Consider the following 103,504-nt stretch of genomic DNA (forward strand, 5'->3'; position numbering starts at 1 on the left):
TTTGTGGCTTCCTCTAACGCAGTGAGACCCGATGCAAAGAGCGCTGTTACAAAGTGACCTCCTGCCCGTAATGAAGCGTGCTTCCCAGAACAAGGTATCCCTCTCCTGTATGCTAAACCCGTGCGGGAGATCGTCTGTCTTTTAAAGGCCAATCTCCATTGAAGCGGTCGGTGGTCATTACGCAGGACGCACTGCTCCGTGCACAAGACTGGTTGGTGTCCTTTGTGTAATCATAGTAACAATATTTATAAACTGCATAGCGCATCACACCGAATCATAATTAGTGTTGAACTAGGACCAAAATCCCACAGAGACGGTCCTTGCCTATAAACATCTGACAGTTCACCAGCAATGGCTCAAGTAAGCCAGCGTCTGCTGATGAGACACTGGATGTCAAAATCGGTCCAGAGTTTGCATGTGGTGCGATCTGGAAGCCTCGAAGCCCGACGTCCTTGTCAGGGCTGCGTCCGTGTGGCTGAGGGTCGAGACCTGTACCTTGGCTGGGTCGGGTCAGCTAGCCTCCCTTAGGGCCCCTTAGCCGGAGGACCCGAGACCCTAGGGTAGGGTGTGTTCGGCTAAGTGTATCTCCCAGCTGCCAGCAGGTGAAGGGGCCGTTACCCCTTCAGCAAGTAGTCTGCACACAGTGTGGTTAACGTGTTTGTTCGTTAATAAATAAGCGTCGCCTCTACAAGTCGTCTGCACGTCCTAAAGAACCCACTACACATGTGTTGAATCAATGCTGCTGAAATTGTGCACTTCCAGAGTGAAGTCCTCCCCACACCATGCCGGTAATGGGGGTTGTTTGACCATAATGGTCAGGGCGGATTGGTGGCCAAGATTTGTTCCTATATCACTCGCAATTATTGTTATCGGTGGCCGGGATTTAACTCAGATCTCCGGTTCCATATCGCAGTGCTGCTAACCACTGCGCCAATGCCCCGCATCCTTTGTGTATGCACACAGATGCGCGTGTGTGTGTGTAAAGTGCTTACCGGCACATGTTATTACAGACCAGGAGCTTTGCTCCACAGCAGATGTAAGCCAGGGGATTAGACCATGCTCATGGCAGCCCTCCAAGATAACTCGTGTCAAAGTGGCTTTTCCCAATTTAATACCGACACTTGTCCGAGTCTTCTATCACAACATATATACAGTAGTTTATATTATACAGTTTTCAAAATTAGATACTTTTTTCCCCCCATTGAAGAGTTTTTTGTTTCAATCCAATTGAATTCCCTGAATACCTCGTTTTATTTTGGGGAGCAATGGTGCAGTGGCTTTGCGCATTATGCCATGAACCCAGCGACGAGTCAGAGTCCCGGTCATGGGGAACTTCGGCTGCCGTGATTTCATCGGCTGTCCTGCCCCCCTCCTACCCACCGACCCCCCCCCCCCCCCACTAACCAGCATGGATGAATGTGGGCAAACAATCCCCCACAAGCCATAGGACGGCGTTGGGAGGCCCTGATACCATCGGTGGATTGACAAACGGTCGTAACGTTATTCTTCTCCGTACAGCGAGATCGGATCGGTGTCGCAAGCAGCGCTCACCTGGTTAAAGAAAGATTAGCTATCGCTAGATCTTTCACATGGCTGACATAGAAATATTGTCATTCTGCTGACAAGCATGTTTTGACTCAGAGACTCACGAACGGATTAATTTCCACATGAACAGTTTTACAATATTATGTAACAACAATGGGGTTGGGATCAGTGGTAAGCTGACCGCACTACGAACGAGGTGACTCCAGTTCGATTCCCCGCCATGGCGAGCATCAGTGACGAGTGATATCTAAACCGGCACTGCCCCACCCCCAACACCGTCTTTTCGACAAACACCACTGCCCAGAAAGGTGAAGTATGGTGAAACAACCCCAATGCCCGACACAGCATCGGGACGGCCTTCATCCAGCAGTAGATCGACAAAAAATGCTATAATTCATGACATTATTTTACGATAGATGACAATGGATATTTATACTACATATACATAGTATATGTGAAATATATACACATCTGACAGGTTAATCAAGTACGTGGATATATATATTTTATACATGGACATTGCTATAGCCGGTGTGCGTACATCACAGTACACGCGTGTGTGTGTGTTCACTGCAGTTGTATTTTCTGTGAGGTTTTTTTTTACTGTCTCCCCCATGTGCGGTGATAGAATGCAGGCCGTGCATGAATCCTTTAACTCTCGCTGTCACTCGGGCGACACGAGGATTATCGTCTCCGTTGTTGCTCGCAACGCCGTGGGGTTTTTTTATTTGTTGCTTGCCCCTTCTCCTCGTTCCCCTGCCCCGCGTCGTCGAATCCCGCTGGCGAGAGCCTTGCCCGCACCTTCCCGGGGCCCTCTCGCCCCGGCACGCCGCGCGTCCTCTCTCGTCTCCTCCCCCTGTTGCTCCCCCCCCCCACCGAGCGCTCGTTTCGCACGCGCTCCCGAGGAATGCGCCCTTTCGCGGAGCGAATCGCCACTAATTTGGTCCGACAAGTGCAGGGGTTAAGATGGGAGGAGTCGGGGGGGGGGAGGTCGAGGAGGGGTGGTTGGGTGGTTGTCACCCGCGCAGCCATCCCGTGAAATGTGCGGAGGCATTTCCCCGTTCCATTATTGCGTCCACCGATCAGCACGTGACAGCAGCAAGTCACGGCGCGTCACACGCAGATGATTGTTTTCCACATCGACGCTTTGATCCGCCCGTGGTGGCGCGGCGCGAGAATAGAGCGGCTCGCCATCACAAGGTCGCGAGTTCGAATCCTGGGGAGTTGACTTGGCCAATCAACCCTTCCAAGGTCGATAAAATGTGTACTACGTTGTAGCAACATCAACGGTGGTCGTCCTATGTAGAGAGCCTCACCCCCAGAATGGGAATGTGGAATTTCAGCAACTGGCTCAGGGGTGTAACAGGAGATAAGCACCGTATCAACGCTTATTGGAGCAGGAAACTATTTGGTTTTGGTTTTCCAATACAAAGACAAATGTTCTCCCGTATAGCCTGCACAGACTATTGGGGAAAGTGCTGCTAGCGAGCGCCTGTGAAGGCCGGCATGGCACAAGAGGGGGTGGGTGGCCATCACCACGCTTGGCCGCCTTTGTCTCCCCAGTGGCGATGTTTACACACTGCTCCAGGTACTCATTTGAGGCTTGGTCGACCTATGGGAGGTCCAGGACCGATTCAGAGAATCGTCACCGGTGTTGGCCGTGAGTGGGAATTGAACTCGGGTCACCAGTTTCGTAGCGCAGCGTAGCGCTAACCGCTACATTACCATTTCCAATACACAAACACCTGCATGACACTATCTGGAACAATACAAATGATAAAACAACTGAAAAAAATAAGAATAGGTTGTACCCTTTCTGGCAATAAAGCAGGTGCTAAGATGTTCAACCACCAAATATAAATCTTTTACAAATAATCAAGTCAGTATAAAGCACGCGTACGTGTGGTGAACATGCAAACAAACATGCTCTGATAATATATACACGTTGTATTCTTGGGTTTTTTCGGTAAAGTCACGTAGGTAAAACATCAAAATTAATGAAAATAAAATAAAACAAAAATCACGACGTTTCGGAGGCAACACATGATTTTTGTTTTATTTTATTTTCATTAATTTTGATGTTTTACCTACGTGACTTTACCGAGAAAAAACCTAAGAATATGATTCCTTGCAGTCACGAAAGCTTCAAATCTAGAATTATACACGTTGTCTTTGGAAGTGATTGATGTAGGCCAATCAGTTTCAAAGGCATCTTAAAAGCTATTCTTATTTTTTTCAGAATTTGATACTGGCAGAAAAGGTCCAATTTTGAAAAAACATCTATAGATTACAGTAGCTTATGATAGATTTCTTACGTTGAAATCGATTACCCGATAAATGTTCGTGCAACGCTGTGGAATACTAATGAATGTTGAAAATGTTCATAGATTTAGAAGAGTTCAACATTTTACGGAACATTTCCTTGCAGCTTGCCAATTTGCCTTGCTTATCGACCGTGTAACTAATGCTAAATGCCGATACGATAACCGTAACTTACACAGTTCTGTAACTACAGAGTCAATAAGCACTCGACATTGACCAGCGCCGTCAGTAGTCGCAGCAGTGTACAATTCTGCAAATTATGGGACAAGTAAAAGCCATTGGCTTAGAGACACTTCAGTTGAAATCGCAATGCCTCAACCTTCAACCCACTCTCTCTCTCTCTCTCCACCTGGCACCACACCCTTCGATTTGTTCCGGGATTTTCTAACGCGCGACGAAACGGGCGTGTAATATCTCACAAGCTCCTCTGTCCAGCATGAAACCCTTTCTCGCCGCTCAGAGTCCATCTCTCTGATCCCGACAGTAATCTGTATTTAGCAGTTTGATAAAAAAAAAAAATGTCTTATGGCATTTGGGCACAGGTGCCTAAAACAAATGCTCGGAATTTCGTGCCAAGAAAGGAAAAGCAATGCAGAAGTGAGGAAAAGAACACGGCAGGTCAGTATCGTTAGGCCACGTGCGCATGATGTAGGAGGGCCGGTTACCGAGAGGGCCATTGGATCGGGGACACTGTCGCGGCAGATGTCGGAGGTCGCGCAGTCGACTGCAGCAGCTGCCGGATCTGCAAGAGGGCAGAAATCATCGGCGATGGGGTGCGGTGGCCTTCTACGACTTTGGCCATGATGACATCTTAAGTTCAATATTTCCACACCCCAACCCTCGCAGGTCCACGCTATGATTTGTAACGTGCTCTAAGTGCGACTCGATCCACAGTTAACCATTCGCAGGAGTCGTTCACGCTTTAGGGTGTTGCCCTCAGTGTCGGGCTCCAAGGTGCAATATGCCAGTTACAGTATAACTATTTTCCAATCTTTATTTGCCAGTGCCTTGATACGCTTGCAAATATAACCATAAATGGTGGTCACATTTTTTCTGTATGGATTGCATTCCATATGCAACACTGTTAGACGTCTTCCTTGGCATTGCTCTACTGACAACGCATATAATATACGCCTGTTTTAAGTATCAATGTAGATAAGTCACGATCGTTGGTGCCACCACACATCACCATTGCTTCCTTCTTTCTGCTCGATTCCCTAATTGTTCTGAAGCCAACTCCCGGCCGCCAAGGTCTTCTGTTGCATTATCCCACCGTCCGGCGTGAGCTCTTCCCGTTGATCACCAATTGCTCGGTGCCACTCTGACCCCCTATCTCGTAACCCTGCCTGCCTCCATCCTGCGCGAAGTCTCGCATCCATCCCAACCTACTTTTTCTTTCAAAACACATTATATTGCGAAATTACAAATTACTTTCCCTATCCTGCCATGAAATTCCCAAGGAATCTATGATTAATCTTGAACGTTTCCACCGTTATGATGCTGCTAATAATTATTTTGCAATGTGCTGTAACTTTTAGTCGCGACGGTACAGCGGGGACCCAGGACTAATTCAAATTCCAGCTGCACTAACCACTGCACCACTGCTCCATCCCAGTACAGCTAACATAGACAAGTAATGCTGCTTATTATTATCTTTCTGAACAGCATGTTTGGACAAAGCCAATGTTATCTCCATCATGAAGATGGCGGTTATGATTACAACTTTACCCTGGTCCATCATAATGCAGGAAAAGTTATGAAAGTGTTCATTATTCTTACAATTCACCCACAGCGGCAGCATGAGGTACAAGTCAACTAAGCAAAACGTTGGGGTGCAAAGCAGCTCATGGGCCCCCAAATAATTGATAAAGAATAGGGTTGCATCAAATATAATCTGAAATTTAAATCCTAATAAACATAATAAACGCATTCCCATCGAAAAAAAAACAATATAGTCCGTATCTCTCATCTCATTACATCTCGTTTTGTCGAAATCTCTTTCTATTTCACTGCATCTCTATTTCTGGTCTATATCTCTTCTGTGACCTCACTAGGATTGTATACATTGAAAGAGGAAGCCCCCACAAATCATGGATGCTTCTGGCATCCATGATATTACTGTAATGGCAGAACCATTGGCTACCCATACAGGCAAGCACACAGGATACCCACAAACACACACACAGTTAAACAACAGATATGAACAGTTAGAAGGCAGCTGCTAAATCACATGCATTCATACCTGACATTTAGGCAAATCAACAACCCAATTCAGTTGCCACAAGCTTCAGACCCTTCCTTTGATGGATGCTAACGAGAGCAATGTGTGTCAGGCATGGTGGCTGAACGCTGCACTCAGCTTCGCTGAATTTAGTGCAGGGAGTGAACTCTTGCCGAGGATAGTCGATGAACGTTTGCAAAGAATGTTTTAAATTATTCCCTGACGATTGAAAGGAAGAAAAATCTCGTTAAAAATCAAATGCTCATTCCGCACGAAGCATTATCGGGGTGCGAAATAACGTCACGAAATCTGGATGTGAAATGCTCCGATGGCAGTTTTCGCACAGAGATGCTCGGCTTACATTGCCCTGTAAATCTCTGTAACGTTAACGTGGAAATATTACTTTGTTTAACACGTAGGTTTTCGCGACCAGTATTATTCATAATAAAGGTTTTTGGGTCAGATCGCGTTATTTATAAATGTGTCGCAACCCTCCACCAGCCGACACGGCCAATCAGTCAAAAATGTGTCACGTTGGCAAAGCGCCAATTAGTTAATTAATGAATGCGCCTCTGCTAGATGTTTGTTTCTCTCTCTCTCTCTCGTGTTCTGCAGACTGCCACCACGGCGTAACTTACAGGTTATGGCTAATTATGCGCATGGTTAACGTGAAAAATTGAGTTTGAGGTTTGACGAAGTCACAGGTATAGTTGCGAGACATTTCATAGATTGTTTATTTCCTCCAAATTCGTTTTTTTTTCTCTCCGTATCAAGATGCGTTGCATGCTGTGTAGATGATTGCTGCATTGTGTGGTATTTTTTTAGATTTGAGGTTTCCACAGCCTTGATTAAAATGTATATTTCAACGTCACTTGGGTACGGCTGCATCTGACTTAGGCAACAACTGTGAATGAAGTCACACGTTCATTCGTACCCTAATAAAGTTTAAATGTGAATGTGATATTGTGTAATGTTTACACACGTGGGAGAAAAAATCACACCTATTAAAAAGGACAGCAGTATTAAAATTGAACGTAAGCTACAGATATTTACAAATCCCCTTGAAAATGCATTTTGTAATGGTGATTATTACGGGATCATGCATATGTTTCCAAATAATATCGTCACAGCTGTTAAGATAATCTTGCATTTAGCAAAGTCATAGCGACAAGTCAGACACAAAGTGCCTCACTGCTCATACACGCAATGGCATTACGTTTCTGTCGGTGGCTCTGAGCCAATGGTGGAAATTCCACATTACAATGGCAAGGAGCAGTCTTTGCACAGGATGATGACTGTTGACTTTCAACACAGTGGTGTTGACAGAAAGACATGATCATTCTTGGCATTTCAAACGTGTGTTTTTTTCTTAAGCAAGATACAGTAGACCGGGTGTTTAATGTATTTTTCAGATGAACAAAAATCCATTATATGGGGCAAAGTAATCCCACCCCACCTACAGCCATTCGGTGTATTGTCGTCATGAGATAAAATAAGATGTGCTTTCTTTGCCTCGTTTGTCGTTGCCATAGTGATAATAGTTGTGCCACTGGATTTGCAATCCAGAGGTCGCCAATTCAGTTTCTGCAGCAACTGAAACAATGTTACAAATGTCTTAAATCCACCGCCCCAATCCACATGACCACCTTTATCCACGCAGCAACATTAACGTTTGTCAATCAGCAGGTTACACGTGGTTGAGAAAAGTGTGCGTACCCCCACCTCTTCCAAGACATGTGGCCAGCGTGCAAGAATAGGCCAAATACCCTCCAGAGAGGCTTTCTAAGGCCCCTTCTGATGGACATCCTTCCGCCAGCATTGGTGGAAGGCGTAGAGAGACAGCTGCGTTGCAGTATATGCCCCTCTAAGTCACTGAAACACGACGGCGTCTGATCCAGGCTCTCCCAGTTAAACCAGCAGGACGGAGTGAGCGTGTCCATTGTAGGGCCGGCACCCTTACACCTTGTTTTACCCTCCTGTTATTTTGTTTAATCATGTTTTTTTTTGTGTCAGTCGCATTCACACAATACAATTGTGACCGTGCTTCGTTAGTCGAGATGTAACGGCAGCGTGAAATTAGTATTGAATTTGCGTAAATCGGTCAAGCACAACACTCACACACCACGCAATTTCATACGTGCACTGTATTGTGAGTGTAATTTGCTTTGATTGACGAATCAATGCATGTTTTTATGCCTACATTGAACAATGACGTTTTTGTTTAAAAAAAAAAAGGATTGTGGAATGGAAAAAAGTAGATAATCTTTTGAAGTTATTATGTAACAGAAATCATGCATAATGTGGTAGATTGTTACGGATTATCTTGCTACGGATATAATTGCAGGCGTTCAATACGCAATGGCTTCAAAATGCAGCTCTCATTAGACCGATGCCACACTGACAACTTTTAATCGGTCACAGTCGTAGCGCAGGTATCTAAATCAACAATAATAATGTTAACACATCGCCTACTCGTCTGCATGTTATCACGTGTGTCCCTCTGGATGACGCTCCAGCTGTGATCACCGAACAAGTCGATGTTTTGTTTCTTCACATCACCCACCATGCACCCTGGGCAATTACAGAGCAGCGCACAATGCTGCGAATCCGACCGCCACGTGTATCTGCCTCTGCCAATGCATTGCCCAAACCCTCTGTGCGAAATGTGTGCCTGGAGTAGCTCTTTCTTTACAACAAAATGTTTAAAAATCGGAACCTTGTCACCTCAGTTGCCGGTGAGGTGGACATGCGTACGTGCTGCACAGCATCGCACAACATCCGATTGGCACGGTTGGCTACGTACGGCGCGAAAGAAGTTCAGCATGCATACGTGCATGTTAGGAACCTGTTGTACACAATGGATACTGGTTAATATCCATGGGTCCCATGGTCGCGTTCGTTTGAGAGGTGGGGGGGGGGTGGCAGCATGAATGTCCGCATACAGCACAAGAAGCTCAACTCTTCATCCACTTCTGAAAGGGTCCCTTCTTAAAGGTCAGGGGTAAAGGCGCAAGCCTGCAATTGCTCGCTCTGCTGGCAGAAGGGCCTCCGCCAGAGGTCGATCTGGAGAGCCCCTCTAAGAGGGTACGTTGTCCCACATGCTGGCCGGACGTTTGTTGAAGAGGTGGGAGTTCTATTCCATCCTGTTCGCGCTACGATGGTCATACATTCAGGAGTTGAATGCCAATGTCAAGGTCTGCTAGCCACGACGAGAGGTTTTCAGGAGAGAGTTTATGTCGTTGTTTGCTATTCCTCCATTTAAGGAGGGCGGACGACAATGGTTTACTATACTGTATGACCCCAAGTTTGTATTGCACAGCCACACTCGCATTACTATGGCGTTGGCCTGTTAATGTTCCGATGTGGTTGACAACACACTGGTGTGTTCGTAGAATGTCAAAGCCAGAAGGTGCAATGTTTGCGTCCCCCGAATGAGGTGTGTATCATTCTCGACGTCTGAAGTTGTACGGGACCTGGGTGAGATGCTATGATGGTGACAGCAGCAGCAGCAGCAGCGGCGGCGGCGGCGGCGGCGGCGGCGCGATCTCAGAACGTGGATCTGCTCTTGAGTCGACGGTGAGGACTATCCAAAGTTGACCCCACCACACTCGACCAGACACCATCGACATGGTGGACAGAGGTGGCGTGTGGGGGGGGGTTTAAGAAAGGTGCCAGTTGTCCAAGCCGCTTCGCTGGGAGATTGAACCGGCGACCTCTGCAACGCGAGTCCAGCGAGATAGCCGATAGATATCCCCGCTCTGTAGAACACATCGCGTTATTCCATTCGCTGCCCCCCCACCCACTCACCCACCCCCCAGGCATCAATTCCTCTGGCAGAATATTAAACCCAGGCGTAGAGCTAATAAAGAACTGTCATGCGAGATTTATTGGCGTGTTTAAATTGATCGATAAACCAATGGGCTCGGAAAAAAATTAACTGCGTCTGCAAAAGGAATATGTGCACGGGAGACCAAGGGCGCGTGTTAGCGGGTCCCAGGCCAACCAGATTTGGTACCCAAGTTGATTTTGTCTTTAAAGATAATCGTGTTACCATGTGGTGGTGAATTACAGCGAGCATTTAAGTTCAAAAGAAAAATGTGTGTGTGTGTGTTACCGTTACAGCCACGTGGATAGAAATAGAGAATACGGAACAAAAACATTTACGTCCTTCAAAATGGAACGTGTATTTTGGATTGTAACGAGGCCCGTAGCAATGTGACCCTTCCATGATCCCATGATTCGGTTCTGGAATAGCGCGCACAGTAGTTTGCCCACAGCACTATGAACCCGGCAACATGAGTTTGACTCCCAGCCACGGCGACCCTCTGTGGCAAGTGATATTCATACCGGTCCGAGGATTCCGTCCTTTCGCCAAATCTACTAACTCACCAGCATGGTGAATGTAGTCAAAACATGGCCAACATAACACGGAGAGGCCTAAAACCGGCAGTTATTTGACAAGGTTCGTAAATTTACGATTTCAGTGACAGTATTAATGTTGCCGGAGACGACTGGTGAATGTGAAGAGGTAATGTTTAGGTCGGACATAGTGGACATCGGAGTTTCACAAGCCCCGGATTAGAAAACACATACAATGTGTTCGTGAATTGTATAGACGAAACGATAACAGAAGTCATCGCGTACCATTATCCCGGCCACATTCGTCAGCAATGTTAATCAGCTGTTCCCATGTGGGCATGCTGTTATTGAGTGCAGCGTGCCCCCCTGTAAGCATGCCCCTTTGTGGGAAATACGGAATGAAGCAATGCCTTATGAAGCACACGCGTGGCAGAACAAACTGAGTGAGGAATGAAAAACAGAATTAATGAATGAATGTCGCGTCGTTGTAAAGTGCCAAAATGTGTCCATTATAGCCGGACTTTATTAACGCTGGTTTTTTTTAGGACAAGTGGCAATGTATTTTTTCCGGTGTCTACCATTTGTTATGTTTTCTGAGACGTATGCATAATTTATTATTCATTAAATGATATTTACGCAGGGTAATGTGGTTAAGCTGAAGCCGGGGGTGATGGAATGCCTACCCGAGAAGCTTCTAAGGTGGCTCGTGGCGATGCTGTATATCACGAAGGCGTTCATCTCCTTCCACAACGATATGTGAAAAAGTCGCCTTCGTGTTTTTGTTGTATTACGTGCTTGCTTTTTTTTTGGCTTCGTTTTTTTTTTACAATTGCTGACGAAAGCTTATTGCCAGGAATGAGGTGGGTCTTGCAAAATGGATTCTACATAGATAATCCAGTTAGTTCAGGATATGTGTTGTGGAGAAGACACGTTTAAAATTGAGCCCTACATAAATCAATTTTGCGTATTGCCATGGGTAAGCAATGGCTGTGACGGGCACACACACACACATATGTTCCATTGGGGCGTGTGTTTTTAGACCATGCAGAATATTGTTTATCAGCCGGCAGTGACCATGTCGGAATTTTGTTAACCCATGGAGTCCATGACCACGTTGCTTTGTGATCAAGTGTGCTCATGCAGCTGTTAGCGCTCTGCGCTGCATATCCGGCGACCCGAATTTGATTCCCGCTCACGACCAATAACAGTGGCAAAAATCTGAACCGGTCCTTGGCCTCCCCTAGGTCGACTCAGCTTGAAATGAGTACCTGGTGCAATGTTTACACATCAGCACTGGAGATACAAAGGCGGCCGGACATGATACTGGTCTTCATATGTGCTCGCTAACAGCAATTGCCCCAACAGTCTGTTGTATTTGTACTCCACATGCTGTGGGTTAAGAAGTGCCCTCGTTAGTGCGCTGCAGCATTGCAGTGCAATCTCAGTGTTCTGGGGTTAATTCCTGGTCATGCCGAACACAACAGCGATTGCTATCTTAACATCTCAACCCAGCTCATATTGAGCACTGGGTGCATGCAGCACGGTCAACATGAGCACACTGTGGAGACAAAGGCAGTCAGACACGCGTCTGATTACAACGCTCCCGAGTGTGCCATGTTTGCTCTAATAGATGCCCATTAATGGCTCTTGCCCCAAAAGTCTGCTTTGTCTTTTTGTTACAGCATGACATACATACAAATTGCAGATCTCTGCCTGTGTGTGTACATGACATCATGTCGTGTAGCGGTTAGCGCGCTGCGCCATGAACCCAGCGACCCTAGTTCGATTCCCGCTCACGGACAACATCAGTGACGATTATCTGAACCGGTCCTGGGCCTCCCGTAGGTCGAGTCAGTCTGAAATGAGTACCTGGTGCGATGTGTAAACATCGCCACTAGGGAGACAATGGCGGTCGGGCGTAGTGCTGGCCACCCACCCTTCATGTGTCATGCCGGCCTTCATAGGTGCTCACTAACAGCACTTGCCCCAGCAGTCTGTTAAGGCTATACGGGTAATCTTTGTCATCATGTAAGTGGCTATACAACCCTTGGTATTCAGAGTACTGCACACGGCTTACATTCTGCGATTGGCATCACCAGCACACATTGGCGGCATTGCTTGTGATGCCACGAAAAGTTTGATAACTGCGCTCAGACTATTTTGTCATATCAGCACAAGAAGCACAGTCACTCCAAATTTTCAGCCACACTTGCAAAATAATCCGCATGTACAGGTACAGCAACATTGTCGATTTTATTTTTTACCAATAATATTGCATCCTCGTTAAATGAGTTTAAAAAATATAATAATCTATATTATAATTTATTATGTTTCACATGCATCTTCAGGGAGAAGCTGACAAGGAAACGGACTTCATATAATAGGCATAATAAGAAAAGGTATTAAACCGAAACAGGAGGATTTCCCCACAACTCTGGCTGTCGCCTGATGATGCAAGCTGTAATTATTGGGAAAACGTCCGACTAGAATTGTAAATGTTGTGGGTTTACTTTCCAACACACCGGTTAGTGCTGTACTCGTAATTAATTGGCATGTTTTGTTTACGTGACAACCCTTAGTCATTGGCCATGTCGGGTGGTGGCGGGCTTATTGACGCATTTATATTTACGCGATCTCACCCAAAACCCTCTATTATGGACATACATTGTAATCAATATTACTTTGATCATGATACTGAATTGGGGTGGAGTTGTGACACAGTGAGTAGTGCACTGCCCCTTGAAACGTGGCGAATCTAAGTTTAAGTCGCGAGCACGGTTAGCTTCAGTGGTGAGTGATATCTGAATTAGTCCTGGCTGACCCCACTTCGCCGACCCACACTGCCCATCGTGCTCCAAGGTCAAGTCAAACACACCTCGTGCCTGACAAGATGTGGGGAGGACTTCATCCAGCAGTGGACTGACAAACAGCGGTAAATTATTATACAGCCCAACGCCCCATATCCGACCATCGCATATCCGCCCTGACCAATTAATTGTTTGTTATTTTCTACAGATGATTACAAATCCGAGCTCTACACGTATCTACCGACACCTCAGTCCCCAGTGAGTCAAATATGCGACAATGTACTATATTATTAGACTGAACGATGTGTCCGCAATTAGAGTATGGCACTCAGCTTAAATGACATGTTGTTGATTCTGACCGGCGGTTAACAGACACGTTTGAGGTTGAGCACTCTGGTCAGGTTCGCGAGAAGTAACACAACGCCTGTGTCTACAGCATCGTGGGCCAGCGGTAACGGTGACGTGAATGGGTCCCGCGATGATTTCTACATATCGGTAAAAGATCGCCAAGGCCATCATGGACCGGAGCAAAGGCCAGCGTGTTCGTCCGCTCCAACACTCTCACCCTCTCCACTCAGCCCCCCCCCCTCCCCCCAGGGGGGTCAGATTGGTCAGAGCGCAGCGTTGGCAAGCGAGGCAAGATTTATCCACGGAGCTTGCAGAACATTACGCGGAAAAGGGGTCACACAATCACAAGGGGGTTAAGTGAATATGGCTGGCCAATTAACTTTGTTGGAAGGGGGCTGGAATGACCTTGCCCAAGCGAGACAGGATCGGCGAAAAATTATTTTGGTCGAATGTCCATTTGTCGAGGAGCGGAACGGCGCGTGCGGGGGCGTCGCGTTTGTTGAATCGTTAAAAGAATATCCTGACCGCATCGACGCATATGCCCCTCCTTGTTCAGGGGTATTATTTCACTATCAGCATCAGCCATATTCTATCCACTGCTTGATAAAGGAGATCCCAAGCTGTTGCTCTGGCTGTGCTGATAATAAGGACACACGTGCTCCGACGTGCAGCACATCTCCCCTGCAGATGTGCGAAGTATTTATAGAGGAAACAAATATTTTAATTTTAATATTCATGGTAGCAGTTGATGCGACAGAAGGCGTTATTAGAGTGGATCATTGCTTAATTAGTTATTTAAGAAAACTAATAAGCCAACTGCTTGATTACAATAATGATGATTAATAAAAGAAAATGTCGTTTTTATTTCATAATATCAGTATATGTGTAATGTTCATGCTGTCTACTTTATATGTCAGAATGCGATCATTATTTAATGCGGCACGAGTGAAATTTTTCAACTTAAAATCTTTATTCCATATTTAATCTCGAGAACGATAAAAGCAGACTCTAAAGTATTCATTTGCTTTTAGGAATATTGGTTTGTATACATGTACTACACATATTGTGCTACACAATACATGGAATTCCAATGCATATTTAATTTGTATTGTATTATGTATTCATGTGATTGTGGGGTGGAATGGTGGCATAGTGGTTAACACACTGTGCAATGAAACCGACGATGTGCATTCGATTACCAGTCACGGCAAACAGCAGTGGCGAGTGAAATCAGAACCGGTCTTGATTCCCATGCCTCGATTTAGTGGCGGAGAGGGGAGGAAATGGTGGAATTTCTTCAGTGCCAAAAATTATGCTGTGACATGGAGAGGGCTTGATTCAGGGGTGGATTTACTAAGGGTTGTGCACTTTACATCTAATATGATGATTTGGGTCTCCATATTGATGTTAGTGTGTATATATAGGGAACTCAGTATGCCTTTTGAGGATTAATTCCATTGCTTGTAATGAGAAGGTTAAAAAGGACCAGTGCAAATCCATGAGAGTGATACTCTAAAGGGATCAATCAATGAAATAATGAAAGAATAATAATGATCGTGAATAACGCAAGTGTTTTTCAATGTACAGTATTTATGAAGCCATTATCTATGTGTGTGCGTGTGTATATATCAGGCTCCTAACAAATACCCTTGCAACCACTAGTGGCCGCTACATTCAGCAGAACTGAATTCCATGGAACCAAATCACGAGCCTATGGCACTGGATCTTGACAATTCATTGAATCTCCGGGAACAGGGTTGATGGTGTGATTTGCTCGTAAATTAACGGTTATGAATAAATAAACATGGAATAATGTTAATTGGGATTACACATTGCAAGAGTCATTGCCCCCTACTGGCAGACGATTGCCCACTTGCAGGCCAGGTGCTGAGTCACGAATCCGTCACGCAGGGACAACTGCCGCTGGAGGTGCCCTTGCAATGTTTGAGAAGAGATGAGATGTGCTCACACACCACGGATCTCACTGTGAAATAGCCGCGCAACTAACGAAACGGGACCATCCGTGTAACAAATCAAATAAACAAAAATAAAATCAGTTTAAGGTTCTGTTTGAGTTGCCGATGCATTTAAGTGCCGTGAAATGCAAATATGATGATGATTATTACTAATTTATATTCACTTTAACCGTTGGGATTATTGTTTTTTTTTACTTACCCACTGAAATGAATGCATCGGGATACACTCAATATTGCATGGCCTCAAATGTAAAGAGAGGGAAATGCCTTTGGCGGTCTACAAACAGCGCGAGTCCCAGTGAGGCCGATGGCACGCGAGCGTGGCGACGGCGTGAGCTGCAGCCATGGCAGGAGAGAGGTCAGGTTATTTGTGATCTACAACCCAACCTTGACTTATGGATGCCCCCGTGTATACCCCCATCACATTTCTGCAGCTTGGCTGTAAATACTGATTAAATGATAATGATAATGGCTTCAATTTGCCTAATGGTAGCGTATATGTTGGGACATGTTGCATTATTTACATAAATAAATGTGTCTCCATCTTTGACCGTTATTACAACGTAAAACAAATGTCAACCGTTATTTATATTTTAGTGGGGACATGGCGAAAAATACCGCGGGCATCTATTGAACGAATAGAAGGCTGTCCTCAGGAAGAATTTCGAATTTAAAATATGGGGTCGATGCCGACATAAAACATGAACGTAAAAAAAATATAAACGCCTTTGACGTGCCCGATTACAATTTCATTACGATGCACAAATACGCGGGGAAATAAAACGCCGTAAAAATGCATCAACTCAGCAGTACGGACGAAAAGTTCATTAATGTTATATGCAAAATATGTAAATGTGGGTAAATGTCATTAACGGCTCATTAGGTACGCGTGCGGCATCGGCGCCGGGACCCTGACTGCAGGATTAACCCTCTGCGGACGACGAGGCTCCTCGGTGGCTGTGCAATGAATCGCATTTTGAAAACACTTGCGTGCAACGCGGGGTCGGGCGGTGCGCATGTTTATTTCGTGCTTTCCTCCCCAATGGCCACCGGCTGCTGCGATTGTTGATTCCATCGTCCCTGTAAAAACACTTCACGCCCAGCTCATCATGACCGCCCGCACCTTACCAAGTCACCACGCTGCCAGCTTCAACACCACGTGTGCCCAGTGTCCCTCCGGCCGCAACCGTGAGGCCCCTTTTCACAAAACAATGCCGTGACTCCAACCGTGTAAGTTGAACTTCTTTCGCACCATACATAGCCAACCGTGCTAATGGGATGTGCGAAACCTTGACCTGATTGTTTTTTGTCGGTTATGATCGTCGTTATATTCCATGCCTTTTTGTAATTTGTTCTATTTTTTAAATTTCCTTTTTCCTCCTTATGCATTGGCGGAGGTACTGTGGAAGTTAATGGCGCAGAATGACCCGAGTTCGATTGCTGCTGGCCACGACGAACATCAGTGGCGAGTGATGTCAGAGTCCCCACTACTTTCACCAATTCACACTGACCAGCGTGATGAAGCGTGGTGGACAATACTCCATGGCTTGGGGGAGGCATACATCCATTATTAGGAAGCCAGTGAAGCCATGCACTTTGAAATCTAAATTGAAAGCTCATTTCTTCATAATTGCTTTTTGTGTTTTAGTTTGCTCCCCCCCCGCACCTCCGATTATCACCATTGGCTAAATACGGTGCGAAAAAAATGCAACATGCATGCATTGGTGGCTTGAGAATATCTGGCATTGATGTATTTATTTGTACGCAGCAAATTCACTATCAGGGCAATGTCTTGACACTAGAATATCCATGCAGAGCTATTGCAGCGAGTGAGTCACGCGCCACTCCGCCTCGGTGAGAGGCTCTGGACGATGACATCGCGTCAATGCCTCTGAAGCCACGTCACGAGACCGCTTTGTCCACACGAGGTGCGCAATTTGGCACATTTGCATGATACCCTTCTGTCGTGGGAAGGCCGTTGAGATTGAACGAGAGCTGCGATAAGCTGAACTGAGTGAAACGATGATAATGCCGCATGTTGTTGTTGTTGTTGTTTGTCCACTGGGCTGAGACCACCATCGACTCACTCTACACTTGAGAATGCAGCTTCAATCATGGGCAGTTGAAACTGAGATTCAAATCCCAGAATTCAGAGGTCCCTGCTCGCCGCCCTGACACGCTATCGGTCCCCTGCACCGCCCAAACTGTTGTTTAAAAGTATTTTAATACATTTTACGTCGCTGATTCTACACGACATTAGCAGCTCGTCTGCATGCTTGCATATTTATAGGCTGCGGACTCAGCCTCAAATAAGTGCCGTGCCTCGTGCGGTGTGTCAACATCGCCACTCGGGAGACAAAGGCGGCCGGGCGTGGTTCTGGCCACCCATCCCCTCGTGTGCCCCAGCGCCGGCCTTCATGGGTGCTACTCGATAACAGCACTTGCCCCAACAGCCTGTGGAGGCTACACGGGGGAGCTTTGATCTCGGATGTAGCTTGTCCAAAGCACTCCTCAAAGACCGCTCTAATGGTTTCAATGAATGAGGAGTAATTTGAAAGATAATGATATGCAGTTTCTGCTCACAGGGTCAACATTTGGAGTGAAAGAACATACCTTTGACCCAATAATATCGCTAATTCAGCGTATTGGCGTCTGCGCTGCTTATCAACTTTACCATTTATAAATATATGGCTTATGATCGCAACTCCATTTCAAAATTATACAACAGATAAGTATAACCTGGCAGCTTTGAATCTCAGTGGGTTTCTCACAATTTTATATTTAACTCTGCCGAATTACTCTTTCACAATACGCCTTTATGTCGCCATTGCATGATAGATAGTTTATTATTGGACGTGTAAATGGATAGTTTTAATCAAATATAGTTGGTCCAACTTTTAAAGATGATAACTCTCTACACGATGTGTCACGTGTGTGCCTCGCATTCAAACGAATATATACTGGCGATGAGGAATACATGGTGAGATGCTGGCTGCTGTTGCAAATAACAAACTCTTATGAAAAACTACGAGCGGAAACTGGAAAAGCATTTTCGGAAACTTCGTAAATACATTTCTTTTTTATTGGGAGTAACTTCATGAGGTGTGCCTATTTATGTCTGATGGCGCGTCCATCACAATCATACCCACTGGTGGATGAAGGCCTCCCCAACCCATTGCTCCCGCTTTGCAATGCCATGATCCACCTACCTCCTGCACAGGAGCTGATCCCATCGCTCCATCTCCACAATGTCCGCCCGCGTAGGCGCGTCTCCTCCTTGGGCAGCCAACCTGTCGTCAGTCTCAACCACCGGTCATCATCCGAATGTGTCCTCGGCATGTCGATACGATGTTTCTCACTTACGTACGTTCACGTATTCGTGTGCTGTTGCTCTTTCGGCCTCTCAGTTTACTTCCTACAGCCGTGCATCTCTCCACCGTACCCAGTGCCCAATAGCACGCTGGTAGTTGCTGATGCAAGTGAGTCGAGGTGATCAGGTGGCCCAGTGGTGAGGGGGAACTGAACTGGCACCACTGGCAACCTGGGTCTGAATCCAGACGGCACACGTGATCAAATCTGGTACCCAAATCTGGTGGATTGTTTGTCTCGGCGCCCTGTATAAAATTAAATCAAATCAAACTTTACTAATATGACACAATCCGTGCATAAAATGCTTTACAGGACAAATTAAAGGTGGCTGACACAATTTAAACAACAATAAGATTTCAATTTAAAGCTTTCGTGACTGCAGGGATTTATATTCTTGGTTTTGTGGTTTTCACACCTGATGATGATTGCTTGTGTTGCAATCGAAACGTCGTGAGAATGTTATTGTTTAATTTTTTATTATTATTTCCCTTCTATGTGACTTTACCGAAAGAAGCAAGAATAACAATAAGATTAATACGTTCAAAAATACGTCACATTATAATGAACCATAAGTATAATAAAACGCATAATACGCACATAATCAGGGCATCCTAATTAAAAGCCAATCTAAAGAAGGGTATGTTTTAAGATGTCATTAAAAACATTCACTGCTTCTAATGCCCTCGCCAAGGACGGCTTGAGGAGGAAAAACACACACGACGTGTAAAATTCCAACTTTGACAATTAAACATACATCGCTATGACTGCCGTGCAACAAGTATTTCTCGGTAAGAAGGCTTTAAGGAAAAATGCAGCACCCACCCCCCCCCCGTGTGTCAAAGGGAGGTCGCACTTGAAGACAACCTCGAAAGCGTCTGTGCAATGTTAGTTTGTCTCCAGTTCGCCAAGCGGGACGATGCATCTCTCTGTGACACGCCACGTTCGCTTCCTCTCGTGACGTGACGCCGACAGTGCAGTGGAAACGAAGCTGAGAACACAGGCAGAGAACGTATTCTTGTTGTTGTTGTTGTTGTAAATAAGCAAAGCAACGCAACGTAAAGCGTGCGCATCGATAAGTAACTCCACCTGGCATGGGGAATGTGGGTTTGATACATTTCGACTGGTGTTGTGCAAAGCAAGTGACCGCCCCATATTTCCAGGGCATGAGGTTGAGCGACTGAGAGTGGATCTTCCTCGGCCGTGACGGCTTTGGGTTTTTGGACATTAACTGTGAGACGCCATCGCCGTCACATCTGATTGACTCGCAAAGGCCTGCACGTTGAGCGGAGTGGGGCAAAGGTGTCTCTCCAAGCCTCAGGGCGATTCAGATTGCGATGGCAGCGTGGCCTCAGCCGTGGCAAGTTCACCTCAGGGGTGAAGGGTCATCTACGAGGTGCTGTGGTCGTCACCCCTCAGCGCGAGCCACGTGAATGCCGTGGCCACGTTGAGCGCGATGGCCTTCGGAGCGACGTTAAGCCTGCTGTCACGTCCCCTTGCAGCCATCGCAGATTCCACAACTGTCTCCTGAAGAGTGGGCTATTGTGTGGTGGTCGGTCAAATGTGGCATCTACATGAGAGAGGCATTTCATGGCCCCCACAGGTAACATGGAGAGCTCTTGTCAGTAACATCTGGCAATCCATCAGAATTTGTTTAACAAGCCTGATTGCTAATGAGACCGGGAAGGTTGAAACCGGTTTATATTTGTATTGTTTAAACAAGTGCTGCTTGATAATACTGGTGTGAAAAGTCAATAGGCTGATAGACTAAAACATATTTTCTATTGATTTATAGACACAGTACAGAGTTCTGTTTAAATATGCTTTACTGTATTTTTAGAAAAACATCAGCCTCAGTGAAATATATTTTTATGTGAATGTTTCAAGAGAGGAAAGTTTATTTAAATTACTTAACATGGTAATTGAAAACGTTCTTTGTGAAAGCACCCCAGGTAAAGACGCGTTAAGGTTCGTAATTTGTCACGTAGACAGTTCGGTCAATGACATTCTCATGTACAGATTGAGCAGTGAACCCAGGTACCTGAGTCGATCTCCTGAGTATAACACAAAATACCCATATTCAGGACTAGGACCCGATCTTCAAGGGAAGCTCCTTGCCTATTACATCTGGCAGTTCACCAGCATTGATTGAAGCAAGCCTTCCTCTTCTAATGAGACACCATATGTCAAAACTTGTCAGATTTTCTTTTACTGAATCAATTCTAGCTGAAAATTTGCACTCCCAAAGGCCATGGGGCCGATGTGTTTGTGTAACAAAAAATCTATGAAAAATTGGCTTTACCCTTTCTGGAAATAAAACTGGTCTTAAGATGCTCAAACACCAAGGAATGAAGTCTGCATTTTACCACTGTTAAGTAACCACTGTATTGTTTGCCTTTTGGTGTTGTTCTCTGGTCTAACGCTGGCGAGACAAGGCCATAAAGAAGGCTGTCTTCGATGTAGGCCAATCAGTCTCAAAGACAATGCCCCATATATTATCAGAGCGTGTTTGTTTCAACGTTATCCACAACTACGCGTGGTTAATGCAGACTTGGTTCCTTGCAAAAGGTTTATATTTGGTGTTTGAACGTCTTAACACCTGCTGTTTTATTGTCACTGGCAAATAAGGTCCCTTGTCAGAATGCTGTAATATATATATGATGCGGAAAGAGAGCTAAATGAAAGCGATATCTTGTTGGCTTCTCTATTTCACTGATTAATTATAATCACCCTTTCAAGTTTAACACGTAGGCTTTCGCGACCAATATTGGGCTAAAGCAGTGAACTATTTGTCTTTTGTCAACGTGACACTTTTTTTTTACTGATTGGCCGTGTCGGGTGGTGGAGGGTTACGACACATTTATAAATAACGCGATCTACACCCTTTCAAGGTTGGCCTCAACAAAGCTAAACTAAAACTTTCTTTATTTTACCAGGTAAGGCCCACTGCGCAATATACCTATTTTTCAGAAGTGACCTATAGCTCAACGAAGTGGCTTATCATGGATTTGTATAGCAGCCATGTACTGTACGCTAAACGCGTGTTGATTCTCAATGTGGAAGGAAAATGCAGAGGGCCCGGAAATAAACTCCACGTGACCACGGAGAGAACATGCAAACTCCAAATTTTCAGGCGTCAGGATCGGGATCGAACCCACGCACTCCTGTATACCAGGACGAGGTAGTTAGCATCTCTCCACAAGTTGGCACCAAATACAGGGAATGCGATGGTGCCCATGCCTCTTTCCAAGCCTCACCAAAGCGAACCCTGCTGCCCTGCCCTTCTACCGTGTGCGTGATCTCTCCACGCTTCATCTTCTGTTAATGTGGCCTTCCGACAGAACCCTTGGCCAACAAATTGAGATAATCCGTTCTTTGAGCATAAATACGATATATTGATTGTTTTAGGAGCAGCATCAGCCATCGCCGCATCAATTCAACGTGCGCAAAAGTCCAAAGTTCAAGGGTCATGTGTGCTTCTGCCTTATGCTGCACCGTCCCTCGCCCACTCGTTACGTGCTCCGCCTGAAGTGTACGCTCACGTGTGCCCTCCTCCCTCTGTCGCCTTTGTTTGTTGAAAGACGCCGTCACACCTCGAGACGCCATAGTGAGACAGCTAAAGGCAGTGGACAGAAGCAAGCTCTTAAGAGGGAATTGACAGCATGGATAGCTGAGTGGAAAGAGGTTCCAAACTCGACTTTGCAGTTGCAAATTTAATTATCAAACAGATGAATGGCTTCATTTGTGGTGCACGTTGTAGCGTTCTGTTCTCTCTGTTGCAACAAAAGCTTTGAAGCGATCGTGCAAACAAAGGGAAATTAGATCAATCCGATTTAAATGCGGGAAGCCGATACCTTAATGCAACATCAGAGGTTGCCTAAACTTTAATGAGGATACGCTGGGTCCCCTGTAACGGCAAGTAATGTCCCCTTGCCGTGCATTTCCACATGTATCGCTCGCCCACAGGGTCTGTCTATCTGAAACCCCGTATGCCTTCTTGAGAGCTCTGTACAATGTATACCTTTCTATGAAATCCATCTGCATGACTTTGAGAGTATGTGTAAATACATATGGGTGTCTAATTGCCTACATATTTCATAATTACGGCTCCCAGCCGAGAAGTAGCGTTATATTAATGGTATGGACCTTGTTGTAGCATATGGTAACGTCCCATTACAGAGCGGACACGATGAGACAAAGGCATATTTAAGATGCGTTGTGTTTAAATGGCATCGCGCAATATAGTATGCACATAGAAATCGCATTATATATCCCATTTTATTATATATATGCTATTATAAAAATTGCCTTCTGCAGTCGGAGGCCAGTTAGATCATTGCACAGAATCACTGGGTAGGGAATTACACGTTAGCAATGTGACAGCAATGGTGTGGAGCGGTGGCGCAGAGTTTAGCGCACTGTGTGATAAACCGAGCGCCATAAGTTTGAATCGCTGCCACGGCTAACATCAATTGCGAGTGATACCTTTCAACCGGTCCTGGGCCTCCTCTTCACAAACCTGTAAATTAAAAAAAAACCTCACCATAGGCAACACGGATTGGTGAGGCATTCATCCAGCAGTGGATTGATAAAGGCCTGCATTGTTTATGAAGCCCATAGCAGCATGTTTCACAGTCGCTCTATTTGTCATTATCTATTGCATAGAATGGTATTTAGTAATATGAGAATTAGGGGTGGAATGATGCATCCCTTTATAAAGGAACACGTATCATTAGCTCGCAAATACAAACATAGAACTGCGCGCGTGTGTAATCAGGACTTTCTCACCCGTATTTGTTGCACGGAATGGGTTAGCAACAAACCTGCATCCAATCGAGGCGCTACCATTCACCACAAGGTGACAACATTATCGAATAACTTATTCATCCTGAGTTGGAAAAAAATGCACCAAATCAACATGGGTGAATCAGTCCACCACAGTGATGATAAAGAATCATTGTCTCAGAGGTTGTTTGACCATACTGTACTTTACTAGGCCGGCTACTGTGGGTGGTTGAAAGTGGGGTCCAGGACCGCACCTCCGATTATCACGGTTGGCTACGTAAAGTGCTAAAGAAGTTCAACACACAGTAAGTACATTCATAAATAAATAAATGGAATAAATAAATACCAGTTCAGATACCATTCTGCACAGACTTTAGCCATAGCCCGGATTCAAACTTAGGTCACCGGGTTCACAGCGCAGTGCCTGAAATCGCCGTACAATTAGCAACGACTTACATTTTGACGTTTGCTGATGCCATTCTTGGTATTCTGTTAAAGAGTGCCATCTGTGGACTGAAATGTCCTCGGTGAGATCTCTCTCTCTTGCTTCCGTGGCCCAGGCTTAGCAATGCGCGAATACAAAGGGGGAGAGAACACGCGTTTGATGATGTGCATAACCAAATTATTTCATACTTGCGAAATGTCACTGCTTGCGCAGTGGGCAGAGAGAGAGAAAATGCAGCTGCATTTACTGCGTAGAAAAACTGATTGAGGTCACTGAACCCGAGAAATGTCATTTTGTGTGCGCAAAGAGCTACTTATTCCCCCCCTTATTAATTCACACCAACAAACCCGCACCTGTGTATCTCCATGCCAGACCAGCTATCTGTCTAGTTGTTTCCACTGAGTGTCCTTATTCTTGAAAGCGGCATTACATTGCTTACACATTTTCTCAGAAGTACGGCGTATCATTTTCTTCATTACAGGCATATGCTTGCATGTGTGGTTTATAAAATGCTTCCTAAAATTGCCGTATTTCATGCGCAACACTTCTAACACCCCGCTCCAAGTAAACACAATGCGTATCATGTTTGCCAAGATTACAATGTGTACGTCATTTGTGTTTATCTTTACACGTTTTGATAATTATCTTTACGAAGCGTATGGCATTGGGTGGTGATCGTTATCGTTTGCTGTGCCTGGGGCTCTGCTGCAGTCTGGTGTGTGAGGCTGGTATTACTAAAATAAGAGCTTAATATATTGAACACCAATACCGATATGCTTTTAATTAAGAAATAAACAAACAAACGGAGGAGCTGGGAGGTTCAAAGTGTGAGAGCAACGAGCCGGCACCGCTAAGATCCTGGACGTGCATCTGGGTTTTAGCCACTGCCCGTGACTCAACTGGGTTTTCAGGTGGAGTGAGTTTACAGTCTCAGCCTGGTCACCAATGACTGAACAACAAATATAATCGTGGTGTTTTCACTGAAGTTGTACAACAAGAATCAACCCTGAGAACGAGCAAAGTTGTTTTGACTGCCATGCGACCGATGTCCCTAGAGGGGGGGGCATGTTGGAGAGTCCAGCGGCCTGGGTGTGGCGTCTCAGAAGCACCACTACTAGGTCTGTGATACTCTTTGGATCTTTCGGTAAAGTCACGTAGATAGAAAAAATAAAAGTAAATAAAAAAATAAAAACTACGACGTTTCGATCACAACACAAGCGATCGTCATCGGGAGAAAAAAAGGGGGGAAGGCCACTGAAGAGAAGTTGTTTTTAATGTATAATCTTAGTTTTTTCGGTAAAGTCACGTAGGTAAAAAATGAAATCAAAATTAATAAAAAATAAAATAATAAAAATCACGACGTTTCGGAGGCAACACAAGTCTCCGTCTTCAGGTGGGACCGTCACAGCCAGATTTGCTGTATCAAGTGAGGCAGGGATTCCAAGATGCAAGTTCTTAAATACAAGTTAAGGGGGAGGAGAGGGGGGGGCTTATCAGAATGTGGTAGCCAATGAATGGAAGGTTTAAAAATAGGCGTAGCACAAGCGTCCTGGTATCAGAACGAAGTGGGCGGGGCATAAGGACCCTGTGGCCGGAGAGCGCCGTGGTGCAGTATGAGAAGTTCCAAGAAAGACACGGAAGGTGACAGGAAAGAAACATCACAACTAGTTATGACTTAAAGTGGTTGATGACGTCCTTCCAATGATTGCTGAGTTTGTACCCATCCTCTCGGTTGAAATTGTGTCTGTGTTGAAATATGTGGATGGCTTCGTGAATTAATATTTGTTGAGCTTGCAAAGTACCATCGTCTTAGAGAAATCAATTTCGTGTGAACCAGCCACATTAAAATAATGATCAGCCACGGCAGAAGTATTGGTCCTACCGTGTTTAAAATCTGCCTTATGTTCACGAACACGGTCCGAGACATGTCGTTTAGTTTCCCCAATGTTACTGCTGCCGCAGACACAGCTTAGTTTGTAGATGCGGGGGTATTGCATGTCAGGGATCTTGTCCATAACAAATGCGATCAGATCACGAATTTTATGCACTGTGTTAAATCGAACCTGGATCTTGTGTTTGTTCATGATTTTGTAAATATTTTGGTTACCCCTGCTATGTATGGCAAGGTGATGGTTTTGATTGGATCCTCAGATGGCTCCTTCCTCACGGTTAGGGTGATGGTTTTGCGGATTGTGTAGTTGGAATATCCATTCTCCTTGAGAGCTTGGTGCACGTGTTTCAGTTCACTGGCTAGGTGATCATGGTCGGAGATACATTGAGCTCTATGGTGTAGAGTTTTGATGAGGGAATTCTTCTGGGATGGATGGTGGTGGGAGTCAGGTTTTAGGTAGGCATCAGTATGGGCTGCTTTCCTGTAGACATAATGGTACATTGAGCCATCTGGTCTCTTTTTGATTAGGACATCCAAGAAACGTAACTTGCCATCTTTTTCGACCTCCATGGTGAATTTGATGGCTGGGTGCATGGAATTGATGTGGTTGAGGAATTGGTTCAGAGCCGGTCGGCCACGTGGCCAGATGACGAACGTGTCACCCACGTGCCTCTTCCATCAGGACGGGCGTAGAGTGGATGCCTGGGTAGCGTCTGTCTCACATTCTTCCATGAAAACATTGGCTTGCCTCTGGCTTCAGTGGCCTTTCCCCCTTTTGCCTCCTGATGACGATCGCTTGTGTTGTGATCGAAACGTCGTAATTTTTATTTTGTATTTATTTTTATATCTACGTGACTTTACCGAAAGATCCAAAGAATATGAATTCCTGCAGTGACGAAAGTTTTAAGTAAAAATTTAGTTCTATGATATCAATTTTCTTCCACTGCACATGGAGGTCTAGATGTCTTGTGACCCTCATTTATACCTTGACTATTTTTGTTAAATAAATTATATTTTTTTTACGGAAATGAATATGCAAAGGAGAAAAAAATGTTATGGGTCGATTAATTTGGGTCACAAGACATCTGGACCACGCTGTACTATAACATGGGGCGATGCGCTCCTTTGCAAAAGCTACAAATGGGAACTCGTTTGTCTTGTTAAGATGCCACCGATTGTGTAGTTGGAACACCTTTGTGGAATAGACATACATAATACACTTCGATTAAACCGCAGTAAATTAAGCACACAACTTTATTCACACGTTTTTACAAGTAAGGGAATAACAAAAAATGAACACGTCCCTTTAGTCTTCGCATCATTCCGACATTCTTTCAACTAAACCGCCACCGCTGCCCTACATCGAAACCCGACGTTACCATTCGCAATTGGCAAGCAGCTGCCTTGCGAGCGAAGACCGACACCCGACACATCACGAGAACAGCGAGGCACGCCTGCAAACCGCCCATTGCACAAGACGGCCCAGGAGGAGGGCCGCGGTGTGGAGAGCAACGGGTCTGCAGAGGTGGGAGCGTGATCGGGATGGCAAAGCACCGTGTTGATCCGCACGTGGGCGCGCTTGCGAAGCGTGGTGCCAACGTACTTCATAGATGTGCTTGTGGCCACCTCTTCCCGTCACCATCTGTTGTTGTGGACGCCAGCCCCTTTCCTATACCCCCACACGCACACAGCTTTCCAAACGTCTCATCTCCGGTTGGCGAAGCATGCTTTTCCCCAAGGTCACCTATCTATCCATTGAGCGGCTTACACGTGCTTTGTGCGAACCACGGTGCAATTCGTCGTTTCTGTCATGCAAACACGTTCGTTTTTCAGTTGTGATGATAACATGAAACGTAGTTGCCGATGATGGTGGCATTATGAGTGTGTTTCATTTTTAAAGCAAGACTGGCACACAGTTCATCCCTTTTGTAGCTTAATATGTGACGCCGTCTTATATATATACATTAACATTTCATAACTTCCAGGCTTTGTTAATCCACTACTGGATGAAGGCAAGCTCATATTATATCAGTCGTGGATATTTTTGTTTACCATACTTCACCAAGCTGGTCAGTGCATGTTGGTGAAGGGAGCTCCTCAGATCGATTCAGATATCGCTTCGCCGCTGATGGAATCGAACTCAGGTGTCCAGGTCAAGAGCGCAGCGTACTTGCTAACGTCGATTCGCATGGTTGGCTACATACGGTGCGAATTAAATTCAACATACATACGAACTAACTATTTTCTATTTTACCAGCTAAGGCCCACTGAGCTATATAGCTCTTTTTCAGAAGTGACCTGGCCACAAATGATAGCTCAACGAAGTGGCTTATCACGTGGACATTTATAGCAGCCAAATACTCTGAAATTTTTTATTTTATTTTTTGTATTTACGCGACTTTACCGAAAGAACCAAGAATATGAATTCCTGCAGTCGCGAAAGTTTAAAGTCTAAATGTGGGGGGGGGGGGGGGCGTCCGACCACGGGGAGAACACGCAAACTCCACATATACGCAGGCGTCAGGGTCGCGATCGAACCCACGACCTCCTTCATACCAGGCGAGGGAGTTAACATCTCACCATCGTGGCACTTGCTACTTCTCCATCCCATACACGATACCTTTTCTTTAAAAGAAAAACAATTATATGCGCGCAATGTTCAGTCCACCACAGTGTGTGTATGTGTATAAGCGATGAGATTGCTCTAGCATTGAGCCTGCAAAAGCAGCGTACGTTCACGAATAATGAAAAAGCAAAACGGCTTCCTCAGTGAGCCCTTCAAGTGCTGATTTACGTGAATAGAGCAATGCGCATACAAGCCTACAACTTACATATGAAGCATTTTTCACGGCAGTGTAAACATTGAGGGAGATGCATGTGTAGGGTCGTTGCAAAACGCTCCCAGAATGCCAATTTCATAATTCACCGCTCATCCCGCACCGAGCACAAAAAGCAGCAAGTAAATGGTCGACAGCCACCAGTCTCGAGTCTCGACTCAACAAAGAGTTGCCGGCTACACAGCCCTCACAACAATCTTCGGGGGCACCAGGTCTGGCGGTTGCCAACAGAGAACAAGCCTGGCCGTGTGCATTACTCACAAATACAAATATCCCCCGTATAGCCTTTAACCGACTGTAGGTGGCAAGTGCTGTTAGCGAGCAGCACCTATATAGGGTGTAACGGTACACGAGGGGGTGGGTGGCCAGCACCACGCCCGACCGACTTTGTCTCCCCAGTGACGATGTTTACACATCGCACCAGGTACTCATTTGAAGCAGAGTCGACCTAGGGGAGGCCCGGGACCGATTCAGATAATCGTCACTGGTGTTGACCGTGAGCGGGAACCGAACTCGGGTCGCTGGATTCGTAGTGCAGCGCGCTCGCCTCTACACGACCGCTCCCCACTCACAGCTCACATGCTCACCCGCATTACATGAGGGATGGGAAGGTGACGTTAATGGGACCACCTCGCACTCATCTGAGTGGGAGGAGGGGTGGAAGGGGATTGGTCGGGAGATTTGAAAGGTAAAGGCAAGCAGGGGGTTATGGGAAAAGCGTGACAGTGGATTCAGGGCTTTTGTGTCTTTTTTTTTATTTAGGGCCCCTTTATAACATAATATGCCACAGACCCCGCACTAGCTGAATCCGGCACTGGAGGTCAAATGTGGGTGATTGCACCTCCTCCAAGACGTCTTGACAGCGTGGAAGAATAGGCCAAATGCCCTCGATGGGGGTTATTTGGAGGCCCCTCTACTGGTGACCCCCTTCCTGCTAGCATTGGCGTAAGCGAAGTATTTGCCGGGCCGCACCACCTTCTATTCAGTCCCGAAGTTAAATAAAATAAACAACAAAGCTATAAATAACAAGACTCCCACAGCAGCACTCGCCACAACATTAAAATGCACAAGACAAGATCATACTCTCCACATCCTCTCAATCTTTCTTATCCGGTATTTTATTGTTTTGCTCTTTCACTGTTCAGTGTAGATCCATGACGGCCTCCTGTTATAAGCGACACAAATAATCTCCAGTCACCTCCTTATCACTCTTCTATCGCTGCTACCATGGTTAGTTAACGTTTCCATGATTTCACTCGTAGATTCTTACACCCATGTTGAGGACTCAGTCTAGCAAGCGCCGTTCAACCACAAACACTGCAGGTCACATCACTTGCTTCCTTCCACAATGGAATCCCATCGCATTATCTCCTTTCCCAAGTCCTTACCGCCTTGCTCAATCACAGACATGTATTGACGCTTATCTATTTCACCTCGAACAGCGCTGTTTGTTGCAGGCCACTCGGCGTTTGGGGCCTTGGACTCTGTGCTCAGCAATCGTGGGAAAAAATGCACAAGCTTTCTTGTCACTTAGTAAAAAACTATAAACTATGTTTGTATTTTAACAGGTAAGGCCCATTGAGCATTATAGCTCTTTTTTAGAAGCAAGCTGGCCACAAATAATAGCTCAACGAAGTGGCTAATCATGTGAACATGTGTAGCAGCCATATACTTTAATCGCGTGATGTTGATTCTAAACGTGGAAGGGAAAAACGGGAGGACCCGGAGAAAAATCCACGCGACCACGGGGAGAGACAACACGCAGACTCCAAAAATGCAGGCGAGGTAGTTAACATCTCGCCAACATTAGCGCCTAATAATTTATTTGTTCGCCGCGTGCTTTGCACACTTTACTTCATCCTCACGAGGATGTCGCCCCCATCAAGAGACGCCCCGTGCCATCTTGCTGCACAGCCAGCGCCTCAGCTCCGGCATGCTGTACAGGAACGGGCCCTTCCCACTCAGGTAGGCCACGCGGCCCTCACTGAGGACGCACGCTCGGCCGAACGAGGCGCCGAACGCCGCGTTTGCCTCCCCGGCCATGGAGTCGGCGGCGAGGCGGCAGGCGCCCAGAGGGTAGCGGCGCGCCAGGTCATGGGCGGCGGCTGCCCGCTCGCTCATGTCGCGGTGAGTTCGCACCTGCGGGAGAGACGGTGAGGTGACATGGTGAGGTGACACGGTGAGGAGAGACGGTGAGGTGACATGGTGAGCTAAGACGGGTCATCACTGCGAAGGCGTTTATTGAACAATGTTTTGTTTTTCTCCCAGTTTTGTTGAAATTGTGGTATTGAAGACGGGTATAAAAAAAAAGATGAAGAAATATTTATTTTTGTTACTGATGTTGAACTCTCACAAAACAATGCATTGCAACATGTTAGGGTTTGGCCCGCGGAAGGTGATATAATATCTGAGATCCCACACAAGGGGCACTTCCCCGTGTGCCCTCCCATTGCAGCGTTCTTCGTCGCAAGGCCCGTGGGCCACTGGCGGCCCCTCGTGACATGTCGTGCGGCCCCTCACGTGCGGCCCCTGACAATACACAAATGTGAATAATTTTCTCTTACAGGCGGCGTGGTGGTCCTCACACTGATTGCTTATTGGCGAACGTGGGACACTGGTCCCAGGCCAACAAGTATCCTCAACTCTGAACATGTAAATGGGTCCTGGAGTTGGGCCACCATGCTTTCAGGCAAACTTAATCTCAATTTCATAACTACTGAGATCTCAGAGTTTTTACATGGAATGGGAACCAATCACCTGATGTCATATTTAATACAATATTATATATATTTTTTTTGCCAAAAATGTAACCATGGATCAATTCATCGATTTATATTCTCTAGCAACTGCTCGGAGGTGACTCAGATGTTAGAGCACTGGGCTGAGCTTATGTACTCCAATTCAGACAGCCGGCCATGATTAGACCCATATCCTCAAGTGGAGTGAATCAATATTCCTCAGCCTGGTAACCAATTAATTTACAATTAAACCCATCATGTTAAATTGAGTTTACGCTTAATATCACTAACTTCCAGCTCTGAAAATTTCAAATATCGGTTTGACTATCATGTCAATTTTCTGCTCAAATAAGCATTGAGGCGATTCTCATTTCCCGTTAACAGCCCTGAGCCAGTGGGTGGAAATTCCCCTGTCCTATGTAGAGGGAGAGTCTCTCCATAAGACTTCCCCACAACATAGTACGTATTTTATCGACCCCGGAGGAATGATAGACCGATTCGACCGCCAACTAGGATATTAACTCACGGCCTTCCAATTGCGAGCCGCTCGCTCTCCATCTGAGCCAACTAGAATGAAGATTAATCTGCAGTAGGGTAGGATGGGAAAGTGGAGGGTCCCTCGATCACCTGAAGGGATATCAGAAGTAGCGGTCTCTTCTCCGACACAAGGCATCCCAGTGCTCTGCTCGAGCTCCTAATGGATTCGTAATCTCGGGACAGGACTCCGATCGATTGGGATAATTTTGGGGGGAAAGGGGCAATAAAATAAGAATGAAAAATCGAAAGAAGACGCCATCGAACTAAAGGATACTCCAAAAACAGTCCGCGTTTAATGGTTTCTGCAACCCACACACAATGGTCCCTGCGTTGCACCTGACTGGCCGAATTCACACGGTGATCCATTTGTAGATACCCCACCAAACTAACGGAGAAACGACAGCGAAAACGACATTACCGCATGTTTCGAATCCTCAACACGTCTCTCACCAACCACGGTGCCCTTAAGTCGCGTAACTCCCGCCTCTGTAGGAAAATGTATAGCCATTGCTTTCAACGATATTCCATCAGCTGTTGGGAAGAAATTAAAAGGGTCAGAGACATTGGATGGGTGTATATAATGTTATCACCCTGTACTCATGGCTGAAAACAAATCAATTCGGTAAAACCCAAATATTACTCATGACTGTGGCCCTCTGCTGCCTAACACTACTTTAGTTTAGCCCCTCACAACACCAGCAACCAAGTCTCTATTAAGCGCACACATATTTGAAGCAAGTACAACACGAAAATTACTAAAAAATAATTATAGAAAGGCAAATTATAGGATTATATTATCGGACATGTTATGAGAAAACATGATGTTTTGACTGGGAACCTCATAGGCGCAAGAATCCGGGGAAGACAGTGAGTTAAGTTACATACGCAGTTCAACAAATTGGATTCAACTGGGAATATCAAATGCGAACTCCGTGAGTAATGTTTGACGGAGTTAAACGGAATGAAGGCCGTTATTGATGGCATCTTTGGGAAAGGACATGGCACAGAGAGAGAGAGGTACATTTTTGGACGTGGTGTTCATGTGATATTTCGTAGCCGAAATCAATCGTTTTTCGCAAAACATTTTCACACAGCAATGGTAGAAATGTAGTTAAAATTGTGAAAATCCATGGAAATCCAAATCATTCCACAGCAAGCCTTGTTTGTTTTCTATTTTCTGGGCTTGGTAGGGATCCCTTCTCCAATGTGGTGCTTTTGGATTATACCCCAGGTGTTATTCGACATGATGACTGTGCAGTACAACCCATGCAGCAAAACCGCTGAGTCTTACATTTCTTCTCTGTACACCCACACCCCAGATCCAAAGCGCGGTGTACAGTGTACACAACCATTAACGGAGCATTTGAGTTTGCAACTCACGTATAATTGGGGTAAAGACCAGGCTAATCCCCACTTAAATGTTCCTATTGTATTTTGGCGATTTAAAAACACGCCTTTGCCAATAATATTGATATCAACTGTCTGCATACATAAGATAGACATCTGGCAATTGACCAGGTTGGGGGCAAACAATTGGCGCTCCGCCTTCACCCACCCGCACTACAAATGTGTAAACCACAGTTCGTCTACTGGCAGATGTGTGTTTAGTCATCTAAACATCTAAACACAACTATCTACTACCCTTTGTGATCACTCCGTGCACTCCAATTCCCCATTCCCAGACACATTTTACATGTTCTCTCTACCCTCCTCAAACCAAAACAGATTGTACCGGACATGTTTCAATGTTATAACGACTACAATTGCATTTATTTGTCGGCTTTAGAATTGTTATTGTGCAGTCGCCAATTTTTCCCGATGCTGAGCAGCAGAATTATTCATCGGTTAATATATTAATTTGGACCGCTCGCCATGATGTAATGGTTTGCGCACTGGATATTCAATCCAGAGGTCATCGATTCAACTCTATCTGCCGGCCCAGCAGTTAAAATAATGCCAACATTTATTAAATTACCTCACCTCTGTCCACCGAGCAGTATAAATGGGTCCAACGCTCTTGGCAGGCTGCGTGTGGCAGGGTAGAGTGTGGATACTCACACCTCCTCTAAGATCTGTGGCCAGTGAGGAAGAGTCAACCAAGATACTCCCTGTAAGTTCCCTTCCACTAACAGTGATGTGAGCAAGCAATTGCAGGGCTGCACCTTTAACTTGACCTCATTATTGAATGCATCAGACCACAGATGTCCAAGATGACCAGCCAGCGAGAGTGCCTTTATTTTCGAGCGACCGCGCGCGGCTTACCTGCAGTGCGCCAGGCACGGCCCAGCCATCGGACGGGTGAGCCTCCTCCACGTACACGAGCAGGAAATCGGCGGCGTGCGAGAAGTCGTCCACCATGCGACGGAACTCGGGCAGCCGCCCGACGAAAGGCGGTCAGCTCGCCGAGCCCATGTTGATCACGAGCGGCCGCCCCTCTCTCGACAGCTCTTGCAAGCGGCACGGGATCTCGGCGGCGGCAGCGGCTGCGGCCGGGGAAGACGACCGCGCGTCGGCGAGGAGCGCGACGCGCGGGTTCGGCGCCGGGTCGCCGGCTCGCTGGGCCTCCCGCCGGGCGTCCAGCAAGAAGCTGCGCCAGACGGCGCGCATGCCCGCGCGGGTGAGCACGCGGCGGCACGCGTCCGGCGAGCTCGGGCAGCACGAGGCGGGGACGTGGCGCGCGAAGAGGGCCCTCGTGGAGCGCGCCAGGAGGGCCAGCGCGTCGCGCAGCCCCAGGAAGAGGCAGCTGGTGAAGAAGCCCGGGAGAATGCGCAGCGCCACGAACACGTTGAGCTCAGCGGTCATCCTGGCTGCGTCGCTCGGTCTCGTTTTTTGCTTGTTCCTTGCCGCCGCTGGGACACGAATAATCGAGGGATGCAATGGGCTGCTGTCACTTCTTTGCCGCAAAGCGATAGGTGAGCGGATAATAAACCGAAGTCAACAGAACTGTTCAAAGCAATCTACGAGGCTGCGGCCACGGCGAGGTGTTTTTACAAATTCGCACGTCGTGTAGGGGAGAGATATCGATAGTAAGAACGTCTGTATTTCCCTGCAAGTCTTCTTCTCTGCATCTTTCTCCCTCTGTGTCCCTCCTGTAAGAGATCAAATGCAGGAGCACAGGAGTGACCTCCCACACAGTCTCAAGATGACCAAGTCCACGCATACCTCTTATTAAAGCTGCAACGGCTTTTCAGATTGACGCAGGATACAATTGATCCTTTTCACATGGCTACTTGTACCCACAACTGGACAGTTTTCAAAATCAGGCTAATGCTCATGATGACGAAAGCGGCGGTCGCTCCTGGCGGCTTACTCGTCCATGGGAACTTTTAAAAAGTCTCATTACATAATGATTTTGGCAAGATATGATTCTCTCAAAACATGTAGCACATGGGGTATGTTCCATAATGCCACTTGCACCTGCAGGTGGGGTGGTGGCACAGAAGTTAGCACACTGTGCCACTGAACCCAATGATCCCGATTCGATTGCCAGTCGTGGCTAACATTGTACTCTTGGTTTATTCGGTAAAGTCACGTAGGTAAAAATTGTAATAAAATAAAAATTTTACCTACATGACTTTACCGAAAAAAAACAAGAGTATGAATCCTTGCAGTCATGAAAGCTTCAAATCTAGTGGCTAACATTGTTGGTAAATGACAAGTGAAGTAAACCCTTCTCTGACCAGCGTGGAGGAGTGTGGAGTTTGGCATCATAAATAACTAAATAAAACACAACCAACAACGTGCACAGAGGGCTTCATCCAGCAGTGCATTTTCACATACCAAATTATACCTTTATAAAGCACAATAAATGTACATTAGATGGTAAGTTTTTTTTTTATAATCAGTTGAACCAATTACGCATTGACATAAACCATTAGAATTGGCAAAGTTGCATAAATCTGTTTTCAGAGCTTTAGTAATCTGTACTATTCACAAAATACAATAGACCATGAATTCATATAGTGTCTGAATACAACTGCATATCTTATTGATGTTAGTTTAGTTACTTGCAACTGTATCATAGGCACGGATGAGCTCCAATTTGTCATACAAACTCATGGTTTAAACTCTGTGGTAACGATACAATGGTATAATAAATGCACTTATTAATAAATAATACACGAATAAAATGTTTGGTAGCATAAATAGATACGAGTCCCGTAATTTTACAAAATATTTTATAAAACCAATACAATCATAGGACTCTTTCAGGAGGGTCCAGCATTGGGTAAAAAATGTTATGATGTTTTCAGCCAATTAATGAGTTTAGGGGAAGGCAACGCTCTATCCCCGTACGAATGGAAACTGACGGCGACTGGTCCACTCACTGCACCGCCGTCTCCTGGCGAGCGAGCCAGGGTGCGGCACCGCCTCGACGCACACGGGAAGGGAGTTTCGCAACATTTGTGCGATCCGCGTGCGCAGCCACCACCGCCTGGCGTGTAATCCTTTTGTGAAGAACAGGATGGCTTTTCTACAGTGATAGGTTTTTACCCTTTCAACTGGTACAAAAACTAACACCTTTATACAAGGCATCATGTTTGCAATAACCACAACACAAGCAGTCAAAATGCAAACAAAACCCTATCACTATATTTTGCCATTGATAAAGGAGATCTCATAGTGTAAATGCTTACCCCGAGCTCTCAATACTCTGATAGTGCGCTGTTTTTGAGTTGTACGCCTTTTGGCGTCATCTGGTCCAACACCAATGGAGACTAGGCTCTAAGAAAAGCTGTCTCGGGTGTGGACCAATCAACTTCAAGGACAGTGCATATCATTGTCATTATCAGAGTTGTTTATTTTTGTTTGCATTTTGACTGCTTGTGTTGTGGTTATTGCAAACATGATGCCTTGTATAAAGGTGTCATTTTTTGTACCAGTTGAAAGGGTAAAAACCTATCACTATATTTTGCCACTGGTAAAGGAGGTCTCATAGTGTAAAGGCTTTTCTACAGTTTACTTACGCTCATATCAAAAATACGTACAATACACAAACACGTAATCTGACGTGGCTTGAAAGCCGCAAGTTCCAGTACAGAGCTCGGCCCTCTCTCTCTGACCATGCGACGCACGAGGGTGCTTTGCGTGAGCCATAAAACTGTGCCAAGTTGGCAGTCATAAAAAAAACATTGTGATACCCATTAATATTATGACAGTGAAGGATTGAATTATAGTCACAGCCTCATTTCCCAAACCCTGCCCCCACCTGGCAGCGGGAGCTCGGGGGTTGGGGTGTGGGGGAGGGATGATGGGCATCATTTTTCGGAGCACCGATGACAGCCAGACAGCTCCGGCTGAAATTTAGCCCTGAATGTAGTTTCTGTTTTGTAGATGTGTATGTGAAGACAATCCAATGTGGTTTTTGTTTTGTTTATATCTGTATTTGTGCTTTTGATGCGAACATTTCAATGCTTTCTAAAAATGTTGCCCAGAATATTTTTTTTCCCCCAGCAAATGTGTTCAGTGCCCAATGTGTGTGCCCATTGTTGTCGCTATTTATCATGCAAATTTACAATAGCCAGGTGTTACTTTCTTATGCCTCTGTGTACCATGTCTAACTTTTACCATAAAGCCTGCCACGAGTTATCACTCGTAGCAGGTTGCTTGACCATCATCCACCACACTGGTCAGTGCCACTGTTAATCAGCACGAATATTATGTAAATACACTTGAAACACGTAACGTTAAATGTCTGGAGTAGAGAAGCGCTCATCACAGTTCACTCAATTTTCACCACGGCTATAGATTTAGTTTCTGGCGAGATTCCTAGGTAAGCGGGAGTCCGACTCTTCGTGCAGGCGCCAGGTCGCTCTTGCCAAAGAGACTATCCTCGTCTCACCTGGTTAAACAAATACACCCTGACTTGTGCCGAGTGCAGTTGGACATGGCCCATCCACACAAACAGGGCCGGCCCGAGGCATAAGCGAACTAAGCGGCTGCTTGGGGCCCCCTGGCCACCAGGGGGCCCCCGAATCGTTTTTTTTTTTTTACAATTAAATAACTTAAACAAGTGATATAAATGAATTAATGAATGAATGAATAAATGATTCAAGACAAGAAAGACATCTGCTAAAGAAATTTGTGAGCGGATGAACACAGAAGCAGTGCTCAAAGAGAAGCGATTGCGTTCTACAAAAAGGCACTTTGCCTATGAGGCTGCAGATGAGCCGATAGTGGACGCTATGAAGAGGCTGGAAGTGTCATTTTTTAATGCTGTAGTGGACCGTAGTATTCTGTCATTGGAGGATAGATTTAAGTCTCTAAGTGAGGTTAAAGAGAACTTTGGAGTGCTGCTCAATTTTAGGGAGCTAGATCAAAAGGTCCGGAGGGAACAATGTGAGCTTCTTGGGGAAAAACTCTCTTGTGGAGAGGAGGCTGATATTGATGGTAGCGCACTGGCAGTAGAGATAGAGAGTCTTCCTGAACTTCCCCAAACTATGATGACTGCCTTTGAGCTTCTCACATACCTCTCACAAAATGAGATGTGTGAGCTTTACCCAAATCTTTGGGTAGCTCTCAGGATAGCCTGCACTCTGCCTGTGTCAGTTGCCTCAGCAGAGAGGAGCTTTTCCAAGCTCAAATTGATAAAAACATATTTGAGATCATCAATGGCCCAGGAAAGACTAAGTGGACTTGCAGTCATTAGTATTAATAACAAAGTTGGCCAAGCAATACCATACAATGATGTCATTAGTGACTTTGCCTCCAGAAAAGCTAGGAAGGAACGATTTTGAGGTCATTGTTGTACAGTTGACATTGTTGAACCCTTGCTGTTCTTATGTTTGCTTTCATTATTTAAGTATCTTTTTTTTTGTAACATTCTATTTTTGATTAGATTAATGTTTGTCTATTTTGGTTTTATTTAAAAGATTGCACATTTAATGCACATTTGCAAATAATTTATTTAATATGTTTTTTGTGACCGTTTGTATTCAGAAGTTTTAATAAAAGAGTGAAGTATTTTAAGTGTTGTTTTTATTTTTTATTAATACATAACCTCACTGTATTCGTTTATAATATTCGCTATAACATTATAGTGTGACATTTGTGTCAATAATCTTCTAGCACAGATGAGTCTGCGTGGTGGGAGGGGGGCCCCCAAATCAAATTCTGCTTAGGGCCCCCAAGAGGCTCGGGCCGGCACTGCACACAAAGACCGTCGAGGCTGATGGCTTGCTGATGGCTTGTTCCCTTGAGCGTCTGTTCTGGGAAAGACCGGGACAGATGCCCCAATGATTGTGGCCAATAAGCAGTCACGGGAGACGTGCAACCTCCGCCAATATATACAAAAGCTTTCCTTGAGGGATTAAAGCAATTAGTTTGTCAGTTTTCTTGCTTACCTTGCACAGAATTGCATTATATTTTCACATTTCAACATTGAATGTCCCCTTTTGAAAAAATACGTCATGTCACAGCATTAAAATGTAAACTACCACGATAAATCTAGTCATTCACTCGAAACTTACCATATTCTCCAAATGTGATCTTGAAAGAGGCACTGCAAACTTATTCCCGGTGTCAAAAAAGATATACTCACCTAGTCACACAAAACAAAGATACCCCGTATAGCTTTAACAGACTGTTGGAGCACGTTATCTTAGCGTGCGCCTATGAAGGCCGGCACGAGGAGGTGGGTGGCCAGCACCACGCCCGGCCGCCTTTGTCTCCCTCGTGGGGATGTTTACACTCCGACCCAAGTTTTCAATTAAGGCTGAGTTGCCCTAGGGGAGGACCCAGGACCAGTTCAGATATTTGGTGTTGGCCGTGAGCGGGAATCGAACTCGGGTCGCCGGGTTTGTAGCGCAGCGCCTTGACAGTGGTGCTGACGACACTTCCCCTCCTCGCCATGCGTCACAATGACAACACCCACAATTCACAACTCAGCGACGATGACGTCACCATCGCGCCTGTGCCAGGCCAGGTGCACTTTGAGGCCACGTGAAAGCTCGCTGACAGGTCACGGGACATACCCAGGTGCCATGGGTTGGCTCACTGAGATGACTGGTAGATGCGCCAGCTGTACTGCGCAAACTTGCTGGATTTTATCTGCCCGGCGCTCCGCTCGTTGTTGTGAGCGTTACTCCTCTGCCCTCCGTGGTTGTTGGAGGGCGACTGCCTCCAAGTGCTCAGTAGCGTCTTTCACGAGCCTCCTCCATAGAGGCTGATCTTGACACCACTTGTACCAGTCTTCGGCAAGTCCACTCAGCTTCCCATCCTCCCGTACCGCATCACTCCATCACGTCTCCAGCCCATGTCGTGCCCGTTTAGTCCCCTCTATGCGGCCAAACAAAAGCTGCTTTGGCATGTGGTGGCTAGACATGCTGCATGAGCCAGCCAACGCAGTCACACGTACGCACACAGACACACCTGCAGGATTATAATATAAGCACCCCCAACCTTTCCTTTAAATTACAGGGAAGAAAGTGCGTCTTCTAATTGGGAGAATACAGTAATAACAAATTTTGACTTAAAACTTTCGTTACTGCAGGAATTCATATTCTTGGTTCTTTCGGTAAAGTCACGTAGATAGAAAATAAAATAAAAATAACGGATAATAAAATACAAATTTAAAATAATATTTTTGTTATATTATGTTCTTTTATTATGTTCTTTTATTTTCTATCTACGTGACTTCACCGAAAGAACCAAGAATACGGTGATAACAAGTCCACTTAATCTCATGAAACACTGATCAGTGTCATAATTACGACTGGTGGAAGCTTATGGTGAGGACAAGCACATTCTAAATAAAAATGTGATAGGTCCACGAATGCATAGCTAGTGAAGGCAATGTTTGTACTAAATAATACACACTTTAATATGCAGGTTAGTGCTTTAGGGAATAAATAGACACGCCCTGAAAAGGACGCTATATAGATTATGAATAGAATAGCCTTCTATTCGCCCCGCATCTAATCTGTGTAAAATGTGGGCCCTTTCCAGCTTTTCTAATCCCAGCCCCAAATCTCACAACACACAACCAGGTCAATGCCCGGGCAGACACGGAGAGCGCCGTCTTGGACACGCTAACGAAGTGATTATCGGGACAAGCGCTGCACAAGAGTGATCAGATTGGGGCGGGCGTTTCAAAAGTGATGGACCCATCCGTGAACCTGCATTAGGCATACACTTTGTACGAATCATCGTTGCCTTTTTATCGATATATTTTATGCAATAGAATTCCTTTTATCAATTGTGGTGTGGGGGAGCAATATCGCAAACCCTATTTATCCGCCGTGGTTATCCGCGATTTTACTCCGCTTACCCGTGGGGAGACCAAAAAAAACCCGCACACAATCGGATGAATTTACCGCTGAACTCCTCTCGTCCGCAAACACTTTCGATAATACAAGACGTCCTGCAAAGGAGGAGAAAAACCCGGGGATAGCCGAATAATAAATGCATGCGGTTATCACGAGTATTCACAGATCCTCCACCCTGGCGGATGAGTTGTGGAAAATCGTATCACGGATAAGAGGCGTTCGACCATATATAGTTCTACCGTACATGCCCTGGTTGGATTAATACTCAAGACGTGAAAGAACGACACCGCGACGATATTTGGATTGTAACTTTATTTGTAACTATGTACACACATTTCAACAATTAAATATGTAACACTTCATTCAATGAGTGCTGTCACATGTACTGGCACAGTATTAAAGGCAACATGGATGTGCTGCGATTGAAAATATTGGGTCATTTGTATATGTATATTCATTATCAGTGCCCTCAGTCCACAAGTATGAAAAGACTTTGACACGAATGCATCTGAGAAAAGATTGAAACCAAAGTTACTGGTCCTAAAGACGGAATTAAACAGTGCAATTTTAAGGCAACAATGTAGCTTCCAGGTGGAATGGTGGCACGGTAGTTAGCACACTGCTGTGAAACTGGCGACAGGAGTTTCATCCCTGCTTAGAGCAGCAGTAGCGAGTAATAACTGAACCTGCCCTTGGCAGCCCTTTAATTGGTGGAAGCTCACCATCAGCACCATCACTACCCACGACTACCTCGAGCAGCAACCGCCACCAGTGTGAGTAGTGTAATTACCTGGCAGCACCGCCCTACATGCTGCTGGGGGACACCGTTTTTGATCCCTTACATTAACACTAGCTACCCCGCCCATGCTGCCGACACTTAGGCTACGCCCATTTTAAACCTTTATAAACAGTTTGCCTTGAGAGGCTAACCCCCCTTTTCCTGATGACGACCGCTTGTGTTGCGATCGAAACGTCGTAGTTTTTTTGTTATTTTCTTTGAACCTATCTACGTGACTTTACCTAAAGACCCAAATAATATAAATATCTGAACCTGTTCTGTTACCCCTCTTCGTCAACCTGCCATGACCAGCGTGAAGGAGAGTCAAATAAACCCCCATGACCGACACAGCATAGGTAGACCTTGAACTAGCAGTAGCTTGACAAAACTTAAACACAATTTAAACTTGTAATGCGAACAGTATTCACCCACTCTCGAAGAGGCATGATGAACCACAGACAAGCAGGAAAGCAGCCACGCGGTGAGCCAGTGCCAATCATCGCCCAAGCTCTGCAGTCCTCTGTATATATCAATGTTATCGGCCAGTTAATGAGTGTTTACATGTGGGAGGAAACCGGAGCACTCTGAGAAAACCCACGTGTGCTGGAGGGACACACTCTATCTCATGCAGATGTAACAGGTGGAGTCCACATTTCTGCATTCTCCTGGTGAGTGCCTTGACTGCCACGGGAGTTTTGTCCACAGTGCTGGATTAACAGACGTACATAGCCACCGCCACCACCACTCGGCAGGAAAACTGTACCGTTTAACTTCCGTTACACTTAACAAAGACACGTGCAAATGCCAGCACGCTTCCTGTGCATTGCGTGATAAGTTAGTTTAGCACCAACCCCACTCACCTACTGTGACATGACAAACGCATCACATTATTTCTTGGTGTATTCGTGTAAATGTTTGTATGTTTGTGTTCAAAAAAGCTCTCCCCAAGAAATTGTTAGCACAAGGTATAATAAGTCCCCAGGTTGCGGAAGGCCCGACTTACGGAAATCCTACTTTACGGAAACGCTCCCGTAAATCATGTTTAAAAAAAAATTGCGGGTCGCCTGACGCCCCCTCCCTGCGCCAAAACGCCGCCTTCACCGAGCCTGAGCTTCACTCGGATTAAGGGAATTGTAATTTTTTTTTGCAGTGTTACGTAATTATTTTCCTTTTGTGGCATTACATAATAGTTTTTTCTATGCTTAGAACAATCTTTTTTTTCTCCACGTTTCTATTGCTAGTTTTCTTCTTTTTAGGTTTATTTCACGAGTTATTTTACTGTATGTACTTCATTTTTCACAATTGCACTTCGATTGCTTATGGTTGCAGCCAACGGCCATCGGGAAAAGTCGAGGCCTAGCCTAATGCACGGTAAACGAACATTCGGAAGTAACCACTTTCTGTTAACAGTTAAGATTACAATGTTTCATGGTGTTCATAAACAATCAGAAACATGATATGTTCCATTAGTTTAACTACGGGTAGTGTTAAGGTAGATATTCGAGGAAATGAAAGAATCATAGGAAGTGCAGAGTGTATGTACAGCGATACGATGCGGCTGGCGATAGAAAACAGACAACGGGATAAAAACTTTTCGGCTATGGGATTTTATCTTGAATTTGGGGTAAAATTGTCAGTTTCCAACACACGGAAAATTCGGGTTACGGATCGTTCTCGGGAACCTAACCCTTCCGTAACCCGGGGACTGCCTGTGCTATAAAGCTCGCAACTCGACTTCAATTCCTAGCCACAGCTTACCTCATTGGCCTGTATCTGAACTGTGTAGACATCATCACAGGGGAGCCAACGGCAGCTGGGCATGGTGTTGGCCACATCGCCACCTCGTAGGCTGTGCCAGCCCTCATAGGTGCTTGATAACAGCGCTTGTCCCAAGACTCTGTATCAGCTATTGGGGGGATATTGGCGTTCGTGAAAAGCACTCGCACTGGCCGAGTTCAATTCCTGGCCATGGACAACACTGTTAGTAGTCTGCACTTTAACCTGGTTTGGACCTCCGCTAGGCCTAAAACTAAAATGTGGTATGGTGTGGTCAAAATCAATACTACCATGAAAAGGTATGCAATGCTCATTAAGAGCACCAGCCCTAATAGCTGATTATACAAAATAAATAAAACCAAGCATATGCATGGATTCTGTACCACTTTCAAACATGCGATCGTCTTTAAAAAGTACTACAATTGTGATTTTACGTTGCAAGCCGCACAACAAGCCGCACATCACGTGACGTCGCGACATGACGTCAATAATTACATAATTCTGGACGGGAGGTGTCACATGCAACATTACAATCTTATCCAGCAAAGCCAATAATTCTAGCGCACGGTTTTTGTCACCAAATGTTTGGCAAATCTTTGATACATGTGCCGGATTTTCTCTGGCACAACAAAGCTTTATCCTAAAATGTTTATTTTGGATCATCTATACGAGTTATTGTGCCTCCCCCCGCGTCCCCCCCCCCCTGTTAGAGACCGACAGACGCACGGATACAACTATAACGCATTAATGCCTTCAACCTTAGCTCGACAGTGTCAATAAAAGGGGCATTCTCTTTGTATATTTTCTTTGTCTGCGCCAGCTTGTACATGTCCACACGAGTGTCTATGTGCGTGCGAATGCAGGTCAGGCTGCGACGGGCACGGACGTTGACGCGTGCGAGAGTGCGGTGCAGATCCAGCGTGCAGCGGCCGACGACTGCAGCCACAGGAGAAGCTCGTAGATGCGGAGGTGGCAGAGCGTGAGCGACGCGCCCAGCCGGACTCTCGCCCGGCCGACCCACGAAGCCTCGTGCTCCACTTCCCACCTGGCGATCGTCCACACAGAGCATTCGCCCAAACATTAACAACATTTACTTTGTACGATTAGAAATAGATTTTTTGGTGAGGTAACGTATTTAACTGGCCAAATCTTCGTCATGAAAGTCTCCACCACCTGATAAAGCATCTTCAGGTGACAGCATCTTCAGGGTGATTTACTGGAAGTCAGAGTGACTTCCTGGGTTCTGACATGAAGGTGGCTGATGCAGTTTCAAGCGAAATGTCACATCTGATGGATACATTTTGGTTGCAAGAATTGTTCTTCAACTGGTGAGCTGAAACAATAATTAATTTGCCCTTTAAATGCCGATACACGTGAAAATGCTGTGACAAAAATTTGGTCAGATCATTGTGGCCTTCACAAAAATCAATTATGAATCATGGGCCACATTGGCTGCGAAAACGCACGTGCATTTTTCTCTCTGCGACATTCAAAACAGTTAATTTGTTACGAAGTGAAAAGCGGTTATCACAGATCAATTCCCACAATGCTGCGGCCGCCTGCCCACGTTTCAACCGTGCCTCACAAAACGTAGCCACTTTCCATTCTCTGTCCACTACTGGATTTAAGGCCTTCGCCAACAACCAGCTGACCGGCGCACCTGCACAGGGCTCGCACGCAGCAGCGCGACATGGTGATGAAGGAGCTGGCGTCGGCGCGCGTTCGCAGCACCGTCTCGATGCCGCGCAGCAGGTCGTTCGTCTTGAGCAGCAGCAGCATCTCACGCGGCACGCGGTTCAGCAGGTCGCTGATTTGGGGCAGGTACTGGGCTGCACTGCCCCGCACCTCACTCTCCTGCGTCACGCAGCAGTAGCAGCAGCGAAAACAAAAAACAAAAAACACCACCCCCGTCTTTAGCCTGTGCAGGATTGAGGGATGGGTGGATGGGCGTTGTTGTTCGCGAGCACCTATTAACCCCATTCCGGTACATCTTCAACCTTGCACTGTATGTGTACGTCATCAGCTAATAACTTTGTCGATATGTCTTCAGGTCCGAAACCACTGTTGACCTTCCAAAAAAGTGGTAGTGTGTTATAACCACCTCGGTTGCCGATGATAATGACGATAATAACGGTGAGAACAACAACAGGCGGCTTGCAAACACAGATCTACCTCTTTGCTCGTGATGGGCGCCCGGTCGATGCCTTGCTGCACCACGTCCCAGGAGCGGGCCGTGAGCACGCACGCAAACAGCCCGTACAGCTCGCCGGCCCCCAAGCTCCTCGCGTGCTTCTCCACAGCGGCCACATCCGCCCGGAGCAACGCCTGCCACAGGCGGCAGTAGTCCACCCGGAAGCCGTCGGACAGCGTCTGCAGCATCAGCGACACGGCCAAGCGGAGGCAAATTGTTGCGGCGAGCTACTCAGCTTTTGCGGTTCGGGCTCGGTAACCTCCCCGGTGAATATTGTACAAGACGTATTAACCAAAAGGTACACGCCGTCCGCTTCACAGTGGATGTTAAATATTTCCATGAGGTCATGAGAAAAAGAGCAGGCCATGTCTGCTGGCGTCATGGTCCATGTTCGATAAATTACTTGCAAATTCACTGAGAGAAGCCACATAGCGACGTCACCCCTCTCCATACTGGCAAAGTAATGCCCATATGCAGGCGGATACGACGTCCACCTTGTGCCGCACAGGGACAGCTTTCAACGGGGGTCCCCCCTTGGCTCGTGCTACAGGGCACCTCGAGGTGCGAATACTAAGTGATGATGATGATGATTTTCAGGGGTAGCTAGGGGTACAAACGCAGAGGGTCAGCCTGAGCACAATGCAGTGATGCAGGTTTTAGATGTACAGTTGATCATCGATTTTCCGACGCGCGATTATCCGGCTTCTAACATCCGGCGGTCCCGGGTCAATCCGCCGAAACTGGTAAACCCGCTCCAAAGGCTGTGCAAGTCTGGCGATCAGCACCATGTGCGTGGCAAAAAAAAGGTAGCTATGCTTGATTTCAGTGTCCAATATTATTTACAGTACAATATACAAGACATACAACGTAATGAAAATACTGCACGTATGTATATTTTTCGTGACTAATAACCACATTCATAAAACAGCAAATATAGAGTGCGATCCGGTGAAAAAAGCATGTAACTCGGCGTTCGCCAGAGCGCCGGTCTAAAGGCTGCATCAGTCCGGCGATTGTCAAACGCATGTCATTGTAACAAGCGCGTAGTAGTGCTACGTACATAACCCGAAGCCGCCGGACAATCGATGATCAACTGTTTCTCATGAATATTATTTAATACAGCAAGTCAGGACTAGTGACTTGGTATGGAGAATTGCAGCTCTTTGTCAATGAACTGTTGTACGGGAGCCTCCCAGCACTCTGTGGGGTTGTGGGGTTATCTCTCTGCGACTCCCCAGTGTGGGTTGGTCAGCATAGAAAGTAAAATTATCAAAACAAACTTTATCTACGTAGCACAATTCGTGCAAACAATTCGATACAAAGTGCTATGCAGGACTATATGAAGGGACTGACGCAATGTAAACAATAAGAATGATACATAACAAAAATTACATGCATTATAATGAACTAAAAGTAGAATAAAATGCATAATAAAGCCATAATAACCAGTGGCTTTTCCTGCACTGCCATCTGCTGCCCAACACGTAGAGACGTGGTCTATGCTAGGAAAAACAAGGTTTGCTGCGTGTCGTAGCAATCAATCTAGAGCAAGAATTTGTGCAGTGTGCACTTTGTTTTACACATCTACCCATAGGTTTGCTGCACTGGCACACGTCTGTATAATGACCTGTCTGGACATAGACTCAGGCTTTTTTGTATCAGGGTCTCATGTTCATCAGAGGCATGTGACAACCTAAGTAATAAAATCCCGACAAACAGCACCAGTTAATCCTGGTATCAACACAGTAGTGGCTGGGTAAACCCACGCCTACTCTGGTGGCATTTCGGTGTCAATCCAGGATTAAGTAATCCATTTACACCATTCGATCCCACACACACACTCTCTGCCATCGGTTCCCCTCCCGCTGGTAGAATCCTCCAATAGGTTTACAGGCTCCCCATTGTCAGCTTTCACTCCCATCGCCAACACAACGAACTCACTGATAGTATTCAAGACTCCCGCCCAACTTTCTGTCCACTCTATCCCTCCTTTCCTTCAAGACTCCTCCGAGACAAACTTCCTGCCACTCATCCACTTCGTTCTCAAGCCTTTCTAACCAGTCTCTCAACACGGGCATCATTCCCAACAGTTTCACAACATCGGCTCTCACACCCTTTCCAAAACACCTTGGCTTAGATTAGGGTGATCTCTCCAACCTTCGCCCCATCTCCAACCTCTCGTTTCTTTCGAGAGTTCTTGAACGTGCTGTAGCGCACCGCATAACCGCTCATTTGACATAGAATGACCTGGACTATTTTCAATCAGGCTTCCGAGCGGGCCACAGCACAGAGACAGCATTGGTTCGGGTAGTGAATGACTTCCTTCAGTTGGCTGACAAGGGACACACTGGTGCACCGGTCCTTCACGATCTCAGTGCTGCAATTAAATTTAGGGTCCAATTTAAGGTGTTGCTGCTAACATACAAGGCCTTAAACGGCCTTGCCCCATTTAACATTCAACGGCCGATTCTGAGATCCTTGCATGAACTGCGCCTAAACATTTAAATGATTATTTTCATTTAGGCAATGTGTTAAAATATGAACTTTATCCCATTCTGAGTTTGGCTCGCATATGAACGAGCTGATAAGCTCTGTGAGTGGACAAAAATCATCAAGCGTGACGATGAACACAGCTACTACCCGCCAAAGACCTAAGCGTGCCTAACTGTGATGATACAAAATTTAAGGATCTGAATAAACCTAAATTAATCAATGTTATTTACCAGGTAAAGCCCACTGAGCTATTAGGTATTTTTCAAAGGCAACCTGGCCACACAGGATAACTTATTGAAGAGGCTCATCATATGTTGCAATTTATAGCTGCAGCCAAATAATCTAAACGCATGTTTCCGAATGTGCAGGGCAAAACCTGGCGGGAACTGAGAAAAATCCACGTGATTATGGAGAAAGAGAACAAGCAAACTCCAAATAAAAATATACAGGTATCATCAGGGTCGAGATGGAACCCACGATCTCCTGATTGTTTGACCTAATATTGGAGAAGGGGTGGGGGGGGGAGGAGTTGAATTGCATACCAATGAGATCAACATTTCTTTATGACCACTTTGGTCAACGCGTACCTGGTAGATGCCATGATCCAGCAGGATGACCTCCGTGTGACCAGACGCGGGGTCCCTGTGCACCAGCACGTTCCCGGGGTGCGGGTCGCAGTGCACGAACCCCTCCACGAAGATCATTTCGCTGTACATGCGGCCCAGGTACCGCGACACCTGGTTCACATCTATTCCATGCCTCTCCATGTACACGCGGTCGTTGATCTGCCCCCCTTCCACGAACTCCATCATGAGCACGCGATCCGTCGACAGCTCCCAGAAGATGCGAGGCACCTTCACGGCAACATCGTCACAATTGCCATTACCACCATCATCATCAATAATATAATCATTGCCATCAATTCGAAGCCACTCATCCGGAATGTATGTTTAACTTCTTTGGCACCGTACATAGCAAACCGTGCTTACCGGAAGTGTGGAAGGACAACAAACTAATCACAAAAATCAGTTCTAAAGAAAAACATGTGCCGAGTCTCATCTGATCTTCCTTTGGGTAAATCACCCTGAATGTGCACGAGCTCGTCAGATCTCAGAAGCTAAGCAGGGTTGAGTCTAGTTACCACATGAATGGAAGCCATCTTGGGGATACAGTAGCAGGTGTCATAGGCTGTACGGTGGCCAAGATAAGGTGATACAGACATGGATTCTATACCATTTGTGTGAAGCGATGAGCTTTAGCCCCTTGTATGCAAAGGTTTTATTGGGGTACTCCAGTTTCCTCCACTGAATAATGGTATTAGCCTTGAGACTGAGACAGGCTTTCCTGGATAGACAGATGGAATGCCGGGTTTTATATTATTGTGCACAGCTTGAGAAGATCTTTTCAATACTGAGACCAATGTAATATAAACGTATGAGAAGTAAATTAATTTTATGACTTTTACAAACTTACGTTTGTTCAGTCTGGCAAGAGTGATAATTAATATCTGCATGTTTTTTTTATCGTAATCATAATCTTAATCCAGCCGACGACATCCTGTGGAATTTTAGGCATGTCTTTGTGGAGAGAATGTAGTAATTACCTTAGTCTATGCAAATAAAGCAGTCCAATGTTTAATCCAGTTATAAGTTATGAAATGATGACATTGAGGTGGCTTGCAATTTTATCCCCTCTCCTCTCCATTCCCCCCCAATTTTATCAGGCCATCCAATGAGTAAGCTCGCCAATTACCACTGTGAGGCTTCCTCAATGCACTGCAGTCTCGAATTACTTTACTGAATCATCGTGGTCTGCATCTTCACTCATACTCGTGAATATTGACTTGTCACCGTTAGTCATGTTTTGACCTTAGGTGGGTAGTCACGATCACCATCATGCCTGATGATGTGCGTACACAATCATAGTCAATGTAGGTTCAAATAAGAAAAAATGTTGTCACGAAGTACATCTATAATATTGACAGTGCCTGGCATACAGGGTAGAAATTCGTGTTGGAAAACACTTAAATGTATGATAGTTTTTTAGTGGATATTCAGATCATTTACATGTATTAATTACAAATCTATCCGTGCGAGCATTAGTGATGTCACCTGATACCACGTTACATCACTTAAGGCAGTAAAAGCACCGAAGTGATATCATGAAAATAACATAAACTTCCTGATACGGCATGTTTTCAGGTCAATCTGAAACAAAACAAAAATCTTTTTTAAAATTTATCTCGGCCCAATGAAAGGATCAATCGAATTTTTGCCAGTTAATATCAAAACAGTGAACACATTCCTAAGCCACGGTGAACACATTGCGAGGCCACAGTGATTTCCCAGAGGGTGTGTGGTGAGTGCTGTGCCTTCAGGAAGTGGAACTTGTGCAGCATGGAGGCAGCGCGCTCAGCGTTGCGGCCTTCATTCATGAAGTCGAGCTCGACGGGGAGGTTCTTCCGAGCCTCTTCCACCAGCCACAGGAAGCGGAAGTCTGGGAAGAGCCAGGCAACTCCACGCACGAGCACCTGAACAAGCCAAGTATAAATAAATAAACAATCAGTGTTTTCGATTTAAAGCTTTCGTGACTGCAGGGATTCATCTTCTTGGTTCTTTCGGTAAAGTCACGTAGAAGGGAAATAATAAAATAATACAAATAAAACATAATAAAATAATTCTCACGACGTTTCGGCCACAACGCAAGAACAGAAGAAAGACCTGTTCTTCACCTGAGGACGGCTGCTTGCGTTGTGGCCGAAACGTCGTGAGAATTATTTTATTATGTTTTATTTTTATTATTTTATTATATCCTTTCTACGTGACTTTACCGAAAGAACCAAGAAGATGAATCAGTGTTTTGTAATACTGCTTGTGCATCTGTTTTATAACATTGCATTCTCAACGTAAGTAATGTTACCTCTCATTTTGTTCATGGTTAATTGCATTTGTGTTAACGCCTGGTAAAGGTTTTATCGTCTGACAGTTTCTTATGAGTTTTATGTTGTTTGCTGTTATGTGGTTATGTTTATAAGATTCTTCTGTAAAATGTTACGATGTACTGTCTGATGTTAATAGTATCCGCTTCAGAACTAAGATGTGACTCTCAGCCTTATCTACTATAACTAAACATCACATAAATTAAAATACACAATAATTATGGACTGCATTGGCAGAGGTGCACAAGCAAATACAATAAAACAAACTCGTAACATTTATCATTTGGCGTCCTCTGGTCTAACACCGTTTTGAGACTAGGCTCAAAAGAAAGCTGTCTCTGGTGTGGACCAATCGGTTTCAAAGACAATGCATATATTATTGTTTGCATTCTGACCACAAGTAGTGTGGTTAATGCAGACATGATCCCTTGTAAAAGGTTTCAGTTTGGTGTTTTAACATCTTACCACCTGATTGTTCCCAGAAAAAAAGGCAAAACATATTCTCAAGACAACCCTCTGTCACCACACTGCTAAATGAATGCATTGTTGGTGGGTTGTTTGACGATACTTCACCACGCACTTCCAATTAGCATTGTTGGCTGAGTAAGGTGCGAAATAATTTCAACATACAGCAAAACCTTGGATTGAGCGAGAGAGAGAGAAGAACCATCGGCTCAGTTGTGATCACGTGATGCTCGGCAGACAAAGCGTATACTGTACGTACTACTCGTATTGCAAGACCTCGCTCGTTTATCAAGTGAAAATGTATCAAAAAAATTTGCTCATCTTGCAAAACACTCGCAGACCAAGTTACTCGCAATCCAAGGTTTTACTGTACATACATACCACGCTGACAAGCACGGGTTGATGAAGGGGTGGAATGCCAAGGTGCTAGCTGTGGCCAGGAATCGAACTCAGGATGCCAGATTCTTAACACAGTGCACTAACCACCGCACCACTGCTCCACCCACATTCATGATCAATGCTGTCTTACAACAGGACAACATACATTGGCTGACGTGTGGGAGCAATGGTAAAGCAGTCCCACTGTGCTTTACAGACAGGAGGCGATGACGTTCATCCGGCCTCATCATCATCATCATCATCCGCCGTGTGACGATTGACAGAGGGGAAAAGAGAAAGAGGGAGCGAGAGAGGGCAAAGCTAGAGTTCGCCCACAGCCGCATGGCTTGTCGAGGAGTACGACCGCCCCCGCGTGACCGAGTTTGTGACGGCGAGGCGGGGTCCGGGCCTTGTGGTGCGGGCGGGGGGTCCGTACCTCCATGACGTCGAGGTCGCGGGTCGCCTGACTCCGCACCTTGCGGTGCTGCACCTTGACGGCCACCGTGCGGCCGTCGTGAAGCGTGGCGCGGTGCACCTGGGCCAGAGACGCCGTCCCCAGCGGCCGCGGATCAAAACTCTGGAACAGCTCACCCACCTGCATTGCCATCACATCGTCAAATATAGTGTTAAATTAAACATAATTTCAATGACCGCGACCGAATCGCCTGATCCTGACAGATCTCATGCACGGTTAAGCCTGCCTACTGTTCGGATGGGCGATCAATAAGCTTGCATGAACAGGCTGTGATAGACTGCGTGGCTGTGCTACGCAATGGCCAGTAGAGAGCAGTGCAGCAAAAATAATTGTTGGACCGTAAGTCTGCTCCTGTGTCGATGCCCTCTGCCTTAAGCAATCCGGTCAAATAACCCCCATGACCCGCACGACGTGATGAGGCCTTCATCCAACCATGTGGAGTGACTAACTCGGAGACAGTAAGACTTGGATGCACTTCTTTTATTTACAGAGCACCATCGGGATAATACACACCCTACGTGGATATACACTATGACTGTTGCTAGCCGATACACAACACTAACCGTCTAAGACTGACGGGGCTGAACGGAGACAGCCAACAACTATCTCAGCAGCGCAATATCGAGTGAGGACAGCAGCGACGATGGCGACGAGACGACAGCGACGATGGCGACGAGATGGTAACGACGATGGCGACGAGATGGTGACGACGATGGCGACGAGATGGTAACGACGATGGCGACGAGATGGTAACGACGATCTTGAGCAGCACGACGGGATCCCACTTCCAGCATCAGCCCCGAGGTCCCCCACAGGGGCCCCTCCTGTACTCTCAGCGTGGCCTCGCTCCGCCCTGGCCACGCCCCCTTTCTGGAACCTACCAGCGGGTTCCTGGTGGGCCCCTTCTGTGACCTTTCCCCTAGATCCCCCTCTGGTGTATCACGTGGCCTGCTGACGTCAGGACTGCCGTACGCCGCAGCTCCCCTTTTTTGCCAGCAGCCAGCGCTATGCCACTACACATGGATTGACCAAGGGACTGCACATTCAATAAGTCAACAATCAGTGTCTCTATGCGTAATAGGTCACCACACATTTTTAAGCTGTGTGGATTATGAGTATGAGATCAGTTGCACTTTAAGTGGTTAAAAGTGCTTCCATTGATTTTAAGTCCGGTTAAAGTTTGTTTAACCAGTTGGGAACTCAACAGACTCGGAAAGTCAAATGTACAAGTAACCTATGGCATTAGTCTGCCAGTAGGGTGGATATGATTGCTATGTACAATCCGAGTTTAGCAATTTGCAGGTAATGTAATTTTTTTTATCATGATGCTGGCACACAATGTCCTATTTATTTTGAATTATATTGGTGGATCTTTAATGTACACTGTGAAGCACACGGCGTATCGTATATATTTTAGTTAATGCACCCACATAAATAACTAGGGTGGCCCGCCGGATTCGAACTGCAAACACCAGCAACAAGCTTTTGAACGTGCTTCCGTTGGCCCATGTAACCACCACCAATGTGGAATTTCCACCGCTGTAAACAGGAGATGAGCACTGCTTTAATGCTCAATTTGAGCAGTAAACCACTTTGATGGGCACGGTTGGCTACGTATACACACACACACAAATTTGAATTGGCGATTCCCCACAGCGAAAGACGCGGCCGCGACGCACCTCTTTCCCCAGCTCTTCGCGGACGACTCTGTGCACGTCCTCGATGGGGCTGGTGGGCGCACTGCTGTGCAGCACCCGCAGCGTGCGCGTGTACTCCTCGGGCAGCAGGTAGTCCAGCGCGCCCAGGTGCTGCCCGGCCTTGATGAACGTGCCTCGATTCGCGCAGCACAGCTCCAGCAGCCGCTCGGCCGAGCGCAAGTGAACCTCGAACACGAACGATGCATTCTTCTGGTCAATACGTCCGTTGGCATTCACAGTTGCATCAAGCGTCATCGGCATCGGCAGCCATGCTCAAGTGGCTGCTGGATGAGAGCCTCTGCAAGACGGCGCCACCTCTCACGGTTCTACGAAGCAACATTCACTTAACAGCTACACGCACGCCGATCTTGTCGCTCCATATTCAAGAGGGATGTTAGCTTGGGGACGTTCTTTGGCTGCCATTCTGTCATTAGTCTCACCCACCGGCCGTCATCCTTTCTAATATCGTGTCCTGGCAAGCCCACTTATCTTAAAAGTTTAAACAATATGTGAATTATAATTTGAATATTTACAACGCGAATTATATGTTCTAAAATCCATGTGTTTGGCATTGTCTCCCAATAGAATTACAAGCATGGTGTTCTTCATACTTTTCAGCTGGTGTTAATTTTTTTTGTTAACGACCATGTTTCTGCACAATACGTGATAGCAGGTAGCCCGGTAAGTGGCCAAATAATGACTTGGTGAGGGCCATGGGACAACTGGAAGTAAGTGGACGAGCCTTGAAGAACTGGTAAAAGACAGACGGCAATGGTGAAGTGTGACAGATGGAATGAAAACAAAAACCATCGATGGCAAAATTGGACCTCTCCAGAGCCAAGCTCAGGAGTGAACTCCCTCCAGCAGGTGCCTTCGGATCAAAACGTCGTTTTGGTGTTTAATTTCCTGACAACGGGTTGCTTTCAAATTTGCCAAAAAACTTGAAAGTTTGTAACAATTCGTATATGATTTAAAAAACATGAAGCGAGCTTGAGCCTGACACGTCACTAGAAGTGACGGTAGATCCATGGACAAAACCGATGACGGAATGGCAACCGAGGGAGGGTAACAAGCCAAAGGGAACAACCACCACAGACGTGGAGCAAAGAGATGAGTTTGTACGCAGGAACGAGATGGATTGTGGCGTTGCAGGACAGTTCAGGGTAGGGACGTAAGGAGGCCTTCATCCAGCAGTGGATGGACTACGGTTAATCATGACTTGGCAGACTGTGTTTCTGATTTGATAAGCAGTAAGAAATCTTAATGTGGATGCGTGCCACCAATCAGTTCACATTGAAGGGACCAACATATCTGCATGCACCCCTTAATGAGTCTTCTTACCAACCTGTGACTTGGCTGCCCAGTACTCATCTGTTCCGTACTCCATACGTTTTAACGTCCTCATGTAGTCTGCACTGATCAGCGCGGTCTGTGTGTACAGGCACAAGTAATATTTCAAGATGATGTTTGGGAACACATCTTTAAAATAACACGATACATGATATTCATATTCTTGGTTCTTTCAGTAAAGTCACGTAGAAGGGAAATAATAAAATAATAAAAATATAAAACAATAAAAAAATATAAAGTTTACATGAGTATGTGTGTAAATTAATGCTTCTGTGTAAAAGTGTTTGTCTATGTGTATCTGTATATGTCTATGTGGGTCTATGATTTTCTACGTAAGTCAGTGTTGACTCGGCAGGGACCATCAACTCACTGCACTTGAGAAGCCAGATTATTGGATCTGACCCCAGCATCTCAGCGGTCAGATCAGCACCCTGACCTCCGAGCCACCAGGCCATCCCAGACATTGTCTAGCACGCGTTTCCCCACGACGACGCCACTGGTGCCCTGACCGTCCACACGGCGCGGCCGATCCTGACGGCGCTGATGTCCGCCGGGTCCAATCCGCTGCTAGCGTAGACGCCGATCCCCGAGACAGCCGCCACTGACAAGGTGAGGGCGAGGCGACGTGCCATGTTGGCACTGAGGGCACCTCCTGCATTCAAAGGTAGACCAAGGCAGGCAGGCAAGCATTACTTCAGTCGCTTGACAAAGACATCATGCTACTATTAAAAGTAATATATTCCTCGAGTTTCCTGGCTGGCTGCTGGCTGAGCTTCTCTCTGTCCCAAAAATGCAGGCTTCCCTCGCTTTATGGGGTAGTAGTAGATGCTTTCCAAAAAAAGGGCGCGCAAAGTGAAACTGCATGAGACAGCTGCCTACCGAGGAGCACATACACAGTAGAAGGTACACACACAGTACACACACAGTACACGGTACACACACAGTACAAGGTACACACACAGTACACGGTACACACACAGTACACGGTACACACACAGTACAAGGTACACACACAGTACAAGGTACACACACAGTACACGGTACACACACAGTACAAGGTACACACACAGTACACGGTACACACACAGTACACGGTACACACACAGTACAAGGTACACACACAGTACAAGGTACACACACAGTACAAGGTACAAACACAGTACACACACACAGTACACACACAGTACAAGGTACACACACAGTACACACACACAGTACACACACAGTACACGGTACACACACAGTACACACACAGTACACGGTACACACACAGTACACAGTGCAAGGTACAAATACAATACACACACAGAACAAGGTACACACAGTACACGGTACACACACAGTACACACACACAGTACACACACAGTACACGGTACACACACAGTACACACACAGTACACGGTACACACACAGTACACACACACAGTACACGGTACACACAGTACACGGTACACACACAGTACACAGTACACGGTAAACACACAGTACACACACAGTATACAGTACACACACAGTGGTGTCCCACGTCTGGCCGCATAGCGACACGTAGCGTGAATTCAAACCGCATACGGCGAATTTTGGGTAGAAATAGGTTAGCCGCGTATACGCGAAATCGCACAAGACGAACCCGCATAGGGAATATAAAAAACTCTAAATACATTTTATCTAGCCATTGTATTACATAAACAGGGAGAATAATTTTAGTGATCCGAGCACAGGTTTTTGAGAAGACTAATGAATTCGACAGCTCTCGTTCAAGGTACCAACATTTTCCACGAGGCAAGAGAGCACGTGTACCCACGGCTTAAGTATACAATGTTGTGACTTGCCCGATCATTAACGCAACTGGCACAACAGTGCTCGTTTGTTTTCGACTGGCTCGGCTTGGGATAACCCACGCATAGCGTGCCGAAATCCTCTCTCATTTAAATGCCCTCTCCCGCCGGTGCCGAGTTATGCTGTGGGTGTAGAGCAATGCCACGTGGGTGTACCCCATGCTGAGCCATCGCAATCCACGATGACAAGGCACTTACGTAATGAATTGTTTCCGCTTACGTAACTCGGATATATTGGAGCTACATGCTGTGTACGTCGCTTCCAGCAAGCCGCACCGACCAGAGCGGTGAAGTATGGTCGAATAACCGCCATGACCCACAGAGCATGGAGAGAGGCCCTAATCCAGCAGTGGATTGACAAAAGGGCTCTGTTCTGTACACTGTGATCCAGATGTCTGTACATGGAGATCCAGATGACAACTGACAATGTCCGCCTTGTATATTCATTCATGTTTTAAATAAACCTTACTTTTAAAATAACTATTTTAGACAGTTTAATTGGGGGGGGGGGGGTCACAACACATCTGGAGCACCGTGTACATGTGCAGTGCTGTGTGATAACATGACGCCCGTGATAGAGGCAAAGAGATCGTGCGATGGCTGGAGAACAGAAATGTGCCTCTGTAAGGCACCAGCACACGACTTCACTGCATCGCTCCATCTCCCACGGTCGGTGACCTCTCGTTCCGTGCTGGACAGCTGTGTGAAGAGCTTCTTAGCTCATCGGATTCGTCCGCTCTGAGTAGAGATTCCTCGATCATCGGCGACGCCCAACTAACTTTACGTGACAGTTGAATCCGTGGTTCCGTAACCTGCGTGTTCATCTCGTAGTCTCTCTAGGGTCTAGGGCTCTAGGCAGTGACCGATGTGTGTGTGTGTCTCGTTGTTGTTGTTGCCCTGTGTAGAAGTCACGCCGGTGTTTGACACGTGTGTCAAGCCCTTACCGTGCCTGATGGTCTGTCGCGTTGATTACGATGGTGATTGTATTGTCAGTAACGTGACAGTCGCTGTATTGTGTAGCGGTGGTACGAGCGGTGTGGAGGCTGTGTCGTGTTGAGCCGGTGAATGGAGCCAATCGAGCGCAAATCTGCGATCGCCGCCGTATAAATCGATTCCTAACACCAAGCTACTCTTATTTAGATTCCAAAGTTCGTTACCGTGGATATCTTCAAACCAGATTTACGCTATTGTTGAATTGCTGTGATCGCGTAACAATAGAAGGAGTGGGGAATGAGGAGTGATGTTGTTTTTTCATTGCAAAACAACACATGAGATTAATCGTTTGGAATCGGTTGTGATTTGTATCGCTTCGAATCGATGTAGATCCGTGTCTTTGCCTGATCGGCGCTCCATTGCTTGGGACCACGTTCCGTAACTAACCACGTGGGGTGGACAGAACACACGTGGTGGCACGAAGATATCTCCGCGGATATGCAAAAATAAGAATAGGTTTTACCCTTTCTGGCAATATATCGTTAAGGGGCCGTCCATAAATGACGTCACGCGATTTTGGACGATTTTTGACCACCCCCCCCCCCTCGTCACACGGCGTCACAAAAAGTCAGACCCCCCCCCCCTCAAATATGACGTCACAAAGCTCTGCACCCCCCCCCGCCCCCCAAAGCCATATTTACATTTTGAAAATTAAACACGCTTCAAATCGCTTTAAACTATTGTCATTGTAGTGCGTATTTAATGTGGCGCTGCACTCTGATGTTGTAGGAGAAAACACGTATTAAAAGGAGGCGTTGGAAAGATTATATTTAGCATAAACTTAACTTGAAAATATTCTACGTATAACTAAAACTGCAGATGTGCAATATTATACACTGTATTGAAATTATCTTACAATTATAAAATATTAAAAGTAATTATAACTATAAAAAAAATACTTACAACTTTGTAGTAGAACGAAGCAAAATGGAGAGTACAATTATAACAATCATACAGTATATTCATTCCATAGAATGAAAAGCCTTGGCAGAATCATTAGAATCAAAATGTTTAATAACAATCATAAAAAAAAATCAAAATGTATACTTTTCCGTTCTCCCATGGAGAAGCAAAATGCTCCTTCATGGAATAAATACAAGGTGACCTTAGTACATTTCCATAATCAAATAGTTAATAATGAAAATTCATCAAAATTAGTGTTGTTATAATAATTCTATATTTATTAAAAGTTGCGCATTTTGATGTGACGTCACATTTCTCACCCCCGTCACAAATGTCTGACCCCCCCCCCCCCCTTTCTGGCAATATATTTTTAATAAGAAAATATAACAACAGTTTTACCCTTCCTGGAAATATATCTTTAATATGAAAATATAAGAAGAGGTTTTACCCTTTCTGGCAATATGTATTTAGGGGCTATCCATTTAGTACGTACGCATGGAGGGGGAGGGGGGGTTAACCCAAATGCGTTCGCTTGCGTTTGGGGGGTCTACGGACAATGACGTACGCATAGAAAACGGGAGGGGGGGGGTATCAGCAATGCTTTTTTTGCCGCAGTCACTTGCCAATGAGGTGTTAGACCAGAGGTTAAACATAAAATACATTTACGGTGCTAGACCAGAGGTTTTAGACCAGAGGTCTAACACCGTTTGAGACGAGGCTCAAAAGAAAGCTGTCTCTGGTATGGACCAATCAGTTTCAAAGACAATACATATGTTATCAGAGTGTTTTTTGTTTGCATTCTGACCACAAGCATTGTGGTTAATGCAGACATGATTCCTTGTAAAAGGTTTCAGTTTGGTGTTTTAACATCTTAACACCTGTTTTGTTGCCAGAAAAAAGGGGAAAACCCTCTTGTCATATTTTGGTACTGGCAAAGGAGGTCCCATGATGAAAATACAAAATAATAATGTAATAAAGAATTTTGCAATAACGCCTGCCCCTTTGCAAGGGTGCCAGTATCTAAATTAACAAATCCAAGTGGCTCATGCTGTAATATTTAAAGGAATGGCACGAGGTGTTTCAATTTATTTAATGGCATCGACTTCAATATGCTGTCCTTAAATTTCTCGTAACCAAAGTAAAACCTTGATATGTACATCTCATCACCGACGGTAGCTCACACCTTAGCTCCAGTCGTCCAGATACACTTTACAAGACGAGCAGACAACGCGGCATAGCCCATCACTGTGCTGACATCTCGAGATGTTCATCTTCATCACAACAGCGGCGCCTCCCAAGAAAACTTGTCCGGAACACGAGGTGGCGCTAGCGGGAAAAATTATGAAAACGACTGCGCGCTTTGCTGAATGAGTACGTAACACACACAGCCCCTTCCATCAATCCACTGCTGGATGATGACCTGTCACCCCAACCCTCCAACGCCGTGAGAGTCTTGGCGGTTACTTGACCATACTTCACCACGCTGGTCAGTGCAGGTTGCTGAAGGCGGGGAGCGTAGACGTTGTGGCTGTAAAACAATGCATGTTGCTGCACTGACCTCTATTGACAAGGTAGCCCAAGCAGCAGCCTACAACACGTAATAATATTTTTTTTAATAATAATGTACAATATTTATTTATCCAGGACAACCACACCGAGCCGTCGGACTCTTTTACAGGAGGGTCCCGAATCGGGGTTTTAATGTTAAGACGTGTCCAGCCAGCGAATGACGAGTACGTGTATTACACACGAGTGTGTATTACACACGCGTGCGAAGAAACCGGAGCACCCGGAGAAAACCCTACGGCCGTACAGATGGAAACCGATGGCGATTAGTCCACTTGCCGTAAACCCGCCTTCTCCTGGCGAGCCCACCTCTTGGACGCGCGCAGGGAAGGAGTTTTGACAGCAGTGTTTGTGCGATCCGCCAAACCCATCTGAGCATTATTCAGGCACAAAGCTGCTTGGCTTATGAGAATCGGGCGCACATTACTACGAGAGACGTGGCCATATGCATCAACAGATGTCCATTTGACCAGGTTACGACTCATCGACGTGTCGTATTTCCCAAACAATACGTGATGAACATTCGTCCATTATATGTGTATTTAGAATTACTGATAGAACTACACAATATCATGTACGTGTAAGCTTCAGCTATATGTCCAATGCGATAGCCATAATACAATAATTTACATCTACAGTTCGAGCGCACTATGATCCTAGTTTGCTCAATCACGCTTTGCAAAGTCAGCTTCCTCTTGTATCTTCTTAGGTTTTTTCGGTAAAGTCACGTAGGTAAAACATCAAAATGAATGAAAATAAAATAAAATAAAAAATCACGACGTTTCGGAGGCAACACAAGTCTCCGTCATCAGGTGGGACCGTCACAGCCAGATTAGCTGCATCAAGTGAGGCAATGATTCAATATGTAATCCCTCTTCCTCTTGTACTTCCCGTAATGAGTCAACGCCACAAGGGTGCTGACTGTCGACACAGGAATGCATTCCACGGTTTGAGTGTAATAAAAAAAACATCGTGAGTTTCTCTGCAAAAAAAGTTTCCCGTTTGGGAAGATTCAGGCTCACTTCTGGAAGGAACGAAACGGAGCAGAAGCGCAGTAAGTGTACGGGCCAGAAAATAGTTGCAGGACTTTATGCGAAGGAATGACACAAATACACACCACGTTTTCTCATTGAAAATTGGTACATTTCAAAATATAACTGTTACAAAAGCAAAGTTTGTGGGGAACAATAGCCATTTTCTGTACTTTTGAGGCATAAGCAATTAGGGAATAACACTTACTACCAAGAACATTTTTTTTGTTACACAGTGATTCGTGACAGCGCCATCTGTCGGAGCGATGAGTCGCTGTTACAATCCCGTGAGCCACCCACCTCCACCACCGCTGCGAAGCGCAACAACATGGGGCGGTGACTCGCAAATTCCGCTTCTACAAATCGGACCATGACCCAGAATCCCTGGAAATTCGTGAATGAGAAGGAATCGTTGGACGGCGAAAGGAGTTGGTCCGTCCTTCGAGCGCGCCACCCACTTGGTTTTTCTGCCACCTGCAGCCGAGATCGTCGGCACAACTAATCAGCAACATCATCGTCATTGTGATCACACACCCACGTCGTCATAGTCATGTGAGCGGCGCTCGGCTTGCAACTTCAAAGGTCAAAACGCGGAAACTCAGCCTCAGTTTCACATCCGTGTTGGCTGCGTGCATCGGGACTCGTCACTACGAAGGGACCGGCTGTGGCTGCTGCTGCTGCTGCCGGGGTGGGTAGCATCCTCTCTGTGCGTGTGTGGTTGTCTTTGTCGCTGATATACACAGTGTGTGTGTGTGTGGTTGTCTTTGTCGCTGATGTTCACATTGTGTGTGTGTGGTTGTCTTTGTCGCTGATATACACAGTGTGTGTGTGTGTGTCTTTGTCGCTGATATACACAGTGTGTGTGTGGTTGTCTTTGTCGCTGATGTTCACATTGTGTGTGTGTGGTTCTTTGTCGCTGATATTCACACAGTGTGTGTGTGTGGTTGTCTTTGTCGCTGATGTTCACAGTGTGTGTGTAGAGAGTTATAAAGAGGCTTGAGAATGAAGATGACCGGCTGCTGGTGGTGGTGCAGCAGCAGCATCATCCTCGCCCTGCTCGCCTGCTGCTGCTCTCTCTTCCACGTGGGGAGCGCGGCGTTTTCAGGCGGTGAGTCTCCATCGATGTGCACCAGGAGCGCGCTTGCGTTTCTCTCTCTCTGTGTCTCTCTCCCTTCACTGGAACTTATCCCTCTCCACATTCAGCGGTCGCGTTCGCTCACGAAAGTTTCCGCTCACGAAACACAAACTCGCCTGTTGTTACCCCACGACCCCACTCGATCTCCCTCTCACAGCCACCACCGCTGCCACCGTTCCCTCTCCTCCTCCTCCATACTCTGTCCGCTTTCTTTCACTCGTTCACGCCGTTCTTTCGATCCATTCGTCGTCAATTTCTCTGTCGCCGAATTGACGAATCGTCACAGCTCTTTGGTTCTTTCGGTAAAGTCGCGTATGTGTAATATAAACTAAATCACGGCGATATGGCCTCTTGTCACGGCAGCCCTTTTTCCCACCTAAGCAATTGTTTCTTGCTGTGGTTGTCCCACCTGATGACGGACGCTTGTGTTGAGCCCGAAACGTCGTGATTTATTTTATTTTCTACCTACGTGACTTTACCGAAAGAACCAAAGAGTATGGATTCCTGCAGTCACGAAAACTTCAAATCTAGCATTGAGTCGTCACAGATTTGCCCACCTCATCTCCACCAACTTGACATCCGTGCGTTGTTGTTGTGCCGTCGTCAATTCTCTTGCCAAGCGCCTCGGTTTTTAGGCGCTTGTTTAAATGACGCCTCGGTAAGACGAGCGATGTCAGGCGAGTCACACGTGCTTTGTGTCGTCTGGATCGGCGACTATTCGAACGCTTCTCAACACGAGGGCGTTTTTACTTTACACGCTTTTTATTAAACTCACTCTGTCTGTTGTATCCTCAAATCTTGTAACTAAATTTTTACCCACTTCCCAATGTGGTATCGACTGCAAACTTGGTATACTTATGTCACACCGATGATAATACTATATTCTATCATTCAAAATAAAATAAAAATATTTTAAACATTCTTTTTTATATGTTATGTTTCGGCTTGGCTCTAATTGTCCACGCTCAACTCACGTTGGCTGTAAATCACCACGGCCCCCTTACGTTATGGCAAGCTTCGGGGCCACTTCCTGGTGTCGTGGAGTTCTTCCATTACGAGTAGGGTACATTTCATTAAAGCGTGTTTAAAAAATACTGTATATATATTACCAGAGGTGGGACAAAGTCATTGTTATGCAAGTCCAAGTCGAGTCGCAAGTCATCAAATTCATGACTCGAGTCTGACTCGAGTCCAAGTCACATGACTCGAGTCCACATCTCATAGGTGGGACAAAGTCATTGTTATGCAAGTCCAAGTCGAGTCGCAAGTCATCAAATTCATGACTCGAGTCTGACTCGAGTCCAAGTCACATGACTCGAGTCCACACCTCTGTATATTACTTATTTAAATTTCACATCAACGTAAAACCCCGTCTGTAGCACTCTTCCCGCACCGCGGCTCTCGTGCCCGACGCTAACACTAAAACCATTTACTGCTGGATTTATATTTGACCAGGTAAGGCCCACTGAGCCTATATCTAGCTCTTTCTCAGAAGTGACCTGGCCAGAAATGATAGCTCAACAAATTGACTCATCACGTGAACATTTATAGCAGCCAAATACTCTAAACACACGTTGATTCTAAATGTGGTGGGAAAAACCGGAGGACCCTGAGAAAAATGCACGCGACCACGGGGAGAGAGAGGACGTGCAAACTCCAAATATACAGGTGTCAGGGTCGGGATCGAACCCATGACTTATACTAGGCGAGGTAGTTAACGTCTCTCTCTCCCCACTTGAACGTTAATGATTCGCCATCGAGGGGTCTGTATGGCGACGGTCCTCAACGACTGAACGGCCAGATGCATGCGGCAACGTGTGTGCGAACATCTGCGTTGCGCGTGAGCTCGTCGAGTATTTGTGACATGGTACACAACAGTGCCTTTCGCTGCACCTGCCCCCTGATGCCCACGACGTAGCATAACCTCGAAGGAGCCAACAGCTACCTGGCATGTATGGTGACCGCCCCATCCTAACAACTGAACCTTATGGCGGGACACCGGGGGGTCCCATAAGCACCCGGCTCTCGCATAAACGCTTAATAATTTTGGCGTGGAAAGCCAAAAGGCTGATGGACTAAATAGATGCTTGTGTACATGTGAACAAATAGTGCGCCAATTTTACTCTGGCAATGACGAGGCCGAGCGGTAGCGCATTTGTGGCTTGTTGCAGAGGTGTTCGTGATTGGAGCCCGGCAACTGCCCTGGTTAATACTCGGGGTGAATCAAATGTAAATACGTGCCTTCTACTTGACAGTGGACGTAAAGATCCCATTAAGGTATTAACAAAAATATCGGCCATCACGTGTGCCGCCGTCATGGTTCAAAGTAGCAAAATTAAAGCATTTGCCCATAAATTACGCAAGTAAGAAACATCACAATGTCATCATCCCGACTGCAAAACTATTGCAGACGTTGCCCGAGACACAGAGCACCATTGTGTGATGGCATTGGCCTACACAAATGACGCGTATACCACGTGTACTCATGGTTTGATTCAAATTTACAATCCGTGCCCGTTATGTGGAAAAACCCAGTCTCTGACTTGGCTTGTGTCTCTCCTCCCGTAGGCCGGCATGCGTGGAGCACTCGGCAACGAATGCACACCCATCGCCAGCTGCAGCTGCGCCAGCACTTCTGGCAGACGGTGAAGCGGGAGCGCACCATGCCCAACGCCATCCTCTCCGAAATGCCCCAGGAGAGGTTCCTCCAACAGCCGCTCGACCACTTTGACCGCCGCACCAAAGAGACGTACAAGCAGGTGACGATGATGCCCTGAACCCTTTCCCATTCCGAGACGTCGGCAGGTTGCAGGAGCTGGTGTCCCCCGTTCACCGCTGAGTCAAGTGGTTCGCGTGGATTTTATTGAGAGACACGGGTAGTGCCGCTGTTTTTAAAGACACTATTCTCACCGCAGAGAGCTGTGACGACCGCGCTCTGTGACAGCTGATGCCAAACTGTGTCACACGCCCTCCCGCATTGCCTTTTACTTCCGATTCTGTTCCGATGATGTACACGTAAAAACAGGTACGTCACCGGAATGGGAAAGGGTTAATATCCTGGTTCACGACTCTGAACCACATCTATCTCTAGGCCTGCTTCCTCGAGCTCAGCCCTTGGTGGTTTCATGTTCATCATATTTTTTACCATTTTGTTTTTCCTCTCTTCTCGCGGCGTTCTCTAGCCATCTGTGTTGACTTGCCGTCAGCTTGTCCTCAGATGGCTATGATACGAAGGGGTTGTGGTGTTAAAAAACATATTTTTGCCGCTTATTGCAAAGATCCACAGTTCTAACTTGGCAGGCTGCCTTGGTTAATCCTGCAGTTGTATTAATGGTAAAACACTTGCTTTCTGCTTCACAGTGGACATTAAAGATCCCGTGGCGTCATTAAAAAGAGTAGGCCGTTGTGTATCGGCATCGTGGTTCAATTATGTCAAATTTGTCATAAATTGCCTGCAAATTACTCCAACGAGTTTACACAGTGATATCACCCCCTATTAAAATACTACAGGCTATGTCTGTAAATCATAGGACCTTCCTTTGTGATAGACTTGCGCAATAAAAATGGCCTGCGTACTAAATGTACTAAAATTATTATTTAATGTTCGTCATTTTATTTTGCCTGTGTTTGTGTGCATCCAGCGTTACTGGGTGAACAACATGAATTGGAAGGAACCTGATGGTCCTGTGTTCCTTCTCATTGGAGGAGAGGGTGCCCTGTCTGAATACGATGTGCTCGCGGGCAAGTGCAAACTTGACACACACACACCTTTCCCACACCGATACAAAGACAAATATCCCCATATATACTTTTAACAGACTGTTGGGGCAAGTGGTGTTAGCGAGCACTTATCAAGGCCGGCACGGCACAGGAGGGGTGGATGGTCAACACCATGCCTGACCACCTTTGTCTCCCCAGTGCTGATATGTACACAATACACGAGGCACTCTGTTAAGGCTGCGTCAACCTCGGAAGCCCCAGGACCGATTGATATATTCACCTCTGTTATTGGTCATGAGTGGGAATTGAACTTGGGTCTCCAGGCTCGTAGCACTGTCCACTGACGCCTACACATCCACTTCCCACGCAAGCAACGCAAACACGAACCCGCACCCATACATATTGTATATTGCATTCTAGATGAACAAATTACATTATTATAATAAATATAAATTCTAGTTAAATTAACAGCATCAAGTTCCCCACCAAACAGTACATGTGTCGCTTTAACATGACTCACAATATATTAAAATTATCCATGATATAGGTTTTTTGGGTTAGGTCGCGTAAATGAAATGTGTCTTTAAACCTGCCACCACCCGACAGCCAGTTACTAAGGTTTGTGACATAAACAGAACATGCTAATTCGTTACTAATACAGCACACCAGTGTGTTGGAGAGAAAATCCACAACATTTACAATCTGAATACGACGTTTTGCCAGTAATTCCAACTAGCTACGTGTTATATTAAAATTAGTATGTTGAACATGTTTGGTCAAATTTGATTGAACGTACATAGCTCACCATCATGACCACAGCCCCCTCCCCCCCCCCAGGTCCTTCCGGTCAAAATGAGCCATTGGTCGACTGTGCTATGCAATGGCTCGTGTGAGCAGCCACTTGCAGACGGGAAGCGAGGTTTCTGACTCCAGCTGCTGCCCCCCTCCCCACCCCGGCCGTGCCACAGGCGAGCATGTGGAGCTGTCTGCCAAGTACGGCGCGCTGGTGGCGGCCGTGGAGCACCGCTTCTACGGGGAGAGCATCAGCCCCGACGGCTTGAAGATGGAGAACTTGCAGTACCTGTCCAGCCAGCAGGCGTACGCATGCGCACCACTCGCCGGCTGCAACACTCCCCGGCCGCACCACTTCTCTGGCACACCACTCGCTTGCCGCATGATTCTCCCCGGACACACCGCTCTACGCCCATACCCCTCCACGGCGGCACCACTCTTCAGCCGCACCGCTCTCTGACCACACCAACCTTCAGCCGCGCCACTTTGGTCTTCTCACACTTTGGCCTTCTCACACTTGCCACTCTCTCACAGCAGAACTCTGTGGCCACAACGCTCTCTTGGCCGCAGCAATCTTTAACCATGCCGCAATACTGACCGTGTGTGTGTGTTGTGGTGTGTGTGTACATGCGTGTTGTGGTGTGTGTGTGGAGAGCGGTACTGTAGCGGTTAGCGCGCTTGCTATGAATCTGGCAACCCAGGTTCAATTCCCGCTCAGCCAACACCAGTGACGATTATCTGAACCGGTCCTGGGCCTCCCCTAGGTCGACTCAGCCTCAAATGAGTACCCGGTGCGGTGTGTAAACATCGCCACTGGGGAGACAAAGGCGGTCAGGCGTGGTGCTGGCCACCCACCCCCTCGTGTACCGTTCCGGCCTTCATAGGTGCTCGCTAACAGTACTTGCCCCTATAGTGTTAAGGCTACACGGGGGATCTTTGTCTTTGTGTGTGCCGACTGTAAATGTGTCTGTGTGTGTAATGACCATCGATGCAACATTTTGTCTGTCTTAGCCATGTCTAAACATGTTGGTGATGTCCATACACCCACGGCAGCTGCTGTTTGCCAGCCCATGCCAACTTTATTTTGTGGCCTGCTTCTCAGTTGGAGAACATTGCCCGCGTGCAATGAACATTGCTGTGAGATATTGTCCGGTTGTGATGTGCTCTTGTTGCTGATGATTCAGACTGGCTGACCTGGCCTCCTTCCATGCTTACCTGGTGGACACTTACAACCTGACTCGCAATAACACCTGGATCTGCTTTGGGGGCTCCTACCCAGGATCACTGTCCGCCTGGTTCCGACTCAAGGTATGGAGAGCAGCTGCTTGACATTTAGCATCATTGCTTCGCGGCTTGCCTGCCCATTGACGAGCAATGCGATATCTCTGAGCGTTACGGGTTAAAGAGAACGCGTAGGTTAATCGCGGTGGCGCTGCATGGCTCTCCGATGTGTTTGCGGGTTCTTCCGCAACTGAATTCAGGTCAGAAGTCGCGAGTGAACATTTCAATCAGGAGACCGCAAATTGGATGGCAGTTTCCTCCAGGTAACCCTACGCACTGACCACACGCGGCTAATTTTCCTCTGATTGCACCTCTGGTTCTTTTCGCAGTTTCCACATTTGGTGTTTGCGGCCGTGGCGTCGTCGGCTCCCGTGCGCGCCCAGCTCGACTTCCAGGGCTACAACAAGGTACCGTGTGTGTTGGGTGGTGTCACTTGGAGCTTTTCACTGGCACGCGACAGATTGCAAAGGCTCATGGTCTCCGAATAAAATTCTCCTGTGACTGAATCGCAGTCGTTGATAATAATATAACATGTTGAAAAAAACAGATTGTATTTCTACTCTCATCATACTTTACTCTTTTATTATTCAACATCGTGAAAATAATGTAGGCTGCCATGGTGGAATGGTCAGCAGACTGGACATTTAATCCAGAGGTCACCAGTTTGATTGTATTAGCACGGTTGGCTACGTACGGTGCGAAAGAAGTTCAACATACATACATACATCTCCCAGAGCGGCATGTTTAGTAAATCCTACCGCCCCCCCCCCAGCAGCAGATATAATGTTTACACCACAGTTAGTTCAGGTCACGTGTTGTGGGGTAAAATGTGGGTGCTTCCACCTCTTCCAAGATGCCTTACGAACATGGAAGAGGTGGCTCTCTGACGTTCCCTCTAGTGGAGCCCTTTCCATCAGCAGTGGCGTGAGCAGGCAAATTGTAGGGCTGGACCTTTTATCTTGAATTAAAAGCAAGTGAACAATTGAATAAGGCTCAAGGCACAAAAATAGATTAGCCTATATTTTTGGCCGTGAGAAAATTGTGCACCACTCCGCTATCAGCATGCTTATTTGTAATACCGGAAAGTAAAAATTGGGATAACGGACTAGAGAATTTATAAAAATTCTAATTGTCGAGTTCGGACGATAATAATTGCTCCCTTTCTTTTTGACGCTCTGATAAACTTGGGACACTTTGTCGGGATGGACCGCCGTGACGGGGATCGTGGGTTGTTCTTTCCGCAGGTCGTCGCTGCAAGCTTGGCAGACACAGTCGTGGGAGGCTCCGACAAGGTGCAGATTCGCCTGGAGGGCAAAAACACAATTTTGGTTAAAAACAAGAAAAAATTGAGTAAAAACTTACAAAGTAAAAAAAAACTCGTTTGGCTGGTTCTGCTGACAATAAACAAGTTAGGAAATATCATGCTTAAGCATGGGTCTACGTACCACTATCCCACACGTCTCGTCTGCAGAAGTAATTAAGTAGAATTCTGGAAGCTCATGTGCGGCTGTCGGAGCAAAATTCAGCTTATTCCTTGAAACCCTTTCATTTTGCTCTGGTTTGGGGTTTTGTGCAACGCTTTGATCAATTTGCGAGATTTTCAACACAGTTAGTCCCTAATAGGGACACAGCTTTGTACTACACTTTCAAAGAGAGCGAATGCATAAACACTGTCACCCAGAGTTGGAAAGCAATCAAAGACTGTAAGAATAAAAACGCTCCGATATGTTTTCGGATTGTGCCGCATGTTGAGCGGCAGGATGGCCGATGGTTGATTAGCTCCATGTGCGAGGCAGCTTCTTCAGCAGCTAAGTTTATCGTCAGAATTTGCGTGCAGTTCCTGAAGAACATGCAACCACGTGGGTCGAAACGTTCGGAACATTATGCCGAAGGACGTGTGGTGGTACAACCCGAAAACACGTCAGGGAGTTTTTATTATCTCTACGGTATTATATTTGAATGTGAAAATGTTTATTCATTAGCTGCCCGTCCGTAATGGGAATCAACGTGGAGCATTCGGGTGTCTCTATTTGGACCTTACTCGATTAAACATTTTCCAGTTTTATCAAAGGGCTCCTCGAAACACATTAAAGAGCTATACAACACAACCACAGACTTTTACTGGATTCTGTATTGAAGATGCCTGATGCAGTTTCAAGCCAAATATAGCCTCTTAATTGCTCAATTTGCTTCTGAGAATTATTCAACCTAGCAGGGAGCTGAAACAATACAATTTGCGTGTTCAATGCTCGTACACCATGCGAAATATGTCATTTGTTTGGCCACATTCCATGTTCGGTTATGGAGTATCTTACAACATACATTTGCCCACATCATTACCTGGCTTAAGCCACAAATCAATTACGAATCATGACATTGACTGCAAAAACCAACGTGTTTGTTGGGTGTAAAGGGTTGCCCGAAACACATCGGAGAGCTGTACGGCACAACCGCGAATGCGTACGCGGGGCAGTACAACAAAAAACTTGACGTCGTTGTTTGTTTTGTCAACAGTGCTTGTCCCGAGTCCGTGAAGCATTCGCGACTGTTGATGCGAAGCTGATCGGAAAAGAGTTCTCGGGCCTGGAGCGAGATTTCAAGTCGTGCGTACCGTTCGCCGGCCCCGACGACCTCGCGCTCTTTGCCAGCAACCTGGCCGACATCTTCATGTCCGTGGTTCAGTACAATCGCGAGATGCCCAACTCCGACATCCGGGTCCTGTGTGCCGCGATGATCGACACGGACAGGAGTGCCTACCAACAGCTCGTCGCCCTCAATGAGGTTCGAAGCGCTGCACATTTTTTTTTATTCACGACACAAACCAACTATTGTTTATGCGCGAGCTGTGCCCATCCGTCTGTCGTGATTGCTCGTGTAAAGAGGATCAAATGTGAATTATATTTTACTATCAAGTCGTGTTGCTATCGGGGACTTACTCTGTAGAAAACCGGCCAAAATTATCAAAGGGCTTGTCCAAAACTTGGCGATAAAATTCCAGCGCCACATTGAAAATCCACTTTCTGGACCCAAAGGCGATGACGTCACAATCCATGCACGTGCCTCTTTTCCCTGCGACGTCGGGATGTGTGACGCCACTTCATGCGATGTGCGGCTCAGAAGGTAACGCATTTTGTACAGCGTTACAAAATCCATGCGATCATTTTTATTGAGGCTCTTTTGTCAGCGGGCAGAGATTCTGTCTTTAATCAGCAGAGGGCATCCACGTGTTTGAGCCACACACAGCATTTTCATCAAAACACAGATGTGCTCCATGTGATGTCAATGTACCTGCTTTAGATTGGTACCCCACTGAAATTGTAGATTTAAACTAACAGAACACCTGGCGCACACAACGCACGTGGCAGACAGGAAAAACAAATGGAGAAGCTTCCCTTTAAAGTCCTCTCCGACACGTGTGTGAACAGTTTGACCTTTTTGTTCGGCCAGGTGAGAGCAGAAATGAGACTCGTCTCTTTCGAAAATAAACTGAAAAATACGTTTTGGTGCCAGCATAAAGCACAGGGTATACTGCTTACACGTATAACATTTAAATAATATTGAGTATTTTTGACGTGTATATGTCTTTGTGTGTATATAAAAGGCTAAAGAGTCTGTACTCAATCAACTATACCCCCCATAACAGTATATTTTCTACGTCTTGCCAATTTGGATTATGGTTCAATTTTCCACCACAATTACCCACCCCGCGTACTTTATACACGTGTGCGGAGACGGGGCGCCCCTGTGTTCTGACCGTTCAAACCCGTGTACGTTTGTGTGTTGGCCATGCAGAACTACTTGAACATCGAGCAGCAGAATTGCTCCGACAATACTTACGCCAACTTCATCGCCGACTTGTCGAACACGACCGCGACCCGGGTCGGCGTGGGCATGCGCCAGTGGACCTATCAGACCTGCACCGAGTTTGGCTACTGTGAGTAGGGGCGCCACGGTGGCGAGATGTTAACTCCCTCGCCCGGTATACAGGAGGTCGCGGATTCGATCCCGACCCTGACGCCTATTGTATATTTGGAGTTTGCACGTTCTCCCCGTGGTCGCGGGAATTTTTCTCCGGAACCTCTGGTTTTTCCCTCCACATTTAGAATCGCGCGTTTAGAGTATTTAGTTTCTATACATTTTTCACATGGTAAGCCACTTCATCGAGCTATCATTTATGGCCAGGTTGCTTCTCAAAAGAGCTATTTAGCTCAGTGGGCCTTACCTGGTAAAATACAACATTTTGGTTTAGTTTTAGTAGAGAATGTGTGTGCACTTCGCACCCATGTGATCTGTCATCGTCAGTCATGATCAGTCCACTGCTGGATGAAAGCCTAACCCAGCTGCTGCCATCTCTCGTGGTCCTGCGATATAACGATCCGCCTAGAACCTGCATACGAGATTATTTAACCGTTCCATCTCCGTCGTGGACGTGCTCTCCAGGAGCATTCCCTCCATTGGCTGCCACTCCTTTCTTATTCTTGCCCATCAGACGTCAGCCCTTCGAGCGACGTCCTGTCCTAGCAATGTCATGGAGGTCATACACTTTATTTAAAACCACTGAAAAACTTGAAGAAATGTGACACCACATACTCGGCATGTAACAAGGCACCAAATTCATCGATTATAATTATAGTCGGCCCTGACACTCTTAATTCATGAATCATGTAAGACTCACATCGGTAACATTGTGCAGTGAAGAAATCGAGACAGAAAGGAATGAAAAGAATACAAAGAGGTGATAAAAAATTTACAAAACCACAACCCTGAATCCTTAATCACTGGGCAATAAATGTGCGCGTGCCCCATGCTTACTTCCTCTATGTACACGCTGCTGCGGTAAAACTGTTAGCAAGTTTATTTTGGGGCAAACATGGCACGTCAAGGAATGGTGTGGCCAACACAGTCACCATAGCCGGTGGTGTCCACTCTGAGCACCTGGTACTCATTTTAGGCTGAATTGTCCTAGGTATGGCCCTTGAAAGGTTCAGATGTTAATCGTCATTGCTGTTATCCATAGCCTTGGAATCAAAGCCAGGGCCGCGGGAATTGTAGTGCAGCGTGCAAACCACCCAATGCCCCCACTCCACACAAGCCCACGTGTGGTTCATGGGCCAGAATTGAAATTGGTACCACCTGTGATGGCAAAAGATTGCTGTCTGTCTTTATGTGTGACCAATAAAAGCAAATTAATATCTGATGACATTACTTATTTTAAATGGTTATCGTATTTTTCATGTTCCAACATTTCTCATGGTGCCAAACAGGGGAGTTACTGACGTCATCTCCAATGTGAAAAAGTTCATTTCCATTCCTGATCCTTGGCCGGTGATGTTCGTCCCTCATCGCCGATTTGATGCCCCTCTTGAGGTCCAGCCTTAATACCTCCTCCTCTCCTCTACCGTTGGCTTCGTCAATTCTTAAGAATTCTCTCTTCCTCAATTACTCACCACCCATTCGCCCTTCCATCCTAATCGGCAAACCTCCCGTTCTCCCTCCGGTTTGCGTAAACGGGATGTGCCGTTGCACCGCAGTCGATACGCACCGCAGTCGATACGCACCGCAGTCGATACGCACCGCAGTCGATACGCACCGCAGTCGATACGCACCGCAGTCGATACGCACCGCAGTCGATACGCACCGCAGTCGATACGCACCGCAGTCGATACGCACCGCAGTCGATACGCACCGCAGTCGATACGCACCGCAGTCGATATGCACCGCAGTGCCGTTTCCCGCGGCAAAGAAGGAATCGTGGGCTCGTGTTTCTTTCGTCGTTGTGAGCTTGCGTTTATTTACTTTGTCTGAATGTACTGCTGACGTTTAACACGCCTGCCAAGCGCAGCGTCTAGAGACGCTTGGATATTTAGACGCTATCCATGCCGCCGCTATGGTTTTGCCACTCGACTTGGAACCGTCGAAGTGAAAATTATCTGATTTGGACTCTTGTGCGAATGCGCACAACGCAGTGCATTTTCTTCAGAAGTGCAGAGAGAGGCGCTCGCGTTGGCTCGACGCCACAATGTACAGAGGCCTCTGCCTCCGAGATGCTCTGAATGCCGTCGGGTGGTTATCCACTCATTATTTTGTTATTTTCCCAGTTGCACGACATTTGGAAGCCTGCCGCAGTGAAACGGATAGCGCAACCGGAATTCAGAGGTCGCCGGTCCGATTTCCATCTTCCGGCACGGCAGTTGAAATCGTTTCTTTTTTATCTCCCCAGCAGGTTAAGTGTGATGGAAGTGGGGGGGGGGTATATTGTGAAAGAGTTGTTCAAATACGTTCTAGAGAGGCTGTCCAGAGCTCTCTCAAGTCGAACAAGCAATTGCAGGCCTGCCCGTTTTACCATTACATTGCGATTGCGCTATCGCCCTCATGTCATGAGGCGAAATTGACTTCACTGCGCAACTATACCCTGCCAAGAATGTAGCACGTCAATAAAAACCGAAATTACGTTTAAATATTAGAGCTGGAATTTTTTCGAAAATTAATAAAATAAAATATTCTAGATTTGAAGCTTTCGTGACTGCAAGGAATCATCTTCTTAGGTTTTTTCGGTAAAGTCACGTATCATTGCTACAACTCGGTGGGCTCTCATGAAATTGTCTTTTCCGAGACCAAGGTTCTCTGCAAACCTCCCGGCTACCATCAAAGGTTTGTACACGAAGCCATACAAATATACAAACACAGACATAATTTCAACCGTGATGATGGGTACAAACTTAGTAATCATTGGAAAGATGTTATCAACCACGCAAAAAAGACTTAATCACAAATTTTTTTTTTGGACCATCTTATCTGACAGGCACTATTTTACTGTACTTTACCGAGTGTTAACATCCCCAGTTATTTTAACAGTACTCTCTTAATTGTTCAGCCAGCATTGGTATAAACATGGACATTTTCGTTCTTTTGTCTATCATGTGTATCAGACCCCCCCTCCCCCTCTCTCTCCATTGTGTTGGCGTGTGCAGTAATTGGCCGCTTGCGCACAAGCGCTTCCACGTCCGTCCCCCACCCTTTTGGCCTCGCCCCCCCCCCGCCCCCCCCTCCCTCCCGATACGTTCCATTCATTGGCTACCATAGTCTGATGAGCTCCCCCTAAGTTTGTACCCATCATCATTTTCGTTCTTTTGTCTATCATGTGTATTAGACCTCCCCTCCTCCTCTCTGCCCATTGTGTTGGCGGGTGCAGTGGCTGGTCGCTTGCGCACAATCGCTCCATTGTGTTGGCGTGTGCAGTAATTGGCCGCTGGCGCACAAGCGCTTCCACGTCCATCGCCCACCCTTTTGGCCTCGCCCCCCCTCCCTCCCGATACGTTCCTTTCATTGGCTACCATAGTCTGATGAGCTCCCCCCTCCCTCTCCCTCCCCCCTCAACTCGCTTTTAAGGGATTACATCTTGAATCATTGCCTCACTTGATACAGCTAATCTGACTGTGACGGTCCCACCTGATGACGGAGACTTGTGTTGCCTCCGAAACGTCGTGATTTTTGTTTTTTATTTTATTTTACTTTCTACGTGACTTTACCGAAAAAACCTAAGAAGATAAAATATTCATTTAATTCGATTTTTTTTTGCTTGCGCAGTCATCCGCGAGACCATCAACTCCGCTACGCTTGATAACCTCCATTTAAACATCTCAATATTCCAAGCTTCCAACCCAGGATCTCAGTGGTGCCTGCTCGTGCTATGCCACTTGGGGTCGAGCGTTTTTATCCATCCGTCTCTCTCTCTCCCGCATGTGCGTGTGTCTGCGCGCGCGATCCAGACCAGACGTGCGTGAGCGAGCGCGACTGCCCCTTCCTGCAGCTCATGACACTGAGCTGGAACCTGGATCTGTGCGGCCGCGTCTTCGGCGTGGACCCCTCCTCCGTCGCCAGCGCCGTGCGCTTCACCAACGAGTACTACGGCGCCGACCACCCCCGCGGCAGCCGCATCCTCTTCGTCAACGGTGCGTCGCTCGTCCGCCCTTCGTTCGTCCGACTGTCCGCTCGTCCGACTGTCCACTCTTCGTTTATTTAAAGTTCCGGAAGTCTTTTGCTCTTTTACATGACGCAAAGGACCCAGTTAATGTTTTCCAGAGTAAATACTTGAGAATTGTTTATAACTGTTTTGTGGCTCATATTCTTGGTTCTTTCGGTAAAGTCACGTAGAAGGGAAACAATAAAATAATACAAATATTAAACAATAAAATTCTCACGACGTTTCGACTGCAACACTGCAACACAAGCAATCATCATCACACCTGATGATCATCATCACACCTGATGATGATGATTGCTTGTGTTGCAGTCGAAATGTCGTGAGAATTTTATTGCTTTATATTTTTATTATTTTATTGTTTCCCTTCTACGTGACTAACGAAATAACCAAGAATATGAATCCCTGCAGTCACGAAAGCTTTAAATCATAATTGTTTTGTGGCTGTCAACCCACATTAATATGTTTTTAAAGTATGATTTAGGGGGTTTTAAGATCCACCTTCTCCCCTCCCACACCTCCACCCCGGTCGATGGATTGTCACAGTTCTGGGTGGGATTCAATTCAACGTTCGGTTTTTTATTTTACAATCGTGAACGTGGTGTCCAGTCGTGGCTCCAGGTGTTACACGAACCCATTGCATACAACGTATATAGAAGGTAAAGATGGTAAAAGGTGCAGCCCTGCAACTACTCACTCATGAGCACTGCTAGCAGAAGGGCCTCCACTAGAAGGAGGCCTGCTCTTTGATGCTGGCCAGATATCTTGGAAGAGGTGGGGAGTACCCACACTTTACCCCACCACACGTGACCTGCCAATAGACTTGCGGTGAACCCATTTATACTGTCGGATAGACCGCTGCATTAGCTTCTTGCAAGTCAGTTTTGCTAACCGTCATTACACAACAGCAGCATCCTCGTAAATATAAAACGTATTATTATACAAGCATCAATTCTTTAAACGCAATTCATTCCATGCGTCGTGAACTCAATAATCGTTATCAAATAGACTATTCGTTGGGCCATTCCCCCCACGGTGTCATTCTCGTCGGTGTTATTTTCCGCGTGCAGGTGACATCGACCCCTGGCACGCCCTGAGCGTCCTGCGGAACGAGACCCGTTCGGAAGTGGCAATCTTCATCAACGGCACGGCGCACTGCGCCAACATGAGTCCCACTTCTCCCAGCGACCCTCCGTCCCTCACCAACGCCCGGCTGGTGAGTCCAAGCTGAGTCACGCGCAACGGACGCGCCATTCGCTCCGTCTCTGGCGCTTCGTTGCCCCGAGCGCGTCATGGTCTGGGTCCGGTCCGGCACGGCAAATAGGCGGCGGGTAACCAGCCGCACTTGCGCGGCCCTCGGGGCTCGCTCCGCTCGATGTGCCAGCGCCGCGTCACTAAACGTTCTGGCAGGGATGGCCTCCGTAACATCGTCGCCAAAGGATACGTCCTGCAGCAAGCATGGTCACCACCACCACCACCAACAACACCGTACGTCACCACGCTGGTCAGCGCGAATTGGTGTGGGCAGGCAGCATCGATGTACAGTACAACAAATGGATTTTGCCGCGCCCGGCTCTGCTGCCCACCACGTAGCCGCGCCGTAGCCCCAAGGCACGTTGGTTGCACGCGGTGGTCACCCACCCGGGCTGAACGCTGGTTAGCTGCTGAGATGTGGCGCAATCGGGCTGCATTCCAGGTTATTTGACGCCACAGTGGGAACAAAAGGGTTTAGTCGGCTGAATATTAATTGCCTCTGAAAGCAGCCACTCCTGTTTTCCACCTCCAAATAGACTTCAGGGACCCGGTGTGCAAGCCGGTAACGTCACCGCACGAAACCCGTTCACCATAAAAGGAGAGGTTTGCTAATCGCAGGTGATTGGGTTTGTGCACCGGCTCACAATTGCGCATTCCCTCGGCAATTCTACCACTGGTTGTTTCACGGCTGACTTTCCAAAAGCAGGGTTTGTGTGTAATTCTCTGCGGCAATTAAAGGGCAACTGTGAGAAACTGTAGCACCCTTGCAAAGCCGGCGCTCGATGGAATGTGTGTACGTGCCGTGAGATTGCCGGTAGGTTAGCCCTGTAGAGGTATACGAATGGCTCAAGGATTTTTTTATTTAGGTGACTTTTTGTGACATCATCTTGCTTTGTCTTGCACACCTGCAACTGCTATTGAGTATATACTTTGTTGGTTCTCGGGATACGTCACCCATCTAGACCACTCGTGGAGGTGACGTCCACTGCAGCGTTAAAGAAAATAGATTCCTGAGCAAGCAATGTGATGTAGTCATGGACAATTATGCATTCATTTTTACATTTCATTGGATGTGCTATTCATTGTTTACGCATTTATTGCATAAGTTATGGATTTATGCTTGCTGCCGTCGTCCCAATTCGTGCTTGCCATGTGCCTGTGTGTGTGCCAGTTAATACCCTGGGCACCCTTACAGATGATATACTGCAGGTTAAATATTTCTTCGTAAATACAGAGCGAGATGAGTGAGGGTGGGGAGGGGGTGAATCACCTCTACTACCCAGCCATGTATAATTTTGTATAATTTTGAAAAATTTTATCTTTTTTCGGTGGTAAGTGGATTATTGCATGATTGTGACAGACTATGGCGGCTTGAGAAGGCATTCATCTAGCAGAGGATTAATTATAGCTGATGATCATTATATATCTTTTTTTTTATTATTCAGACCAGTCACCAATGCCTGCACCCAAAAACTATCACAGTGACATTTTTATTCATCACTTTGTCTCAATTGTATCTCTGAGAATGGAAACATGAATTTGACTGCCGTGCAACAAACATTTCTCCAGCGGGACGTGTAGAGAAAGCGCACACCCTTGTGTGTGGAGTAAAAGGGTCATTCGAAGGGATTTCAATAGCAGTTCTATGAAATCATCTTCTGTGGGCAGTTGTCTATCACATGGGGTGTGCACTCCTCAGCGAGAGTTTCCGTATTGATGACGCAACGGCAGAAACACAATTTTAATAAGAGTGGTAGGGGAAAGACAGAATACAAATTAATCAGGAGGATCCAGACGTTTGCGATCCGTCAAATGCTGCACACGTAACGTGTCTTTGTTTCCTTATTTTTCGTTTTGCAGAAAATCGACGAGCAGGTGGGCGATTGGCTGCATCAGGCGAAGCGTCGCCAACTTCTCTGACTCGGAGCCCCGAGTCCGTGTTGAGGTTTGGGCTTCCGGGTCGCCTTCCACCGTCCCCCACGTGGAGTATGTCCCCACCTTTCACTCGCACGGCGTTTTGTGAGGGAGAAGCCATCGAGAAACCATCGAGATTTTCCCCGGGTTGATTTTGAGATTTTTCTCACTGCAATCGTGCGTTGTGATGACGTTTTGTAAATACCTCGTGAATTTGTTTTCGATTTTTTTTTGTAATTGACACCTTCTGATTGCTGTGGTATGCTTTGGGATTGTCTACTTTATCGTCAGGTCTGTGTGCACTACTGCGATTTTAAACGGCGCTAAGAGTTAATAAAAGATTGATATTTTTCAAACATGTGTCATATTCATTTTTTATAAATACTTCCTAGTACTGTGATGAGAGTGCAGCACGTGTAGGGAGTACAAACCCCACGAATGCATTTGTAAAGGTTTCCAACTCGGGATGCAATTGTGAATGCGTATTCACTCCGTCAGTCTGTTCATCTGTCTGCTCGTAATACGCAGTCGCATTCACGATGACCCAGTACCAGCAAACGCTTCGTTCAAAAGTTGTGTTTTTAATTCAAGACAACTGAAAACTGGCCAAATGGATGGAAGGGTTACCCAAAACATGGGAGACAAAAACAATTCCTAAAGGACTATTTGTAAATATGTAATCACATTTCCCCCCCCCCCCCCCGCTTGCGTACTGCTAATGATGAATTGCCCAACACAAACGCATGTCGGAAATGGTGACGACGTTTGCTGAGTTGCCTGCCATGCGTGATCTCCACAAGAGATCTCTGTCACTGCCCATTGCTTTGACACTGCAAGTCAAAAAATACCCGAGATGCGAGTGGCTGAGTGGCCCTTTGGACTAATGCACTGTCAGAACGCCAGATCAACAATAACATTCTTCGTTGAAATCTCAGGAATTGGCTAGCGCGCTGTGGTTGCCGTCGTCCAGCGATGCAGTGCAGTCATCGTGGATATCTCTCTACCTTGAAGAATTTATTTTAGCAGTTGGTTACGAAACAAACATTGGCACTCAATCTCGTTCACAGCACTTTATGCAACGCTGTACTCGTGATAATTCACAGCCCCCTTGTTAATCCACTGCTGGACGGAGGCCACGCAAAGCTGCGTTGGCCATCGCAGTTGTACGACCGCGATGTCACGGAGGTCAGTGCGGGTTGGCAAAACGGGGCCGAGTGGCTCGGGACCGCTTCTGATGCCAGTCGTCACTGACGTTAGTCATGTCTGGGAATTGAACTCGGTTTGCTGGGCTCGTAGATAACCTCTGTACCACCACTCTACATCGCCAGATGTGCACTACTGCATGGGAGACGCAGGATACGTAATCAATTATTATTGTTGTTGCTGAATTGTAACACCCATGTATGGCGCATATGTTTGCAGCTTCAAAATTCCAAAAGCATTGATCGTGAAATATACATTTGACGACGCATCAACATGACAAGACGGGGGTCACATTAAGCTCGCGTGACCAAAGGTTTCCAACGTCTTAAAGACGGATCGCTGAACTTCTTTGAGCTTGCCGTGAAGGGTTGTTTATGATGCCCATTGTATCGGTCTCATCCGATCTCACAAGCTAAACAAGCTGAAGCCTGCCGAGTGCTTGAATAGGCGGTCGACTTGCGTAAAACTAAAGGGGGTGTTGTCGGTTGCTCCGGCTGTACGATGTCAGCAGAGGGCAGTGCAGCCAGATCCATTGTGCTGTACTATCCGCCTAGCCACCCCCAAACCCGCACTGACCAGCATGGTGAAGTATGGTCAATGACCCCTCACGACTCACGTTGTGGGTGTGCCCTCATCAAAGGGCTGTGTGCGCGCAATACATTATGGCATTTTACACATCTGAATTTCCAAACATCTTTTCACAAACGCTGCAAGCATCGTTACCATTTCTAGGGAGTCTTTTGGCACTTGAAGCCTGCTTCACGGTTTCGGTGACCCTGTGTTTTTTTTATTTTCGCCCAATCATGTCCGCCGTTGGAGGAGAGAGATATTTGGAATTCCGCTGTCTGTTGAGTGGCTTAGTCTCCATACCGAAGAGAATGTCCAGGGCACATTCAACCATTAATCCCTACTTTTCTTCGCTTGTTCAGTCTGCATTGGTCAAAATTACCACGCAGAGTCTACTGTGTACGGCTCGAGCCGAAGATTGATGCGTTGCACATGGTTTGCTTTTTTTTTGCTTCTGAACTAAAACCATTCGTTTTGAAAACTGCTTTGCAGTCATGTGATTGCACCCACCCACAAGTGATGTCACCTTTTGGCAAAGCCGCCTGCCGGGATATCGAAGCGTGCTTCTTTCTCCCTTTGCTCGGTCATTCATCGCTCTCGCTCTGGAATCGCCACGCGATGTGGAGAGATGGGATCGTTGCCAGCCCGCAAAGCTTAAACATGCCCACCCTTGGCACTTAGAAAATTGCTAACGATTAAATATGCACAATAAACATTTCTTAATGTGTTTTTCTTTTTTTGTCGATGATCAAATCAACCAAAATGGGCCCAATTTCATCAGTGGATAGACAAAGGGGCTTTACGTGCACACGTGGTTTATTTGTGCACTAACCTAATTATCCTGATGGCTTACGCCCACGCACAGCTTCCAGTGAAGCATTGTTAATGAACACTGAATAATTAAACGTGTGTACCCACTTCTGTCCAGCCAGCGGTAAAGAAATGGCCAATTACCCACTTGGCATGGGCGAGAGTGCAGATGCTCAGGCCTCTTCCGTGGTGTCTGATCAGTGTGGAAGAGCAGGCCAAGTACCCTCTCGAGGGACGCTCTATGTATCTGCCTCAAGGGGATGCCCTTCTGCCAGCAGTGAGAAAGTGCGGGGATGCACCTTTATCTCTTTGGCTGCACGTCTCGCGGGCTCCGAGCGGCCCGATTGAGCTGTGGAGGGGTCACGGGGAACCCTTCCGTTCACATAAATCGCAGTGGACGCGCACCGCTGACCTCCGCCTGCTGTAGAGATTCGGCGTCAATCCGACACGCGTGCCGCAGTCCGGCAACAGCCATCCTTGTCGTCTCGAGCCGTTTTCTAGGTTTTTTTCCACCCACAGGGTGGGCGGCGTGAAAGTGCCTCGCCTCCAACTCGCCGTCTCTCCGCATCGCCAATCTCCGCCCGCGTTGTCAATCTCCGCATTCCCCAATCCATTCGCTTCGCTCGTGCCTGGCGATGCTGTGGTCTCGCTTCTCTTCCGCCGACTTTGCAGCGATGGGTCCAATTGTTGTCGCTCTGATTCGCGCTTTCGAACGCTCCTCTTCTCCGTGACGCACACCTCTTCCACAAGTGGCAAAAAACAATGACCCGCAGTGCGACCGCCACCACCCCAACCAATGGCTCGTACCGTGAACGACCTGCATTGTACGGCGGCATGGACAGTATTACACGAGCTGCTCCCAAAGCTGTCACCAGGCTCACATGCTTCATACCCGGCTGAAGTATTTACACATACTTGCCGTACGCTGGAAGAAAAAGTGGGTGAATCATCCCCGTGGAAAATATAAGTCTGCCGGTTAAAATGCAAACAGTCCAAACGTGTTGTTAATTTCAGGACCTACATTGACACATTAACATGGAGTCTTGGCGCTGCGGTTGTTAGTGCGATACACTATAAACCTGGTGGCCTGAAATCGATTGCTGTCCAACAGGAGTGATATATCTCAGCCAGTCCTAGTCACCCCCTTCACCAGCCCGTCCTGACCAGTGTCGTGAAGTATGCTTTTATAAGTCCCAAGACCGACCGACACCCAGTAGTGGATTTGCAAAGGGTCGCAGATGTTGTTGTATTTTATTATGGACATCCATAATTACATATCATGGGCGAGATGTGAACGGATGATGGCAATATCACTCAGGGAAAGGAGTTGGAATGAAGAAGCCCTAGTAGGGGCTACGAATAGTATCTGTAAAGGAAGGCTAGATGTGTTGGAAAGAGACAAAGAAGATGCATTTAAAAGGGCTATGGAGATTAGAAACCCATAGATTAGCATACAGAACCATGGGCGTATACAGAGACCCATAGATTAGAATGGCTATGTAGACGCCACTGGCACAGCGCAGGAGGAGTCGAGGGAGATTGGGAGGTGGTGAAACGAGATATGAGGGCAGTGGACGTGACGAGAGAGGGGGCACAACATGCAAGCACGTGGAGAAGAAAAATATAAGCAGCCGATGCCACGTGACCAATGAGATTTTCTGGCTTGGAAGAAGAAGACTTCAATGTCATATTAAAAGGGCGACGTCCAAAGATAATGAACACGTGGGACTGCTGTGTTACAAGGCATTGGCAGGCACAAGGGAGGCATTTAGACCGCGCTGCAGACTCCTACGCATTCCAGTCCGCGTGCCAGGAACTCTTGAGCAGTTGAGCATGATTGCAGGTCCCCGCATAGCACGATGCACGATTCTTTCTCGTGCAATGTGCAGCGTGCACGTTATAGTTGCCGCGTGCAGCTCGGTTACCGCCGTATTCTCCCGTTTATAAGACGCTCCGGGAACGTAAGACGCACCCCAAACTTGTGCCCGGTGTCAATTTACAGAAATTTGGTCTTACGCAGACACACCTATCAGGTTATAAATATGCACCCAGCAACTTTTGCTGTCAAATAGAGGGAAGTGGGTCTTCATCTGGAGAATACGGTAGTATACTGTTCCGCTGAAATCCCTCACTCAGCCCCAATAAGTATCAGGAGGATACTCAGTTCAGATATATTGGCAATTCCATCGATCGGTGTTTGGCTTGCGGAAGGAAATCTGAGCATCCAGAGAAGATCAACTCATTCGAGGATGTAACATCCAAAAGCACCACGCAGAAAGATTCCAGATTCCGTTGCTGTCCTGGCCAAATCGCAGCTCAAGCGTCTGACGCCTAACCTCGTCAATCAGTGTCTCGAATCTGTGGTTACCAGGCTCAAAGCCCTGCTTGGCTTCTGTGATCTGACAAGATAGGACAGGCTCTACGGTATGAAAAACAAGGCTATCCCGAGATACAGCTGCCAGTGGCGTAGCTAGGATATTTTGCGCCCGGGGACGAACTATAAAATTGGTGCCCCCCCCCCCCCGTTTAATCACATACCAAAATGTAATTACATGACATGTAGGCTGTGTGTGGCGGGATATATAAACTTTTAGGTTGCGGTGTAGATTTGTGCAGTAGTTTCAGGCTGTTGCGCCCGCCGCGATAAGTTATAATGTAACGTTGTAAGCCTCATTTTGGCGCCCCTTTACCTTGGCGCCCGGGGACATATGTACCCCCCTGCCCCCCCCTCGCTACGCCTCTGACAGCTGCTCATCCCGAGCGAGTAATACTCGGCAACGTGCATTGCCTTTGTACGAGTCGCCTTTGGGCGTTGTTCTCTGGTCAGACACTGGTGAGACTATGCGTGTGGTTAATGCTGACTCCATTCCTTGACAAAGGCATCTACTTGGCGTTGTGTGTTTATTGCCAGAAAGGATAAAACCTATTATTATTTTTATACGTTCATATTGGCAAAAAAAGGTCCCATGTGATACGTTCAAACGGCGAGTTATTCTTCATCGGTTGTTGCGCAATGCCCCCAGTTATTCAGCAGCGAGCGCCGTCCTGCATCGGCTGCGTGTGAAGGGAACCCTTTCTTCACCCCCCCCCCCCCCGTGTGCGCCGCGTAAGCGAAAATAGTTTTTCGAACAAACGCAGCACAGCAAAGTGGCTCAAGCGTTTTGGCACTGGAGGCACCACTTCATATCCAGTGACAGAATTCGCTTTCTGAGGCAAGACTGAACTTGAGCCACTGGAAATGTTGCGACGTGATTGACCCAGGGGCTTTCTGCTGCGATGGAATTGTTTTTTTACACGATGACAGCACGGGCATGAATCTTGGCGTCCCTGTGTCGCGCGCTTCGTTTGCCAAAACGAACGATGGGGCTGCTCAAATATCTTTAGACTGATACATTTCGCCGGCAACTACGACGCGTCATCGTACAAACATTTTTGTTGTTGTTGTTAGATTATTTTACCGCCGCGTCTTTCGCTATCGAGTGTGCAGGCAGTGCCACTGCCCCGGGACTCGGGGCTGGAAGGGTCCATGCCAGCCCTGTGGAAAACAAAAAGCGGGGAATTTGACAGGGGGCACTGAATAGGCATTGCAACTAACTTCAGGCGGTACCATGTCTCCTATACAACAGTGGCAACAACAACGTAAAGATTGTATCGGTTCAAATACGGGTAACATCACCTGCAATGTAAGAAACAAACACATGGTTTATACTTTTGGAAACATCATGTTGGAAACATTAGAACGAACTCATGAAGGGTTGCCACCTCCTGAGGTACAACACACACCAGGGCATATCATGAGAATAAAGTAACCCACAATAGCGAAAGAAGGTTAAATCATGTGAACGCATTGATTTGAGAATTGTGTTGTTAGTAAAGATATGGGAAAAAACACGACTTATAAAGTCTTGGGAAGACTTACAGCTTTCTCAAGACAGCTACCTCAAAAAGAGGATGATCCTGGGAAATCAGGACAGGTGGCAACCGGATATCTCACGCACACAGCATGTCTATATCTTCAGAGTGATACTGTACAGACTTCCTCGGACTAATCTCATCCACAGATGATCAGTGGCCAGGGCCCATGAAAAGGGCTTTGTTCAGTTTTTTTTGTCGTACAGCTAGTACCGCCAGACTAGTATGTATGGATGTTGAACTTCTTTTGCACCGTGCTAATCGGAGGTGCGAGTGAAGGACAACAAACTAAACACCAAAAGCAGTTCTAAATAAATTAGTTTTCAATCTAAACGTAAAAGTGCATGGCCCCAGTGGCTTCCGAATATCGGAAGAGCGTTCCAGACGGCCAAAAAAAAGCGCCTCTTAAGGCGCGAGATACAGTGGCCACCTTTGTTCGACGGTTCGCCATAAGCCACTGTTGCTGCGAGGATGACTGCTAAAGATAGGTAGTTATACTCTTTGTTTTTTTTCGTAAAGTCACGTAGGTAAAAAATTTGATAAAATAGATTAAAACAACTACATTAAATAACGACGTTTCGGGCGCAACACAAGCGTCCTTCTTCAGGTGGGGACAACGTAGTGAAAGCACAACCGTTTAAGTGTGTCTAATAAATGGCTGTGACGAGGAATGATATAGTCGCGGGGGATGGAGGGAGGGGGGCCATGGTGAGTGTGTGGGCGGGCTGTGGACTGGGAGGCAACGATGTGAGGAACGGGGAGGACGTTGGGAGGCAAAGCATGGAGCTCAAACTGAAGCTTTGTGATGCAGGGGGGGCGGAAGTAGATAAGAAAGCTAAGATTAAGCAGCCTTTTGTTATGCTGCCGGGGGGAAAATTAGAAATGCGCAAGATGAACACTAACGTGTGGTAATGGTGATAGGTAGTGGTTGGTTACCAGTGGCGTGGAAATAATTAAATGGGGCCCCGTGTCCAATTTTCGTGGCCTGGCACCTAGGCCTTCACGCCCCGTGGGCTCAGTGCACACTTGGAAGCTTATGCCACTGGTGTTTATACCATGTTCATTGAGCGTGGGCTTCAACTTCTCACCGAGTGTTTGTTGAGGTCGCGGGTAGACTGGCATAGGTGCGTGGCCGATATCCACAGACAGAGCGAGAGGTACCAATGGATGTGGCGTGCCGTGCGATCGCTGACCCGCTGAAATTTGGCCCTGCGTTTTCACCGTAAAGACGCCTTGTGCGTCGGTAGATATTGTAGGGTCAAATTTCTGCCCGTATCGTGCGCGTAGAGATGGCCTTTCGAAACAACGGATGTTGACGAAGTTGTGGCTTTGTCTTCATCAGCATAACCATAGTTTCCTTTTCCTGTTCCTTTTTTGCTTCGAGTGGTGCTTTTATAAATGCACGTGCATCGGGGACGTCCATAAATGACGTCACGCGATTTTGGACGATTTTTGACCCCCCCCTCTCGTCACACGGCGTCACAAAAAGTCAGACCCCACCCAAAAAAACATGTTTCAAATCGCTTCAAATCGCTTTAAACTATTGTCATTGTAGTGCATATTTAATGTGGCGCTGCACTCTGATGTTGTAGGAGAAAACATTTATTAAAACGTCTATTTAATGAATTAGAACGTGTTGTCTCTATTTATTTAAAGTTGCGAATTTTGATGTGACGTCACATTTCTCAACCTCCCCCCGCTCGTCACACATCGTCACAAATGTCTGACCCCCCCTAGGTGCGTGACGTCATTTATGGACGGCGCCATCGCTGCGTGTAACTACGAATGAACCTTTGCCGCACTTAATACGGCATTATCAAACACAGGCGAAACATGTCACTTGTGAATGCGCTTATGATTTAAACAATCTGCAAAGATTGACTTGCATTAATGTATATCTTAATATCCTGCATGCGATATCACTGGGTGCCTGTGTGTGCTTTATAAATGCAGTTACAAGCGAATACAACTATAAGGCCCTTTGTAAATCCACTGCTGGATGAAGCTGGTCTCCCGACACGGTGTCAGTCATAAGAGTTGTTTATACAGTCACTGTTGTTAAACAGTCTACAATCACTGTATTAAACAGTCTACAATCACTGTATTAAACATTCTACAATCACTGTATTAAACAGTCTACAGTCACTCCATTAAACAGTCTACAATCACTGTATTAAACAGTCTACAATCACTGCATTAAACAGTCTACAATAACTGCATTATAGTCTACAGTCACTGCATTAAACAGTCTACAATCACTGCATTATAGTCTACGGTCACTGCATGCGAAATTATTTCACGAAAACAGCGTGGACGCGCCAGGGCAGCGTCCAACCTTCACATGCCACGGCTGCTGTTACTGGGATTAAAAAACATCGTGTTGAGCACAACGTGCACACGGTGAAGGTGGTGGGGTTTTTTTTTGCCCAAACAATCCACATTTTGTATTTTCTTTCCTTCTGTTCTCTTTGCTAAGAGTTCTTCTACAGTGTGCTTTTCCACATTCCGCCGTCCTGTTGGCAGGCTTGGACAAACACGGGTTTATTACATGCTCGGTCCTTCCCGGCGAAGAGGAATGCGGCTAATTTCCCTTTGGGTCCACGATATAACTTTCCCAAAAGGATGAAAAAAAAACCCTCCCGTTGCCTGTCTTTGCGCATAGGCTGCAGAAATATGGAGAAGGGATGCAGGCGTGCGTGGGTGTCGAGCGCATTTTTGGCACACGGCAGATTTTAAATCATCCATGTGTTGTGTGAACGCAGCTTAAAGTGGACCGGGACACTGGCTACAATCGGTAATACTTCTCGGGATTTGTTTTCCTCCTCCCAATTTCAAGGCTCATGGCTTGTGCACTTGGCGGGCGCAATGGACCGCGGGCCGTCGAGTTCCGAGTCCAACTCACCGCACTACGAAACTCGACGAGCCGAGTTCGATTCTCAACCACGGCTAACGTTACATGGCGAGTGGTATCTGAACCGGCCCCTAAAGGGCTCCTTTCACCAAGATGTGGTGAAGTGAAGCCAAACAACAGGTCGTGGCGAAAGCCTTCATCCAGCAGTGGATTGACAAAAATGTGTGAACTTTTTAAGTTTGGTGATTTTAATCCTATTGCCCTGGGTGAATTGACCTTTGTGAATCTTACAGCTCTACCCTCTGTACACAGCCACCGTCTCTCAAAACCTCCACTCTGAAATCCCTGTCCTGCTAAGGTCATCATCTTTCCAATCCAAAGATTTCCCGTATAGCCTGAACAGACTGTCGGGGCAAGTTATGTTAGCGAGCACCTATGAAGGCCCGCATGGCACAGGAGGGGGTGGGGTGGGCCAGTCCACCCACTCCCTGACTACCAACTTCAACCCCCACATCCGAGCTTACCCCCCCACCCCACCACCCAACCATCTACCAAACTCCCACCACATTCCCTATGCACTCAAGGCCCGTTCAACAGCCTCTGCACTTGTATGTGATGAATGCGTGTTTATTTTTCATGCCGCTTGCTCAGCTTGTCTTAAACTTGGCAAAATAACGCAGCAAACTCAAAAGGCGCTCGTGTGTGTATGCGTGTGCTTTTTTTTCCAATACCAGCCTCGATCAGGCTCTAGGAATAATAAATTCGATTTTTTTTCTGTTTTCCTTTGCCGAAATCTTTTGCTGTTGTCAAAATACACGGTGCTCTACGCACGATTTACGGGGTTTGAGGCAGTTTCTCGTGCCGAAGAGTGGCCGAGCATTTTAAGACATCTTTTTTGTTATAATTACATCGCAGTTCGTGAAATAAAAGATTGTAATGCCTGTTGCGGAAATGTGCCGTTCAAAATCTCAGACGACCGGGGGGGGGGAGGACGCCGTCGTGAGTCGCATGTGGCGGGGTAAAGTGTGGGTATGTCCACCTCGACCAACACATCTGGCCACGTTCAACACCACAGCACTCAACTTGTGCTACTCCAGCACAGTTTGGGAACGATCAGCAAGGACGACAGACCCTGCACTCAGTGACGCCTGCCGCATCATTAGAGGTCGCCTCAAACCCACAAACGTGATATCACCACCGTGGACATCCTTTGCCGTTGTAGCGCCACCGGACATCCGGAGAGCTGTGGCGAGTCGAGCGCAGAGGAGGAAACAAACAGGAGGCGCCAGACAGCCTCGACACCACCGTCACCGCTGCAGTCAAACGCCACAAGTCACAACAGCACTCGTTCCGCACAAAGTGCTTGCCACGAGTGAAACACAATACCTTGCTGATCTCGACAAGGAGCATAAAGCATCACGCAGAATCCGGTCATCCACGCAGCGGCTTTTGGCTGACCATCAAACAAAGAACGGCCACCACATCGCGCGCTTTCAGATGCGCTTCTGCGGCCTTCTGGAACGCTCTTCCTTCCGATATTAGGAAGAACACTGGAGCTGCTTTTTTGCGTTGAGTTTGCTCTCATTCCCCCGCACCTCCGATTAACACGGTTGGCTACGTACGGTACGAACATAGTTCAACACACACACACGGTCACTTTAAAAAAACACACACGGGGAGACGCGGCGCGAGCGTGGGCAATGGAACGAGAGTGAACGACCCTCTTCCCACAGGAGCAACTTCCCTCCGGGGCGGGCCACGTGGCGAATTCTGAACAGAATTCGCACCCAAGTCGGCAGGTCAAGGTTCAACCGGGCCACGCGGGCGGTGGCCCTCTCGCGGCAGGTAAACCCGCAGGCGCTGGGGGCGAGCACGCCACTGGAAGGACATGTGGTGGACGGGTACGAAAAGTAAAACGTAGATCAACGGATCTGGCCAAGATGGAAGAGTAGACCAAAGTGCCGTCTAGAGTGGCTATCTAGGGTTCCCTCTAGCGGAGGACCTTCTGCCAGCGTCACCTTCAGCAAGTAATCACGGCGCTGCACCTTTTAGGAAATAGATAACGATATACCGCATTTACTTGATTCCGATAACTTTGTGTTTGTCATTCGATTATGCGGGATTATTTACTATTACTATTATCAGTGCAGATCTTTCTCCACAATCGAAGTATAGCGCTTGTCACACGGGACTGCTGCAGTAGGCTAGAACAACTTCAAGAACAGCACCGCCGGCTTACACGTGGCGAGCGCAGCGACGCTTTAATGACGCTGAAAGGGGCCCCGCGAGCGGCAGTAATCTGCTTTTAATTGCATTTTTTGGAAAGAGATCACGCCCAGTCGCTGCAACGTTTTAATGGACGATTCCTGGAAGGTTATGTTTAATCTCCAGCATCCCGAGCTGCTGATCTAGAGGTCATGGCGATGCGTTTAATTAAATTATGGGGTGATGGAGCGGTGGTGCAGTGATTTGAACCCGGTGACCTGAGTTCAATTTCCACCCACGGCTAACAGTCGTGGCGTCGGGAAGTATGGTCAAACAACGCCCAGGACCGACATGGTGTGGGCAGGCCTTCATCTAGCAGTGGTTTGACAGAGGCATCTGAAATATCACTATCATTGTTATTATATTTTTGGGTCTTTCGGTAAAGTCACGTATATAGGGTCAAAGAAAATAACAAAAAAATATTAAAAAAACTACTCATAGCACTTGGCAGATGTGATTTTTGCCCAGTGCTCTGAGTAGTTTTTTGTTATTTTTGAACCTATCTCCGTGACTTTACCGAAAGACCCAAGAATATGAATTCCTGCAGTCACGAAAGCTTTGAGTCAAGATTTAACTCTCATTGTTATCATAGTCGGCGTTGTATGTACCGATTCACAATTGACGTGTTATTTCTTTAGGTGAGATCACGTGAGTACGTTGCCAATGTGTGTCGTGCAACCCTCCTCCACCCGGCACAGCCAAAATAAAAAAAAGTTCCCACGTGACCAGTCGTGACGATTGTTGTTGTTTCAGCAACACCGCGACTTGCCGAAAGAGAGAAATCAACACACGCATTCAACAATTAGCGCACGACGTTTGGCTGCGTTAACTACAGCCAGCATCGTCGAGTCCACAACATTGACACGCCGTTGGCTGTCTACAAACGCGGTATGACCCCACGAAAGCAATTGTGAAGTGCAACGTTGGTCACGCGAGCCGACGTGTTCAGTGTATCTCGCTGATCTCGTGAAGGAGAACAAAACATCACGCGAACTCCGCTCGTCACCCTCGCAGCAGCAACCGCCTTTTGGCTGCCGGCCATCGAACAAAGGCGGTGGTCACCGCATCGCGGGCTTTCAGATGCGCTTCTGCAGCCGTCTGGAACGCTCTTCCGTTCGATATTAGGAAGCCACTGGAGCTATATGCGCTTATAAATCATCTCGATAGAAAAAAAACGAATTTCTTGAGAACAGCTCTTTGTTTGTTGCCCTACCCCCGCACCTCCGATCAGCACGGTTGGCTACGCACAGTGCGACAGAAAGTTCAACATACATACGCACATACAAATCGTGTGCGCCCTCACTCCGTTTAGCTCCTTTGGTCCTCACTGCACACACGCGCCATTCGAATGCTTACGGAGAGCCCCACCACACTCGCGAGCAGTGCCGGATAATTATCCGAGTAGCAAAAGTATCTTCATTTGTAGCTACATACGTAGTAGCTACTACACTTTCAAGGGCCCCGCGCTAAATGCTTTCAAGCTATCAATTCCGGTTCAGTGATTCTTGCTCTATTACTATAGTACTATACTGCCTTCAACTTTTATAAACGACTGTGTGTTTAAGGTTAGCGATTTGTCGTATTATCTATCTGTATAGCAAATTAAAAAAGACAATAACTTTACCATGCAAGTAAAAATTTCGTGTTTTAATATTTAGGTTTTTTTTTATTTAGGGCCCCTTTATAACATATGCTACAGGCCCCGCACTAGCTTCATCCGGCACTGGCTGCGAGCCTGCCCGTCAATCACGCGCAGGCCTCGGGCCGCTCTGGGTTGTCGCTCAGCCACAGCGAGAGAGGGGAGGGGGCCTTGACACCGTGAGAGTCAGCCAACACGGCCTCCACGCGCTGGCGTGCATTCTTTATAGTCAACCTTGCTTTTGGGAAAGGACATCAAATTTGGCACGTAACCGGGTGGTGCAGGGCACGCTATGTATGTTGAACTTCTTTCGCGCCGTACGTAGCCAACCGTACTTATCGGAGGTGAGGGGTAAGGACAACACTAAAAACAAAACGCCGTTCGAAAGAAATTAGTCTTCAACCTCGACTTAAAAGTGCATAACTTCAGTGGCTTCCTAATAAAGAAAGGTAACCTTACAGTAAAAAGATCCTGGGTTGGATACCTGATTCGGGCGCCCTTTCTGTGTGGTGTGTTTGTCTGTTCTCCCCCTGTTCTGCGTGGGTTTCCTCCTGGCTCTCTGGTGTCCTCGCGAAAACTTGGCAGCACCCTCCTGAAGAAAAGCCTCGGCAGTCAGTGTGGGGTGCGCTGTCTAAACCACGCGCGCTGTCTCAACCACGTGCTCCTCTTTCTGTCTCTCGATGCAATTCAAAGCGTGCCACCACTCCACGCTTCTTTGCGCACTTTTCAGCTGCTCCGTCTTTATTGGTCACTGTCGACATGTGCGAGTGGGAACATTCCATGAAATTGAGTGGAGCTTCGACAAGCGGCGTACACGCCGTAAGACAGGCAATGGTGTACCTCTCGGTTCATATTCTTTGGTTATTTCGGTAAAGTCACGTAGATATGAAATGGATAACTAAAAAGAACCAGGCTACAGTCTACATTATAGATTGCCAGTACACTCACTCCGATTAAGAACCAGGCTACAGTCTACATTAGTGTTTTTTTTTACGTTATGTTCTATTCTTATCTTTCTATCTACAAGAACCAAAGAATGTGAATTCCTGCAGTCACGAAAGTTTTAAGTCAAAATTTACCTCTCGCTTCCTTGACAATACTCCAGAGATGCACATTCCCGCAATCTTTTTTGGGGGAATCTGAACCCAAATACAGTGAGATCCTCCCACACAGCTCCATTCACTCAGCCCACTATGGGGACCTTATGCCCTCGGTGTCACCCAGCACATGGCTATAAGAGCGCTTTCACTAGATAGGTAACTTACGTAATCAAAGAGTTAATATACATAACTCGCAGCCCCTTGTTTGTTCACTGCTGAATTAGATTCAGCTAAACATTCATAAGAAGATTTTTAAAAAACGTAATCAGGTTGCACAATTTAGGTGTTCTTCATTTTATCGTAAATATATATTTTAAATATCAATAACGGTACTAACGCACATTTTCTTAACATATGTGGATGTGAGGCTTAAACGAACAAGGATGTTTAAATGTAGGAAGTTAATTAACACATTCTTCCAGTGCTCGTGGATGTATGTGGGGTTCTTTTTTAGCTAATTGCCAAAGGAATGTGGCCACATTCCTGTAACTTGGGGTAAGCTTTGGTTTCTTAGGAACTGGTAGGATTGCTTAACATTACAGTACAACCATAATACGTAATTTACAGCCCTATGCTGATCCACTGCTGAATAAAAACCTCCCCACACAGTATGTCAGACTACTGACATTCAATACACACAAAGTGCTTGCCAAAAATGAATCACACATCCTTGCTCATCTCGTCAAGGACCATAAACCATCACGCAAACTCCGGGCATCCTCGCAGAAGCTTTTGGCTGGCCATCAAACAAAGAAAGTCACTGCATCGCGCGCTTTCAGATGCGCTGCTGTGGCCGTCTGGAACGCTCTTCCTTCCGATATTAGGAAGCCATTGGAGCTATGCACTTTTAAATAACCCTGATAGAAAACTCATGTCTCTATAACTGCTTTTTGTGTTTAGTTTGTTGTTCTGTCCTGCACCTCCGATTAGCGCAGTCGGCTACGTACGGTGCGAAAGAAGTCATGGTCAGTGAAAGTTGACGAAGGCAGGGCGAGGTAATCGGTTTAGATTATCACTCGCCACTGACGTACGCCATGGCCGGGAATCAAACTCATGTGGCCAGGTTGAAGAAGCCGCACGGCAAGAGAGAAACAACGGTGAGAAAATTGAGACTCCAAGCACTGCCACATTTAAACAAGATCGTGTTTTGTCTCTTTACACGTGTTATTTTCTTTAAGGCTATCATTTTGTTTTTCCTTCATTTTGTTTTTCCTTCGAAGAACTCGGGAGAACATTTCTATTTGTCAAGTGATGACAGATGTTTCCAAATTTTTTTTTATGGAATGCCGCAGTCCATGGAACGGCTTGCAAAAACCATAACCCCCCGTGGAAGCATTCCACCAAGACGTCTGTCTGGACAGCAGTGCTTTGAGCAATGGAGGCTGGAGTCTGATGTGTCACAATGTGGATGATATCCTCATTTCCAATTGTGTTTCATTTCGGGTTTAAATGTCACGTAATTAATTGCGTGTATCGCTTTGTGCGTGCAAGTTGTTTTGATCCTTTATCACATTTGTATACTGCACTCATATTAACTCGTAATTATTTTCCCACTTCTCCTTTTACAAAGAGAATCGACTTCGTGTCAATTGGTTCTCAGCTGATTTTAAATCAAGCTCGCTTCACTAACTCTATAACCATTGATGTGAACACACCGACTAACCATTGCAGTCCTAATTATTATTATTATGCTTGTTTACCCAGGAAAACCTCACTGAGTCTCTTGCAGGAGGGTCTTGACACTTTTTTTGCAGTAGAGTTTGATTGTTGCTACAATGGAGTAATTCCATCACCTTGTATTGCATTGTATGGGTGTTTATTTGAGTTTGTGGGTCTGTGTGAGTCTGTGGGTCTCTCTGAGTCTACGCGTCTGTTGTGCGAGTGTGTGGGTCGTCGTGTGAGTATGTGTGTCTCCACATGAATCTGTGAGTCTCTATGTGAGTCACATTGTCTTGTATGTGTCTACCAGAATCGGTGGGTCTCTATGTGTGTCGATGGGCTGCTGTGTGAGTCTCTGCGTGAGTCTATGAGCCTCCAGTGAAAGGCGCTCCATCACCCACTTCAAGGATCATTGGCCACAGTACACTATTGCAGAAGGTACAAATTGAATCCATCTGGCGACTCCAGACATTATAGAACGGCTTTCCAAATGCAACACGCAGTTATACACGCGGTCTGTTGCTTTTTAAATACCACACAAAAAAAATAAGATTGCTCTGTTCATGCATCGCACGAAGCTGCCGTGTAACATCATTTAAAATAAAGTAGAAAGGCCCACGTGATGCTCCTGTTAAAGTGACTGATGATCAGCCACCGTGCCCCACGTTGTAAATATTAAATAAAAGCGCAGACCCTGCAATTGCATGCTCACACCACTGCTGGCAGAAAAGTCTCCTCTAAGAGGGAGCTCGAGAGAGGGTTCTCTAGACAGCTCCTCTAGAGGGTGTATTTGGCCTACTCTTTCACACTAGCCGGACGTTCTTGGAAGAGGTGGGAGTACCTGAACTTTACCCCATGAGTTGCATCCTGCTGATCAATTTACATTGGTGGCGGTGTACTCAGGTTTTCGACTGGGTGGACAGAGACAGTTGGGGTGGATTTAATCAACTTAACAACCGCGGTACCGGGAGATGGAGCCGTTACTATTCACACCACCGGCGTAACTCCAGTGATCACAACAAGGTGTAATTGCATTCGAAATATATTTGCTACGGGACGATACTGCTGCATCTGAAGTGGGCCCAAAGGGTGACTAACGTAGCCCACCGGTGTGTTGAAGAGTGAATCCACAACATTTACAAAAACGTTTATTATGAATAATATTGGTCGCGAAAGCCTACGTGTTAAACTCACTCCGGGCTATCTGCCCATGGATCGTGATGATGATGATGATGTGCATGGTTGTGAGGTGGAAGTATCGTTACCCCATTTGTGCAAATATTGCATTTGCATCAGAAACCACGTGATGGTTCTAAATTTATCACGAGAGCACGACTATATTTGAACATCTCCCGAACTTACAATGGTGTGATTGTGACCGACAGCCAAGCGTGTAACATCAAAGGCGGACCCCAGTGATTGCTTGAGAATGTCTCAAATGCTGGAAAATCATCACGAGCATTGCCTGCAGCTCTGGGGAACAGAGAAATGTTTTGTGACAGCATCCCCCCACTCCCGCCATTGCAAGGCTAAAGCAAAGCTCCCCCATAAAGCCTTGACAGAATGGTGGGGCAAGTGCTGTTATCGAGCAACTACGAAGGCCAGAATGGCACACGAAGGAGTGGGTGGCTAGCACCACGCTCGGCAGCCTTTGTCTCCCTCGTGGCGATGTTTACACACCACACCAGTCAGTTATCTGAGGCTGAGTCGACATAAGAGAGGCCCACGGCCGGCTCATATAATCGTCACTGGTATTGTCCATGAGCAGGAATCAAACTCGGGTCGCTGGGTTCGTAGCGCAGTGCTCTAACCACTCCGCCACCGCTCCCCACATGCACACACAGACATACACGTGAATATACTCGCTCATTCAGAAACAAAGATTCCTCATGTAGCCTTTAACAGACTGTTGGGACAAGTGCTGTTGGCGAGCACATTTCAAGGCTGGCACGACACACAAGGGGACGGGTGGCCAACGCCACTCCCGACCAAGTGTTTCTCTCCAGTACTAATATCTACAAACAGTGCCAGGTACTCATGTAAGGCTGAGTCGATCTAGGAGAGATCCACTGATATTGGTCGTGAGCAGAAATTGGGTTCGCTACACGACCGCTCTTCACATACACACAAAGAACCCCCCTATAATCATGCAGAGTATTGGGGCAAGAGCTGTCAGCGTGAACCTATTAGGGCCGGGATGTCGCGTGTTGGAGTGGTGAGGCCAAACGCAGCCCCCCACATAGAGACGTTCAGCAACAACAGCCACCAATTACCACATAGACACTCACAAGCTGGCACACACCACAGTTTCCTGATAAAATATAGAAAAAAAATACTTTCCATATGTGGAATTAGCATATGTTTCACATATCACAATAGCGTATGCTTTTTATGTGTTTAATATTGAATCAGAATCACATAGTATAAATGCTAAACAGGCTATGTGTGTGCTGCAACCCATAACCCACGAACAAATTTTTTTTTTTTAATAATAATATTTCTAAACCCTTAGGGTTTGTTGTAAAAATTGAGATTCCCCGAATAGGCACGGATTCATACGGACAGCAGCAGGATGTTGCGGGCACTGCAGTTTGAGAAATATGGCCACGTTTCTTAAATGCCCCCCCCCCGCCTCTGTCCACGCATCAGCATCAATGGGTACAACGCAGTTAGGGGCCGTCCATAAATGACGTCACGCGATTTTTGACGATTTTTGACCCCCCCCCCCTAGTCACACGACGTCACAAAAAGTCAGACCCCCCTCAAATATGACGTCACAAAGCTCTGCCCCCCCCCAAAAAAAAATAAAACATGCTTCAAATCGCTTTTAACTATTGTCATTGTAGTGACTATTTAATGTGGCGCTGCACTCTGATGTTGTAGGAGAAAACATGTATTAAAAAGTGTATTTAATTAAGTAGAACGTGTTGTCGATATTTATTTAAAATTGCGCATTTTGATGTGACGTCACATTTCTTATGAACGGCCCCTTAGTCGATCGGCAGGTCGCGAGTTGGTGGGGCAAAGTGTGAGGTCCCACCTCTTCCGAGATGTATGGTGAACTTCTTTCCCACAGTACGTAGCCAACCGTGCTCATGGGAGCGTCTTGCGGGCGTTGGAAGAGAAGGCCAAAGCACCCACGGGAGGGCCCCACTCGCGTTCTTAGCGAGTGGGGCCCTCTGCAGCAGCCGTGGCGCGAGAACAAGGAATTGCAGAGCTGCACCGTGACCTTCCTACGCGCATTGTAGCATCGCAGGATCGTGAGAGGTGGCCGGGCCGCATGTGTGAGCCCTTCATCCAGCGTTGGATCGACCATGGCTGGTGATGCTGATAACCTTCACTTGAATCTAAGAGTGTTACTGGTGTTGGCCAAATATCCGACCTGGGCAGCACCCTCCTAAAAATAGAGTTTTCGAACTCTCTAGTCATTCTTCTTCTTTCGTATGGCTGATGTAGGTGCGGAGCAACAGCTGCAATGTCACGTCCAGGTGCTCCAGGCAGAAAGCCGCATCAGGAGCAGCGGAGGAGTGCATCGTCGCTGTGATGCCTCCTTCGTATTTGTGGATCGGCGCATCGCGTCGCTACACGTCGCTACGGTCTCTTCTGGGTGACCACGGTCGCACACCACGACTGGAGAGTTTAAAAAATTCCATTTGTGCACCAGGTATTCGCATCTACTGCCATGGTGTGTGCAGATGCTGTTGTTATTACGGGCAGCCTTCTCAGAATCATATACACGGCACGTGTAACTTGATTCTCAGAAGAGTTCATCACAATGACAACTTTTGGATTTGTTCCACCGTATTCGAGTCCGTCTGACTTTGCCACACGTGCGGCTCATGCCCACGGACGGGCGCAGATGTGTCCGCACACGTCTCTTGTTCTACCATTGGGGACAAATCGAGCGGAAAGAAGCCGTTGGCCGTTTTACGGGATCCCTTCAGCCGCCATAAAGGGCCCAGTGAGGGAGGGGGGGGGTAAAGATCCATAAAGCACCGAGCAAACATCTCAGCATTGTGGCCGCTTGAATGGGGGTGGCCTGCTACCGTCGCCCGCTGCCACGTTTCTCCCCCCCCCCCATGCACCTCCAAGCGAATTGTCAACGCAGATTTGCATTACAGTACTTATCGAGACAGCCATTGGAGGGGTGGAACGGCCGGGGAGTCAGAATTTAAGAGTAAAAGGGCAAGTTCGAAGAACCAGATGGTGGGATAGTCTATAGGATCGCCACCTTTTCCACAGACCGAACCAGGGCATTGTTATCGTGTCAGCACACTGCAGTAACTTTCAACACAATACCAGGAACATATCTCGGCACAAATAGAGTCCTACCGCGCGAACGCAGACGCCAATTGCCAGACTGTCACGGGCCAAGCATGGACAGGTGGTAACCGTCATACTCAAGGCGCAGATGTCAGGGCCAAGGTGGCAGACAGCAATAGGTTGACGATCCGGCAGAAGGAGAGTAGCGAGTGCAAAATGCGGTGGAATTTACTGCGATTTTTCCCAATGTTAGATTTTGAAGGTACGCATCAGTTGAGCTAATCTCAATTGTGCCTCCCATTAATGATGGCCCATCTTTCCACGTAAATAAAACATCGTGGTTGCATGCAATAAATGTTTTGTGTTTGTCCAAAGTTAGGCTAAATGCAGGCAAAGTTGAGCTATAAATACTGAATTATTTACACGAGCGAATGTAGAGATGGTTGTCACGGGATGTTTGTGAATCGGGCAGGGAATTAAGTGCCGTGGACACGGGCCAGAGCTTAAAGCGGGCGGCACGGGTTGGGAACGGAATGCAGCTGCTGCCGTTCAACACCCCGCGTGCCCTGCGCACGGGCACTATTGTTGGCAAACAGCAGTGAGCAGTGAAATAAAAGCGTTCAAAGGGTAACGTTAAAACGGTCGCACGCCCATTTAAAGTAAATTGGGTGGCAATTATTATTTTTGTTGTTTATCCCATTACGATCGAGATAAATTTGAGCATTTATTGGATTTAAGGGCATTTAGTAGAGGGCTGAGCCCACCTGGCATGTCATGGCTTGGGGGCTTTTCCCAACGCGTTGCAGCTGTGGCACCACGGTGGCACTGTTAGTGGTAGGGGGTGGATAGTCGGGTGGTGGTGGTGATTGGGTGGATTGTTGGTATGGTGGAGGTGTACTCTTAGATTTTTTCGGTAAAGTCATGTAGGTAAAAATAAATAATAAAAGTAAAAATAATAGAAATAATAATAGAAATAAAATTATGATTTCTATTATTTTTACTTTAATTATTTGTTTTTATATATTTTTACCTACGTGACTTTACCGAAAAAACCTAAGAGTATGAATCCTTGCAGTTACGAAAGCTTCAAATCTAGAATGGTGGAGGTGGTATACCAGAGTGGGTGGTGGAGATGGTTGGCGGTTATCGGATGGAAATGACATGGATTGGTGGTGATCGAGTGGTTGGTGGTGGTGGTGATTGAGTGGGGTGTCTGACTGGTGGAGGTGGTGTGGGTTGGTGGTTGGTGGGCACAGGTGGTGCTGTTGGTTGTTGTCGTGCTCTGTTGTGTGCGAAGTTTTTCACTTGTTTCTGTGACGTCGCTCACTCGACTAACCCAGAGATTCACAGCCTCAGGTTTCTCTCATTTATGTTTTAGCTTTGTTGTGCGTGATGATGTATTGTTGAGGTTTAGTGCTTTGTCAGGCGCTTGAATATGCCCACGGCATTTAAGCGCCGAATAAATACAAATCTTTATGTAATTAGGTTTTCTAACGATAAAAAACCCAACTAAACCATAATTGCATTGTATATGTTACCCAGACAAGCATCATCGAATTTCAAAATTAAGTTCATGAGTGTCTTGATTGTGGGATGTTTGCCAATTGCAGTACAGTAGTTTGTTTTTACACTTGGGAAGTCAGATAAAGGCGCCCCAAAATATGCATTGACAGATAGGCAAGACTCCGACTTTGCACTCTATCTCCTGCAGATTAGCTTGATGCTTAGCCAGGCCAGCCAAGGCAAGTTTAAATATTCACTTTTGGTGACGATCACATTTTTATCTGTGTAGATGTAGTCTACACACCTACTCGCTGTACTCTATGTCCTGCAGGTAAGAGGGCTTTCTCCATGCCTGCATGATCCACCAAACGTAGTTATAAATCCATACAAATTCTGAAACTTGAAAATAAAATACGAGGAATGTTTGTTTCACTCGACCTGCAATGGTTTAACACTTCGTACACAAGGCCGCAAAAGTGCTGAAGTTACGCAGTGGACAGCAGAGGGCAGTAAAACTAAATGTTATCAATGTTCTACAACTCTATGCTCCCACGTCTATTATCACAGCTTTCAACACCCCGCACTGAACAAGCAAGCAGTGGATACACTCAGCGCTGCGTTACGGTCAGCTCATACATAGCTTCGTATATGGAGTGCGCTTGCCAATATCATCTGGCAATTTGGCAGCTCTGCTGATGAGACCCAGGTCTAAACTGATCGAGTTTCCTTGCTCAAACAAATTTTCTGCTTGATTATGTTGCTCTGGAAAGCAACCAGGCTGATGGACTTTATAAAAAATAATATATAACGTACATACGTATTTATGGAGACAATTTATCCTAAAGTCACGTAGGTAGAAAAAAATAATAGATCACGACGTTTCGATCGCAGCACAAGCAATCGTCATCAGGTGGGACAACCACAGCAAAACAAAAACTGCTGAATTTGTCCCACTTTATGACGATTGCTTGTGTTGCGATCGAAACGTCGTGATCTATTTTTTGTTTCTACCTACGTGACTTTACCGACAGAACCAAAGAGTATGGATTCCTGCAGTCACGAAAGCTTAAAATCACAATTAATCCTACTTAATGGATATAATTTATTTTTAAATGGCCAATTTGCTCGAAAATAGGGGATCCCATTATTCTATTAAGTGAGTAATTTAAATCTCAATCGGTCCGGCAATCGATTACGAAATTAATCGTAGACCACAGCTCTATATCGCGTGATATCCGCCAATAACACTGCATCAAACGGTGGGGAAAGTACGATAGGCGACGTTTCGGGCCATGGTCCTTCTTCCTAACACACAGCGAGGCCAGAGAGCTTGTATTTTGCC

The 103,504-nt window shown here is 46.5% G+C and overlaps 2 protein-coding genes and 1 pseudogene across 2 annotated transcripts; 1 reads left to right on the forward strand and 2 right to left on the reverse strand.

Annotated features, from left to right (window-relative positions):
- Nucleotides 1–30,783: 30,783 nt before the first annotated feature.
- On the reverse strand, nt 30,784–34,979 carry LOC144728730 (type II iodothyronine deiodinase pseudogene; annotated as a pseudogene).
- Nucleotides 34,980–41,740: 6,761 nt separating this feature from the next.
- On the reverse strand, nt 41,741–58,906 carry ADCK1 (aarF domain containing kinase 1). The gene is made up of 10 exons (XM_078608416.1): nt 58,765–58,906; nt 56,494–56,636; nt 55,980–56,063; nt 54,617–54,820; nt 52,899–53,057; nt 51,053–51,211; nt 49,269–49,535; nt 46,170–46,367; nt 45,658–45,851; nt 41,741–45,042 (listed from the first exon to the last, which is right to left on the reverse strand). Exons 2-10 carry the CDS (start codon nt 56,614–56,616, stop codon nt 44,862–44,864), a joined length of 1,569 nt encoding a protein of 522 aa, XP_078464542.1. The 5' UTR covers nt 56,617–56,636; nt 58,765–58,906; the 3' UTR covers nt 41,741–44,861.
- Nucleotides 58,907–62,583: 3,677 nt separating this feature from the next.
- Nucleotides 62,584–80,746, forward strand: LOC144728777 (thymus-specific serine protease-like). Its single transcript, XM_078608417.1, has 13 exons — nt 62,584–63,001; nt 63,283–63,421; nt 66,017–66,207; nt 67,090–67,189; nt 68,137–68,266; nt 69,145–69,268; nt 69,571–69,648; nt 70,486–70,533; nt 71,756–72,022; nt 73,034–73,175; nt 77,011–77,193; nt 78,293–78,438; nt 80,337–80,746. Exons 2-13 carry the CDS (start codon nt 63,316–63,318, stop codon nt 80,394–80,396), a joined length of 1,575 nt encoding a protein of 524 aa, XP_078464543.1. The 5' UTR covers nt 62,584–63,001; nt 63,283–63,315; the 3' UTR covers nt 80,397–80,746.
- The last annotated feature ends 22,758 nt before the right edge of the window (nt 80,747–103,504 follow it).

This window comes from Lampetra planeri, chromosome 30 (assembly GCF_965212315.1).
Source record: "Lampetra planeri chromosome 30, kcLamPlan1.2.h2, whole genome shotgun sequence".
NCBI classification, from domain to species: domain Eukaryota; kingdom Metazoa; phylum Chordata; class Hyperoartia; order Petromyzontiformes; family Petromyzontidae; genus Lampetra; species Lampetra planeri.

Coding starts and splice junctions, on each gene's coding strand:
- ADCK1 (XM_078608416.1), bottom strand. CDS start 56,616: ATGGCACGTCGCCTCGCCCTCACCTTGTCAGTGGCGGCTGTCTCGGGG. Junction 54,821..55,979: donor ACTGGGCAGCCAAGTCACAG/GTTGGTAAGAAG, acceptor TTCGTGTTCGAG/GTTCACTTGCGCTCGGCCGA. Junction 49,536..51,052: donor ACAAGTTCCACTTCCTGAAG/GCACAGCACTCA, acceptor GTTGCCGTGAAG/GTGCCTCGCATCTTCTGGGA.
- LOC144728777 (XM_078608417.1), top strand. CDS start 63,316: ATGAAGATGACCGGCTGCTGGTGGTGGTGCAGCAGCAGCATCATCCTC. Junction 69,269..69,570: donor CCGCCTGGTTCCGACTCAAG/GTATGGAGAGCA, acceptor TTCTTTTCGCAG/TTTCCACATTTGGTGTTTGC. Junction 69,649..70,485: donor ACTTCCAGGGCTACAACAAG/GTACCGTGTGTG, acceptor TTCTTTCCGCAG/GTCGTCGCTGCAAGCTTGGC.